At 47.4% G+C, this 101415-nt stretch overlaps 1 protein-coding gene across 1 annotated transcript; it reads right to left on the reverse strand.

Annotated features, from left to right (window-relative positions):
• Window positions 1–17516: 17516 nt before the first annotated feature.
• On the reverse strand, window positions 17517–73323 carry LOC142583188 (clotting factor B-like). The gene is made up of 7 exons (XM_075693545.1): window positions 72675–73323; window positions 51764–52012; window positions 38722–38903; window positions 35315–35415; window positions 31606–31859; window positions 28502–28668; window positions 17517–18592 (listed from the first exon to the last, which is right to left on the reverse strand). Exons 1-7 carry the CDS (start codon window positions 72733–72735, stop codon window positions 18407–18409), a joined length of 1200 nt encoding a protein of 399 aa, XP_075549660.1. The 5' UTR covers window positions 72736–73323; the 3' UTR covers window positions 17517–18406.
• Between the last annotated feature and the right edge of the window lie 28092 nt (window positions 73324–101415).

The following is a 101415-nucleotide window of genomic DNA, read 5'->3' on the forward strand; positions in this document are numbered from 1 at the left end:
TCAGATCCTCCAGCTATGGTATGGGAGAACTCAGGGAAGAAATTTTGCTTGCGCAGGCTAGACGGGGGCAAGTCGAGAGATCGTCTATGTTGGAGTGAGGCTCGCCTCCCGAAATCATGAGTTCGCGGCACTGAAATACTTCTATCGCGCTTATTATTGAACCAATTTGAAAAAAATTTTGCGATAGAACGCTTCCTAGAGGGCCCGTAACAACTTCCAGCATATAACCAAGATTTGCTATGTGGCCTGGTGAGGGGCCCTTTAAGAGCTGCACTCTAAAAAGGTGCTATGCTCAAAGTGTGGGAGCTACGGATATAACTTTCTTCGTAAATGTGGTATGGTAACCGTCACAAAGGCTAGAGGTGGAGTTAAATATTGCATGCAAGAATTTAACAGCTTCAATGTGATAAGGCAAACGCAGTGGGTCCATGCCCAGTGTTTGTAGTACTGGTGTTGGCGAGAAACTGCGGCTGTAATTTTGGCAAATGAAGCGAATGGATTTTCTTTGAACGTTTTCGAGTGAGATTATTTCACAGTGTTTGTAGGGCTATCAAACCACGACGGACGCACATTCAAGAATGGGGTAGATAAGCGTTTTATATAAAAGCAGTTTAGTGTCGCGAGCTGTCTTAGTTAAAGTGCGGCGCAAATGGCCTAGTTTTTTTTAGTGCTTTTCCGTTTACATATTCGATGGGGTTAGACCAAAAAAGATTTTCTGTTAGAAAAGCGCCTAAATATTTATTTTCGGACACTCATTTAAGCGCTACGCCATTCAAAGAATAGTCAAAACAAAAGGGGGTTCGTCGATTGGTAAATGACATCACGACTCTTTTACTGCAATTGATGTTCATTTGCCATGTTTTACACCAAGCTCAAAAAAAGCATGAGGGATTGGACAAGAAGATAATTGTCATCATTTGTATCAATTGTTTCATAATGTACACAATCATCTGCATAAATCCTAATTTTAGATAAGGTGCTACAGGTAGGTCGTTAATATATATTAAAAAATAATAAAGGGCCTAATACGAATCCCAGAGTAACACCGGACGTGATGTCAACAAGAGATAATTCTACTTAACTGAAGGAAACAAATTGTGAGCGACGATGAAGAAAACTGGCTGTACAGGAAACAAAACGGGGTTATTAAGTATGGTGTTAAGTTTTACCAGAAGCTTGGAATTTAGCACAGAGTAAAAGGCTTTAAAAAGATCAATGAAAATGGCATCCACTTGATTACCTAGATCGAGAGTACAAAGACATAATGAACAATATCGACTAATTGCGTTGTAGTATCGTATCCTTGACGGAAACCCCGCTGCGCAGATGCCACCAGAAGCAGTAGACTTCTTCGTGTCCCAATTCAATATCAAGTATAAAACATCATCAGAACTGATTACCATATTACCTAATGAGTCGTTTAATATGAACAATGCTATAGGCATGTTTCAACACTTGAGGAAACGGTACTAGTCGTCATAAGGTGGTAGAACGGCTCGTTAAAAATAGCGCGAGCCGACACTTCAAGCGAACATATCAGCATATACACGTCGCCAGTAAATGACGGGTAGTTCTTACAAAGCTGACTATGAATTCGGACCCAGGTCCATAACATGATCGATGAGAACAAGATTAAGAGAAGCGGAGTAAGCGTGTCATAACTGCCTATGACTGGCCAATTAATGTCAGATGCGCGGCAAGATAGAAGCTAGGATCACAGAACCCAAATATGGGCCCATATTTCCAAAAATTATCTTACGCTATAATCGTCCGTAAGAGCATTTTTCAGAAAACTATAGCTGTACATATCATGAGTGTAGGGTGACAGTCAAAGGCAAGGATGGCTTACAAACGAAGAGCTTGGCGAATTCGTCCCCAGGTCTCACGTAATGACTATCGCTTGAGCATTGTTCAGCTGAGGTTTTAAGAACGGCGGTTGGTAGCGCGCGGCCTGAAATCCAACTGACAGGTCATTAACTTCACCGACTGTTAGCCAACCTGCCGAGTGTCTGATTTTCTCGGCCATCGCATGTGACAACCCCCGTGTCTCACTTACCAGCCTGTCGCCTTCGCCAGTATTCCTGCTCGTCGACCACTATCTCCGGCTGTCCCCGTCGTTCTGGGAGTCGATGTTCCTCCGGTCGACCGTCCCGGATCCCCGCAGAGAGCATCGACGCTGGAGTCCTCATCCGGTGCGGCCAGACGTGGTGACGTGCGGCCAGACTTTCAACCGCTCTGCCGGACTTCATGGACGCGGCAGACTGCATCGGGTGCTGCCAGACGGGACCTTCGCCTGCTTCGCCAAGCTTAAACGGCGCTGGAGTCTGCATCGGGCGCGACCAGACGGGACCTTCGACCACTTCGCCGGAGTTCATCGCCGCTGAAGTCCGTGCCGGGCGCGGCCAGGCGCGACGTGCGCCGAACTTCATCGTATCTTACGTCTTGGTTCCGATGGTCTCTGTCTGCTCGTGGTGATCGTGGCCCGGGGTGATCGTGACCCGTGGTGATCGCGGCCCATGCTGCTCGTGGGCATGTGTCCACGAGCAGGCATGGTCACCGGTCTTACTCTTCTTTGTCAACATCCGGTGCCATCAGATGCTGTCCCAGGTGTTTGCACAGCTTCAGGATGGTATTACAAACGGCAGCTAAATGATTAAGGACGACACATTCGAATAAGTCATGGTGAATTAAAGTAAAAGTGCGATAAAACGTATACGAGCAAAACGAGTTTAACAATTGTTAGACATCTCTACGATCTGAAGCACACAAGATGTCTGACTCAGACATATAACGCAGGAGCCTGTGATTTCTTTTCAAGGCCAGTGTTTACGAAAATTGCCACCACTAAATTATCATCAAAATGACAAGCGACGAACGTGCGAAGTGTAAGACCTGAAAATGTGAACGGTAGTTAACAATACAACAAGAACAACTGTCTCAAAAAAAGAAAGAAAACTGACAAGGTAAGAAAGCAGGATATTCCTATTCTTACGATTGCTACTATATCCCCTTCCCCCTTGTCTTCTTATTGTTCTACCGCCCGCTTTTTGCTCAATCGCCCATAGGTCATATGTACCGGTATCTGGGACCATTATAATTATCCAAATGAGCGCCCCGCGGAGACAATTCTATTGACTTCATTTTGTTTCGTTGCGCGGATATGAATATTATAGATGATGAATCAACTTGTCCATCACGAAGTTCTTTCGTGGGCACATAAAAATTTGCAACTCTATATAGGTCCATTACGGAAAGGCCTCCTCAGCAAAGTGTCGTACGATTGCAAACATTTCTGAACGGCGGTGACCTCCACGAAACTGCGCCCCAGGCTGAGATCAAATGCTGAATTGAGGGAGCGACCACGCCGGAACAAATACTAACATGAATATTTGTTAGAATTCTACCGCGCACCATGTGACATCCAGGTCCTGTACCATGATGAGAACTAAGAAAAAAGAAAAACTGCGCAAAAAAGGACAGGACAGAGAAACAACCACACAACACAGGCGCAGACTAACAACTCGTTTAATGCTCCAATGCTACCTTCCTACAAACAACAGAACGCATGCGCTCCAACCGCAAAGACCAATGCCGCTATCATGTAGTCAAGCCAAGAAACGCCAACTCCTTGCGGTACAAATGTATGGAAGCCTCGCTAACACATTTATCCGGCCCTAATCTCGCGATTTCTAAAGCTTCGATTACTTCACGCTCTTTCTTATCACTTGCGCGTCCGACAATCTTAGTCCTGCCGAAAAGTGGAGTACAACCATTGCCGTCATGCCTGCAGGTCTTGCAATGCTTAGAAAGATGCTGTCCTCTAGAATCATCTAGTGAATTGGCATGTTCTAATAATCTAATATTAATGCAGCGGCCTGTTTGTCCAACGTACACGTTACCACAACTCAGCGGAATCTCATAGATGACATTCGCTCTACAAGGCACAAACTTGTTCCTGTGGTTAGTGCTGCACTCGATTTTCTTTTTCCTATCAGGTCTAGCTAAATTGCACAGACTGGACAGCTTACAAGATGCCGAAAAGAGAACCTGTATGCCGAATTTACCCGCGACCCTCTTCAGGCCGTGCGAGACCCTGTGGACATAGGGCATAACTTCATACTTCCTCCTCTCCTGTGGATCCACCCCACGAGGCTTTGAACTTGGTCGAAAGGACTTCAACAGGGACTCGGCAATAGCCCGAAGAAGGGCCAACGGAAAACCGGCCGACCGAAGGCGATCAGCTTGGACATCAAAACTAGACTGAACCTTGTGTGGACAGGACTTCACTAGCGGTTTTCCGTTGGCCCTTCTTCGGGCTGTTGCCGAGTTCCTGTTGAAGTCCTTCCGACCAAGTTCAAAGCCTCGTGGGGCGGATCCACAGGAGAGGAGGAAGTATGAAGTTATGCCCTATGTCCACAGGGTCTCGCACGGCTGAAGAGGGTCGCGGGTAAATTCGGCATACAGGTTCTCTTTTCGGCACCTTGTAAGCTGTCCAGTCTGTGCAATTTAGCTAGACCTGATAGGACAAAGAAAATCGAGTGCGGCACTAACCACAGGAACAAGTTTGTGCCTTGTAGAGCGAATGTCATCTATGAGATTCCGCTGAGTTGTGGTAACGTGTACGTTGGACAAACAGGCCGCTGCATTAATATTAGATTATTAGCACATGCCAATTCACTAGATGATTCTAGAGGACAGCATCTTCCTAAGCATTGCAAGACCTGCAGGCATGACGGCAATGGTTGTGCTCCACTTTTCGGCAGGACTAAGATTGTCGAACGCGCAAGTGATAAGAAAGAGCGTGAAGTAATCGAAGCTTTAGAAATCGCGAGATTAGGGCCGGATAAATGTGTTAGCGAGGCTTCCATACATTTGTACCGCAAGGAGTTGGCGTTTCTTGGCTTGACTACATGATAGCGGCATTGGTCTTTGCGGTTGGCGCGCATGCGTTCTGTTGTTTGTAGGAAGGTGGCATTGGAGCATTAAACCAGTTGTTAGTCTGCGCCTGTGTCGTGTGGTTCTTTCTCTGTCCTGTCCTTTTCTGCGCAGTTTTTCTTTGTTCTCATAATGTCATACCAACTAGCCCCTCACCGTACGCTTCTAGACTGTACCATGAGCCGTGTATATACATTACTGAAGTTCACACCTGTCGGTGATATAGTTTAGCCAGTATATTCTTAGCCACAGAGTTACGGCCTTCGTGATCAGGCGTTGGTCAGCAACCCCGTCTGTTTAAGTAGCAGGGGAATCCCAGATTTTTCGGACGTCCGTGCAGCCTCTCAGAGCGCCCGAGGGTTTCCCCCTTCGGGCTTGCTTTGTTCGTGAAGTGAAACAAAAAGCTGTATAAAACAGAATGCATGAGTCACTGCCCCTGAGACGCACGTGCCGTGAAATATACAGAATCGGGTGCCCCTGGACAAGTCGAAGCTCCTCGAGATAATGTGAGGGACGAAGTTGTTTCGAAGTACTGACTCTCGGGTTCAACCAGCAATAAGCCTCGTTCACTCACAAATAACAGAATTGCCGTCACACTACCCGCACTCCAGACCAACCCGCGGGCGTAAAAAGGAGGGAGCGGACAGAAGAAACATCGCCGGCGGCAAACAGCCCTACGAGCTCGGTCAGTTTGTTATATTAGGGTTATACAAATTCTCCTTGTGTGACATAAGACCCTAGATACGTTGCACTATTCTTGACACGAGGGTGATTGCTGAGCGCACACTGAGTGCGACGCCGTAACTATATGAGTTCATAGGCGTATCTACCGCGGGAATATGGTGGCACTGTCCCGCCCCCCTTGCCAGAAGTGGGACGCACACACTGTCACACACGCTTTCGAAAGCGAGCACTGTCGCCTGCAGGGTGGAAAATCCAACAAAACAACAGCTGATGCAAAGTCGTCTTTCAGAATAGCACCCACGTAGCTATGCCTTTTTTACTACGTATTCCCTGCTTAGGCAGTGATCATTGTCTTTCGGGTCTCGCCGCAACGCGCTATAGCAGATGACGTTCGGCCGCCAGCAGTTAAAGGTACGGTTGTTTGCGCTGCGAGTCGCCTGCGGCACGCGCCTTGCACGCCTTGCACGCCTGCGCTGCAGAGGAGGCTGTTACCGGGAAGTACAGAGCAAGTTTCACCTTACGCCACGTGCATCGTCCCGTTTTGATTATGGCCTTCTACCAGACTACCCTAAAAAAAGATATGAGCTTTGCTTTTTATAATTTAGCAGTATGTAATCAGTGTTGATATTTTAACGCTTTTCAAGTTTGGCTAGATTTAGCAACTTTCTTGCCTGTTACACATTTTTCTATTTAACAACCGGCCATTTTTTTTTTTGGCGACATGAATGAACAATTAGCGACATTTTATCTACTGCTTCAAGCTGCTTCAAAAATGGCCTTCTAGAACGCAATTTATTATTCAAAATCTACATCTAAGTGCCCGAAACTCACTGTACGATGCATAGTCTCCATGACTATGATGCGAACACTGAGGAACAGTAACGGTTAGAACCATTTATTCTGACGGTTTGAACATGGAGTTACAATAGGATATGATAGGATAGGACATCCTTCTTCGATGGCGCGTACCTTCGGCGGGGGATTGGCCAAGATTTGGATGGTATTAGGAAGATGTTGGAATTACAAAAACTGGCAAAAGTGTTTTGTGGAAACGGATAAAAATAATGCGTGAAGTAATTAAGAAAAACATCTTGAAACAACTATGAATTCCTCCACGGCTGAGAAGATATCCACGTGGTAGTTTCCAAGAGATGAGGCTCCAGGAGAAAGGATGTTTAAAATGGAGAAATTCAAACCAAGCGGGAACGTTGGTTCTATAAAACGTTTTTTATTTCCTCAAAGCGGAAAAATGGGGGCAGAATAAGAAATAATTATCGATGGTTGCATCTACTGCACAGAATGGGCACAGAGGGGTGGGTGCCAGACCAGCCCTGTGACGATAAAAGTTTAATAATGATGTTCAGCAGCATAATAGGGTAAAAATTACTTCAGTTTTTCATGTGTGAAAGGAATTTGTGTGCCAAGGGAATAGGAGGTGTCGATATTCCGAAAAAAAATTTGCTATCGCTGGATTCAAAAGGTTTAGAGCAATTGCATATCTCCTGAACCTAGTAGTAGTTAGGAAAGCTGATGCCGGAAGTAATGATAGTACAGGGCCATTGAGGGCCGCTCTCGCGAGACTGTCAGCCATTTCGTTAATGTGTAATCCCCTGTGACAGGCACCCAAAGCAGTCTTATTAAATTTATGTGGTCAGACACTAGAAAATGAAGTGTTCGTGAAAGGCTAGCACCACTATTTGTTGTAAGCGATGTACATAAAGATAAATAATCTGCTATTATGACTACCGTTGATATTGATTAATTTCGCTTAAGTAAGGCTAACACTACAGCTAGAAATTCAGCCAGAAATACGGATAAGTAGTCCGGTATCCTAATTGAGAATGACCAGTCTAGAGCAGGAGCGAAAATGCGAATTCTAGATTTTTCTCCGCACTCTGAGGCCTTTTTTGCAATGACCGTATCTATATCTAAACTCAATAAATGATCTTGCAATAGTCCACTTAATATACTTTGAGAGAAATTTTGCATTGTTAGGGTAGATGTCATCATCGATGATTTGTAGACTCTCTCGCACATCAAAACTAGGTGACACATCCCAAATACGTACATTTAAGGGGTTAATCAATGCTTGTACAAAGACCACCTGTGGTATAGGAAACCGGGGCCAGTGTACTACGAAAAATAATGCAGGCTGGGAAATGAATATCTTTTCCAATCTTCTAATAGGGGATTCGTACATATTTAAGAATGTTTGCACCGTCAGCAACCGAAATCTGCACAATATTGAGGGAAACCTGACTTCTTGATGTAAGACGTTATTAGACATAAATTTCGGTAATCCACAGCACAATCGCATGGCTTCTCGCTCAATCAGAAAAATTAAATTATGGGGTTTTACATGCCTAGAACCGCTTTCTGATCATGAGGCACGCCGTAGTGAAGGACTCCGGAAATTTGGACCACCTAGGGTTCTTTAACGTACACCTCAATCTAAGTGCACGGGTGTTTTCGCATTTGGCCCCCATCGAAATGCGGCCGCCGTTTCGGGGATTCTATCCCGCGACCTCTTGCTTAGCATCCCAACACCATAGGCTCAATCAGAACAAGTGGGCGTAATTTGTAAGCTGGCGCACCAGAAAATAGCACACAAAATAGCAACCAAGAAGATACGGAGACACTCGGGCGACACAATGTAACATCTATTGCAGAGTAAGATCTACCCCGCATAAACGTAATAAATTGTCCAATGACCAGTTCCATAATCTGGTGCTGCACAAATCTGTTTTTAATCCCGATGATATAGGGTGAGAATTGAAGTCACCTGACAGTAGGATGCCCAGTCCACAAGAAGTAAGAACCGTATCTAGCGAGCGTGTGTCCTATACGCCAAATGGATAATATGCATTTACTATGGTAAAGGGCCGACATCCAGGGAGATTCAGCTGTATCGCTGCGATTTTTTTCATCTCCTTTCTGAGTTTGCTTCTTCTTCCTGGGGCAGCAGGTGCCCGCTTAGAAACATCCTTCGAGTGGATAAACCAACTTTGGTGGGCGTCCGAAGAAACTTGTTGTCAGGTGCCTTTATTATGCAGATACTTGAAATAATTTATCTCTGTCTGAAAAAAAGTTCCTTCACCACGCAGATTTTCCAAGAGGTTTTTGGATTTCACTCTCCACGTAAGACATTTTGTCAGTTCCTGGTAATATTTCTGAGCCTGCTTCAATGATGTACCTCTTTTTTATTTTTATTTTTTTGTACTCGGAGGGCAACCTTTTCCACCATGCTTTAGTAACTTGTTCGCGTAGTCTCCACATTTGTTTAAGATTTTCGTGCCATTTCTCACTCCAGTCTCCTGACAGTTTTTATTACGATAACAATTATATGGACACTCCGGGCGCATTTCCGCCGTCGCCGTGAGGTTACGTATAAAGTCCAAGTGCGATAAAACCGTCGCCGCATGCCGTATGCTGTATGTGCGAGTGAAAGCCTGTGAGGGTGAGCTGGCGAACGCGGTCAATCTCGCGGACACGCCTGCAAACGCCGTACAGCCTCGCCCACCACATCGACCACCAATCGCTATCTCGACGGAGCTGCCAGGTGTCTCGAAGAACCGTTCCCCAACATATGCCCTACAGCAGACGGCAGCCTCTCTCCTCAAAGAGAGACTTGGGGACCACCTTCACGTCTTCGTCGTTGGATCCGTGATACCGGAGATGGGCTCATCCACAGCAGCCTGCGTTGCACCGGCCCTACGAAAGAGCAAGCTGTGCCGTCTGCCGGGGCATGCAAGCTCTACTGCAGCAGAGGTAGCACGAGTCCGCCTTCATCATCATCATCATCATCATCATCATCATCATCATCATCATCATCATCATCATCAGCCTGGTTACGCCCACTGCAGGGCAAAGGCCTCTCCCATACTTCTCCAACAACCCCGGTCATGTACTAATTGTGGCCATGCCATGCCTGCAAACTTCTTAATCTCATCCGCCCACCTAACTTTCTGCCGCCCCCTGCTACGCTTCCCTTCCCTTGGGATCCAGTCCGTAACCCTTAATGACCATCGGTTATCTTCCCCACTCATTACATGTCCTGTCCACCTTGCTGTGGACCTACTTGCAGAGGAGCTACCAGCGACCCCGGCAGCCATCTTCTGCGACTCCAAGGCGGCGATGCTCTGCCTGCAGAACCCTGACAGGGCTAGCCTTGGGGTAGCGCTGCTCTCTTCAAGACTGACGGCCCTTCAGGACGGAGGATGCTCACTATCTCTGCATTGGCTACCGGCACACGTAGGGATCCCAGGCAATGAAGAGGCGGACACTCTTGCAAAAAGTGCCCATCACTCAAGCGTACCCCTCAGCCCTGCTGTAACGGCCACAGACTTCTCGAGACACAGGCTGCGCCGGCACATCATCGCCTGCCACCTGGACAAACGGGTATCCCTGGGCCGGCCTCCACGGCCTCTTCCACAGCACGGCCTCCTACGAAGGGTTGCCTCGTTGCTGCTCCGACTGCGAGTTGGCTGCTACTGGAGGGCAGCCCGCCGGCACCGCCTTGGGAAAGCCAGCTCGCCAGCCTGTGCCTCCTGTGGTGAACCAGAGACTCTGGAGCACCTCCTGCTGGCCTGCCCTGCTCACCTGCTCTGCTCCACCGCCTGGGGTTCCCATGTTCACGACAGGAAGATATCCTCTTCCCCTGTCGTAATCAGCTACCAGCCTTCCTAAGTGTCGTCGAGTACCTCGACTTGTCGGGTCTCTCGGCGAGACTATAGGACATTTCTACAAAGACGGATGGCCGTCAGGCCATCCCACCACCTCGGGCGTCCTGATCCGCCACTACTTCGCTTCCATCTCTATGACCCTCTACCTTTCTCCCTCCTACCCTCTCTCTCTTTTAATCCCATCTCCTACACCCTGCTGGCGCTGAGCCGTGCTCCCGCATGGGTTGCAGAAAATAGGGCTAGCCTTTCCTCCTTCCCCACAAGAACCACTTCTCTCTCGCGTGCGCGAGCGAAAAACGCGGGCCGGAAGCGTGCCCTCTCCTGTCGCGTGCGAGGCAGGGCGGTTAGGCGACGGAGGAGGGGCGTTCTTCTCCGGCGGCTGCTAGGGTGTCTCGATGTCCTCCTCGCCCGCTGCTCCGTAGAGAGTGAAGACAACCGCGGCGTCTTTTACGGCGTTGGGCACGCGAATGGCGGACGCCGTAGTAGAAGCCTTTGGCGAACGCAGACGCGTTGCCGGTGGTCGTGTGTCTTGAAAGTGATCTGCGATGTGGCCAAAGTGGGCGCCCACCCGGGCCTCATCTTAAAGCGCTCTGCGATGTTTGCGAAGTGCGCGTAGTGCCGGTACCTTCGTATGCGCTTTCCTTTCGCCTTTCGTTCGCGTTGAAGCGAGAGATGCTTGAAGGTCAATGCGCTTGCTGCTGCCGCGATTCCTCACTCCAGCATTTTGACAGCGAGTTTCCGCGCTCATTGAGCGAGTTGTGTTCATCTTTACCTGTGCGCACCCGACACCCTGCTTGTTAATTTAGTTAATACACGTTGGCGCACTAGTTGGTTTGAATCCATGATCGAATGTGTAAGCGCGACTGATCAAGGACGTAGAAAGAAGTGCACACACAAAGACAGCGCTGCCTCTGTGTGTCTGTTTCTTAATAAGTCCTCGTTCAGTCACGTTTACACATTCTATCATTATTAATTTAGTTAGTAAGCGAACATTTACAAGTTTATACGGCCGTTAAAAGTACTATCCATACTTTGTACAGCTATCCACTAATTTACTATCGCAATCGGTGCTTCGTCTTTCGGGCGAAACTGCGCCTTTTTCTTTCCCGAGTCGTCCCGCAGGAGTTAAAGGAGTGCATTCTGCAGGGTCATCCTAAAGGTCGGTTATCTGTGATATCTTCTACTTCGTATAGTAAGGTATTCAGTTCTTAAATATGCAGAAAACGTCGAACGATCACTTTCGTACAGAGGGCTTGAAACTACGGATGAGCCTTTCAGAGAAGCCACCCCACTACGGTGCGTTTTCCGGGCTGAATGTCCACTTAACATGGTGATTGGCGATGAAAGTTGTTTCGCGATGTAATGTTGTCAGGACCGCATTCATTTCCTTGACCTGGCAAGTCATGGCGTTGTCGCTGCAGGTGACTGGGCACATTCCTCTTCGAGCTACGAAGTGCCGAAAAGCTTGTAGAAAACTTTGAGAGGAAGTGTCGCCAACAGTTTCTAAATGTACTGCTCTTGTGATAACGTATGTAAACATTGCTATGTAAACTTTGACAATGTCTCCTTTTTTTCGCAGTTTCTCGCAGAGAAACTGAAATCTAGGCGAACTATTTCAAATGGTGTGGGATTCGCCACTCTATCAGCAGGAACAGGAGCTACTTCTTGTAACAACGGCCAGAAATTGTATCGTCTGCCCACAACACACTGTCGTAATACTTCTTTCATTTCTTGTCATCCTCTGATTACTCAAAATCTCGTTGTGGCACGCTCGTGTGTGGCACGCTTCACCGTGAAAAGTTCACCCGCGTTTGTGTGTAACTAATAGCGTCGTTAAGGGTTGTTATTGCGATAGCAATTATATGGACACTCAAGGCGCATTTCCGTCATCGTTGTCGCCGTGTGTTCTGGTTGCGGCTGCGTATGGCGCAGCTGAGCACGGCCGCGCGCGGGCCCTATCTTGAAACCGATCTGCTATGGGCACAGAGCCTAGGTCTAGGTGCGCCGAGGGCTGATAGCTTGTTGTGCACTGTGTTCTCGCCGCTTAGTTCGCGTTGAAGCGAGGGGCATCACGAAGGTCAGTTCGCTCACCCTGGCATCATACAAGATGTGGACGTGCTCGGCAAGGTGTGCTGCAGTGACCACAGGATGGTAAGATCTCGAATTAGACTAGACTTGAGGAGAGAACCGAAGAAACTGGTACGTAAGAAGCCGATCAATGAGTATCAATGATCAATGAGAAGTAAAGAAAGTCTTGGGAGCTATGCAAAGGGGAAGGCAGCTGTGGAGGATCTGGTAACAGCAGATTTGTTGACGGATGGTGGGCAGATTGTTCTAGAAAAACTGGCCACTCTGTATACGCAATGCCGCATGACCTGAAGCGTACCGGAATCTTGGAAGAGCACCAACATAATCTTAATCCATAAGAAAGGGGACGCCAAAGACTTCAAAAATTATAGACTGATCAGCTTACTGTCCGTTGCCTACAAAGTATTTAATAAGGTAATCGCAAATAGAATCAGGAACACCTTAGACTTCTATCAACCAAAGCACAAGGCAGGATTTCGCAAAGGCTACTCAACAACAGACCATATTCACGCTATCAATCAGGCGATAGAGAAATGTGCGGAATATAACCAACCCTTATATACAGGTTTCACTGATCACGAGAAAGCGTTTGATTCAGTCGAAAACTCTGCAGTCATGCAGGCATTACGAATCAAGGTGTAGACGAGCCGTATGTAAAAATACTGAAATATGTCTACAGCGGCTTCACAGCCATCGTAATCCTCCATAAAGAAAACAACAAAATCCCAATAAAGAAGGGCGTCAGGCAGGGAGATACGATCTCTCCAATGCTATTCACAGCGTGTTTACAGAAGATATTCAGAGACCTGGATTGGGAAGAATTTGGGGTAAGAGTTAATGGAGAATACCTTAGTAACTTGCGATTCGCTGATGATATTGCCTTGCTGAGTAACTCAGGGGACCAATTTCAATGCATGCTAACTGACCTGGACAGGCAAAGCAGAAGGGTGGGTCTAAAAATTAATCTGCAGAAAACTAAAGTAATGTTTAACAGTCTCGGAAGAGAACAGCAGTTTACGATGGGTAGCGAGGCACTGGAAGTGGTAAGGGAATACATCTGCTTAGGGCAGACAGTGACCGCTGATCGGGATCATGAGACTGAAATAATCAGAAGAATGAGAATGGGCTGGGAAGCGTTTGGCAGGAATTTTCAGATTATGAACAGTAGGTTGTCATTATCCCTCAAGAGAAAAGAAACCTGGAGGCTTACGAAAAGGGTTCTGCTTAAATTGAGGACGACACAACGAGCTATATATGGAAAGAAGAATGATGGGTGTAACGTTAAGGGGGATAAGAAGAGAGCAGATTGGGTAAGGGAACAAACTCGAGTTAATGACATTTTAGTTGAAATCAAGAAAAGGAAATTGGGGGGGGGGGGGGGGCACGGGCAGGGCATGTAATGAGGAAGGAAAATAACTGATGGTCATTAAGGGTTACGGACTCGATTCCAAGAGAAGGGAAGCGTAGCAGGGGGCGGCAGAAAGTTAGGTGGGCGGATGAGAATAAGAAGTTTGCAGGGACAACATGGCCACAATCAGCACATTGCCGGGGTAGTTGGAAAAGTATGGGAGAGGCCTTTGCCCTGCAGTGGGCATAGCCAGGCTGATGATGAATATGTCATCGTTCACCTCGGCCCTTTTCCGGCGTTTTCTCCCACCAGCCTTTACTGCGCAGATATTCTTGAGTTTTGAAGACGTTCTCTTTCTGGCGAACTACATTCTGCAAAAGCCTGTTTATATGCATCCCGATATCCTTTCACTAATTTCTGCGCTGGAATTGCTCAGCTCTACACAATATACAATTATTCATATTTAGAAACAACCCCCTGTAGTTTCTATATATACTTACCAGGCTGTATTTTTATTTAATGTAATAGGACGCTCAAAAGCGATGTGAATTAATTGGCTGGCCTTGTGGCATATGCAGCTATTCTCGTATTTACATTACTGAAATCGTCGCGTATACGCTCACAGTTGTCATCTACATATTACAACAGTGTGCATGTCGGCACCCGAACAACGAAGGAACTGAACTTTACAACTTGGTTTCTAACGTCTCACAAGTGCCACACTTTTTCTCCCCACCAAAAGTTACAGTTTCACCACTGTGGCGACTCAGGGGATATGACTTCCTTTAGCTTAGCACAAAGTCGGCGGATTCCATTCCCGTAAGCCTTCGGGACGTTAATATCTCCCCCCTTCCTTTCCCCAATTTCTGTCATTTATCGTTTCGTCTATTACAGGACTCGGGCGCTTCCCCTTCCGTATCCACAGTGCAGGATTCCAAAGGGATAACACTTGTTTCTGCATACTGCCTCGTCCGAATGTTAATGCCTTCGTGAGTTCTGACGCGTGCTTTCTTTTGTGGCAAAGCTAAAACATGTGACTTCGCTGTACATTATCTAAGCGAATCACTCGGCCGCTATCAGCCGCCCAGCAGCACCGTCTACTCTTGTTCAGCCCGTTCACTTCATTAGCGATAACTTGCCGGAATATGCCAGACTAGTTTTACAATCTGCAAGTGACTGAAATACTGTCGCTCACCTGCAAAGATGTCACATTGTCGCCTTCCTCGCCCCCTTGTAGTTCGTGTGGCCAACCCTATATCTTCTCTGCAGCTAAACAAGGTTAGCATTATGTAAGGATTCTCCCTAAATTATCCTTTGTCTTGCCATCTCTTCGCGTTCCTTTAAAGTCCCCCTTCAGCCTTTCCTTCTGTAGTGTTCCTCGTATTATGAGGCCTTCGTGCTCCTAATTAGGCAGCTTTCGGGTTCCGTCTGCAGGGTGCTGTTCCATGACGACATAAGCCTTGCTGTCTAATTCTTCTCCTTCTATTTCTATTATTATTTTCTGATTTTGCTACTTCTCTTAACTCTCAGTTTTCGAGTTTCTTAAACTATAATTTATTCTTGAAATTCTCGAATTGACTTTAAGAGAGCTATACCTGAGCTAGAGTGGACGCTCTCTCAATTTTTTTCTTTGTTTTGTTTTGAGATATTAGATGATGATTCATTTTAAGGCTCACGTGCTTAGAGGGACATATTATTCCCGAGATTTACCGCGGAAACGACATGTCGTCTTGTAGCGGTAATATTTCTTTATTGCCACCCCTTCGTAAGACGTCTTAGCCAGCTAAGCACTACTTTATTAATTTATTGTGCCTCTTAACTTACGCACATAAGTGAAATTGAAACAGTGACTCGTGAATACCTTCGAAGTTTCAATTCGATCCTAATGTTAGTATTCGTGAAACTAGTCCTTGAGCCTCTTTAGTCGCTCCAATTAGTACGACTTTAATAACTTCTTGTGTCTCCGCCAATCACCTGAAATCTCTATATATGCAGCTCAACTACACACAGTAGCAGTAACGAAATGTATTATTATTTGCTGCTGGTGTAAAGTTTTTTGCAGGAGTGTACTCGTTAACACGTTGTTTTCGTAAATGTTTAAAATGTTTTACACTTGGTTAGAACAATATTAGCTCTTTGTTTGGCTGGTTAAGCTCTGCGCCAACGGGTGGCTGGACCATGGAGACCGATCAGGCAGCTCACGTCCGTCTACGCTAAAGTTCCTTCATCAGCTTAAGTTTATGCCTCCACCGTTCTGTCGAAACGCCCAGCTCGCCTTCGGCGAACGGCGAACTTTCGGCGAACGAGTTGAGGAGAAAATGCATGACTATGGAGGAGGGTAACTTGTAACCGTCCGTATTTATATTAATATGAGACGGTTTACACACATTGTGGTGTGAATGATTAACTTTCGCTGTACCCTACGTGGCTACAAAGTTTGTACGAACCGTTTCAGGGGCCCTTTAAACTATTGTCCCGCTGCCGCGCTGCACCACTATTCATATTAGGCATGCGGAGAAGCCCACTTACACACAATCCCGTCAGGTTTAGGGTTGGCTTTTTTCCATCGCTAGCTCGCATAGCGGCAAAGCCAAATGCATTAACCCTGAAAATAATGCAATCGGCTGCATTTAAAAAGACAGCAAATAAAATCGTGCCATAGTCGTGCAAATGCCGCCTTATGTGTATTATGCATGTCAATGGTCTGAGGCTGGTGAATTCTGATGTAGCGAGTCTGTGCTCACTACAGTCCGCTATGACTATGCTAATAGTCGCATTAATCGCCGGTGGCATATCGCGCAACTCAGCCTCCTCAGGTGGTTCACTGGAAAAGGAGGATATTACTTGCACAGGTTATGAAAACGATTATTCGAACAATTAACTAACTTTCTCTAATTAAAATTTTAATTTACTTTGTGGTACATGTTGAAGTTGCAGAAATGAAGCCGGGTAATAAACTCATGTGGACTTAGCAGAAACATGACTCTACCGCCAGCTTCGAGGCATCTGTCCATAAAGTGTCTCATGAAATAAGATGGCATTCCAGATTATACTTTGCCAGAAATATTCTTCATGAAATACGCAAGTAAAAGCTAGCTAGAATGCCAGTGCATTTTTTTTTTCACGTTATAAGGCCCAACTAATTGTGCGGGGGCGAGTTAAATACTAGGTATGCTTCGAAATTGGGGCGATTATAAAAAGTGTGAAAAAAAGAAATGCCGCCCTGTGGTCTCATTGACAGTTTTCCTACTTCAGCAGTTTTCTTACTTCATCACAACGTTAGGGTGTTAAGTCCCAGCCAACAGTTCAGTGGTGTGCCCAAAGAACAGGCATATCGCAAAGCACTTGTGGGCTGTAGCAAATTTCTCAAACGTATGCAAGTTCATGCTTGTGTCTTTCGTAAAATTTGTTGAGCGTGAAACGTTGACATTACGGGATTTTTCAGGTACGGAACAAATCCCGCACTTTCAAAGCCGTTCGTATGCGCAATAACAGCTCGCAAGAAGAAGCGGTGGTCAATCGTGATGCAAACGAGATTATAGTGAAAGAACCATCCAATGACAAACATGTTGGTTAATACAGTACCTGGCCACTCCTGTGAAATATGCACTTTATGGCGAAACATATATGTAGAAGCTGTAACGTTGGAAACTCACCTCATTTACCTTTCATCGAAAGTAAGCTTCCGGTAATTCTGGAATGTCTTTTGTTCATAACTTGTGACATAATCGTCTGCAGCGTTAGCAGTAAAATACAATACAAGCAAACAAATGTTTTTACGTGTCAATGTTTTCCGATTTTATTTCCTTCAGGTTACAGTGCAAACAAATACCGAGTATTAAGAAAGACACTTCGCGATATACCGTGAGGTCCAGCACCGCGGTTATCGCCATCGATCGGTTTTACGTAGGTGAATACCTTGGGCACAATGCACTACATTTAAGAAAAAAACTATACGAACACCAAAGTTGTAGTTTCTGGCAGTCATTCCACTCTGTTCACACTTTCACTCATCCACGAGCACACACGCTCACGCACTCGTTCGCACAAGGATGGCACAGCCATATATTTGTGCTGTACGGCAGTGTCCGGTGGTGGTGCCCGAAAATTTCAAATGACGTGCATGCCTGCCTGGTCATGCACATAACCACGCATACATAAAACAAAGGCAGTGATTGAAAAGAAATCACCAGCGCACGATGTCAAGAAGTGGGGCGCCTAGCGAGCATTGCTTTGTGTCCAAAGCAGCAAAGAATTCATTGGATGACACCTGCTTCGGTGATGACATTCCGTCTTCAGGCGCATAAACACTAACGGTTACTTTAGCACCTGCTCACAGACTTTTCTTGCGAGGCCGCACATAGCAAGACTCCTCGGCTAAGCTCTGCTTTGTCTGTGCAAGTTCGGAAGGCATTAGCACAGCTAGGGTTGAACGACACTGTCTCTCGCTCGCGCCAGAAAATGCCGTCGGATCCGGTGCTCCGGAGCAGAGAATTGCCTCAGTCGATGTATTTGACTTCCCTCAATACGATCGTCCCCTCTCGCACGGTCGTCTTGGAGCGGCCGGCTTGGAGGCACCGAGAATAGTCCGCGCCGATAACGCGTCCAGGCACTTTCTCTCTCTTTCTCTCTCTCAGTACACTGCGATGGTCGCGTCGGCTCTCACGGCTCACACAATTGTGTTGTAGCCAATGGAGTCCATGTATATGTTGTTATCTATCCACTGCAGGTGCCTCGAGACACGTGTGTAGACGCCAGGGTAGCCAGCCACCCCGCAGCGATAGCCGAAAGACACGATTCCCACCGCCGTCCAGCGTCCCTCGTGGTCCAGCATGAGCGGTCCGCCGGAGTCGCCCTGCGAACATTTCAGAAGACGCGCAGTTGGTGAGGAATAGCACGCACCATGCCGTAAAGTGCTAAGTCAGTGAACAAGACAATGGGATAAAGGGACATCGAAGAGGCGACTATTTACCTAGAGTTTTACGAAACAGAACTGATACAACTATTACATTTCTCACTGCTTATTCAGACTTTATTCGTCGACAATGGTCACGTCGCGTGGAAGGCCTTTACTAAACGAACAACGATGTGAAAGGAGTCAGCCAGGCTGACACCTACAGCTTATAATTAAAATTTGTATTTCTCTCTTTCTAGTTCGTTTTCGTGCGTGCTTCATGTGCCAGTATCGTACTTTAAAGCATTCTCTATAGCAGTAATTATATCCGCATTAATTCTGACTTGTTTTCTGTGCAGTGATGATATTTCATTGTACGCACATTAGTGTCATATCATAGCCAGCAAATTTGCTGAAAATGCGTAAATAGCTTAAACTGGTGTACTCCATGTCTCGAAAGAACCACCAATATCATCACCGAATCCAACTGGTATGACCATGACCAACCTTTAGCATTCTGTCTGTACATGGGTGGTCTAGCCGCACAGCCACGTCTACATAACACAACCGAAAACGTAACTGCTATAGTTACGCAAAAAGCAACGAATACGGGAGGCGCTTCTCAGCGTACACTGCAGTGGCACACGTGAAAGCATCTGCGTTCACTATAGACGGTGAATAATAATGGGACACGAACGAAAAAGAACAGCAACCGGAGGCGATGGCACCCCGCTGGGGTGTGGCCGAATAGGTACCTGACTATACGTGACGTCTGTGGTTTGAGAAAGTATATGAGCAAAGGTCCCGTCGCAGAGGGATCAATTTACGGTCGTGCTGGATAGTCGGACGAGCCCCTCGTTGCGAAACCGGATTGCGGCCTGGCCATGGAACTTTGACCCTGCCAGTACGGCGCAGCGTTCTCGGCTCCCCCGCCCCGGGCACCTGCGGCTACCGAAGAGCGCGGCGCCCGAGCTTATCACGGTGTGGTGCCACGTCGGCAATTATGCTCGGTCGAGTACGCGATGGCTGGCGCGGCTTTCGTGATCGCGGGGCCCCGTGGATGGCGTGATGCGCTGACGTGCTCTCCGGGTGCTCGGAATGGATGTGCGCGCACGCTATAGCGGTTTCGCACCGCACATGCAGCACAGCGGCCCGCCACGAGACGGAGTGCCTGATCGATGACCGTTTGCGTGGCTGCACCTCTCTATGCGCGCCGCGGTCAAGTGGGTCAGTGAAAGTTGCACCGCCGGGCCCATGTGTGGCCGGTGCGCGTGTGCCGCGGTGCCTGCTGCAGGAGGTGCTTTATTTTAGCGGGTGCTTGGGCGGGTTAATGCCGCGGTTACGTAGAAACGCGTCTGCTTCGCTTTAACTATAGTTCAGGGAAGGCGCGCCGGCAACACTTTCGACGTGGGCGTCCCGCAGCTTGCTCTCCGATCTAAACCATAGCTCTTACGCTGGCAGGGTCGTAAAACGATTAAGGGGCCTTGGTGCTTGAGAGCTTTATTTAAACGAGACACGGCGCGGTGCACACCTAAAGTTACAAAGGCGCGCTCATAGTTTTCATCGGTCTTAAGAACGACGGAGACCTGCCCAACTCGCACGGGCGTAATACCCGACCGAAAGTACACAAGTGTGATTCCGCGCGAGAACATAAATTATATTACGAAATGAACTTCACTTTAGCGATAATGTGGGCCCCAGGTGATAAATATTGGTTACAAATTGACGATAATCGCTGTGTGGATGGTTGTCTTGCAGACGAATTAATTATTCTTCGAGTCGTATATATAAGACGCATGGTAAATGTACGAGTCGCTTAATTAATGAGATAAAATGCATAAATATATCAATCGACTGGCTCTTTCGCTTAATAGTTGCGCATTTAACTTAAACCTACAACCCAGATGCTCCCATAAGGATATTCTTTCTCACAAATGCCCACCAATCACTTTCGCTTCAGCACCGACCTAATGATTTCGCATTTGAGCGCACCTAACTAAGCAAGCGAATAGGCAAGAAAAAATGTTATACAAAATCCATAATTGAACTTCAATAATTCAACTTCAATAAGCTTAAATAATTCGCTCCTTTCCTTCTGGCCCCTGCTTTCTTTAGAAAGTTTTGCTGTCATAGTGGGAATATTGTGGGGAATGCCACATGCTTGTTTGCTTTCCAAACAAATATATAGCGTTGGCTAGTTGGTGCGACATTAGGAATGGTAAAAGAGCGTGAAAGACACAGACGCAAGGAAAACGTAAAACACACTCAGGCGCTGACTGGCAAGTTCTCAGCGTCTGTGTATGGCTTCCTTCCGTTAGTGCATATCTCGCTGCTTTATCACGCCTAGTGCTTGTTTAACTATTACATGAACGAAGCACTGGTGAACAACTGTGCTCAAATTTACTTTGTGTGTGTATTCCTAACTTCACTAAAGTATGTGATCGATTTAAGTGCACACCTTGAATTAGATTTGCGAAAGGTACAAACCTTCCGCAAATCTAAGTCAAGGTATGCTGCGCTTAATTTATGCATCGCTTACAAATTTATCGGTGCGCTTAATGCCGGCCTTGTCAAGTAAGCTATCTGCACAAGTAGCGAGAACTGGGTGAGTTTGTAAACCTTCGTCTTTGTCTAGCTGTTGCTCTGACAGATCATGAGCTATCTGCTAAGGTTAGCCTCGCAATTTCAATAAATATGCATCATAAAACAACATTCATGTAAATTAACCCACTGCGGTAGCTTAGTGGCTATGGCGTTGTGCTGCTGAACTCGAGGGTTCGATGCCGTCCACGGCGGCTCCATTTCGACGGGGGCGAAATACAAAAAAAAAAAGAAGAAGATTGTGTACTTAGATTTAGGTGCACGTTGAAGAAACCCAGGTGGTCAAAATCAATCTGGAGTCCCCTACTGCGGCTTCCCTGGTAATCAGATCGTTGTTCTGGCACGTAAGACCCCAAATTTATATTGTTCATACATTCTTGTAAACTTTTTTCTAATTGTTGAGCAATGAGAATAGAGTAAGCCGTACGCACGCATTGAGGACAAAATGCCCGTTGGTTTTAGACGCATAAACAAAGAGAAAAACTGAGAGAAAAAAAAGAAATAGTTTCACTGAGGGCATTTCCCTCGTTCGCCATTTTCTTTCTAACACGAGTAAGAAAATAAATCTTGGCGAGTCGATAAACCTGTTCAACCCAAGGAACAGCCGAGACACGCACGTGGCAACGGCTGTTTGAACCCATGCTTGCATGCTTGGTCGCGACATCTGCTTATTTCCATTTCCTCTGCACATTTTGCCTTCTTCCAAGACAGCTGTTCCTAGAACGATAATTCCTACAGTCCGAGTGTCATGTCCTTTTTTATATTTTATTTCTTCGTAGGCTTGCTTGTGCGAGAGTAAAAAAAAAAAAAGGTGGGGGGCGGCATTTGACGAACGCCCTCGTTTTCCATTCCCACTGCCGGTCACGAAACAGAATGACTACGCGAGGCGCGAGCCTCACGTGCCAGGCCCGGCGAACTCTCCACCTGCCACTTGCTGCCGCCGTCTTTGACGGGGAAGGAAGGGGGTGGGAGAGCCAATTCAGAGGCGGCTGTCGGTGATTTCCCCGCCACGTGTCGGCCCGTCATGGAGCATAGGCGCGAGCTTCCAGCGCCATAATGGTCGCAGCAGCAAAAGAGCAGCGAGCAGTGCCGTTGCCTCACCTAGCGGGTAATCAGCGGGCGGTTCCAGACCAGCGCCTGGTCACTGCCTCCGGACGAACCAGCGCGAAACGAACCGTATAGGCACGTACGCACGCACACACACTTGAGTGGCAGCGCTGAGACCGCGCTGCCACAACGGTCATTCTGTTCGCACCGGACGACAAGCTCATCCGATTTTAAATTCGCGTGCAATCCGGTCTCTCTCTCTCTCTCTCTCTCTCTGTGTGTGTTTTATTTGTTTTTTTTTTCGTTTTACTTCTTACAGGCATATATGTTGGCGAACTCGTATTAGTCGCCAAGCATGAAGCTATCACCGAAGGCTGACGGCAAGGAATGTTGATGTCTTATATCGCGAAATACGCTTTTAGGCCTCCGCCTGGTGGCAGTCGACATGCCTGAGCGCCCGCGTCCTCTGCTTGCCGCTACGTCATGGAGCTGGGGCAAAACACAGTCGCTTCCTGCTACGCACCGGTACTACGGGACAACGTTCTTTTTCTTCTTTTCTCTCTTGTTTGTTTTTTTTTTTTGGCAAACGCTCCGCTCCCTCTCTAAAAGTCCGAAAATTTGCCGCCACAGAAAGCGAAGCTTAGTTCGCTAGCATGTGGGAGAGGGCGTCCTTCGCGTGGCCGCTTTTCTTGGCGATGACGCGTCGGGGCGCATTGTGTACTACTCGCAGCCAGCAAAACCATTTTCGTTACGCTTCGAGACGCCTATAGTGTGCGTGCATCAAGAAACAGCCCAGAACAGCGACTCGATAGTCACCTGACCCGGCGCGATGACCGCTGCAGCGGTCGCAAATTTGCAGTTTGCCCGCTTATGGTCAAATGAAAAGGCGGTGGCAGTATCGGCAAGACGCTGCATGAAATCAACGTAGCATAGTGACGAAAGGCATAAAATCGGCCTGCTGACGACCAGACGACTGGCTCCGACTAAGAAATTGGCCAGTCAGTACGAACACTCACTCAGAGGCGTATATTAAGATGTTGGTATACTTGCATACCGGTATACTTGCATACTTGCAAGTATACTGCGTAATGCACTCTGCATATGCTTTTCTTGTACGCATACAGACTCGTCATAGTGGTCGAGCATGCAACTTTGGAGGAGGATTGAGAAGTTGGGGAGGAGTACATGCAGGAGGACTATCTCCACGGAGTCAGGATCATGCACACCGCTGCGCATTTGTTTACTACTTCACCGGTGGTGATGCAAAGTTGCCTCTTTGCGGCTGTGCACTTCACTGAGGGGAGAAGGATTTCACGAGCGTCGGAGACATTTTTATGTGCGATTGTGTTTGACGGATGATACTACCATATACCAGAGCTGAAGCGGATGGGTTAGTAAGAAACCTACTAGGTCGGCCACTTCTCTATCTTTCAAAGCATGCGCTCTCTGCGGAGGCAGGAATATATGTATATTTTTTTTTCACTCGGAATACCGACATTGAAGTCAATTCTACAGAGGATGCGCAGAAAGCATCGAACGTTCACCGCGTAGACGCGGCCTAATAAAACGTTTTGCTTCCATGACTATTTCCTGCGCGCCATTAATTAATGACTGTCGGACCGCTTGTCGGCATTTTCTCTCCTTCGCACGTCACCATCAGCACAAAGACAGGAAGCCGCGATAATTAAGCGTTTTGTGGGAAAACCTATAGGCACGGGTAATCCGGAGTGTTGCCCAACAGCGTTGCATCTCAAAATAAAAAAAAAAATCATATTAAAAGGTAAGAGACGAGTCCTTGGTTCGTGCGATTCGCTCAGCGCGGGCGATGTGCACGCGCGCTGGGCGCACCGCCGCGTGGAAACTCCCCGCGGACGCCGTGTTCATGCCGCCCCAGACAGCGTCCCGCCGACGACCGCAGAGCACAGCGCCGGCACTTACACATAACGAGAGCGTAAACATCATCGCTCGATGCACGCGGTTTTCATGGAGACCTTTTCTAGAAAGAGTCTCGCGCCTGAATGCGTACTCGACATGAGTGTAGTTTGGCATTGCGAGCTTCCAGAGTGTCAGCAAACATGAAGGCAAATGTAAGATCCCGCAGTTATGCCTAATACATCTCGCGGAGGGAAGAGAAGGAGTGGGGGGCTGTGGGGGGCTGCAATGAAAGGAGGTAATAGGCGGAGGAGGTAATAGCTTCGTCCACGAGAGTCCTGCGATGAACTACGGAATATCTCTGCAGTTCAAGCTTGCCTTCGATAATGCCATTGGAGTGCTCGATAAAATGGGCATCCGAAAGCTAAGCTGTCTTCTCTGACTGCAGATATGCCAACGATTTCAGGGCTTTTTTTTTTCTCGCTCTTTCTTTCTCACTCTTTCTTTCTTTCTTTCTTTATTTCTTTCTTTCTTGTCGGCTTCTGCTGTAGGGCATTTGTCTGAATGCCGCCTATGAATCCAGCTCACGTCGAACAACAGTTGGACGACATGCTTTCTCTGTCTCCCGTTGATGGATACATTATTGAACGTCCGGCAACGTTTAACGCGACCCGGGCTTAGGTCTTCCACCACTCACTTTTTCTTCCCTCTCGCTTGATTCGCACCCCCCCTCCTCCTCCAGTACTATACGTACGCCACACCAAATGAAGACAACCCTATATATGGCTAACCTGCCGTGGTGGCTTAGTGGCTATGGCGTTGCGCTGCTAAGCACGAGGTAGCGGGATCAAGTTTTAGCCGCGGCCGCCGCATTTCGGTGGGGGCCAAATGCAAGAACTGTCGTGTACGTTGTCGTGTCGTGTATTTGGTGCACGTTAAAGAACCCCAGATTGTCCAAATTAATCTGGGGTCCCCCACTACGGCGTGCCGCATAATCAAATCATGGTTCTGGCCCATAAAACCCCATGACTTAATTTTTATATAGATGGCTCACCTGTAAAACGCGGCGCCCAACACGTTAGTTCTCAGGCAAATATTCCGCCAGGCCGGATCGACCGCATCATCGTTCAATAAATATAATGGCGAGGCAACGAAAAAACAATTATTAAGTAAACATATCGAGCTGATAAAAATCCCGTGTATCAACTATATATACGCACACTCGTTGTCACAACAAATATCGTGTTACAGCTACTGACCAGCGTCGCGAAATGGTACACTTCGATCTTAGCTAAAACGCTGAGAAGCGATCGAACTATTTTGAATCGAGGCCGAGTCAACATCCCGAATGACTCATTTTACCTGCACACCCCAGCACGGAATGAGTTGCCCTCTCTGCAGTGGTGACGCAATCGTTTCTGAGTAAGGGAACAGGGAAGCCGGCTGGAGGGTGACCTGTTGATGGCGCGGCCATAGTTCAAGGATGGAATGTTTGCAAACAGAAAGACATTCCCGCAACGTCCATGCAGACATAAAGAAGCGCAACGCCTGTTGCCTCCCGTAAGGTCTATTCCTGGCTCAGTTCCAAGCCCGGTATAAGTGCGGTCTGAAAATTGCAGCTCACAACAGGTAGCCAGCGGACGAGAGCGTCTATGCAAGACGCGTACGGAGATGCGTACAGTTACGGGCTACCAAGATCGGGCACAGCTTGTATACGTCCCGCCCTGTAATGGAAGCGCATTTTCACAATGACTGAGTGCAGCAGTGGGGCTAACGACGTGACCGCCACTAATAGCCCACAATAGGCAAGGCATCCGGGCCACTTCGGCTAAGCAGCTCCTCGGAGCCATAATCAAGGAGCCAAGAGGGCGCAACCAGTTCTTATTCTGAACGCACTTCTGGTCGACAGTTGCGTGCTCCTCCAGTGGGCGCAGTTATGTGCAGGTATGCACAGCCTATCCATCTGCTTGCCGTCTTCGAAGGCGCTCGGCTACGGCGCCAGTGGTCGTAATCGCGCGCTTCGGGCCACCTGCAGGTGCGCTCCCCTTGGCATCAAGCCTTCCCAGGTCAAATGCGCGCCCCTGGCCCGAATAAACGTGCTCCCATATTGATGCTGCTGTTTGTAACGTGGAAGTCCGGGGAGAAGAAAAGTAAACCACCAGGAGTCGGCTGCCACCGCGGTAACATCGATAATGATCTCATATTGTGATGTCCACTCAGTTCTACTGGCGAAAGCTTGAAATAAGCGTCGAAATAAATCTGCAGAAGCTGTTCTATATATATATTCGCGATTCTGATGAGTGAAGAGAGAACTACAGGAAGTTACACTTACGTTCACACACAATGTAGATGTTATGTAGGCTGCTTTCTTGTTTCTTTTTCTTTCTTTATTAAAATGCATAAATACTAGAGACGGGTCAATATCAACTTTACGAATATTAAGTATCGAATATCGAATTCAATATCGAATAGTCTAACGCAGACGCATATGCTTGCGGAAGGAACATTTATTCCAGTATAATTAGGTAGCACGCCCATACTGGCTAATGGATATAGGACAGCTAAGTCAGATAGAAGTGACCAGTTTTAAGAGAAATATCGCTAAATTGTCAGTTAAGAACCTGCACAGTTTATCTTCGCAACAACTTTCAGAACTTGGTTGCAAAGCTTTCCAAGATTGAAGGGCTACTTTATGACTAGCTTTCCAAAAACGCCAAATAAACGGTTGCTGAAAAATAACAGCAATTTGGGCGGAGAAAAAATGCCGTTGAAGGACTTGTATGCCGTAGACACATATAAAATGCATGCTTGTTGCGAGAAAAGCGTCACTGGTTGTAGCGTAAAATATAAAGCTCCTACTTGACTAGACTGCCAAGAGCACTAAAGGCCAGAATACAAAAAAAAAAAAAATCCCAGGCTGTCATGTAGGCTTCCATTACCAACTTTGTTGGCTTTGCCTCACTTCTGACAATTTGCGATACTTTGTTCAGCAGACAGAGGACAGTAACAATACTTTAACAGTCAGTTGGCGCGAAATATTTCGTAACTTCTTTTAAGATTTGAAAATGCCGAATAGTTTAGTTTCGAATATGAATACGAATAGTTCCCGTCCAATATTATATTCGTATTCGAAAATAATACTCGGCCGTTTCTAATAAATACAGAAGCAAACCACATTTTTTATATCGGAAACGCCACCCCTCTGTATTCTGTTATGTCACCGTTTCTTCTTTTTCTATTCCCCCTGTATTGCAGAGATGAAGGCACTCTTCTTTGCGATCCCTTTGTTGTCAAGTTACCGTTATATGAGCTGCTGCTCATAGTGGCGCTCACTTTCAGAGCGCTGAGTTGACAGTTATTGCATAAAACGAGCCTGCAGTGCTGTTTAACAGAAAGAAGCAGTATCTATAACAATAATTATAATTTTTTGTTTTGTCTTTGTTTTTACTGTTGAATCAAAAAGAAATAAAGTAGCCAAGGTATGTTATACCTCAATCTCTCCACATCAACCAATTTATAACAGAACAAAACAGAATAAATAATGACAAATTTCAATATTCGGAAACTCCTGATATCATCCAGGCAATAACGCAATCACTGTATCGCGAGCAGTGGCTTACGATGCTCATTATCGATTCGTATACACAACGGAATGTATTACAAACACATGTTCGTGTGATTGAAAGGTAACGCTTCAGCTGATAGTTTGATACGCCTTTTCAAGAGAAAATTTCCTTTCTCCAATATCGCAGAAGCATGGCGTGGCCGTTCAACCACCCACCCCTTATCTTCCCCCTTTCCCCCTTTTCCCGCTTTGCTCCTGTCAATATCCTACCCCTACGGCCACAGGATAATTCAAAGTCCGTATTCACAAAACATATCTCACGTACGTACTAATCGCGATTGGCTGTTGTAGTGGCAAACGTCTCCTTATCACGCCGATCGCAACCCGACCACCGGTTAACGAAGATAGGCTCAGGTCTTCATAAGAGAAGATTCGTGAATAGGGTCCTAGGTTCGCACAGCACAACGAGGCTGTTACGATGCCCGCAGCTAACAGGCTTTCTCTATAATGCAACATTTTTTCCCGTGTGTTTCGCAAGCAAGATGATAAATCAAGATCAAAACCAAACCCGTTAGAGAAAGAAAAGATGAAGGAAAATCTGTGGTGTCGCCATTGACAAAAACGTCGGCTTTCTTTTCCATGCTCGCGCAGCGATTCGGCAAACACGTGCCCGAGCTTCGCAATGCATGCATGCTGTAACTGTTCATATGTGTACAGTGCAGAGAACGTTGCTCCTTCAGGCCCCAGAACGCGACTGCGAGAAGTGCTGCTGGTGGGTTCCTTACCTGGCAGGCGTCCTTGCCGCCCTGAGGGAGGCCGGCGCAGATGAACTCGGACGTGATGCCCCGGCGGAAGGGGTTGCCCCGGAGCTTTGAGTAGGACTCATTGCACTGCTTCACGGGTACAACGGGCAGGCCGTTCACCTCCTGCAGAATGTCGCTGCGAGGACCACCTGCAAAAGCGAGTGGTGGTCCTGCTCTCGGCACTTTGCCTCGCACAAACGCCACCTGGCACACATGTTGCCGCGATGACGCACCACAGAGGACCTCTGTGGACGCCTGCCAATCCCGACGTTTGGAATATCATTAGCGAGGGCGACTGGCCAATGGCAAAGAGTACTTAGAAAAGAAAAGTTTCGTGAATCCAGCCCCTGGTAAGTTTAGTGCGGATAGTGCTATGTATGTGGGTGCTCTCTCTCTCTCTCTCTCAGACACACACACACATCCTAACATGACTCTCTAGCGCCACAGAAATTATGTGCACCTCAGTGTCTACACAACTATTTGAGCGCAGTTGGATGCAGCTCATGCCTGTCGCAAGTCATGTGCTAGTTGTGCATTCTTGGTGGTGGTGTTGTTCGTCGTCAGTGTAGAGTATGTTGTCATCAAAGTTTTATTGAGGCCACGCGATGGGGGTTGTTTTTTTTCTTTCCATTTTGTTTTTCACTTGAATAGGAGTTGTATCTACTGCTTGGATCAGAGAAGACATAATTTTTGGTGTGAAACAATCATGACCTGATCCAACCATCGATTCCCACAACTTCGCCAATTTATTACCATGACGTAACGCTAAAAGAAATGGTCTAAGGGCAAAGTGGGAGCTGGTAACTTCAAGGTTACATCGAAGCGCTTGCATTAAAGTGTGCGTGTATGAGTGTGTTCGTACATGTGAGTGTGTTCTTTTGTGCTCTGAAGCAACTTGCTAAGATCGTACCACAGTAACAACGGCGGGTAAGCGGCTTGCACCAAACTTCAACTCAACCGCAGTCTCCGTTTTCTGCAAGCGTTTATTACAAGAGTACCGAACGCATCGAAAGTCCCCGACATGTCGAGTGGTTGCCCTTGCTCTCCCTCGGCACGTGACCTTTACTCGCCACCGTTCCTTTTTATATATAGAAGGCTGTGGTGGGGTCCAAGCAGCCCCGTGAAAGCGGAATGAAACAAAGCAACCAAGATAAACGAATGGGGAAAAACACCGACGCGTGTACTATTACACTTTTATGCACGCGTGTCGCTTTTAAACTCGTGGTGTCCCAATCTGCAAGAAGCCTCAGCGAACCACTGCGCCGCTTAGCGCAAAAAGAAAGAAAATGAGAGAGAGAGAGAGAGAGAGAGAGAGAGAGAGAGAGAGAGAGAGAGAGAGAGAGAGAAGAAAATTCTAAATTGAGCTAAAACAATTAGGAAATGAGTCATTTGGCTTTGCGCATTTGCCTTTTTCATTACGAGACTTAGCAGTTACCATGGGGTTAGAAGAACGTTAAATTGAGATAGTTGGAATGGTGATAAGCATGTTAGTCGAGCTTCCTTAACACTATTAGGTGGCGAAACAGCTCTTTCGCAACGTGGTTGAAGGTTGTACATGATGAGATTCTGTGAAGTGGCATGGCGAGTGAGCAAAGCGCAGCTTTGTGCTTTTATAATGTTTGTTTCCTGAATAAATGTGCAGTTGTTAGCGCTCTTACCGTCATTTGTTTGCGTGCTTTCTCTGGGTGGTTGTTTGGTTTGCGCTTTTATGGGGAATGAATCCTATGGGGTATTTCCCGAGGAGCCCGCGATGCTCCATCACGAAAGCGCAAAAAGGTGCACTTGAAACGCGGTAACATGCACATTTGCATACTTTAAATGAAATCGACACTGTTTACCGTAAGTCATGGTAACAGCAACGCGGGCTTCGATGCTTTAGTTTATTCTTCGTGAGGTGTCGAGGTAGCGCATCCCTGTTATTAAAATTACCAGGGGCAATATGCACTTAAATTCAGCGCAAGTATAGTCATGTTGTAACATGACATCTGGCCCCGCAGTGTCACATGGTTTGCTCTTGCAAATTATACTGCGAATGTCAACGTATACGGCCTGACAAAATGCACTCAAAACACCCGAACTGTGGGCGGCTATTACTATTATTTAAGGTAAACGGCCTCGGTTACCTATAAAACGTGAAAATGGACAGCTTTATAAAAATCAGCGCGTCTGGAGTGCAGGGCTGACGCGTTGTAGTGCCGAAGTAAACACGATGCAGGTTACAAACCGAAAATAGCATTAGAGTCATCGGATATGTAAAATTGCAACGTAACCCTCAAAGACGAGCAAAATACAACATCATCTGCTGCTTCGTAATAAAAACTTACTGTCACTCATATCGAGACTTTTACTGAAAAAAGAAAACAAAACTTAAAATGTCATGTTATCATAAACAGCATGTAGACGACGAGCTGACGATATAACCACGGAGTAATCTGACGTAACCCGTCCTTCATCGTTACTTCAGAATAACGGCGAGGAAGGGGGACGCAACAATACTAGCTATTGGTGCGAATAAAAAATTCCAGGACCTGAAAGAGTAAGTAAAAATTTTCCTGTAAGTAACTTCTGTTACCGCCGTCGCGACAGTCGGCGTCAAAAGTTTACGGACCGCGGTATGTCAGAAAAAACTTAGTATTTCCGCAGCCGGCCGCGAAACCTGAAACAGCATAGTGCTGTATGATTGTAACCTGGCTATGATTGCAATTACTCGGAAATTCAACGTTTTCACCGTAAGCTTTCGGCGCCGACTGTACATGCCGACGGTCTATGTGCTTTTCTATGGCCCATACTTCGCCAAGGTGTCGTGTTAAGACAGTGACCCATTCATACCCTGCTCCTTAGGCTCTTTTCTTCTTATTCTTCTTCTTTTTTTTATGTGGAGTGATAAGACAGAACCCCTTTTGACAGCTTCAGACGGCCGCAAGATAGCGTTGTTTCGGCACAGGTCAGGAGCGAAGCCTCGGACCAGCGTGCAGTAATGACTTTGGTCTTTCCAACACGCTTTTCTGCAACATTACGTCACCGTTCGTCGACACTTGACCACCTTTCGCAATGGCACGGACGAAGAAATGAGAGGCGGCGCTCACCGAACATGGTGTCTCCCCATCCGAGGACGGTGGCCTCCTTGCCGACCAGGTCCGAGTGGGCGAGGTCCGGGCCGGGCAGGCAGACGGGCTTGATGAGCGCCAGCGGGACGGACTCGGTGAGACGCAGCAGCGCGATGTCGTTGTAGTACTCGCGCCGCACGTAGTCCTCGTGCTGCACGAACCTCTCCACGTTGTACACGCGGCCCTCGTCCACGCGAATCTGTCCCAGGCGAACGCCGTACTTCTGCGACGGCCTGTCAGAGAGAGACGCCCGCTGCCGTTGTTCATGTGCACGCGCTGTTCGCATTATACGAAAGGAACGATCACTCGGATATCATTAGCCTGCAGCCTGAGAGCAGTCGCGGTTTGCGAATAAATTGTGTGTAGCCATTTATTTATTTATGTATTTATTGATTTATTTATTTATTTCTTTTACCCTCAGGGTTTGCACATTACAGAGGGGAGGGCATATTACCGACGAAAATTCGAAAACCAGTTGATACAATCACAATAAGAAGCGTTAACAATCACCAGCTTAATACAAAAATGAACTAAAACAGCCGCAACCAAGCTAAAGCAGAGTAATTTGAACATCTAAAACCACAAAACAACAATAAGCAAAAAAAACAGAAGAACAAATTCAATACAAATAATTAAGCAATGTTAAGCATGTTATTCAAGAATTCCTTAAAGCGTATTGTATCCGTGATAGCTGTAGCTGCTTCTGGCAGCTGATTCCATTCGGAGGTGGTTCTAGGTAAAAATGCATGGAAAATAGGTTACAGTTCTACGACGAGGAACATCAACTTTTTGGAGGTGGTCAATTCTAGATGAAATGAAAGGAGGGGATTTAATGAACTGATTGCGGAGATGATTGCTGTGATAGTAAATTTTATGAAAAAGAGCGAGCCGGGCTATTTTACGCCGAATTGTAAGTTCTGGAAGGTTAAATAGTGACTTTATCACGGTAACATTGGCTGTGCGGTCATAATTGGATAAGATGAAGCGAACGGAACGATTCTGCACTCAGGTTCGTTTATCAGTGTAGTACCAGCGGGATCACAGATAGATGATGCGTATTCAAGTGACGGACGAGTGTAAGTCGTGTAGAGAAGCTTTTTAAGTGATGCGGGTGCCATATAGAAGTTTCATCGAAAGTACCCAAGTGATCGGTTAGCTTTGGTGACGATGTGCCTCACATGATTGTTTCATGATAGGTTACTACAAATGTTAACACCGAGATATTTGTAAGATGAAACAGACTCAAGAGGCGTATTAACAATATGATAGTGTGGTGGTGCTAATAAGGTGCGAGATACGCGCATTGATTTGCATTTCAAAATGTTCAATTCCATGTTGCACATTTGTCACCAGGAATGTATGGTATTTAAGTCGGTCTGAAGTAAGGCAACATCGACTTGGTCAGTTATTTTCTGATAAATTACACAGTCATCCGCAAATAGGCAAACCTTTGAAGAAATGTTATCGGGTACGTCATTCATGAAAATTTAAATAAAGTAAGGTTCCCAATACAGACCCCTGGGGAACTCCCGATATCACTGGCTGGACTTGGGAATCAACAGTATTTGCGGAAACAAACCGAGTACAGTTAAAAAGGAAAGCTCGAATCCAGCTTAGAATATGAGGATCTATATTTAACTGGCCGAGCTTAAAAAGTAGTAAATGCTGACTAACATTGTCAAATGCTTTAGAGTAATCTAAAAAAATAGTCTATTGTGAATCCAGAATCACGATCATTCTAGTAAATGATGCAGGTCGTTAGTAAAGACTAGAAGCTGTGTTTCGCAAGAAAAATCCTTGCGGAAGCCATGTTGTGAGGGTGTAAAAAACTGGTACGACTCAAGAAAATTGACAAGGTGAGTGAAGATAATGTGTTCAAAAACTTTACATGGAACAGATGTGAGTGAAATTGGACGGAAATTTGATGGATTGTGTGTTACCCCAGACTTGTGAACTGGCACAACCTTACCTATCAGCCAGTCTTCCGGAAGGCTAGATAGCTGCAGGGACTGTGAAAAAATGCATGCCAAAATGATAGAGGAGTATTCAATATTATTTTTCAAGAGTTTTGTACTGATGCTGTCGACGCCACATGATGATGATTTTTTCAGTTTCTTAATGACTATACGAATACCCTCAGAAGTAATAAAGATGGCGTCCATGGGCAAGTAATGACGTAATGGCAAGGTACGTTGTGCATTGTTAACTACTAGGCGAGAAAAATCCTTTACAAATGTATCATTTAAGACAGACGTACATTCTACGTCAGGTACTGGATGTCCTTCCGTTGGTAGCAAAGCTAGCAAAGCTATAAAGTATTCGCTTTTGCTGTTACCAGAGGCAGTGCTTACACCTAGAGGGAGATTGGCCACGCAGAAGGAAACATAAGCCACACACGTGCAAGGAAAGGAACGAAATAAACAATCAAAAAGTAAATATTACGTGACACAATGACAGTAAAATTTCATTTGGCACAACGCGCACATACGCACGCACGCGCAGACACACGCACAAAAAGAGAGAGAGAGAGAAAGAGAAAGGCATCACGATCAGCGCTCCTACAACATATCAGCAAAATTTCCAGACGTAATAATCAATATGGAGAGCTGCTATAATGCACCCATGGCTGGCATCCAAATGAAATGCACCAAGAGGTAAAGTTAAAGCTATAGATGACTCGTCGGAAATTCTAGAAAACATCCTGCGGAGAAGCGACAGCAGCAAAGAAGAAAATGGTCAACTGTTTCAGGGGCCGAATTAAAAACGCTTTTCTTTCGTAAGTTATCTTCGCCATTGGCCGGTCGCCTTCGCTAGTAATAAGTCCAGCGTCAAGATTGGCTGGAATGTTTTCTTGCAAACAATTCTAGAGTAACAACTTTTTATGAATACGGACCCACGTTTGTTATAAAGTCGCATCTTGTATTTAGGTGCTGTCCGTAGCTCCTTCCTTTTTTTCTTCTTCTTTTTGCTCGTAGTGGTTAGCACTTAGTACTCACAGCAGCAAGTCTAACTTACTCCACATTTGCCTTATGCCTCAATTTAGGGGAGTATAATCGTTAAATTAGCGTCATTGGAATTACTAAATGGATTAAGTGAAAACGAAAGCCTGAATTCATAAATTTTATAAATTCATACTCAGCAATAATTGGTATTATGAAGGGCATCGGCCAATCACGGCACAAGCACCAGGGACCGAATTCGCAGTATTCATTATTTTTTTCCTTGACTGTCTTCGCTAATAGCGTTAGCATCAGGATTGGCTCGAAATTGCTCTTACGCTAGTATTGTTCGTAAGAGCAACTTCGAGCAAATTCTGAAGCTGGTTATATTATTAGCGAAGGCGGCCGACCAATCGTGAATAGCTTAAGTTAAATCGAGTAGCGACGCAAGAGAACGGATAGGCAGAAGGAAACGGACTATTTAATTTCATGTACTAACCAGCACAAGTTAGCATTCTGTTGTAGTAAACACCTCTTACGAAGCAAAGGCTTTGTGAATACTAGCATAGATTTTCTAGATTTTTGTAGGCGTACTCTTTCTATTATCTTAAATTACAATATAAATTATCGATCGTTAGGGCCGTAAGGACGAACACGTAAATAAGACAATAATAGAAGAGAGAAGCGCCATAATATGACTTTCCACGAGTGCTCTTGTGCTGCATATAACCCGAGTCGCTGTAACTCACCTGTGCCTTTCGAAGCAGTGGGCAGCCGACAGAACGTATCGATCGTTGATCAGAAATCCCCCACAGAGGAACTTCAGCTCGCTGCCCATTAGTATTGCAGCCTGGGCAAAACAAAGAACGCAAAGAAAGCATTAATGAGAGCCACTTACCCAAATATTGAAAATGCTTAACATCGTTGGGCTCGGTGCAAGTATCATCCGCGAATGCGTTCGTATGCAGCTTGTGCTTTTGTTACTCTGAGAGGTACAACCGCAGTCAGAAGGAAAATGTAAATGAGGCCAACGGCGTGCCCCCCGAAAATCACATTGCCGTTAGTGTGGCTGGACATCTTTGCCGGATCATGCGAGTTTGGGATGATGATCTATCGAACACTCGCAAAATGGGGTCGCGCCCGCGCCTTTTTGAAGTGCAATTTATTCTTCAGTCGAGGGGCGGCGCTGTGCTCCACTTTGTGCTCATAACATCCATCCATGCGTCCATATATCCATCCATGCTATACCGTTCCCGTATATGGACTATGGAGAAGTCTGTATATGTGGAGAAGTTAAAGCCGACAAAGAGCTTTCGGTCAAGGCCTAGTATGCGGGGATAAGCCTACCATGGAGTATTCTATTTAGTGCGGGTCCAAAACTGAAGTGACATGCAGCAGTAAAAAAAAAAACCAGAAGCACGAATAACTTAGCAGCGCAAGCATAGTTGCATTTCCGAATAGTTCTAATTGAAGAAACACCAACCAAATACTTCGAAACGTTACGTTAAACCTAATAAGCCTGCACCAACCAATTGGTTGCTGTTTGTGTATCGAGTCCAATTTCAAGTCTTGCTCAACCAGGCTGACTTCACTCCAATGTTCACCATCGATATAGACAGTAGCAACACAGGTGCACTTTTTCTAAGTGCACCCCCGGCAGACGGCGCAAACGCACTCCGGAGCGCATTATTACTGCACTAAAAAGGGCCGAATGGCGCAAGCACATGTAGTCACAGCGTTAGGTGCCTACGGGCCAGTGGGTGTCGTGCCTATAGCAGAGAATGTAGGGAGGAACCCACCATCCAGGGCCAGGTGTTGTAATCCGCCTGGCCTCCCACAACGAGGCTGACCGCCGGTGCAATGGCCTTGATCAGGTCCGGGTCTGGCACGCGGGCATCCACTTTTCCCGTCCGCTTGGTGCGCCGCGGACGGTGCGTGGTTCCCGGCGGCCTCGCTCTGCCAACACCCACCTGCGGCCGCATAGATACCGTCCATGCTGGTTAGCGAAAACGGTCGCAGCATGTGAGGCAAGCGCTTGGAGTTCTTGCGTGACTCTGTCGTGACTTTAGAAAAGTAGCAAGCGAGAACATGCTATATGCACCGCTTACGTTGGCCCCGTTCTCGACACATGTGCTGCTTGGAACCACATATAGCGCCAAGTTACACAGAAGGTTAGGAAATTACCCTCTGAAAAATCTTTCGAATAAACATTATCTTCAAAAGGTTGTTAAAAGAGATGCGAGATAGGGAAATGCGTCCCCATACCATAGACGTTTTACGCGCGGAAGCATTTCGACAGGCACGAGATACTTCCATCATATCCCCGACCACCAAGAGTAGCCACGCAAGGCGTCATGTAAGCGATTCCTTGCCTTCTTCTTGGGCGCCCAGTCGTTGCGCCGCTTTTTGTCCTCTCTCGAGAAGCCTTTCTGGAGGAGGACGTCGTTGCCGAAGCCGTGGCCGCGCGACCCTTTGCCCCAGTCGCGGATGGCGCGGGCCTGCCTCTTGGAGAACGTGTTGTAGCTGTACCAGTCGTTGGACGCGCGGCCGCCGCCATCGGCGTAGCCCCGCTGGTTCTGAGGCGGTGGCTCCCAATACTGGTGGTGGCTGCCACCGCCGGTGATGTGGTTCCGGTCGCCAGAGGAGCCTCGGAACTCACTGTACTCGTACTGGTTGTGGCTGCTCACCACCTGGTTGCTTTGGTAGACGCTGTAGTGCACGTGGCCACCGCCGGAAGGTGCGGGCGCCGGTGCGGGCGCCGGGCTCCGCGCCGGAGCCACCGCCGCAGGGGCCTGCCGCTGCGGCGGTGATGCCCGGGCCGAATACGGGGGCGTGGTGGTCAGGTAGGCGGACGTGCTCCGCTGGTTCAGGTTGTACCCGAAGTTTGCACTGGGCCTCAGCGTGGGCTGTGTGTGGCCCCGCAGCGGTGGTGCCACCGATGCTCGCCGGCTCGCATTCGCGTTCGCCTGCACATGCAGAAGCCGCGTTGGCCCGGTCGGTTCGCATATATTTCCCGCATCGCTCACTTCGCAGCCCGCCTATGTATACCTTGAAGGCTGCCGTCCTCCGGCGTGATTGCGTAGCACGAGCATTGGCTCCTGCTTTTGCGCGTCGGTGGACGCCGGCCTTTACCTTCCCTCCCTCGTGAAACTCTTCCTTGAGTTTGTCGAAGCGAAGCCATCATTAAATACTTCATCAGTGCGCGGAACTACCCATAACTTCTTCCATAAGACAACAACAAGTGTCCGGAGCCATCGCCCAATTTCAAGTCGTTTTTCACAACGTAAGGCGTGCCTGCCTTCCCCTCCTTTCTCACAGTACGTTGTCGGAACTATCGGTTCAAACTACTAATGACTTTCACGTGTGCGTGGAGGGCAGTACGAAAGTTAAGGGAGCGCAAGCGCTGTAGCTTTCTGAAGCCGTTCCTTTCACCCTAATGTGACAGATTGTCTACCCCGTTTGCAGCTTGCACTGATGCTTACTCCCACTTAATGGTTACTAACAGCAGCAAATTTGAACAACTTTAAGTGCAAATCGTAGCATTTTTTTCTCTGTGTGCCGTTGACATTTTGTGACTTTCTCTCGGGTTTTATAATATCTATAGTTCCATAGTTTCCCACTACTATTGAGCAAGCGGATTGGAAGATAGTGTTATTAAGTACCATATATTTATATAGTGTGAAATTACAATGCATTTTTGAAGATGCCGTGCGTGCCGCTCAGCAGGTATCAAAGGGAAACAGTTTGTTCAGCCCTTGGCCACTGAATGTCTGCTGCACTGTCTTTTAAGCAATGATTGCAGGCGTTGTCCCTCAGTCAATTGCACTGCATTTGTTGTTTAATTGGCAAACACATCAACTAGAACGGCATACGTCTGGTACTGTGTAACAAAAATTATTTCACCTACATTCAGGTCACAAAGTTTATTTTTCTTTTATGTTAAAAGTTCGCAGTTTAATCAAGTTTGCAAGATACGGTAGTCAGCGTCTGACGCTAAATTCCATTGCTTCCTTTCGGCGGCTACGTTACGTACTATCTGTCACACCAAATAAATTTGCATCAACGACACGTTTAGTGTAAGACCTCGGAACCCACGTATACACCTGAACTACATTCACTATTAGCGAACATAAATAAATTGCCGAAGATCTCTAACCTTTGAAGGAGATGTCGCCGTCGAGTAAACGTAGCTTTTCTTCAGAGTTGAAGGAAACCGTGTCGAACTCGAACTTGTAGACCGCGAGGTGCTACTACTGGTGGACGATTTCAGCGTGGACGTTTTCGGTATCTTCGTCGTGGCAGAAGCGTTGACTTGGGGGACGACCAGAATTCCGCATTCTGCGTGATGCAAAACGTGTACAACATTTCCTTTCACAGGGAGGTCTCTAAATAGACTATATTTACTGACGCTGGTAGATAGCCCAATAATGCAGACCCACATAACCGTGGACTGCGGCAATAAAAGCATGCAGCGCGGACAATCTAAGCATGTTTACATGCACAGTCGGAGTAAAACGAAATGAGGCCGAGCAAACCGGATTTACTGCCGCTTTGGTTGACTTGCGTATTCCTACAGCTTGTGTCGCCGTTCGTGTTGCTACCATTTCAGTAAGATCAGCCGACTTTTGCAGTCCCAGACACAAGTGACTGGTGCTGCTGCTTGCGGGTTCAGGGTTCACATTTCGGCAGTTTTTTTTTTTTTCGCTACCATGTGAGTTCTGCGCAAAGTGGGGATATGTTACATGAAAAGGAACGCGAGTACGAAACATGAACACAATCAGAACGAAAATGGCATCCATATTCCCAACTTGTTCAGATTATTTCTCTAGTTGTAGTGGTCCTACAGCAACGGCAGCATAAGGAGCATGGCTGTCATCAAAAAAGGGGGCCGTGGCGGCGGCGACGAATAGCGTAATCAAACAGGGCAGACCTCATTAACACTCCCATTGCTTCTTCACGCTTTGAACAATAATTTTCGGTAAGTATGGCTGTTGAAAAACCTGCACGCACACACAAACACACTACATATATTGTCACGAAGAAGAGGGACGCTATAGTGGGCCATCCTCTCCAGCGCTTTTGGTCGCGGAACGCCGCTCGTGCTCAGATTCCGTGCTCCGCTCTGACGGTCGGCGTAAACGCAGGTGACTAATAAACACCTTTACTCTCTCTCTCTCTCTCTCTTTATATATATATATATATATATATATATATATATATATATGTGTGTGTGTGTGTGTGTGCGTGTGTGTGTGTGTGTGTGTGTGTGTGTGTGTGTGTGTGTGTGTGTGTGTGTGTGTGTGTGTGTGTGTGTGTGTGTGTGTGTGTGTGTGTGTGTGTGTGTGTGTGTGTGTGTGTGTGTGTGTGTGTGTGTGTGTGTGTGTGTGTGTGAACGAGAAGAAAGGGAACCGGGGGGCCCGATTTTTAATAATCATATCATAAGAAGCCAACAAAGACACCAAGAACAACATAGGATAAATTACTTGTACTTGCTGTGTGAGTTAAATAAATGATAAATTAATGAAAAATGAAAGTGGATGAAAAAAAACAACTGGCCGCAGGTGGGATACGAACCCACGTCTTAGCATTGCGCGTGCGATGCTCTTACCAGTTGAGCTTCCGCGGAGCCGTTTTCCCATCCACTTTCTGGGGTACTTATGCTTTACTACTAGAACTAACCCTGGGGTGTTAGTGGTGGTGCTCGCTAACACTCCCAGGGTTAGTTCCAGTAGTAAAACATAAATAACCCAGAAGTAAATGGGAAAACGGCGCCGCGGTAGCTGTGTCGGTAAGAGCATCGCACGCGCAATGCGAAGACGTGGGTTCGTATACCACCTGCGGCCAGTTGTTTTTTTCATCCACTTTCATCTTCCATTACTTTATCATTTATTTAACTCAGATGGCAATCACAAGTAATATCCCCTATGTTGTCCTTGTCCTTAGTGTCTTTCTTTGTTGGCTTCTTATGATGTATGTATGTATGTATGTATGTATGTATGTATGTATGTATGTATGTATGTATGTATGTATGTATGTATGTATGTATGTATGTATGTATGTATGTATGTATGTATGTATGTATGTATGTATGTATGTATGTTGTAAGAGTTGCCGGACGATCCTAGCGCTGTCAACCAGGTGTAGGAGTCGTCGGACAACCTCGCCGCTGCCACCATTTGAAGGAGTTGAAGGTCGTAGAGAGGAACTCGGTGCACAGGATTTATTTACACTATTTACATCTTAGACAAGACATACATCGACAGTCTAGCATGACTCCCATATGGAGCCCGCAAGACTAACATACAGCACACAGCTTACGAGCACACAGCTCACGAGTACATTTCTAGCATGACAACGAGCACTCAGCTCCCGACGACGAGCACACCCTAGCAGCCGACAATCGCTGCTTATGAGCACTTGGTCCCCACGTTGATTCCAAGCGGACGGAAACGTTCGTCCAGTAAACGTTCGACGTCACCGTTCGACGTCACCAAAGATGACCCGCCCTTTTGGAGGAGGCGCGCTCACATACACGTGTTGCACAGGTTTCAGTGCCGCACACACACACAGGCGTAAAGGTCCGGAGGCGACGTCAGAGGGGCTTCGTAGAACTCTGCTCCGACCCGGGTGGCACGCCGGGTAGCACATTCCTGAGCTGACCCCGCGCCACGTGGCTGCCGGTTATCCGCAGTTCTCTGTAGTGCGCCCCGTCTGGTTGGATTGGAACACGTGCAGCGGGCGAAAATAGCTGGCACGTTGCCACCCCGTCCGGCCATTCCTAACAGCTCCTCCATGGCCCAGAAAATCTCGCCTGGCCAGTGCTGGCAACCGCTTGTCAGGAAGAGAATGGCTGGCGAGCAAGACGATGGCTTTGCTCTCTGCAAACTCTGCGTACTTGGAATGCCTTCAACCATCTCACAACAACTGACACAGAAGAGTCAACCCGGCAACGCAATACCGCTCAGCGTTCAAACGCCCGGAATTAACTGTTAACCTACCAGGCTTCTTATTACAATTTCAATGCAGGTCACTCAACTGGGAATCCCAAATTTTGCCCCAAAATTTCGTGCCGCCAAAGCGAGCGTTCACGTTCCCCTTGAGTTCGACCAAACCCGACCGTCGCGCTGCACAAGAGCAAAGGTTTACGCAGAATTAAACCGAAGGCTCTCAAACACCAATACCAAAACATAACTTAAGCAGCCTAACTTCGCGAACAGCCTGTTCTTATCCTATCACAGTGGCGTACTTATCTCATGTACTGCTGCCACTGAACCGTCTGGCCAACTCCACAGGTACGTAAATACAATCGCGCTAGCTTTGTGGTCTCTATTCCAAACGCGTGCTTGCGACGCTTACTCACATTTGCTCCTTTAATCCACACAGGACACGTTTCTTAAACAAACAACCAAACTTGCGTAACTTACGCAACACAGAGGAACCTTTGAACAAATGTGTCTTTTACTAACTAGCTCTACGCACGCGTACTAGAGAAGTCAGAATACGGCTGCCCTCGACACACACGAGCTACCCAGTCATAAACCTTCTGCTTCCTTCCATCCGCACAGGACACGCGCTAATGGACCTAAGAGCTCTTCTCAGTGCAAATGATGCACTTACTGAAAACCTACGCGGTCAACCTTAGAAAATAAAGAAACGCTTATAAAAAAAAGAAGGTTAACTAAAACACACGCGCGCTACTTTAGGCCTCTCACCGATAACCTTGACACTCACGTTACTTACACAAACAAAAGAAAAGGAAAACCTATTTACTCAACTAACAACTCGCTAAACTACAGGTTTACTTAAAACGCGTCTTTCAACTCTCAGAGCTACTCAAACAAATCATAAACAAAGCTCATACCCTTACATACTGAAAGAAACTGTAGTCTTAAATCGCGATATTTTCCAAATGCTCAAAAATAAAACAAAACAACACCTTTCACTTTTACGGAAGCTCTCTTGGCCTCCCGTTCCAAACGTTTTTGACTGACTCATACTTTTGAGCCGTACTCGAGGCGATCGCGGTTCGAAAGTTATTCTGGCTACCGAGGAACAACAAAAGGGCTGACTCACTATCAGCTCCCCCAAGACGTTAGTCTCTCCTGCCAATTTGCGTCCTGGCGCCCTGTTTTCAACACGAACTCGATTAACCGCGTCGCTACTCCCTATCACTTCGTCTCGTCCTGCCACCTTGCGCTTCTTTGTACTACACGCTGAACTTCGGAAAGAAACGACGGACCGACAAGGAACGTAGCTGCCCCGTGCCCTGTGTCTGCGTCCGTGCAGAACATGCTTCTCGGTCACTTTTTGGCCGGTGGCCCGAACGTTTTTGATGCGCCCACGTCGTCAACGACGACCGCACTTTTCTTTTTCTCGCGCCCTGCCCTTTTGGGTCTATCGCCGTCTTTGGCGACGCTACATTATTCAGCGTCTTTCGGTCTTTACTGCTCTTCTTTTTACGGCGCTTTCTCTTTGCATTTCCTTTCATGCCGTCTTCTCGCGCCTCGTGCTGGCCGGTACACATTTCTTCGGCCCGGATCGGTCTCTTACCCGCAGTCTGAGTGATTAATAACTAAATCACCCCTCTCTTGGCTAACTAGACTGGCGGAGAGCCGCACCGATCCCTGAACAATGCAGTTGTCTTCTCTTGAGCTACGGAGCTCGCCATCCTGAGAACTACTATCAACTGCATCGTCCAGCTCGCACATCACTTCGGCACGCAGATCTGACTCGACATGGGTGCTCGTCGTCGTGTCAACAGTACCCTGTACCTCGCTGACGACCTCGATACCATGAGATGCGACGCACACGCGCGGTAACTGTGCCAATTTGTTCGCAGCTGGCCTAGCTGTCTCTACAGTCCTCTGTTGGCACAGCACCTCGTCGCTCTCACTCTGCCCTTTAACGGCCTCTGCTGCCACTACGGCATCGTTAGCTGCTAGCACTTCGAGTTCACCTATGAACGTGCTGCTACTCTCACAGGTACTACTCCTTCTCTCGGCTTTCGTCTGAAATCTACTATCTACTTCTTCCCACTTTCGCTGCATCCAGCCTACAGATTTCTCAAGCCGCTGTTCTCCTCGTGCGTTTAACTGCTGCAAATCCTGTATCTGTTTCTTCACTGCTGCCATTTCCTTTTCAACCTCTTGCCGTTTTTGCTCACGCTCTTGGCGTTTTCGCTGGCGCTCTTGCTTAATTGATTCCTGTTCCTGTCTTTTGCTTAGAATTCATTGGCCAATTTGTTCTATGAATTTCAAATCATTGTCACTTTCCAGAATGGTTTTACGAATCTCTGATTCCTTTAAGTCCTTCTCTACGTCTACCTCGAGCTCTTCACACAACCACAACAGGTCAGCTCCCGTCAAACTCATTAGGACCATGGTCGCTACGTTAAGCTTTGGCTCTGCTGTCACACAATACTTGCTGCGATACCCACGCAAATCAGAATACAAGTAAAAAGATCCCCAGCGAATCAAATCCAAAAACACAGAGAAATTGAAGCCTGGTAAATCTTACAGCCAAAACCAAACGCTTACCCACTGAAGCAGCACCATATCACCAGTTCTTCCCCGCCGTATCCAGTCAGTTGCAAGAGGTGGTCAATCCCAAGTCGCCTCCAACTTGATCAGGATGCCGGTCGGTCACCATGTACCAACGTCCGTCAGCTGCCGTTGCTGTCTCCCGAGTCGTAGGCCGATTTACGAGCCGTAGGCCGATCCCACCGCTGCCACCAGTTGTAAGAGCTGCCGGACGATCCTACCGCTGTCAACCAGATGTAGGAGCCATCGGACGACCTCGCCGCTGCCACCATTCGAAGGAGTTGAAGGTCGTAGAGAGGAACTCGGTGAACAGGATTTATTTACACTATTTACATCTTAGACAAGACATACATCGACAGTCTAGCGTGACTCCCATATGGAGGCCGCAAGACTAACATACAGCAAACAGCTTACGAGCACACAGCTCACGAGTACATTTCTAGCATGACAACGAGCACTCAGCTCCCGACGACGAGCACACCCTAGCAGCCGACAATCGCTGCTTATAAGCACTGGTCCCCCCTTGATTCCAAGCGAACGGAAACGTTCGTCCAGTCATCGTTCGACGTCACCATTCGACGTCACCGAAGATGACCGGCCCTTTTGGAGAAGGCGGGCTCACATACACGTGTTGCACAGGTTTCAGTGCCGCACACACACACACAGGCGTAAAGGTCCGGCGGCGACGTCAGAGGGGCTTCGTAGAACTCTGCTCCGTCCCGGGTGGCACGCCGGGTAGCACATTCCTGAGCTGACCCCGCGCCACGTGGCTGCCGGTTATCCGCAGTTCTCTGAAGTGCGTCCCGTCTGGTTGAATTGGAACACGTGCAGCGGGCTGAAATAGATGGCACGTTGCCACCCCCCGTCCGGCCATTCCTAACAATGTATGTGTGTATGTATGTATGTATGTATGTATGTATGCATGTATGTATGTATGTATGTATGTATGTATGTATGTATGTATGTATGTATGTACATACGTAAGTACGTACGTACGTACGTACGTATGTATGTATGTATGTATGTATGTATGTATGTATGTATGTATGTATGTATGTATGTATGTATGTATGTATGTATGTATGTATGTATGTATGTATGTATGTATGACCACACACACACACACACACACTAGATTGTGAGAAACCGGAGTATCCCTCGTCCTTCAGTGAGCGCGGATTGGCGTTATCACGCGCGTCGCGTGCCGCGGTTTTTTCCGTTTATACCCCGCTCGTGTTTTGTCTTTCTGGCCGAGCAAATCGAGCCGCCGCCGCTGCGGTGGTCGTGGCCGTACGACCTTGGAAGCGCTATGGGCGTGCAGCGCTCGCCGGCTCTCCTCTGGCCATTTTCGCCGTCCACGACGTCGCCAGGTAGAGGGGCCACATACAAGCGCGTTTCCTCTCGAAGAGTTCCCTGCAGGAAACAACAAAACGCGTGCCTGACTGTTGGATCCGCCGTCGTGGGCTCAGCGCAAACCTATACAGCTTAGTCGCCTCCTTTTCTCGCTGGCCGGCAGCGCTTCCTATCAGTGGCGGCGACGGCGGCCGAGCGTGGCGACGAAATGTGCAGCGCGAGGAAGCGGATGCCATAATCGCGCCCACCTGCTGACGTCGGCAAATAAACTGGCCGCCGTTCAACTGGGACGACGGACACGTACAACGCTGCCCGGTTCTGACGACGACTAAAGATGCCCTACAAGGCTGCATATTATTGCATGCTCATCACGGCGAGCACACGCAGAACTGATCGCTACACCTGCCTCTTCGCAGTGGCCTCTGTGAATGTTTAATGTACATACACTTACGTTTGTATATCAGCGTGAAAGCATGGGCTCGTTTGCCCGTTATAGAAACGGCGAAAAGATAGGCGCAAGCGCACTTTATCGCGGCGCTCTTTCCGGGCAAGAATTTCTATAGAAAGGTGTGAGGTAGGAGGGCAATCCTTAGCATAGCACTCTCCATTTTTCTTTATTGAAACTTTTTATACAATCGAAGCAGACCAGGTTCCCAGAAGAATGCCATGTAGCACTCATCGGCGGCCTAACTTTTTGTATTCGGGTAATTATCTTTTTTCAACGTGCACCATCAACACATGGAACCTGTCTCCCTCCCATAAATAGGTCTCATAAAGGTCTAGCCACGTTAAATAGGTGCCACGTGAGCAAACAGAATTCCCCCTTACGCACGTAAGAGTTGTTTACTGCAAGAAGTCCACATAGTAAGCATGGGAAAGGCCACAACCTTTATTTTTTTATTTACCATATGCGGGCTGATCATTTTAAAGCTTTCCGGAACTTTTAAAAATCACCTGCAGTAGATAGCGTAATTGTATACGCCTTGAGCTAGATTATTCAGAGAGGTGGACATTACTTGCACGAGAAATCGAAAGCTACATTCAAATAATCTTAAAAATTGTGAAAGTAACTTCTTAATTAACCTCTTTACGGCACATATTGCAATTTACTAATTCAATTCGGTGAGTTTTCAAGGCCTATCGAGTTGGAATGAATTTCCAGAATGACGCCAGCTTGAAGATATGCGCAATCTTACTCGCCATAAACATTCGCGGTTGTTCTAATTACTTTCTTTAAGGAAACACTCTTTTATGCATTGAAGCACGAAATTAACTGGAACGACCATGTACTTCGTCCCACACTATGGGAAATAATACCTCGAAACTGGTGTTATCCTGGAGATTCACTTGAAGTGGATACGTCTTGCAAGCTCATCGGCTACAATTCGTAAATAGGAATATGTACCGCAAAGTAATTAATAAGGAACTAAATTAGCGAATTGTTTTATTAGTTGAATACGTGTTTCGTAATGTTTCGGTAATGTTGTTTGCCGTCGCTTGGCAATATTCAGATTTTGCATTCCACCTAACTACATAATTAGGCTTAATTAACTAATCAACTTCAAATATTATAATTAGATTAAAAGTGTCAATATAAAATTGTAAAGCAATATGAAAAACTGCCGATACAGTCTTGCTCTTGCCCAATACGTGCTACATAGATGTGTTTTTACGAGCGTGAAAGAAGCCCGAAAATACACACAAAATTGCCGCGCGACTGGCCGCTCGAGGCATTTTGCGTGTATTCGCGGGCTTCTATCACGCTCGGAAAAAAAAACACATTTATGTAGTCCGTATTGGGAAACAGGAAACTGTAACGGCAGTTTTACAGCGGAGCTGTTATACGCTAGGTTCTGACGGTTTGTGGGCGAAAGAAAATAGATGTCGGCCACCCCATAGCTAAAAGGTCTAAAGCATATAGCAAAAGCGTATCGTCGGGTATGCCCCAGCTGCGTTTAATCACGAGAAGTGTCAAAACGTACAGCGATAAAAGAAATATCGCAATAAAAAAATGACAACCATTCCACTCTGTGAAGATGGAACGGCAGCGAAAGCTGACGACAGTCAAAGCTCTCAAACGGAAAGCAAAGTGCTTTCGCTGTCATTCCATCTTCACAGAGTGGAATGGTTGTCATTTTTTACGTTGAGAGTCTGGTGTCGTCGCTAGGTCGGAGGTGCCCGGGTTCGCGACTCTCGTTTTCGTTCAGCATCGCGGGAACGTTCTTCGTCGGTAGTCGTTTCGCGCCGGCGCCGTTTACATTCTCGTTGCTGTTCCCTCCGGCGCCCCTCGTACCCATGTTGTTCTTCGGGTGTACTAACTATACCTGTCCGCATCATCGATAACGCAGCTGATTTTAGCGCCGATACCTCTCCTGCATATATACTGCGATAACATTGACGTCGCGCTATTGTTTACGGCGAGCGTTCTAATCTGTTGCGCATTTTGACATCTGCGCCGCCGCACTGCACCCGTGCGTGGTCACACACAAAGCAAACACTGCAGCCCATTGTGTTAGAAATTGCTGAGTCTGTTTCTGTTGCCGGACGACGAAAAAACTACGGAAGGTTAGCCATATACAGCTTTCGCTGTAAAAAATAAAACCGGAATAGACAATGTTTAGTATGGATTGCGGTTTGACGTCCCGGGCTCTATATATGCAAACGACGCAGCCCCATCTCAGTTCTCCCTTCCGCCCCTACAATGGGTAGGCGGCGTGCTGTGTGGACTGCGGAAGAACAGCGAGCCTACGAAGAACACCGTCGTGAACAGAAGCGGGAATGTCCGCGGCGACGGTGGGCAGCACGTAATACGGAGGCAGATCGTGCCGCAAACGCCAACCTTTGGTTGGATCACCCCTACCGACTCCACTCCCATTGTAATTGGGGGCGATTTCAACATAGACGTGTCTCGGCCAGACGGATGGTGGTTCGTGGCGTTTCTCTTGGAAAGGTTCGGCATTCAATGTTACGCAAACATCAGTGTGCCCACGACGCGTCATCCGTCGTATATAGACTTCACGTTGGCCAAGAACCTTTCCAGTGTCGCCACAGAGCCACTGGCTGTATATAATAGTCATCATAAAGCGATAGTCACCTTGGTGACCAAATAATACATCCAGAAAAAGCAAACAAAAGAAGGTTAAAAATGAAGAAAGCATTGAGTATGCAATTTAATAAAGCAACAAAAACAAAACAAAATCATGAAAAACCGAAATTCATTGTGGTATGTGTCTTTTATTTTCAATCTACATATATATAATCAACATATTTATCACCATATATACAGCTCCGCTGGTCATCCACCTTCACAGAGTGGAATGACGTCTGAATTTTGTCATGTTGCCCTACAATTTTCTCACTGACACTTTTAATCTAATTATAATATTTCAGAAGTTGAGTAATGAATTAAGACTAACTATGTAATTAGGCGGAATGCGAAAAATAATTTGAGTATCTCCAAGCGACGGCAAACAACATTAGCTTGGTTCTGTAGAGCTACGTGACACGTACATATTTTAAAATCTTGGTGCCCGATAATTGGAACACCCTGTATATTACGCTGTTACGTTCCAAGGTAAGGCACTGCGACTATGAGGATGACCACACTGCAGCTCTCCGGGACCACTTTCAGTGACATACAACTTAACGTCCTTAAATGTTCACCAAAATCGAACTAATGGGTGCGCTTTCGCAGTGAGCGCCAAATACAAAAGCGGCTGCCCAAGCCTCGATGCGAACTTGAGGTGTGTAAATCAACAAGAAACACATTTGGCCGATACAACACTGCGATAAACTAATGCGCGGAGCCAGATTGCCTCGTTGACGGCTTCTCGGGTGGTGGTCATGGCTTCTCGAAAGCACTTAACACAGGAAGTGAACTGTAGCCAGCAAAGAACACATGGAACGCTTGGATTCATTTGCAATAATTACATCATGTTTAGCGTCTGACTATCCTAGGCAGCTTACATTTCAGCGGCCTGCTGTCGACTCATATTATTCGGCGCACGTTCCCTGGCCGACGGAGCGTGTCTGATAAGTTCTTGTGACGCTGTTCGCTCCACTCTTGGCGACAGAGCACGGCAGCCCAGCGGCGGCCTTTCGCGACGGCCTTGAACAAGAAAAGAAAATACCGCGCTGACTCGAGCTTCGGCGATTCCCCCATCGGTGACGAAACCCCGGGGAACGTGTGCGGAAAATAAAGAAAACCACTTCCGCAGGAGAGCAGGCTTTTCTTCGCAAAAGAACTAGCGACGAAGCAGGGGAGGGCAGTTGACTTTTGTAGCTCCCATGCTGGCCTGTGCAGAGGCTGAAGAAACCAGTTCAACGCGCGCGAACCGCAGCTTCATAAGAGGAAAAGGACACGCGCACCGCCGTCTGGTGCCGCGGGCGTCAAGCGCGTCGCATCAGTATTGCATGGGCAGGAGTTCTGCAGCCTGGGTGTCTGTGCGTGCGTCTACTGCACGGTAGCTTCGATTTTTCTCTCCCTTAGTTACAAAGATAACTTATGACCTCGAGAACAAAATGGGGACATTAGTGGTCAACTCAATGGAGTTAATCATAGTGCTTACTTGTACAAACTTGCGTAGAGTTATGTAAAGGGTGCAAGCACAGCACGTTATTGTCTGCCTTATGCAGTGAGCATTCGCAATAACGCAACGTGTCCTTTAGCTTCGTGCGCATGCATTTTGCACATCTACCATCCCGCTAAACACACGCTGGTCCGCAGTTACTACATTACGCGCGTGCCCGGACCTGCTCCGGTCACGCTCGATGTGGCTTGCGTATTTTTTCCAAAGACTGTAGGATGCGCCTCCGCGTAGCACGCTCACGCGCACGTACACACACATATATGCGCACATGGAGGCGTTCAAAATTATTCAGGGGGAAAAGACTGGTAATGATCAAATACCGGCACCCAGCGGTACTCATGAATTGGGTCTGACACGTGCAGGACCCTGCAAAGCTCTGAGAACTTCTGTCTTTCACGTTTCTCGCAGAGGTGAACCATTATGCGCAATAATACCTACAGTATAATCTAGCCGGCTTTCTGAATCCTGAATCGCCACCAAGTATTTCCTAAAATAAAATAAAAAAAACCTTCCATTTATCAGCTGATCAAGTAAAGAGTTCCTATCATTGACTTTCCCAATGTGCCCTAACTGGACGTCGCTTCCTTCTGTCATTGGACATTTCTTAAGTGCTTCTCATTAAACTGGCGAGATTGTTTTAGCCTTTATACGTGCTTCCAATGGGTGGTCTTCCGGCATAGCGAGCGCCGTCATTGCTGACCACCACGGTGCTCCTTCCCGGGAAACAACAGGGGACGTTCCCGTTGACCAGCTTACTGCATCGGAAATCACGAGCTCTGAGGTGCGCGTTTCCGGCGCAGGATGTGCGACACTTCGGACGCACGAGCGCCTTCCACGTTCCTTCGCAAGCGCACGCTTCTTGAAATAGCTCTCCTCGTCGTGAACTCTGCGAATAATGCGAAGCCGAGGCTCAGTTCAGTCGAGTCGGGAACGCAAGCTCGCATTCGATGGGGCCTCACATTTAACAACCCCAGTCTGGAGTAAACGTCATTTGGACGAGTTTGCAATGTTCGACGACTGAGATGAGAGAGCCAGCGTTCACCGTACTGCCAGTGTTCCAGTGTTCACTGGGTTATGCAACGAATTTCAGGGGCCCTTGGTATGCGGTGGCGAAACGAAAATCACCTCAGTGTCTTCTCAATGAGTCAAAATTAGAAGTAGAATACAAGCCGAAATACCAGATTTTGGTGCCTACCGGAAAGGCGCCAGCAGAGTGCTGGCGCCAGAAATTTCACATTTAGAGTATGACACCAAATCTGAAAGTGAAAATGTGCGTTATTGAGTCTTCTCATATGCATTGCGTCGTTGCACAAACATAAGCTTAGTACAGATAGATCCCATCGTATCGTCAAGCCCTTGGTTGCATTTGATCAGGCAAAATACTCTGTCAGTATCGTTCAAGGCACTCGGCAAGTGGGTGAAAAAAAGCTATCGGCGTATAGATTACCCCGCGATCCCTGAAGAACCCGTTACTAAGCCACATTCATATACCAAGATGCATATAATCCCGGCTGCACTGCTGCATAGTGGGACTGCCACCTTGCGGGCAATGTGTACATAATGCGACTCAACTATGAAGCGCGCAAAATTTAACGTATAGCGAAGCAAACTCAATGTTCACGCGAAAACCATGGGGCCGAATTGACAAAGTCTTTCTTTCGCAAGTGATTTTTGGCATTGGCGCGGCGAGTGCGAAGATGCCTTCCGAACTACTCACCCGACGGCCTTCGGAAAGCAATGAACTCTGGTGTGTAAGGTCGACCCGTGCCGACCCGGGAGTCCTGCGGGCAGCACACCTTGGCCACATGTCGGTTCCAGCCGCAGATGGTGGGCCTGCCACCGCTGCGCACCTGGTTGATGGCCGACGAGCAAAGCGTGATGTCCCGGCACACGAGGCCAGTAGGACACGGCGGCTTTTCCTCCGGAAACACGATAGGCAAGTACTTGCTCCGCTCGGTGGGCGATCCTGCGCATCAAGTATCTCGTTTGCTGCATGAGTCCTACAAGCCCTGTTTTACGCGGACGTTTCCATGCAGAAGCACTCTACAAAAGTGAAGACTGTATACGCTTCGCAATTCCGCCCTAGTTACGTTGGTCATGCTTGCAAGCGCACGCTTGAGTGCTCGAAATAGGCTCCTTCTGGCCAAGCAACGTTTTCTCTCACTCCCATCGCTGCAAGTGACCTCGCACACGGGGTGTTCCTTAAAACGTCATGTGATATAAGGCACCATGGGTGGCGCCGCGTCACACCTTCGTAAGACGCCATGGCGCGCACGATGCGAAACGTACATATTTGCAGCGCTGTGAATGCGCCCGCAAGCTTTTCTTTTCTTTTTTTTAATATCAAGCAAAGCGGCAAACGCAGCTCGCTCTCATGTAATTTAAGAAAAAGCCGTTGGAATAAAAATGAGAGTGGGAGCAGGAATCCAACTCAGGTTCTAGGATCGATCTCGCGAGAAGCGAGCGTCCGCCGTTAATTTGCAATCAGCGCTTCAATAGCACCATTGTTTCAACATTTGCACTAAGAAAACAAGAAGGTAAGCGCGTGGAGAAGGAATTGAACCGATGCGAAGGGTGTCCTTCACACTAGTGTTACACTCTGCTTTTAAGCGCTGTTTGGCTTGATTCTAGAGTAAACAGTGCCCAGCTTGCTCAAAACAGCGCGTTGTCTCAAAAAATGTTACAAGCCCGCCGTCCTAGGTTACACCTGATGCTTCAAGCACCCGTGCAAAGAATAGTAACCCTATATACAGGGTGTCCCAGCTAACTTTACCCGGAGTTAAAAGTATGTGAATGCCACGTAGCTGAACTGAACCAAGTTAATGTTGTATGCCCTCGCTTGGAGATACTCAAATTATTTTGTTCGTATCGCCTAATTAGACAATTAGTCTTAATTACATAATCAACTCCTCAAGTATTATAATTAGATGAAAAGTGTCAAGGAGAAAATTGTAGAGCGACATGAAAAATTCCCGATACAGTTTTCTGTTGCTCAATGCGTGCCATATAAAAGTGTTTTTCCGAGTGTGAAAGAAGCCCGCAAATACACGCAAAGTGCCTCGAGCGGCCAGCGGCAATATTGCGTGCATTTGCGGGCTTCTGTACACGTTCTGCCCAGCTACGTGGCATTCGCATATTTTAAACTCTACCTAAAGTTAGCTGGGACATCCTGTATATTAAGCTGTAGTTTGTTTCATGCTAAGCCACAAAGTAATCGACTATATATATATATATATATATATATATATATATATATATATATATATATATATATATATATATATATATATATATATATATATATATATATATATATATATATATATATATATATATATATATATATATATATATATATATAAGGCATGCTTAGAAGATGGGGCTCGCGGGCGCTTTAATGGCCCACTGTTTTGATCCCGAAGCGTAAAATGACAAATGCATGAACTCGAGATGCGCCACTACTCGCTTCCCGGTGCCCACCCCCCCTCTTTGAATATGCATGCAATCAGCGTAGTGCCAGGGCTCTGTGCACCCAAGTTGGTTCCATCTATAAAAAGCTTTGCTGAGATGAGAGAACGTCTTACCCATTGCGCGTTCCAAGATTACCAAGACGTCTGACGAAGAAAACAAAGTCGCAGACCAGTGATTCTAATCACAGTGGCACCACCTTCTTATCCAGAACTATTTGCTTGCTTCCTATTATGTCATGCACCCACTACGGGAAATTGGCCAAGGAGCCGGCGGTTGTACGGGTGGGGAAGGGGCAGAAAGCTTGAGGGAGCAAGTACGTGAGGGAACAGTAAATGAATTAAAGTACAGACAAATACTACTGTTAGAGACTTCTTTCTTTTTTTTTTAGAGGAGAACGTGTGCTTTTGAAAGGGAGACCAAAGTAGAAGGTAATAAATTTTAATCAATTTAAATTAGTAGTTCATAGATTAATAAATAATAAATCAGTAAACTAAACAGGTATTCTCCTTGTGTCACAAAGGAACACGCAGACGGCCATGCTTACGTTCCTTTGTAGAAAAACCAATGTAGATGCCCCAAGAATGCCTAGTTTTCGGAATAGAATTCCAGGGTACTATTTCTTTGCGATGCGCAAAACTTTCTCATGCTTCGTCTTCGACCGCTATAAAGTATATATAGACGGCCTCAAAGGTATAGAAAACTGGACCAGTTGGTACACATTCGCATCTTGAAAGAAACAGTGGCATAAAAAAAGATAAAGAAAACAACACGCAAGGCGGAAAGGAAGTAGGAAGCAAGCCAATCCCCCATAGTGGGCATGCGCCAGTGCTTGAAAGACAGGACAAAACACGAACTGAACTTTTTTTTTTAATGCGAGGGTATCTCGACCCATCGAGGGTAACTCTCGACGGTATTGCCTTCTGCAGCCTCGGAAATCCACGCAAAGACGCCACCACTCTCAGAGTCGGCGTGGGGAACACAACCCGCACAAATTGTCAAACGGGAACATTGCGCGATACCTCTGTGGTAACATTTAAATGCGTCCCGCTCGCATCAGATGAACACTAGCGCGCAGGAACAGGAGTTCGATCCCCAGTTGCGTTGCTGCGCAAAGGTTTGCTAGTGTTTCCTACATGGAGTGAAGCTGAGGATGACGAGGTGCCTTGTGATAAAGACGGCGTACCGGTGCAGATACAGCAAGCCAAGTTTCGGGTTCGTAACTGCTGTCGCAGTAAGAACCCTCTATACGCCTTGCGCCAGCAAAGTCAGCGTGCCTCTTCGCTTATCCGTCCCTGACGGTCCCGGACTGCCCGAGACGTTGCATACGCGACGCTCATTGGCTGAAAGCACGCCTCGGGCGGCCGGGACTGTCAGGGACGTACAATCGAACAGGTCCAGTTAGACGCTTAGACGCATCACACTCCTCAGCACAGCGTCAGAAATTCGGCGCGTGCACGGGTCACCACGTGCCCGGAATTTGCACCAAGCCGAGTGAAGCAAGACGTCTGTCCAGGGTCCGCACTAGAAGTGCGTCCTGCAATTGGTTTCTGTACCTGCGGAGACCTTCGTATCATCTGTGTGGCCTCCGTCTACGTGATTTTTTTCGCCGTATACAGCACGTGCTGGCGCCTTGTAGACGTGTGCGTGGGCCCACTGTGTTATGCTTTGCTGCTGCCGTGGAGTTGTCCGGTCAAATAGTCCCAACCTGCCAGTCGATTTCTTGTACGTCCGCGGAAAAGAGCACAAGCCTCTTTCTACCTCGACATTTTCATATTCATTTAATTGGATTTCGTGCAAGCACGACTTGTGCGCATTACATTGTTCACCGTAGGGCAGAGCGAGCAATTTATTCGTAAAAAAAAAAAAAAAGGAGACATAAGTTGCGGTTAGCGTGCCAGGAGTCAGCTAGCATTTGTTCACCTTCCTAAAACAAGAGAAAACTTTTAAAAATAAAGAAGAGGAGGAAGGGGTTGGGGCAACAACGCAAGCGGGATAGCGCCAATCGTTTCCAAGTGTTTCAAAGTTATAAAGACAATGTTAGCTAGGACTGTCCTTTTCATTGTCTAGAGCAGGGATCTCCAAGTGTGTTTGACCAGAGGGCCGGATTGGAGACCACTGGTTGTGTCGAGCGCCGGACAATAAAGCGTTAAATAAATGTTAGTAAAAATAAATTCCTAAGGATTAGTAACGACACTGAACGTAGACTAAACACTTAATTCCAACTAATCGGCGTGTTTTCAAAAATTGGTAAACATAAGCAACGGTACTGACCATAGACTAAACACTTTATTCAAGTTAATCGACGTGTTTTTCCAATTCGCAAAAATAATCAACAATACTGACCGCAGGTTAAACACTTTATTCATGTTAATCGACGTGCGTTTCCAATTGGTAAACATAATCAACGGTAGTGTGCCTAAACACATTATTCCACTTAAACGACATGCTTTTCCAAATGATTTATTAACTTTACTATTTGAATTGACCTTGAGGCATAACGTCTAAAGAAACGAAATAACTGTTTTAGGACTAAAATTTCGCTTTTAACGTTAAGTCATCGTGGGTATGTCTAGTTGGAATAATATTAAACAGTCGTCGTGGCAAAAAAAAAAAAGGTTGTTCTCATTTCCCGGGTTATGTTCGCCGCCATTCTATCTGCCCGAAGCAGGTATCTACAGGGCACTGAGGTGGTCTGGGAAGTGTCACCATTCTTTATAAAGGGCCCTTTGTTTTGCTGGTGTGTCGTTGCCGCAACTGCTGTGTTTCTGGGAATCCGTATTAACTTGTGCGCACACTGTTTACGTTTCAGTAGTGTAGAAGCGTAGGTCAGTTGGTGTGGCATTGTCAAGAATAACATAACGCAGTACACAGGACTGAGAGCGCTCGTGATGTTTCCTCTGGTTTGTCGTCCTGCGTATTGCTCTATTTTATCGTTGAGAATGTTTACTTTTCAAGAGTTGCCAGAAAAAACTATTCATGCAAGCTGGAGTACAGGCTTATTTTAATAAAATAAGACTTGGAAACGTTACGCTGAAAAGTCACCTCCTTTTATTTTGGTTCTCTGTGGCCTCAGCCCTGCAACCTTATTTGATATAGTTTGCCGTACGCTATTTAAGAACAATAATCACTGCCGTACCAGATAGTTTATTCATTAAGAAGACGAGCCACTGCATGAGATATCTTCAACTGCGCACAGGCACTTTAGAATGGAAAGTTAAGCTAATCATGTTGCGCGGTTGAACCGATTAACCTTGTTGAAAAGCTAGGCGTGACATCCACTAATAAATTACTTATAGATCATTGACCGAATTGTCAAGCGCTAAACATAAAGCTTCCATCGCAAGTTTTCAAGTGACATATAAAAAGAAAATCTGAGACAGGCGGTTACAGGTGATTTATGTGGGAACTGCCTAATTACATAAAAAACACAATGTGTAGCTGTGTTTTCGTCAAACACATCAAACATACTTAAACGCCTTCTAGAGCACGTAAGGACTTCGCAATAATCACAGAGACCAGGAGATGAATCGAAATGGTACATACGGCAGTGACACCGTGCGACCGCACTGAAGCAAGGCACGAAGCAGAGCATGCATGAGGTCGGAAAGAAAATTTACTTTAATTATGAAGGCTTTAAATTTTCGGCTGAAATCGATGAGAGCCGCTGAGCGCAACGTACAATATACAGACACTGTACGATCAGAATTGCACGAATCAGAACGCATACAGAGAGCAACATATTGAAAACGCAAGCAGCTGATAAACAAAAATATCATTACGATATCGTCCCCGTCGCCCGACTCAAGCCCTACAACTCTCCACGCGCCTTGGGTATTTAACAGCACCGTGACGGTGCTTTTGCCGCCGGGGGGTAGTATTACGATATGCTCAAGCGATGCTCAAGAAACGAGCCGCCGCGAGAACGACGACGAAGTTGGTCGGTGCGCTTGGCGCAAGCGAGTGTCAGCCTGGCTGCCTGGCTCCAGTGTAAATAGCCTGTAAATAGCCTCTTTTGTCTGTGTCTTTCCACACGCAACAATATCAAAGTTAATAATTACGCCAATAAAAAAATGTGGAGTAGAATTCTAACCAAAAAATTCAAGGGAGAGAGAAAATATTTACATATATACATTACATTCACATAATATTAACATATGTTAAAATGGGGAAACATGTGATGACAGCAAAATACCGCACCAGGCACTAAGCAGAATGTACAGTATTTTAATATATGTGAATTGCGTACCGTTGCGAAGACGTAGGAAGGGGGCTAATGTGAGTCGTGATTCTGATGTTTTAACTTTATTATTTCAGTGAACTATGGTGGCAAGCCTGATAAGCCAATAATAGACAGGGAACTCAGATGTTTGTCAGATAAATTAGCCCTCTCAACTTTACATTCTTCCTTATGGAGAAAGCTTGCTTTAGCGCCAAAAAATTGTCATGCACCTGCGGGTGAATTGCTTTATGTTCGGGAGCCATACAGAAATTCATTATAATTTCTTCTTTGTACCTGTCCTAAATAAGGTCTTTTGGCTTCAAGTTCTTTTGCTTCTAATTGAAAGGAACCTGGCAGTGTGTCCACATCGCGGCTAAACAGATTTTTGAAAATTTGTAGTTCCTCCTCCGTGGCATCAGAGAATGGGTCGCAAATGTGCATGTGCAGATCACCGAGGATTCTTGTCGCAAATAGGAAACGAAATGCCTCCTTGGTATCCACACTAATTCTTGAACAGCAGTGAAAACGCTCCAACTTTCGATTTTGCACTTGCTTCTAAAACGCTACCGTTTTATCCTAAAGCATTTTACGTTCACGTACAGGCCACAAATGAGATGCACCACTCATTGCAGCTTCAAAGTGCGCTTACGCAGTCCGTTTAGCCGACAAAAACAGGACAGTTTCCAGAGCCACTAGAAAATTCAGAGTAGTGGCTATAGACGCGATCCTTCTGTGCAATGACCACTTTATTTATTACGTAAGGTTAAAGAAACGAGATGAAAATTTTCCGCAACCACTGAACTGCCGCGCAATGCGTTAGGTCAACGAACTCAGATTCCTTCGCCTTCAGAAATTTACGGAACTTGTCATGATCAAGCCCATGGGACTTCATAAAATTAACAGCTGAAACAACACGATTCAGAACACACTACATGCTCGCGCACTTCCCACATAGGGCCCACATGGGTCCCACATAGGGCCTTCTCGTGAATCATGCAGTGCAGAAACATTGGATTTGATAATCCGCAAGCTTCAGCAGCTTATATTATTTGCCCTTGGACATTGTACATATTTTCCCCCACAATTTGTGACATATTTCTGCTTGCCTCGCCAAAAGCTAAACGCCGACACTGCCTCGTCTAAGTCTTTGAAGGTGGTCTTCCCTGTTAACGAACCATGTACGCTGTGAATCGAGGTTTGCTTCATGCTGTGGAGTGAAGAAAGGAACTTTATACCATACTATAGCTATCCACATGCTGTAGTTTCTCGGGAGAATAGCTAGCGAAAGCTCGCTGAGCCCAGCGCGCTTGCGCGAAGTCGAAAAAGCTTCAGCCCGTCTTCTGACCTGGACCGGCCTAATCGCAGTTTCACGTGTTCCTCGCGTGATGGTTGTATCGGGCATTGGACGACCGCACGCCAAGTTTCATCCTAGACGCCAGCGCTCGTTTCTCCCCTGGCGGAACGATTTCATCTCCAACGGGTGTAGGTTTCCGCCGCCGCGGTCGTGCCCGCGTTCAGTTCGCGCTGCGCGCGAAACGTCTCGTGTTCGCGACGGCGCCTCTTCGGATGACCGGAAATTATTATTGCGTTGTTTACCGTCACGACAGCAATGTAAACACGAAAGGGTTGATGCCACCAGTGAAATTCTGCCGATCCACAAGAAAATGGTACGAAAAAAGCAGACGACAGACATGGATTACTGCGGTGCGCCGAGTGAAGTAAACAACTGGCAAACGAAGCGAGCGCGTTCATTAATCACTCCTGAGTGTATGACGGTTTTTATATGTAACCCACATGAATTTAATAATTACTCGGTACATAATTCTTTTATTCATATAAAAACTTTGAGTTGTTCGACGAGCGCTTGTCCTGTCTTCTTTCTCGTGTTTCGTTTGTGTGTGCGCTGCCAAAAAATGGAAACCACTTCTGTTGTATGCGCTAGCAGTGGCCGAAGTTCACGCGTGCCGAGAAATTGAATACATGCACGATGCATTGAACATGACCGGAGTTCATTCCCGCTTCACCACTGCATCGCTCGATCGACTTACTGGACGATACACGCCCGCGTCTTGGTCGCGACGGCATTGCTGAAGCAGGAATGATTACTAATACTTTCAACTTCCGTCTCTTGGGCACTGTTAAAAAATGGCCAAGCTGTCTACATTGCTGCCTCTATTCCATATTGTAGGGGACGTACTAGTTAAAGTTGTGTGCGCATGTCGTACTTGTGCTATGCAGCGATATATTTTTTTATTTCCGCGCAGTGTCGATGGAAGTCCGTTGTCGCCATCAGAGACAACACGGATTTGTAGCAAACATTGTGAGACACTGCAAAAATGACTTTAGCTCGTATGTGCCGCATCGTATGTGCTGACGATTTTTCCAGCGGCACATACGATGTCGTTTACAATTATCCCACCGTGTGTCTGCTCCCTCCCCCTTCACCTTACTAGGGCGGAGGAAGTTGTGCTTAGGAGGCTTCGGGCCGGGGTGGCCCTTACACCGGCTGTTGTCTCAAGGTGGAACTGGTCGCATTTACCACTGGGTGCTACGTGTCCATACTGCTCCGTTCCTGTGGTGGAATCAGATGCATACCACCTAATATGGACATGTACGGGTTTACAATCGGAACGCTCGCGTCTCCTACTGGAAGCCGGCCTCCGCTACAGTGTGACAACCAGCTATGACCGCTGGATACATGACAAGATTCCACAAAACAATGCTCCGATTCATACACAACACAGGCCTCACAGCACACATATAATACACATATACAGTCCAAGAATTATGCCTTAAGGGCAAGCCTTATCGCAATAAAAAAAAAAAACAATTACCTGCTCAGCGTCACTAACACGGTTAAACAGACGCTGCCCTTTTGCAGCCATAAAAATAATCGTCAATCGTATCGATCTTCTTAAAGGTAAATAGAAGCGTGTACAGTCTGTTTCACACTTAGGGGAAAACTCGGAACGTATTGCATCGCGATGCGGCAAGCAATGGAGTCGTGCGGTGGCAGCAGCTCGAGCAGGCGCAGACGCTCGAGGGGCGGAGTCGTGATCTGCGTCGTCTGCTACGGCGGCGCGCGCTGGCCGCATTGTCGGGAAGCGTGCTACTGTCAGGGGCAGTGCACCGATTTCATCGGTACTGCGGGAGCTGAGCTTATATTCTTTACTAAACGTTGTGCGAATCCAAACTCCGAGGCAATGAAGGCATTGGCGATAATGGAGTTCCACAAACTTCTTTTGACAGCATGCTTGGTTTGTTCTTTCGAAAGGCCGGGGTACTGAGCGCGTGCACGTATATTTCTTCACTGTGTGTGCTACCGTAATAAGCAGTGACAAGACGCACCAAGATGTGCGCGGAACGTGCTCAGTCTTTGTTTGACTCGAAAGCAAAACAAAGCACTCAACAATGATAACTATGGGGGTCGAACACGATGAAACAAACGGATACGATTAAAGAAATGTTTTAGGTTAAGACAATGAGCCGGAAGTGATTTTTCTCGACAATCATTCACTACACCAGGCAGACCCTGCCCGCCGGCGGTGAATCGGACACGTCATGCTCGGAACTTCAGTTAGTATCTCGTCATGTCCCCAGCGGCAGCGATGACAGCGCTCATCGTGGAAGGCAGTGAAGTGTAGAATGACTTGATCAGGGATGTCTTCATTCGCAACACGTCTCAGTCGCTGACAATGGTGGATCGAAGCCTATCCTCGGGGGCGACTGACTGTTGCGCCAGTGATACTTTCAACGAGCCCCAGACATTTTAAATGATGTGGGCGCGGGGATTGAGGCGGCCACTCCAAGAAAGTGACTGCGCGCTCTTCCGGCAGTTCTTGCACAACAGGAGCAGTGTGGATCGGCAACCTATCGCGTTAGAATATACAGTCGCCTTCCAGAAACGGGCCGTCAAGAATGTATGGAATCAGTACGTCGTCTATAACTGCCCTGCACCTTTCAGCGATGAACTTACCTTCGAGGCGTATCAGTGGGCGTCGCACAACGCTTAGTAAAGAATACCGGCTCATTTCACGCAGTAACCATGAGATCGGCGCCCTGCAACTGACAGTAGAACGCTTCCCGACAATGCGGCCAGCGCGCGCCGCCGTAGCAGACGACGCCGTTCAAGATCCCGCCCCTCGAGCAGCTGCGCGAGATGCTGCCGCCTCCTGACTCAAGCGCTCGCCGCATCGCGATGCAATGCGCTCCGAGTTTCCCTAAATGTGAAACAGACTGTAAATCTCCCTTCGAATGAAATGTCCACGCGCACACACGTAGGCACACACCGCGCGCGGCACGAAACGTGCCCAAACACGCGCAGTGCAGGAGGCAATCAAAGCGGTGCGAACGAGAGATGGGAGAGGGGTACCACCCGCTATTGGAATTTTGCTTCGCATGCGGCGCTCTCAACGCCGGCGCAGCAGCGCCGCTCTCGGTGCCGTTCTTGTCCATTCGTCGGCACTGCCTCTGAAGAGGCGGCGTCGTGGCATGATATGTTAGCTGCAGTGAAGCGAACTCCTAGGAAGAAGCGCAATAGCCCAAGGTATATCGGAGACGTCCCGTGCTCAAGCCAGTCGGATGACCGCGGCGGGCCGTAGTTTGAAGGCCCCTGGTTTAGAGCCTATGCTGCTCAGTGTCGTCGCAGGGGCGTCGCCGCAAGCAACGGCGAGTGCAGTGGTCGCGCGCGCATGTAACGCAGGGCCGAAAAACAAGGACGCGATGTTGCTGCCGCACTGTATGCTCACAGAGGTCAAAACGAAGTCAGCAAACATCAAGCTTTATTGCTTAGCACCATAAGCTGGGCACGGTGCTCGCAAACACGGACGGTGTCCTTGGAAGGTTTTCTCCTTTTGCGCTCGATGGCGCCAACCGGCGATATGTAAACGTTCAACCGAGAAGTAACGAAAAAGAAGACAACACAGAGTGAAAACGGTAACCATTTTGGATAATCTTCGCAGCAGTATTTCTTGGCCCGGCGAATTACATTATAGGGAAAAACATGAAACAACAAACAATATATGAGGCTAATGAGTACAAAGCACCCGACACCTTGCGCACCCGACGCGCGAAACGTGGGCACACACTGAACGTCGCAGAGCTATAACCGGTACAACGTTCGAAGGCTCGTGAAATGTTACACTCACTTCTAATTTATCTTTTTTTTTTTCGTCCTACGTTGCGCAGCGCGGCTCAAATCCTCGGAAAGCGAATAGCCGCCAACGCAAAACGAAATTACTGCGAAGTCGTTCGCGGCTTTCCGCGGAAGGTGCCGCTGCACCTGGGCATAGCGTAAAGAAAAGGGGGCTTTCGTAGAGCGCTGAGGCGCAAGTCGCGTGCACGCGTGCGCTGCTTGTGTATAGGTGCGGTGCGCCCGTTCCTATATGGCTTCGTCCTGGTCGCTTCCTGAGCCCGTGCAGAGGGCGCCAGTTCTCTCAAGGCCAGCGGCGCGGCTTCCAGCTGAACGCCACCGGCAAGGTCGCCAGCCCCCTTCCCCACCCTACAGGCCCGCCGCTTCAACCAGGTTCGAAGAACTGGCCCCGCGCGAGGAGGGCAGCGCACGGCGAAGTCTTCGTCGAAGTCCTCTGGTTACTGCCCGAAAAAAAAATGAGGTAAAGCTGAGTACCTCTTTGGGGTGGAGATGGCCGCAAAAGATACCCGATTAACTCACGAATGCGTGACTTTTCAACGGCACCGTAATGGATAACGCGCGTCTAGTACTTCAAAGCACACGCTTTGCCTCGTTGCATCTGCCGCGGCTTAACTATGCGGTGCGCGCGCGTTTGGCGAAGTAGTTTGCGGGCCACGCCGCCGGAAACGCGCGCGGGGTCTTCGAGGAAAATAACTCATTGGACTCTGCGCTCTTCGGAGTCTCAGTCTTTTGCCTGTGCTTTGCATTCCTATTCTCTCAGCGTCCTGGGGCTGCTTTATCCAAAAGAAAAATGCCGAGGAACTGTCTTTGCACCCACTGCTGCTTTTCAGTCCACCGAACTGAAGGGCAAGAAGTAAATAAATAAGCTAGCGCTTGCTTCTTAAGATGATGCGCCTCTCAACCAGCGAAAACAAGATAAATTTTATTGCTCGTGCCAGCGCATTGCAATACAACTGTCATCCGTGGTGCACAATTTATCATCAAGGTTGCACGCGCATGCACACAGAAAACGACTAGAGGCAAATTACGGGGTCTACAGTGAGACTGTCGCAGCTCAGTTGGTTCCACTAGAGTCGTCTCGTATCGCACACGCGTGGGTTCGGGAGGCCGTCGCAACCTTTCCTGGCACCCTTCCTGATATCCGGATCTGAGGAACATTTTGGCCGTAGTTTGTCCCAGCCAACCAGACATTATCCCGCGCAGCGTACTATCGCGTTGCACACAAACGACAAAACACGCTTGGCAAGCCTTAAGTCAGCACCAGCTTATTCTTCGCAAGGATAGGCATTCCGTGGCGGAACTGCGTGTTACGGCCTGGCTACCTATTTGCTTATCTTATGGAACCGCCGCGGCAGCAGCCAAGTCAAACTGAGGTAAAACCGCACGAGGCCTGCAGCTGCCTTCCCGTCCACGTTCTTTTCTGAACGAATTATGCGTAGCGTCAGACAGAAAGCAACAATGTTTCCAATTTTCTGACAAGTGCATCTAAGAAGAATATCATAATGGCAACTACAAATTGTAGGCATCTGGGAAGATTGACAAAAATAATTTATTTAACAACTTTTTGTCATTATTGGCCTCGAGCTCCACCACTGGAAAAGCTGGCGCCACCGTCGGCGTGACGTGCTAGGAGGGATCACTTGGACATAGCGGCCGCGTCGGCTGCTTCGGGAGCGCCGAAGCGAGCTGAAAACGAGTTTAAATTCCCTCGTACGCTGCGGTCCTCATTTAGTGGTGAAATTTTCCCGCTTCGAGTGTCTCCTTTACAACGCTTCAAAGCACTACAATAGGTAGTGGCTGCCTTTGAAGGCGCGCAACATGATAGGCTACTGCTCGGTGCCGCAGTGCCGGACGTACGCAACGGAGCCCGGTGTCAGCCTTATTCACACGTAGCCGCAGGACAAGAAGCTGCGTGAAGCTTGGCTCGCGAAACATAAAACCGGCAAACAGACATCGGCTACAACTCGGGTATGCAGGAAGCACAGACGCGAGGAAGATTTCTGCTACGTCGCCCGGTCTGCGATATTCTGAAAACGCGCACTGAGACGCTCGCCCGAGTCCGCTGCCCGACTAATGTCATGACGGTTTGGTCTATGAACTTGTCGATGCTATAGATGCTCGCAAGTTCAGTGGAGTGGAAAGGCAGCGGTAAGAAGCACATTTAAAAAAAGCATGGCATATGGTCATGTTTGTGTTATGAATTAATGCACTGGATTACAAAAAAGGAGCAGCGGGAAATTGCACGCTGAGAACACCGATAAACATACAGTGTGACGCAACTCGAGAAATAATATTGAAAAGTCAAAGAATTTAGAAGAAAAAAAGATTGAATCGTCGCGACGGGACATCAGAGCCCCCGTAGGCGTCGAAGTCTCTACAATGAAATTATTTTTGAACAGCTCTGATAGCGCCCACGCAACAATGGTTGCTTGTATACTGTCAAATGCTCATATTCTGCGGCCTAAAGCTCATGGCACGGTGCGAAAACGCGTGCGCGGAGAAAGCGAAACAGTGCGCGGACAAGCATGCAGACGCGCAGTCGGTCGCTGCGAATCTGCGCGATCGCTGCATTGAGGCTTCGTTCTATTACGCTTCATTTAGTTATACAAACACTATAAGAACATATTTCACATAGTTTGCTCTCAGCGTTTACCTGCCTTTCACGCAAGAAGCCGGTTCGGGAGACTCCATCGCGGCGACCGCGCGCAGTGGCGTTCACTGTACGTATTCGGTAAGGAGATAGCGTCTGTAAACGATTGTGTGCTTTCAGTTTGCCCAAAATTATTATTTAGACAGTAAGAAACTTCTCTCGTTTCAAAAGTACTTATAGAAATGTCCGGGAGAACTCGCGTGTGGTGTTTTCAGTGAGCGCTGACAGCAAAACCTATGAGGAGCGCGCCGCATGATCCCTCATACTACGCCAGCGAGGCGCTTCCGATAGATGGCGACTCCGTAACTCCTCGCCGCCAATAGCCAGGCTTTTCGACATCATTTTGCTCACTGCCACGAGTTGCCGGCGTCCAGAGTGTCCCCAACACTAACGGCTTTATGAATCCAGAACTCGATCAGTCCCTCTAACAGCACGTCATATATAGCGTTTTCGGTAAGACAAGACTTACACGTCACTAAGCATTGTAAGACGGCTACATGTAAGCAGAAGTTAGGAAATATTATTTTCAAGTTTGCATGCATGCATGCATGCAACAGGGTTCAAGCAGAGTTTTGTTTCTACGCATGCGCAACACAGCCGACGCTGCTGCTTGGGCACGCAAGGGTCCTATGACATGAACAAGCCACTTGGGTTGGCTATATCTCTACCGCTCACTGGTAGCGCGCTGGCGTAACACAGCTTTATTGACTCCCAGAGTATGGAAGTGTGACTAGCGTCATTAAAACATTAGCGATTTCTAGTTTGACGCGCATGCATTGCCGTTATCACACCGTGTTGCGTAGGCGTGGAAGTCACATGACCACCAGCGACGCCTATTGAGTAGCTGTGCAGCCTACGCGCGGTCAATCGAAGTGCACTAGTTGCTCTAATACATTTCCATCAAGCACGAGCTCTCGATACGTCGCTGCCAACACTTCTACTCCAAGCTTCGTTTCAGCATACTGCGTTGCTAGCCATGTCCATTGACGCTTCACTTGGTGATATCAGTATAGGAAACATCTTGCTTTCTTAACGACTTAGCTTCTGTACAAATTGACTCTTAAGTTACATTAAGTTCACCTTACAAAATATATACGCAGGGGATTCAAAATTAACGACTATTTTTGAGAGGTTTTGCTGGTGTAGAGTCCTGATGAGACCTTCTGGATAGTTTTAACGCGAGAGCGTTAAGGGCCCCGTGTCGCAGAAATTCCGGTGTCGGCGTCCGGCACCGCTTTCGGCGTAGTTGTCTGTGATGTCCGTGAGCGAAAATTTCCGCACATATTTAGGTATATGTATATGCCACCCTTGCGATATGGCATGCGGGTTACATTGCCACACCATTATATCATTAAAGTTGATCACACCTTGTCTTACATTCTTGACGAACTTATTCCTCAAAATTTTGAGAATGGCATCCTACAAACAATGGTCATGAAACGAAACACCGACAACGCGTGCCTTTTATGTTCAATATTCTCAGACTGAAATATTAAGTGTCGAACAACAACATAAACCTGAAAATGATGTAAATATTTTGGCGTAACTGTGCCACGGAGTAAGACATTTAGGAGGTGAAACTCCCGTCAGCGCGGGCGACCAGATAAGGTCACAATTGTTGTATGCGCCGACGGGACCTTATACAGTGGCGGCGCCATGCGGCGCGTCGTAGAAGCCGCAGCGAAAAAAAGAAAATGCAGCGCCCGGGCAGGCGGCTTCGGCGCGCTCTCAACGGCGGTAATTTCTTTCCAGGCCGCCAGGCGCCGCCAGCACGATAACGGCTCCGCGGGCATGTGACTTCTTCTGGTCGCCGCAAACAGCGGAGTTTCCACTCCTAAATGTTTCTTGCTCCGTGGACTGTGCACTATCACCGGGATCGGCCTACACAAGAGGCCACGTTCCTACCAGAAAGCTCGCCTTCGTGCATAGCGTTCGCTGCCAGTGTTCTTTTGGTAAACATTACGGTCAAATAAACTACAGTCAGGGGTCCTTGAATGCTATCGAGTTCCATTCTTAAAGGGGAAGCTTAAGCGTCCTCCAATTTTTTGTGTGCGGACGCGTCGGTGTTTGTTGTGTGCATCGTTTCATCCATCAACCTGTATATCTATAGGGGCTGTGAGAAAACACCCACGTCTATTTAAGTACATGTGGTTACGACCGATATCGTGCTATGCAGGTAACCGTCATCCGTAGCGAGAGTCAACAACGAGCGCACAACTTCTCTGCTTCCAACCCAACATTCAAACCATCTCCCCTCACCCCCCCCCTCCTCCTTTCAAAGGCGGATCCCCTATTTTCCCAGTGTTTGCGTGTTGTTGCTTTTCAAAACATGTCATTTGCCTTTTTCTTCCTTGCGCTCTTCACGCGCCACGAACAAGCCAGATAGAAACACCTGATAGCAGCGGCTGTATAGGAGGAAGAAACGCTGACCACGACGAGACAAGTCGCCGCAGGGCCTGTTTCTTTTGCTTCTGCAGATGAGTCGGGCGGCCGGTCAGTTCCCCAGAGAACACTGAGGATCCGTTCCGGTGTAGGCTGAGGCCGCGTCGCGCGGCGCAGACGGGTATCATTGACCCTTTCGCCGAGGACCGAGATTGGAGGGCAGCATTGTGGGGTGACGGCGGCGTGAACCCGCTTCGGATGTCTCCAATGATGCGCGCGTGAGCAGTCGCATTGCTGCGTTCCTCACGGAGCGGTGGATAATATTACGTCCTCTCTCTCTCTCTCTCTCTCTCTCTCTCTCTCTCTCTCTCTGACACTAAGCACAACCGAACGTAGTATACACCAGGAAGAATGGGTATCCATCAACAGTGACTGCAGAGAGATCATCAGTGCTTCGATACAACACGAACAAAGCAAAAAGGAAAAGAGAGAGACCTTGCACGTAACACAGAAGAACAAAGACGGGCCTGCAGTGCCGTTAGAAAAAACATTATTTCGTTGTGCTTTGTTCTTGTTTCTTTTTTTTTTCAAACAGCGAAGCGTGAACTTTGATGTCATTTGGTGGCGGCATTGTTCGCCAAGAGAGAGACGCAAGGAAAGGCAGGGAGGTTGACATTACGCACCTCCGGTTTGATACCGACCAAAGCAGAGAGAGCACTAGTTGCACGCCTGAATTCCTAGTAATGTACGAAGTTGACGAGAGAGAAGCGCATGGATATATATATATATATATATATATATATATATATATATATATATATATATATATATATATATATATATATATATATATATATATATATATGTGTGTATATAAATGAATGTATGTATGTATGTATGTATGTATGTATGTATGTATGTATGTATAAAGGAACGAAAGAAATGAAGGAAGGAAGAATAATGTCGTCTCTCTTCTGCTTGTCTTTCATTTTTTCTGAGTGAGAGCGAATGGCGACCTTGAAATTTGGTTGTTGAAGGTACGTCTCTGTGAGGCTACAGGGCAGGGGTGCTAAACTATAGCATTTTCACGTAACTGGAGCTTTTTTTCTCGCATGGCCAGATAGCGAGAAAAAAATTCATCACGGAGCTCATCCATAGTGCTCCGGCACATTCCCTTCAAATTTCTTATCCTTTTGTTTATTTTACTGAAAAAAGAAAATATATATATATATATATATATATATATATATATATATATATATATATATATATATATATATATATATATATATATATATATATACGGCTGAAATATAAAGGCCTATGGAAGGAAGAATGATAGGTGTAACGTTAAGGGATAAGAAAAGGGCAGATTGGGTGAGGGAACAAACGCGAGTTAATGATATCTTAGTTGAAATCAAGAAAAAGAAATGGGGGCGTGGGCAGGACACGTAATGAGGAGCGAAGATAACCGATGGTCACTAAGAGTTACCGAATGGATTCCAAGGGAAGGGAAGCGTAGCAGATAGCGGCAGAAAGTTAGGTGGACGGATGAGATTAAGAAGTTTGCAGGGACAACATGGCCACAATTAGTACATGACCGGGGTAGTTGGAGAAGTATGGGAGAGGCCTTTGCCCTGCAGTGGGCGTAACCAGGATGATGATGATGATGATGATGATAAAGGCCCCCGTTTGTAAGCCTGCGAACTACTTTGCGAATGCGGGGCCTATATCCCATAATTTAGTGTGCAAAATGAACGATACAAAGACTTTCAGACGAAGTGCCTTAATGTTTAATGATTACTCTGTAGGGTACGGAAGCGCTAGTGTATATATATATATATATATATATATATGCTTTTTTCATCAATCACCACCAGTTTTTGACAACATCTATGTTCATCCACTGACTAAGAGCACCTTGTGGCGTTCTGTATGCATGTAGTAGAGCCCACATATGCATCTCCTGCAACCTATCCCACTTTTTTTTCTCTCTCTCTCTCTTTGTCTTTGAGCCCCTAGTGGCGTACAAGCGCAGTGGGAGCTATGTGCGGTTACAGTAACAAGAAAAAGAACGAATATCGGAAGAAAAAAAGAATTACCGTATCGCCAACATGAAGCACAACGCGAATACGCCGCATCCCGCGCTTATTCACTTGAACAGCTGGTCAAGGCCGCCACATTTTGATAAAGACGAAATGCAAACACCATATGATTTCCATTTGCGTTAAAAGGCGCATTAGTTGCGACCGCACTAAGCCTCATGCCTCAGAGCCAATCATGCAGCCGGTTGGGACGCGGATATATATATATATATATATATATATATAGTTTCTTACAACACGCTTCCGAAGCGACGAGCTCGTTATCATAATCAATTCTTCGTATAAACGAATAAACTGACGCTCCGCAACAAGCATCTTTTCTGGCATAACTGCTACAGCAGCAGCTGTTTTCGCTCTTGTAGTTAATGTACAAGCGGGCCGTATCTTTTGTATACCACAATTAAATCTTACCCGTTAAACGATTGCGAAATATCCTAAGTGTGGTCTACTTGGGAAACACCCTACACGCCCCTCCTTTGCCAACTGCGCGGAGTCACTTTTTAAGAGCGTTGGCACTCGCCCTTTTTTACGCCCCTTGAACGCATAACGCACAAAGCAGCACCCCTAGCTGAATATTCCGTGCAAGGCTTCATAATATCCTTCAACGCTGCGCTCGACAATTCTTCCTGTTAACAAGAAATATGCAACGACACTAGAAACTCCATTGCGCGGCCCTTTAGTTGCACGTTCACCGAAACTGGTCTGAACCTCCATCGTCCGATATACAAATGTCAGATCTAAGCTGGCAGCCGCTCTTCCAGCTTCTGTATATAGACCGGTATAATTTTTCATTCGACGAGTGCCATGGCTCCTAACACGGTGAGTAACGACCGCGTAAAGGGAGGCAAACTATACTATAAAGAGAAACGCTCTGTCATATGGGCTTTCCGAAGACGATAAATATTCAAAGGCGAAGCCCACTAAGTTGCCGTGCGTGACTTATGGAGCTGCATTCAACTGTCCAAACAGCCATACCGAGAAATGTGGCCATGGCGGATCTCTCGCGCTCCGTACGAGCGAACAACAAGCATAGTTTAGCGGCGTGGAAAAATTACGCAGAAAAAAGAACTTCCTAATTGAATAAGGCACCACCGTCACTAGTTAGTGACGGTGGTGATGACCGGGGTAGTTGGAGAAGTATGAGAGAGGCCTTTGCCCTGCAGTGGGCGAAAGCCAGGCTGATGATGATGTCACTAGTTAGTGCTTCTGTGAGACGGCACTATTCTTTGAATAGAAAAAGTGCCAGAAAGATAATGACTCGTATTCACAAAAGCCTCTTACGCTCGAGCTCTTCGTCAGAGCTAATTCCAGCAAATCCTGATGCTGGAGGTATCAGCGAAGGCGGCCATCCAGTGGCAAAGAGCATGCAGTTGCGAATGAAGAGTTTTGTGAATTTGAATCAATGAGTGGCTGTGCTGGTGCGGGCTGAAAGCTACAGGGACAGAATTCACAAAGCTCTTCGCTCGTAAGCGCTCTTTGTCATTGGATGGCCGTCTTCGCTAATAATAATGTCCAACATCAGAATTGGTCGAAATGTTTCTCTTACAAACGATTTTGGCGTAAGAGCTTTTTGTGACTACGGGTCCAGATCCATGGTATTGCGGAAGAACTAGGCGTCAGGGACCGAGTATGCATGGTGCTGCCCACGCTGATGCGAAATCGTTTTTTCCTGTGGTATTCAGCGAGCTGAACACACAAGACAAGAAATGATGCTAAAGATAACACGCCTGAAAGTTCGCATTACCGACACAGAGCTGCCAGTGTCTATACCCGCATTAATTATTTAGCGAAATGGAAAATAATCTGCGCGAACGACGCCGATGAGAGCATGAACTTGCACCGCTGGGTCAGTTAGGAGGTGCCTAAATGCATGTGATCCACGGCCTCTGTGTGAATTCTGCAGGCAAGTTTTAATTTGCGCGACCGTGGTAACAACGGCACTAAAGCTCAATTGTTTCGTTATGTCAAAATCAACTCAGTGTGTACATTTTCTTTAAAGTGACCTCGATTTGTAGGTTAACCACACGATGAGAGAAATATTAGCAAGCATCACTTTGTATGTTGACCGTGTCTTTGGTGAAAGACGTAATTTTTAAGTTATCCTGATCAGATGAACTATCATGCAACTTTTGACTAAGTCTAATGAATATTCTTGATGGAAATCAAGAAGTACTATAAATAGTAAGAAGTGGTAGGACTTAGGGTCCGGAAGCAACACGTACCAGCCATATGAGAGACGCCGTGGAAGAGGGCTTCAAATTAGTTTTGGTCAACATGGCGTTTTTTGATGTTATTCAAAATATCAGCACACAATAATCGCGCCCCAATATGAATGCAGCCTCCGCAGCGGCTAATCGAACCCGCGACCTCGTTCTCAGCAGTGGAACGTCTTAACCACCGAGCCACAGTGGCTAGAAGTGAACTGAAATGATAAGCTCAGTCAGGCAAGAGAATAGGCGTATTCACTAGGGGATGCTCAGCCATGTGGCCATGGTCGCATAAGCGCCCCCCCTCCCCTCCACACACACACACTCCCGCGCCAGCACTCTTCCCACCTGTGCCCAAGTGCAGAGGTGAGAGACCGTGGCGATCGCGCGACCCGCAGTCTTAAAGCCCCGGTCGAGAGAAAAGGCTCTCGGGCAGACTGACCTTGGGCGACGGCGAGTCGCAGCAGCAGGAGGATGATGGTTGCTCCGGCGCCTCCGCGCATCGTGGTCACGGCGGCGTGCTCGTCCAAAGGAGGCTGCAGAGGCCGACTCGCTGGCACGACGACCCGGGGGGGCGCACAAGTCCGAGCCTGACCGCTGCCTCTGTGCGACTGACGTTTCGGTGGGACTCCGGACAGCGGCCGTCCGTGCGCTCTCCTCTCGCGTGTCGGTCCCTCTCCCTTCCTGTCGAAAATTACCCGCGCGCTGCTCGGGTTCGGCGCACTTCTCTGTTCTGCGACTCCTCTCCTCGGCACGGGCGGAGGGAGGGCTCAAAATCGGCGCGGGGAAAAAACACGCGCAGCGGCTACGTAGATGCCCCAGGAGGCTCGATACACTCCGCACGGTTCCGTAGGCGATGTGACACTGGCGCTTGGAACGAACGGCGACGCTTTCTTGCTACCGCTTATCGCGCGCACCCCTTTTTCAAACTTTCCCGCGACGGTGGCTTCCGGGTGCGAGCGCTACGCCGCTGACGTCGCGGCTCACGTCGTCGTCGACGCCGCCGCCGCTGCTCTTCCCGGCCAGCTTGAACTGTTTGTACGCCTTTGCTGACGTGCGCGGCGCAAGGAAGCGCGTTCTCTTATCGGGCTGTGGTTGGAGAGGCAGCGGTTCGCATTGTGTTCCCACGGATGTTGCTCGGCGCTCACCGAACAGTTCTTCGAGCCCTCGCGGCCAGCTTGCGAAGGCCCATCCGAAGAAGGCGCTTCAGGAAGTGCGCTGCCTGGGAGCGGTGGACGCGCGTCGGATGCCGCAAGGTGCGTTGACGTGCTGCGCCGAGGTGGAAGCGCGTTGTCACCTGCGCTACGCCGGCCTCGCCGAAAGCCTTCTCGGAACGCGCCGGTTTTTAGCGGTCCGCGCTGGTGCTTACGCAGCGGTCGCGCCTCGGCAAACAACCGACGCTGCGCGCTCCAGAAACAGTTCCGCCTGGACGCTAGCACGTTCGCGCACGGCAGCACGTGCAACGGTCGCTTTGATGATCCTCCTCTCCGGCAAGGATGAGTGATCGCTGGAAATGCACCTCCGCTATGCCCCCGTGTTTACAAAACAGTAGGTGACGCCTTTGCGATCGTGCGTCTATTTGTTTCGTGACTTAACAGGAAGCTATCGTTCCATAGCTTTATCGCTTTGCGGAATGGCAAGGCTGTCGTGCACGTAGAATCGGAGTGAAATATCGTCATGAGAACCCGGTGCGTGGACTCGATGCGAGCGTTGTTTTGCCAGTGCCAGGCACGGTTCATATAAAGCACTTCTTCGAACCTGTCAGGATACAAAGGCAGGCCGACGACTCATCGTGCACTGGCTGCTACTGCATTATTTATGAAAGGCATACCACAGCCTCTTGAATATTTCCTCTCAGCGCGTGTTCCCTGCTGTATTGGCTACCCACTGTGCGCTTCCGCTCACTCATTTCTGGTGCGCCTGAGTCGTAGCTCATACGATGACTATCTGTCTATACTGAAAATAAACCAAACGAAAATGACATCACGCTGAGCGGCTTGCTGCTGCACTGCCGCACTACCGCATTTAGGTGAGCGACAGACATGATAGGCAGCGAGTGCCGAGTTCAATGAGAAAGCCTTCATTCAGCTATCGAAAAGACCGTGAAATTCAGTGCACCGATTTATTTTGCGTTGTTCTTTGAAGAAAAAGAAAAGTACTAAAAAGGCACTACATTAAGCCAAGCGTACGCATGAATATTTCACTCGTGCAATATTTTTAGTCGTTATTAATCCACGTTTATTCGATTAAAATTAAGTCCACACGTAGTCAAAAACGCGTTTTTGACTACGTGTGGACACTGTGCGTGATATGGTCCTATTCCTGGAGCCACACATTATGTAACGATTCTTTTAATTTTCTATTCCTTTTGTCCTTCGTCATTGGCTGGCGTAACGCCACTCCTTTGTTACCGCCAGTATCGGCCACTCACTGCGACCGGTGATAAGGAACAAATAGTATCGACCAAAAAAAAAAAAGCCTTGCATATAATACGGCCACTGGATAAACTTGAGAAGTGCATGGCGTGCGCGCGTTCTTACACGCGCAGCGCATACGCGCCTCTGTGAGAAAGCACTTTAATTTCAGTGCCTCCCAGGCCGCGGTGCCGCCCGTCAAGTAGCGTGCACTTATAGAACTGCACGTGGAAGTAGGTGCATGACAGATTTCGCCCGTCCTGCTCCCATCTGTAGTCTCCGCCTCGCTCGCCTAATCTGTCTCTTTTCTGTCGAACGCGCGTCGAGCAGTTACTTCGTTTGAGACGCCTGAAAGCGGCGTTAAATGTTGGTTTAAGCTGTTTCTTGGAGGTACTATAGCGTTTATATACTGCATGGAAGAGTGGAAGAGAAGCGGAGGATCGCTTATGACTGGCTCGCGCTTCACTTCATAAGATATCGAGTACTGCGCTGAATTTTAGTAAACAATTAAGAAACTGGGGCCCGAGTTCGCAAACCTCCTAGTTCGTAAGATTTTTTTTTTGTTTTTTGTCACTGACCGGCTGTCTTTGACACTTTGTGGAAAAATGACGATATCTCTTCTTACGAAGAGATAAGTTGATAACTTTCTTTGTGAATACGGGCCAAAACAACTAAGTGAATTTTTGTGCGGCGCATTTGCAGCCCCCATAGCAAGTAACATATGGTAGCATAATGATGTTGGGGCGAACTACACAAAGCTTTTGTAAGTGCTATGTATGACCTACTTCTGATGTTACGAATAATTTCTGTGTAAGGACTCTTTTGTGAATACAGGCCGCAGTAGTTTCATTTCTTTATCGTCTGCTGAAGCCAAAAGATCAAAGATAACAGCGGTTGTGTATTCCAAGGATTATTTTTCCTATTCGATTGATACATTTCTTACCATCAGTCGTTACGTGAGGCCGATGCCGGTGATAGCGGAGGCGCGGCTTAGTGCGAGAGAATCAGAAGGGGCGGGGGGGGGGGGGGGATGAAGAAGAAAATATAATGTAAAATAAAAAAAATAATACAAAGAGCCTCCCCCTGCAGTTCCGAGTTTGTAAGTAAATTAACACGGGGTTACCGAAGTAAGGTTATTTTAAACAAATTAAGCGAATTCTGGTGCATAATCTAACAAAAAGAAAGGGAATCTTATACTCTCTTCTTCCTAGCAATTCTTAGACCGTGCTCTGCGCAATGTAATAAAAAGATAGCAGACTTCAGCGACTCCTTCGGATCTGAACTCACGGCGACGGCAGCCATCCTCCCACAGTGAAGACCACCGTCTTATATTTGCTTCACTACTTTTTACTCGACTAATTGCTCTCATCCACACGGTGCAATGGGCATGAAGCCAGCGGTTACAAAGTCCTTCGTTGGGGCAGCGGAGGAATGCGGTCATATAATAAAGGATTAACTAAAAGTAAGAAATTGAAAAAAAAATTACATGTTTAATATAATACCAAAATTATGGTTACAACCTATGATATTAGAGAAAGAAAAGTGTCGTTCTGGCACCAATACTGTCAGTGCCAGGAGTCGCCAGTCTGTACATGCAAGTTGCATAAATTTTACGCGCGCGTGTAGATAGATGCCCCGTCTCTCAAACGGGCGAGATAGCGTTTGTCGCCGCGAGAGAAGCGAGCGCCGGAGAAGTAAGGCGCCTGTATGTGGAGAACAGAATCGCAATACGCGCTTTCCCTGTGGCACACCAGGCGTTGCACCTTCGAGATCAATGTAGCATCCGCGACCACGTTCGCGCCTTTTCCGTTTGTGCTTCGACGCCGCGTTGCTCGCTATGCATGTTCACGGCGTCCATACCGTCCATACGCTTGGGCGCAATCCGCGTTCACGAAGTCAGACGTCACTGTAACATTTCTTTTTCTTTTTCTTTTTTTTTTCTTTGGGGGGGGGGGGGTTACTGTGTCCGCCATTTACGTAAAAAAATGCAGTCAAGTTGCCAGGCTAACACGGCTACCAATACAGATGGAGGTACTGCGAGTGGTTAGGGCCTACAACAGAACTTTAGAACCACGACACAAAGAAAACTGTCTATATATGCTGACGACAATGTCAAAATTAAATTTTTACTGTCTCAGGTGCCAAAAGCACGATAAACTTATGAGGCACGCCGTAGTGGGGCACCCTGGAATAATTTTTACCTCCTGGGATTCTTTAACCTGCACCAAAATCCAGGTAAACAAAGCGTTTTGGGATTTCGCCACCATCGAAACTTGGCCGCCGCGGCTGAGAACCGAACCCGCGACCTCATGCTTAGCAACACGACGTCAAAGCTGCTAAGCTACCGCAGCGGGTGCATGACAGTGCAATAGAAGACAAAAAATAAGTCGGTATACAAGCTGTCAGGCAATATAAAGAAAGCTGGGTTACTGGTTGTTCTTCAGTACAAAAAAAAAACGCAGAAGACGAGACATTTGGCGTTCAGGCTGACTGGGTCGAGTCGGAACTCAGGACATTTACTCGAAAGTCGGGACTGTATGTCGCTAAATTCGGGACGGTTGGCGAACCCATATTAGTTAGCTTTTTCATGTTACTTTTTCCCCACATCAGACGAATAACGTCTCATCTGCCAATAAGAGGACAGTGCTGTTGCCTCTGTGGCGCGACCTTGAAGGGGCGAAGGTCTGTATGTCACCACATGAGATGATTAGGATATGGGCAAGTTTCGCCCATTCGAAAGTCATTACATGCAAATCATTATTAGCTAATAAGAAAATTCGGGCAGGCTGTATGAGGGACGCAACTACAGTGGGGTACGTGAAGCGTCGTATGCGCGCTGCAGACGGCGTACAGGTACTACAGGGTACTGAGGTAACCAAATACACAAGGCACAGTTATTCACGCATTAGAAAGCTTACATGCCTAACTTATGTTACAACCCGCCGTGGTTGCTTAGTGGCTTTGGTGTTGCGCTGCTAAGCACGAAGTCGTGGTATGAAATCTCGGCCTCGGCGGCTGCATTTCGATGGGGGCCAAATGCAAAAAATACCCGTGTACTTCGATTTAGGCGCACGGTAAAAGGACCCTTGGTGGTCAAAATTAATCCAGAGTGCCCCACTACGGCGTGTCTCGTAATCAGATAGATCATGGCTTTGGCACGTCAAACCCCACAATTTAGTTTAATTTTCAAACTTATGCCACCGTTACAGAAATGACGCAACCAACCACAAGTTGCAGTTATATGCATTAGAAAGCTTGGATGTCTAACTTATATTACAGTTAGTGAGAGTCGTTAGGTCTAATTTTGCAATCGTGCTCGCTCCCTATTGGTAGTGGGTCTGTTTGGTTTGCAGAGAGTGTTTGGGCACTATAGGGTAAAGAAATCACCCCCCCCCCCCTCTACTGGCGGCGCCCGAGACTGCCCATGCGACGCTTGCTCCTGCGCTTGCATCAATCTCCTACGCCTGCCCTCCCTATGAAGACGGACACGCTCCGTCCTGATCAGAAGGGTTGGATATCCCTTAGCCTTAGTGACCGAGTTTGTTCACGCCATTTCTGGGCCCGTGTCAAACGCAGGGGCGTTGGGGGGGGGGGGGGGACATAGCCGAACAAGCGTGAATTCCTGCAATAACTTGCACACTTGTAAGCCTTATAACTCCTGATGAGCGCCGGCTTGAGCTTGATAAACTATACCTACTGTGGCATCGTAAACTTTCTCAAACGCGGTCATTTGCTCGGATGGGCAAACGTACTGCCGAGCCAAGCCTCTCTGAACGCCGCGCGCGAGAGTAAATTTAGCTACTATTGCGTCATGCGTGGCACAATCACGACGCCATACGCACACGTGGGTATGCATGATCAAATAATGGCTTCTTTCATCAGCACAACGATACCAAATTAAGGCGCATGGGTAGCGCGGCAGCAAATAAATAAGTGATAATGCTATAACATGTTTTCATGTCACCAGTGGTTTTAGCAAGCGACCTCTTCTCGCCGATATTAAAGACGTTTCACGTCAAAAGCCACTGTATACCACGTCCACAGAGCCAGTGATTGTCTTGTTTCATCAGCTTTCATATAATTTCACAAGCTGTGATCAAATGAACTAAATTTAACCCTGGAGCAAAATAGAGCTTCCGAGATCCTAGCGTCCCACTTCATTTCCTCAAAACGCGGAATACATTCACTCCTTTCCGCATTTATGCTGTCGAGAGGTCTCTGCGACAAATGCAACAGCGTAATTGGTGCCCGCAACACGTGACACCTCAGAGGGTGTAACGGCTTCCTCATAAAGAAAGAACACACAGCCGTTGCATGCATCGCCTTTGCGTTCTATGCCACAATCAATAGAGCTTACAAAACTATTGGTGCGATCTGGCACTCTCGCGCTAATAAACGGGACAGTGTGGATGAGGAACAAGTTTTCTGCTGCTTACGCACTGCCTGTAACAGCAGGCGCTGAATGCTTCGCAGGCGCGTGCTAGCGGTCCTCTGCCTGCAGCGGAGCCAGCGGCCGACGACGATGGCTGACCTTCGCCGGAAGCGTCGTCTGCAACACCCAGGTTGTCCAGGAATCCACCCTGATGATGATGATGCCTTATTTAATGGCACAAACCCACTGTGTGGGATATGCCACGAACTGGATGGTAATACGATAAAAATAGAGAAAATAAATAAGTCATCGGAGATGAGAAAGAAAACGATAATACATATGTGTGGGAGGCGGCCAGCCATGGTGCCGCGGGATCTCGGGAGCGGCCGATAGCGCGGCCGCTCAGGTCGAGCGCGCCAGCGTGTTCTTCAGTAGATGTAGATGATCCTTGTGATCTACTGGCACGTAACCACTCTGGGGGATTGGCCAGGAATCAGGTGGGTTATAGTTCTCGCGCTGCCTGCACTTCAGCCGTCGTCTTCTTCACGGGCTCTGGAGGCGATAGTCCCGCCGCTACACAAGAAATAAAATATTCTTTAATAAGGTAGCCAGCCTTGCATAAACAGGTATAGTATGTGATGAGGTTCTTTCAAATAATTAATCCTGGCTGAGGCACTGCCTCAGCGCATGAAGTGACGAAGTCGTTCGTTATCACACTTCAAGCCATTCATTAAAGGACACCCAGCACAAAGAGGAACAGAAATTCTACAAACTTATCAAACACACAAACTTATCAAACACACACACACACACACACACACAAATTAAGCCTCCAAAGAAAGTGTCAAAGTTAGAAAGGGCCTACAGTTTCATGGTCTGCAGTGAAGTTGAGAGATGAGCTCGTGGTGGCGGCGGAGGCAGCCCTCGGAGCATAGAAGCGGTGCTGATGACAGGCACTGTTGAAGAAAAATCCTGGTCACCCTCAGGCGAACACCTGCGATCCAGTGACGCAGTAGTAAGTCCGGTTGCGACGTTGAAAACAAAGGCAGGTGGTCTTCGCACGGTAGAGTTCTCGACGCCAGCCACCAAGTCACATGGCTTCACCTCTGCTCCCGGTGCATGGACATTATTTTCCCGACGTCGCCCGGCATCTTCCTGCGTGCGATCATGAGAACGCGGTTCGTGAGAACGTGGGTTCAGCGAGAAAAATTGCGTCGGCCCAGATGTCGGGGTCGTTGCCCAGGATGCGGCCGTGGATGAACAGCAGGGTCCCTTGTCGACGCTGGCCCCAACGCGACGCTTGGTGGTCGCGACCAGCACGGTCGATGAACGGGTCCCAGCTGCGTTCTCCGGGCGACGTCAGTAGGGCCGGCTGCTGGATGAGCATAGGAATGGCTGGCGCACGAGTCGTGCCCGTGCTCTTCGGGAAGTGTCAGTCGGGCCGGGGCGCAGGAGCAGCGCTCAGCAACGGTCAGCGGGGCCCAGGTTGTGCAGCAGGCCCGGATCCTGACCGGCCAGTCCGTTCCATCCACCAGGCTCAACTCGACCGTGGTGGACCTCCACGCAGACTTGTCTTGTCTTGTCTTGCATCCCAGACAGTGGCGCATACCCACTAAGGGGGATTGGCCAAGAAGCAGGCGGTTTTTCGTATGCTTAGAACTAAAGCCAAACTAGATTTAAATAGTGGAGCGTGGGACTAGAATTGTAATTTAGACGTGTAATGAAAATATTGCTAAGAATTTAATAAAATAAGTTGTTTTCCCACTTCTCCCCGACTTCTTCTTATACTTCTCTCTCCTCGCTTGTTGTTCATGTTCGAATTATTTCATCGGCGCGCTCGTGCCACCGCTGCAGCGTCTCGTCGTCACCTTCGCGTGGCTGACCCACTCCGATCACGGCACTCGCGCACTTGACACATCACAGAGTAACATGAACTTGAAATTAAAAATACCTAAAGGGTCAACGTAAAGAATAAGTAAGTTAAATTTTGATTAATACTATTATTAATATTATTACTGTGAATTTGTCTTTTTGCTACTTGAATTTTCTAACTTGATTATGTATTGAAGGAGAAATAAATCAATCATAAAAAAGGGTAAATATTATTAAGGTCATATTTTTATGTCGCAGAGGTCCTTATAAATGGCTCGGCAAACGTTGCTGTGGCTGTATCCTGATATCAATGCTCCAAGTGAGAGTAGAACAGTGCCGCATAAAGGCAACTCTAGATTACAGAGCGAAATTTCCAAACATTGTTTTATTGAATAGAAAACCGCCGGCACATACTATTTACTCTAATACTTGGATATTTGATCATTCATATCTGTAACAGTAAACATCTTATTTCACATTTACAAGACACTTCTTTGATTTCACTTTATTTTCCTAAAAAAATAATAATCACCGTTTTCTCACCACCCAATTCACGGCTGATCGCCCAGAGTGGGTTGCGCCATTTCACTAGGAAACGAGAACAAGAACAAGAATCCACCCTATTCGAAAGAGATGCTGTTCCTTCTTCTTATCCTTTCCCTCTTAGTTCGTGGCTCATACCTACTACACGGGGGATTGCTCAAGACTCCGGTGGATGAAGCTAATGAATGTGGAAATTAAATCCCACTTCTAAATTGACAAGAAAGGATAAATTCCATGCGAAAGATTCAAGGAAATTAATGACGTGAGCCTGCATTAAGATGTAGTACAACTACTATCAATAATAAGAGCTACATTTAAATGGGCAACCACTTGGAATTGATAATAGCATCCTCGATGACGGCGCAGACACCTCTGTTGCTGTATACCCGAGAGTCGAATCTCCAAATAATAGGATAACGGGAACTGTCAGATCCAGGCCAATTTTCAAATGGAAATTTCAAATATTTCTGAGTATAGTGAAGCCGCACCACGACAAAGTGATCTATTGTATCCTCCTCCTTACATAAAATGCATAGAGGGCGTTCACCAAACCAGACCTGTGTAGCTAAAGATTTAGAGAACTCGACAGAGTAATTCGGTGAGAACTACTTGAAGCATACGGGCGGGAAGAAATGCGGGCGGGAAGAAACGTAGTGGACATGAGGCACCAACTGGCCCAACAGTCTACGCTTCTGTGCTTGAAGCATCAATGTATTGAAACATTTACTACGCCAGAAACATAAGAGGTGCCGATGCTCAAGAAAAGCAGTTACTAGGGGTTTAGACAGCGCTTGCTCAACTGTACGCATTCGGAATCTACCCGCAGCGAAGTAGGTAGACAATGGTACCACCAGAAGGACTGCGATGGTGCCACCGGTACCACCGGAAGGACTGCAATCTTCAAGGGACGCCTTGGCCAATGAGTCTGCAATTGCCCACAGAAGGCGCAGACCCAACGCAACGTTGAAATCTCAATGACGCGACGCTTGTTTGAGTTGAGGCAGCGCCAGTAACAAATGACACGAGCACAGAATGTTAGCTGTCTTCGTCAAGAAAAGGTATGTAGACCTGCATGATGCTTCTCGAGGGAAGAATATTGATGACAGGTGCATGGGCACAGAAAATTACGACAAATATCTAAAAATATCGCCGGATCCCACGCATATGTAGGAATCAGTGTTAAGCGGAGCTTTCCTTGATGTTTTCCGAAGCCTTCCTTCACATCTCTTTCTCCCATTATATATAGATCAACGTTTCCCGTTCAGTGAACGCTCTTCTTCTATTTTGTAAACTTCTTTCTTCACACTTGGCTGTGTAACGGTAGCCGAGTCATTGGCCCAGACGCCACGGGGCATGCGCGTACATCTAGCTTCTCTGGGAGAGGAGGTCACTCCCTTGCCCTCCACTGCCGATGGCGGGTATCAATCTAGCTCGCAATAAAGCAGGTCGTTGATTCCCCTGCAACCGTCTCGGTGTGTTTCATCGGCGCCGCAGCAGCCGAGATAGGCTGCTTCTGTTGCCCACTTCTTATTCACTTCTCAGTGGCCGACTTTAGTTGCCAACTTCTTCACTGCTCTGTTAGCTCCAACGCTCCTTCTTCCTTTCAATTTTGGCACGTACCCATGAGGGGGGGATTGGCCATGGTCCTCAGCTCCTTGTTCAATGCACGCTTCCTCAAATTTCGTTCTTTACTTCTTTCTCCACAGTCTGCTTTTGTTGCCGACTTGTTCACTTCTCGCCTCTTGCTCTGCTTGCCTATTTGGGCACCCGCCCAGTGGCACATAACCAGTGGCGCATACCCAGTTGCACATACCTCAGACACCCAGCACAGATACGCAGTGACCAATATTCAGCAGTCCATATTGTATAATTGGCAACACAGCAGCATTCAGCAGCCCGCACCCGCAAAGAGGAGAGAAGAACAAAGCAAGGTTTACTTTAATACATGTAAGTCTCCACATCCCTTGTGCCAGAGTAGCCCATACATTCTGGGTAAAGTGACCAGACATCCCGATTTATGCGGTACCGCTTTTACAGCCGTGGTCCCGCTGTCCCACGAGTTACGTCTGGGACTGTATTTTTGTCCTGCTTTAGCCGATCCGCACCCCAAGTTGACCCGAAATGCCTGTCTCGTAGGTCTAGGGACCAGTATTCAAGTGGTGTCTAATGGGTTGTTCACTTTCTCGGGTGTGCACGGTGGCGCCACCTTCAAAAGGAATCGAAGGGCAGGCGGCAATGCGAAACACTGTGGGAAGTGAGCCAACTGCATCTACGATCTCATAACGGTTCGGAAAGCGGACAATTCGTTTGCCCTCGCCTGACTGGTCAGAACTGCGCTTTTTCTGACGACATTTAAGCGCGATAACAGACTCATACACTAAGGGTGCGTCCCGATTCTTCAGGCCTGGCTGAATGCGCTAGAACCGGCACCGACAGGGGCTCTAGATATCGTTCAATTCCTCGTCGAGCTATAAAGAAGTAAATACGAGTCGGCTTGAGCGTCGGAGATGCGTCAGTGTGCTGAGATGTTCCTTATTGGTCCTCGCACCTTCCCAGTCTAAAAGCTTGAATGCGTCTTCCAAGCATGTAACTATAATGTACTTCTCAATGCGGACGCTAACGAGCTGCAGCTGCCGCAGTCAAGCCAAAGTGTACTGACCACGCCGCCTTACTTGTCACGCATGTAGTGATGAAGGCACATGAAATAATGTCGAATGGAAACTGCTAACTTACTGAATAGCTTGGAAAATAGTTACCCTTCCGGGTTACTTTTGGTTTATTTACCCAACAGACGGTGGACCGACCGAAACTGTTGGATAAATAAACCAAAAGCAACCGACAAGTCGTGCTTCTCATCTTCCTATATATATATATATATATATATATATATATATATATATATATATATATACACAGGGTGTGTTTTTAGCAGCACCAAATCTTTTAATGCTTGCCTATGGCAGGCAGCACAATTCTAACCTTTGATCTAAATTACTCGATGAGGCGGCCATTACATCGACAAGACGCCAAAATGCTCAATTCAATAATTAACATAATTACGCTAATTAACGTTTTAAATAATTGCTTTACGCCACATGTTTGAATCTACGAATTATGGTTGCTGCGTTCGCACGGCGTATCCACTCGGAATGAATTCTCTGGACAGCACCAGTTCCGAGATAGTAATTTGTTGTCCGACGAAATGCGTTGGCGTTCCAGCTACTTTTGTACTTCAATGCATAAAACAGTGGTTTATATATATATATATATATATATATATATATGTGAAATCTGGCAATCGAAGGAAAAAAGACCAATGAAGTTCAGGACAACAAAATAATTTCTGGTATTTCTTCCCACTGCAATGAGTCAGTTGCAACGACATCACTTGTTGAAATTGTCATTATGTGATCTTGAATTAGTCCATTTATAGTGCCGCATATTATTTTAATAGAACTAGAATAATCATTAGTTCGAAGAATACCTCGAATTTTCCCATTCAGTGTATCTAGTAATTCAGTCAAGTTGGCACAAAGTAACCTGGCGCGTATAAAATAAATGAGGCTGAGTGGTGAAAATTATTTGCGAGCGGCTCAAAGATGAATCATAGAGTCTTAAAAAGCATCGTTCGGTCAAAAGGCGAAATTGCCAGAAAAGAAGCGTACTTCTCGCTTCCAGATACGATACGGTGTTTGCCACAAATGATGGCAGGTCTAAGGATAAGCGCAACGCGTCTCTCTCTAAGGGAATCGGTGGTCGAACCTTCTACGCAGGAGGCCAGTAAAATAAAACGCAGACAAACTCTAGAACAGGACGAATGTACAGCCTGTCAGACCTTTAATTAGCTCACGCAATCACCGCTTATTTTTTTTCAGCGCGTTATTGTGGAGCGAGCTTGCGACACGGTCGAGGTTCTCATGCTCACAAAGCTCGTGCAGATAGGAGAGTCACGTGTTTGGTTATACCTGTCCTAAGGCGCTGGCATAGAGAAAGTCGGTACTCGCATAAGTCAGTTTAAGATTTGGCCAGGTGTGCATGCGGTAAACCATTAAAAGTGCCTTTCTAGCACACTCGACCCATGGTTGCTCAACTTGCGCACTATTCCGATCGCACGCAGACCTTTTACAGCAACATCATCAACGTGCCGGCTCCAAATAAGATATCCGTAATAAATTACACCAATGCACCTAACTTATTCAACTTGTAGAATAGCATTAAGGTGATATGTGAGTGAAATATGAAATGGTGAAATGATGGTGAAAACTAGAACCGCACACTTACTAACATTCTGGGACATGTGTAAGTTATTCAACCGAGATGCTAGATTATTTAGGTGTAGCTGTAAAATCTGGAAAAGTCAGTGAATACACCAGCCGTGGCAAAAGTGGCAATGCCACCAGCGTAAAGTAAATCTACTAACACGTTGATGTCGTGGGATTGTCCACGGCAAGATATTAAGTAAGTTCGGTGAAAGAACAGTACCTTGAGGCAAACCACGTGTTTGCTTGTACCGACAAGGGCCGCCTTGACAACAATAAAATTGTCTGCCCTTTAAGTACTCAGTGACCGATATTTGAACCAAGGGCAGATGACCATATGTTGTTGCTGTTGCCTCAAAGCATGGCTCGTACCCACGAAGGGGATTGGCCAAATTGGATTGATTGAAAAGTGCATGGCCACAGATGAGGCGTCTTCGCGATCTAGGAGCGTTGCTGATAGCTGGTTATCAAGCATTGTTCGGGCTTCTGCGAAGCGTTACAAGACGGACGAATATGCTTGCATAAGGCGAGAAATTGCGTGTGTGACGTGAACGTGTGTGTGCACCGAGGCGACGATGATGGACACTACATTTACTTTCTAAAGGCTCGATTTAGTCTGGATTATATCTTCACTGCCTCCCGGAAGGAAATTTCTGCTACACTGGTAAACACATTATCGCCCGTTCCCCTTTATCGTGCACCTTACTAAAGATGATATTACCAACGTGCATTTAAGCGTGTCGGCTGGATGATAATTCTACCAATTTTCAAAGCTTTTTCTTTAAGGGCCCCTCACCGGGCCACATAGAAAAATTAGTTTATACGCTGGAAGTTGTTACGCGCCCTCTAGGTAGCGTTCTACCACAATACGTTTTTCAAATCGGTTAGGCAATAGCAGAAATAGAAACATTTTAAGCTCCGCGAACCCATGATTTCAGGAGGCGAGCTTCACCGCCAACATGGGCACTCTCCCCCCTTGACCCCGTCTAGTCTCCGCATGCAAAATTCCTTCCCTACATTCTCCCATAACGGAGCAGGTGGATCGCGTGACGCACGCATACCTCCCGGACCCCGCCTTCTTGTTTGTTTTATTTTCCCTCTCGTTTGAAGTTTTGCTGCGCGGCGCACTTCCGGTGACGGTCTCGCGCGCCAGATTTTGCTTTTGTCTCATCTGACTAGCAGTATAAGTCATTGCCACACAAGCATTGAGGCAGACACAAACGGATCAAAGAGCACGATCGCGCGCTGGAACCCGGTAGAAAATAGCCTCAGATAGTCTCGTTTTCCGCGCGCGCGGCTGCACGACGTGGGAACAAGCAGACGAAACGGAAGTACGTCCCTCTCGCTACGGCACGGAGTAAAAGAAAGACTGGCTGGCATTCAACTTGTAGGTTTTTTTTTATGTCTCTATACTTTAAATCGTCTAGTGACGCAAGAGATCAGACAAATAAGTGCAGAAGCCTTGAATTGCAATGGTGCGTCTGACCTCGACTTTCCGGCTGGCAGCGCGGCTCCCTTGAGAAGGGCATGTGGCGTTTGGTATAAAATTTCAGCTATTTTCGCTGCGCGTAGCAGTGTAGTGCTTTGCAGACGCGATCGTCAGTGCGCTATGTATACACTGTGCTTATCTACTTCAGATGCTAAACTTGGTGAGGGGCCATTTGAGTTTCATTCAGCAACCCTTCCTGTAAAAACATTGTTGGAGAAAAGAGACTGCTTCGTGCCGTGGTAGACAAACTGCCGTTTTTGTTCACCTGCTGACCCAAGTGATCACTGTTTTGTAGACTGTATAAGCATTCTTCAAAGAACGCTCAAGAATTATTTACATGTCACACGATATACAATTCGTTGCCTACCTTTTAAAGATCCCTGTGACCCATCGTATGACGTGTTTACGTCATTTGGCCTGCATAGCCTCTGGCGTATTAGAATGCGCGGTAGGCATGCCGAAACACCACGTAACACTCGGTCGTTATTTCGGGAATATGCTGCTTGCGTTCGCAGCGTGTATACAGATCAAGAATCACCGCCGGTCTAGACATATTCATTGCACGCTTGCATTTGCTAGCCTGACTTTCTGAGTGTATGTATTTATAGATTACCTTCAATTTTTGTAGTGATTTATTTTTTCTAGACTGTTTTACTCTTGTGTAACAAAGCAAAGAACGTAGCGCGATAGCGCAGTCGTTAGCGCTCCCGAGTCCCAAATGCACATTGTTGTAGTGACACTGGTTCAAAGTTTTATTTGCTCTATTGCGATGGTGAAACTTGGAATTACGAGGCGACTTCACGACGACCAACGCACGCCGTTGACTACAACAGTCATCGCCGGCGCAATGGAACGGACGGACCGATCGACAATGCAAACGCCAATCCCGAGCACTTAACTGCCGTCGGATTAACACAGAAGTGGATGAGAATGTGATCATCGACACTTTGATAAGCGTTTAACTCGCATTTTAAATTCTCGTTTCCTCTATTACGGTACACAATGTACCTGCATGCACTTTGCGATGTCATTGCAAGCGCTCTCTTTCACCGCTAAGGCTGCGAAGCCACTACATGTGCACCTGTAACTTCGCTTGGTGTCCTACTATAGGCGACCCTGTCACCAGCTCGCAAGTGACACTGTTGCAGTGTACTGATTGTCATATCTTGTATATAACTGCGGCTGCTGAAATTGTAGTGTGGAAGGCTTTGTAAATACTATATTTCAGTGTGCAGAGAACTGCAAGAAAGACTCGCGCCTCCTAAACGTGACCTTACGAATTTTGATCCCGTGTATTTCTGGCCATGGAGGGGTTAGTATTTCTTGTAGTATTAGTTTCTAGCACTGTCGATGAAAGCTTTATGCCGAACTCGCGTCGAAGAACATCGTACGTAAACCTCTATTTGGCAGGGAACGAGCCCAATTCAAATCCATGAGTAGGACCAGACTCTCCGTAAGAACGTTTGTAAGAATTGAGGTAAAAAGGCTCGTATAAGTATCGCTGGCTAGCACTGTCGTCAAGTAAAAATGAGAAAAGGAAGCAGCTGGAATCGATCCCGAAAGTAACTAAACAAATGGGTAAATCAAAAATCAGGGCCCGTATTCACGAAAAGCTCTTGCACTGGAATTGTTGTTAAAAGTAAATTAGAACCAATCCTCATGCTGAACATAATATTATCGACGGCGGTCAGCCAATGGCAAAAAGCCCTTACGAACGAAAAGCATGGTGAATACAGCCCCATGATCCGTATTCACAAAACAGCACTTCCGCTAGAGGTATCCGTTAGAGTGAATGCCAGCCAATCGTCATGTCAGGCATATTATTAGTGAAGTGGGCTGGCCACACGCAAACGGCATTTACGTACGAAGAGCTTTGTAAATTCGGCCCCAGGTGGCTCGAAAGAAGCTGGACTTGCAAAAGTGATTTTGTTTTACAAAGCGCTGCTACATTGCATATGCCCTAATTTTACATCTTCTGACCAAGGAGCTTTTAAAAATATTCTGGGGAAGAAACGATGTCATAAATATTGAAGCCGGGTCGTCACTATCTTAACGGAGGAATTGACGAACGTTAGCATATAACGGAGAACGGGAACTGCTCTCTTGCTACTTCCTGCGGCTTTCAGACGGACAATTTTGTCCTATAGATACTGTTCGACGTGTCTCTTCGTGTCACTTGTTTTAGAATGAAACTTGAACGTTTCGGCAAACTGTATGAGAGATCATGATATCACTTCTGAGTCAAAGATAATACTTAAGCCTGAAACAACGAGCTTTTATTTTCCAATTAGCCTAGAATTTACATTGACAGAGCGCGGCCCTCCTTTGTGGATGCCGCTGACTTCACATTTGCTGGTAAGAAACCACGGGGACTGACTATCTAGAAGATGTTACATTACACCTAAAATTTCAAGGCCATTCCGCCGTGCGTAGGTGGATGACCAGCAGAGCTGTAAGCATCCTGGTAGGAAAACTTGTGGTAAAGAGTTTATTGCATCACATAATGTCACTTAGTAACGATGGTCATAGTGGCTTTGTCGTCACTGTGATATACACTGATCGACATACTTGCAACTGCAGACACATCCTTTGATAATGTCAAATCGATGCACATACGCCGCTAGGTGGTCGGTTGGGCCGTATCGGTGTGGCATCGCAACCGATATGTCAGCAACATGAAACGCTTAAAACAATCCCTTTTCGGTCCCGACACATTCAGATTGAAATCACCGACAACGACCACATGGGTAGTGTCATCGCAATTTTAACAACCAACCTTACGGGGCTATGAGCCAGTGCATTTTTTACTTGCATAGGGGGTATGGACTGTTGCTTACGGGGGTATGAGCCATTGATGATGATGACAGTTTTCGACATGCTGTTCTGCATGTTGTGTGCGAGATCCGAAAGAATGTAAGGACTGTTCGCTTCACTTTACTGAGCGTATGTAGCCTCTGCCTTACGGAGCTATGTGCCATTTCATTATTTTCTTGCTTACGGGTGTATGAGCCATTGATGATGATAGTTCTTGTGTACGGACACAAAAATTCTATGGTACCCTAGCAATATACAGCTCCGCTGTAAACACTCCTTGCTTTTGACTTGCTTTTGGCAAGCTATACCTCACCATAACTCCGTCCCCTCTCACGTCATGGAGTATTGGCCTAGGCACTATCACGTCGGAGATGAAAGTTTAAATTGGCTCTGAGGCCAATATTTCAGCAAAAATGTTCACGCCGTTACCGATTAGCAGGGACCGAATTTACGAAGCTTTTCGGTCGCAAATGCTGTTTCGTTAATATTATGTCTGACACCACGATTAGCCGGCGTTCTATGCGGGGGACCATTTTTGTGGATACGAGAACAGAGGCGCTATAACGTACAGCTATTACGAACTTTTCTGTTCCAATTCTGCAATCAGCGGTCGACGGTTGGTCAAAAGAATTTTCTGGCCACCCCCACTGCGCCTGTCTGTCACGCGACGTCACGAAAACCGCGAGAACGCCCCATCTTATATCATATGTGTACGCTGACTATCCATGATTAGACCAAACGAAAGAAAAATACGAATTTTTCATCCGACGCCTTTCTCGCCACTGGCGGGAAAGGCGTCGTTTGACCATCTGCTATTGGTCAAAAGTTTCCGGGCTGCGTCCACTTCTCCTGTCTGTCACGCGACGTCACAAAACCGCGAAAACCCACCGCGTCAAAGTGACGTGTACGCGTTAAAGACGCATTAATATGCCGAACAAAACTGAATTTTTTTCTGAATAGCTGAAGACTGTCCCGTTCCGAAAGAAATAGAAGATGGCAGGTCGCCGCTTGCTCTGTCACGGGCTACTCGGAACTGCCGAGGAGCATGGATTTATTTGCGTAAAATAACAAAAAATTGCGTGGCATTATAACGTTATCGAGACCTTTCGGCACTAATCCGCCTTTTTAACCTTCCTTTGAACGCCGTCGCGATCTTTGACCAGCCACCGCAGGCTAAGTAAAGGGAAGCGGACCAATCGCAGACGCCGGCACTTCCCTCTTCATCCGGTTATCTACTTTCACTGTGCTGGTTCGGCCCCATCGAAACTCTCTCCCCTTGAGTGTGCTCCTTGCCTCTTGTCAGCGAATTAGATAACAAAACTGCTCAATGTAGGCTATGCTATTCACTTTGAAAGCAAAAGAAGTGACATCCTATAAACGAGAAGCGCGTCTCATTTGGCTTTTCAAGCAACGCTGCAAGTTACAGCCCGATGCTTGCGTCGGGGGTTACGTAAATTTGACATCAGGATAATGGAATAAGAACAGATTGGAACAATTTTACGTTATAGGGCCGCATATCTACACAAGATGCTGGCTTTAACCCAGCATTTTATATCTATATGCAGCGAAGTAGCTGAACTTACCCAGGGTAGCTAGATTTGCAAAAATATTGCAAAAATAAGTTGCTGGTAGTTTAATGAGTTCAGTCGCCAGAGGAGCACAGAAGTAGCTAGATATCTATGAAATAGCTGAATCCGCAGCACTGCTGCCCACTTCTGATATCGAACAATATAATACAGGGAAGGCGCCGGCCTTCGACGTACAGAGTGATCATTTTTAAGTTTTACGCGATTCTTAAAGCTCACCTGTGGCAGATAGCATAATTCTTGTCGTTAAGCTGGATTATTCGAAGAGGCGGACATTAAACATTGAAATTGATACACATATTCAACTATTTAGCAAAAATAACTAATTATTCAACGGCACATATTGCACTTAACGAATTGTAGGCTGCGAGTTTGCAAGACGCATCCACTTGAAATTAATTTCCAGGATTACACCAATTTCGAGATATTATTTTCCGAAGTATGAGACGAAATACATGGCCGTTCCAGCTACCTTTGTGCTTCAATCCAAAAAGAGCGTTTTGTTAAAAAAATTTGGAGGACGCTCAAGCTCCGCCTTTAAGAGTAGAACGCTATTACATTCAAAGATCCATGACTGCTTCTCACGCTTCCTGACAACTGCAGCGCATGTAACCGTAATGTTTGCCAGAAAACGCTGGCGGCGAACGCTATGCACGAAGGCGCACTTTCTAATAGAAATGCGGTCTCTTGCGTGGGCCGCGATGCGGCGGAGGCGAGCGCCATCTAGAGGTGTTGCAAGGAACCGGACGCGCCGCTCCGTCGCCTCCAAGATATTCGCGCGTAGGCGCGCGCAAATGGCGGACGCCGTGGCCGGTCTATGTATTGTAGAAACGCTGAAAAGGGGTTTCTTTGAGTTCTCACGTAACAGGATTATGTTTTCTCATATATTCAAATCACAATCCCACGCTACTCGTACTTTACGATTTTTCTACGTATTTTAGCTTGAGAAATTCAATTAATTCAGTAGCTTCCTTGCATCACATGGAAGGCCTGGGTATGGGTGGTTCGAACATCTTTTGGCGAAACGACGTCCGACGCTAGCTGCCGGACACCGACGACGGATTTTATGCGACACGGGCTCCTCAACGCTGTCGCGTTAAAAGTGAGCAAGAGCGCATTTTTTACGGTGAGTTAATGGCGCATATCTCTAAACTGCTGTCATTCTGGAAATTCTTTCCAAATGAATACGCCTCGTAATCTCACAAGCTACAATTCACAAATTGAAATGTGTGCCGTAAATTAATAACTCAGAAGGTCAATTAGTGAATTTCTCTTAATTAGTTTAGTATGTTTTTTTTTCTATTCTTGGGTTAAGTAATGTCCACCTCTATGTACAATGCAGCTCAAGAACTAGAATCATGGTACCTGCAACAGACGATTTTTAAAAATTCCATACAAATTAAAAATGATCACCCCTGTATATGCCCCCGTATATTCACAAAAAGCTCTTACGCATAAGAATGGGGGGATTCAGCCTCGTTGATACGACATAATGCAAAAAAAACAGCACAAATAAAACACTTACTGTGAGAAAGGATACAACACATGCGCTAATATTGCAATAACTGCTCGTAAGAGTAGATGCCAAGGAATCTTGGTGTTAGACACAATATTTTAAGGCAACCGGCCAATAGCAAGCAGCACTTACGAACGAAAATATTTGTTCGGTCCATGCACCCGTATTCACAAAGAGCTATTATGCTACAATTGTTAACTCAAAGAAAATTCCAGCGAATCCTGATGCTGGACGAAGGCGGCCATGTTATGGCAAAGAGCACTTACGAACGACAAGTCTTGCGAATTCGGTCTACGATTACTGCAAAAGAAAAACAGAAAAGAAACAAAAAGAACCTTTCCGAATCCGGCCTCTGAACCGGAAAGTGAAAGACGCGCAGCTGTTTCGTTTTTTTTTTTTTTTTTCGTGCGTATCAGGCAGACAGAGCGCATTTTCGTAACTCGGTAGCCTGGAGACTCGATCGATGCGCTTCACTGGCGCTAGCAGTGTACAGGGGGACAGGTGTGTTCGGGGAGGAAGGACGACAGTCGAGCGGGGAGTCCCAGCGGCTGCACGTGTCGAACGTCTGCGACTCGGTGCGTTCTGGCATCAGCAACAAAAAAGCAGCAGCGAAGTCCTTTCCGTCGCCCGCGGGCAGCGGCAGGCGATGCCCGCAGGCGCTGTAACTGCGAGTTGCAATAGTAAATGTATTTTGAAGCTGCGAGGAGCCAGCGACCGCAATTAATGATGCCTCCGAGGATCGGCGAAAGCTGTTATCATTCAAGCTTGAGCGCCTTTTAGCTCGCCGTGGACACCCCAAATGGACAAAGAAGACAGACCACGGGGGACGCCGCTGTCTGTCGCGAACGGCTATAGTCGATTTTCTTTTCTTTTCCTTTTTTTTATACGGGATGATCATTTTAAGTTAAAGATCGCCAGTTGCAGATAACAAAATTCTAGTCCTTGAGCTAGACTGTTCGGAGAGGCGGACATTACCTGCACGAGAAATCTGAGCACATATTGGACTGAGAACAAAAACTCACTCATTAACTTCTTAAAGGGACACTGAAGCGAAACAATGAATCAGTTTAGACTAATGAAGCATTGTTTGAGAACCCTGCAGGCAGTCATTTAAGAAAAGATAGTTTGATTATTAGATGAGAAAATGAAGGTCCAAGTATCAGTATTTGAATTTCGCGCCGAAACCCCAGCGCCGGTACGTCAGCGTGACGTCAGGGATGCCAAAGTATGTTTTTGCATTTGGGCCGCGTTGGCTGAATAAAGGTTCCCGAAACTTGGCATGTTTAATATTTGGTTCCTTTAGAACCCAATGTAGTCAATGTGTGCCGCTATATGTAAGTAGTAGGCCCTAGAAGATGCCATCAAAATCCAAGACGTCACAGCCCCCAGGTGCGGCACCTTAAGTAGGCGTCGCCACCCGCATTTCGTTATTGCGCTTTTTCTGGCTTACCAAACGTCTTATCGTTGTAAGAGTGATGTTTTGGGGGTTGTAGAACGGTAATTTACTGATGCAGAAGAAATCATTCACTTCACTTTAGTGTCCCTTCAATTACTTATCTTACGGCACATATTGCAATTTATAAATTGTAGGCGGTGAGTGGGCAAGGCGTATCGACTTGAAATGAATTTCCAGAATGACACCAGTTTGGAGATATGCGCCATCAAACGCGCCGTAAAAATGCACCGCGGTTCCACTTACTCTTATACCAAAACGCTCTTTTATGCATTGAAGCACGAAAGTAACTGGAACACCCATGTATTTCGTCCTTCACTTTGGGAAATAATATATCGAAACATGTTGTCTTCCTGGAGATTCATTTCAAGTGGATACATCTTGCAAACTCACCGGCCACAATGCCAAAATTGCAATAAGTGCCGTAAAGTAAATAATTGAGAAATTAATTAGTGATTTTTGTTTATTGTATGAATATGTGTTTCCATTTATTGTGCTAGTAATACCCGCGTCTTCGAATAATCCAGCTCAAGGAGAAGAATTAGGTTACCCGCCGCAGGCGATATTTAAAAATTCCGGAAAACTTATATGATCACCCCGTATACGCATGTACGGCGCCAGCTAAGCGATGGTCAAAGTGATCGGCTCACATCTTGGCGCTGGCCGTGGCCAATCAGTGCCGGCGGTATGACACGAAGACCAACACTTATAGGCACTTTTTATAAACCTTGACCAAGATAGCCAGTAAGTATAATGAGCTGTTCCGTTTCGCCTGCGACACGTGGTTTTGCCGGCGCGACTGCGGCGGGGCGGCAGACATTTTGGCCCGATCGTCGTCGCCACAACACTCATCGCCAGGTGTTTCCAGGCGCGACTGCGGCGATGCGACCGCCTAGGGATCATCCTCGCATTCCAGTCATTATGCCCGAAACAGGCGATGCCAAAGCAGGGACCATACTCTCATTACAGTCATTGTGTCCGACCGGCAGCGCCACGACAGGGTGCTACGAGATCGTGCTCGACATGGTGCTACGGCATCGCTACGACAGTGTGCGTCACCATTAGCCCATTGTACATTCACGTGCTCGTCTTTTGAGGGGTTCCTTCTTGCCCTCAACTGCGAGAGTATAAAAACAGCTGCCCCCGGACGCCAAAAGGAGGGCTCCGATTTCTTCTGTTGAGTGAAGTGCTCTCCCGTCTCTCTACTTCGGTCAACCTGACCGCCAACTCTTTGCGATGTTAAAATAAACAAGTTGTTTCGTTGTTACCAGTCGACTCATGCTTTGCCGGGACCTTCGGATGCTTCCAGTTGTACCCCAGGCCGCCAGGCCAACGCTACCCTTGGGGCTTGCGACCCAGGTACAGCCACGGGCGTCAGCGCCGAGTTCCCATCCGATCGCTCCAGTGTCGCGATCCAACCATCTGGTTGGCAGCGGTGAGATCGCCTACGACTTCAAACAACTGTCTGCCAGCGGCGAGATCGCGACAACGGAGGCCAGCAGCAAAGAGATGCAGTTGACAGTATGCTGAGCAGCTCAACGACGATCCGGGAGCAGTGCAACGAGCCCTGTGTGACGACTGGTTGCCTGCAGCGGAACGACTGCGCGGAATTCCTGCCTGCGAGGTTTGGTGAGTGCGGGACTTTCTTCTTCTGAGCTTTGCCAGGCTTTTGTTAGTGTTAGAAACAGAGCTGGTAATTGTGGTTGTCGTTGCTGCCGGGTTAGTTTGCGGCAAGACAATAGTAAGCAGTAGAGAAAGCAGCATTCAGAGCAGCCATGGATTTGAAGTCGTTGCGCAAACCGAAATTGTTGGAGCTTGCAAGAGAGTTGGGTCTGGATGTCTCAGACAAACTCAGAAAACCTGAACTGCTAAGGACTATTCTTGAGTTAGAGGCTGAGGATGACGAGCTGTCGGAATGCCTTGAGACTATTGAGGAGAGGTCAAAAAGACAGGAGCGCGAACTTAAAGAGCAAAAAGAGAGACAGGAGCGCGAACTTAAAGAACAGAAAGAAAAAGAAGAGCGTGAACGTAAAGAACAAAAAGAGCGAGAGCAACAAGAGAAAAAAGAAGAGCGCGAACACGCTTTGGAAATGAAGCGTCTCGAGGTAGAGATGGAACGCGCTCGTAATGGAAGTCAGGCACACGGTGCAGGAGAACGAGTATTGTTCAAAATGACTGACCTGATGCGGCCGTTTAAGCTTGGAGAGGACATTGGTTTGTTCCTGGTTAACTTTGAGCGAACGTGCGAGAAGCAGGGGTTCTCTCGGGAAACGTGGCCACAGCGCTTGCTCACTTTGTTACCCGGCGAGGCGGCCGACGTAGTCGCTCGCTTGGATAGAGAGGAGGCAGAGGATTTCGACACAGTGAAATCGAGTCTTCTAAAAAAGTACCGGCTGTCTGCGGAGGCGTTCCGTCGGAAGTTTCGGGAAAATGAGAAAGGCAGAAGTGAGTCATATACAGAGTTTGCGTATAGGCTTATGTCGAACATGCAGGAGTGGCTCAAAGAAGAGAAAGCGTTTGGTGACCACGATAAAGTTCTGCAGTGTTTCGGGCTAGAACAGTTTTATAGTCGGTTACCGGAGAACGTGCGATACTGGGTCTTGGATAGGCCAGACGTTTGTACGGTGGCTAAAGCCGCTGAGCTAGCCGAAGAGTTTGTGACGCGTCGGGCTCGCGGAGCTAAGGACGGTCAAAAGGGTGAATTTGGCTCGAAGTTTGAGAGGCCGAAGTTCACGCCCATGAGATTAAAGGGGGACACGCGTAGTGCGGATGCGAGCGAAAGCAGTCCGACCAAACGTAAAGAGACGGCGGCAGCCAAACGCAGAAAGCGGTTCGAGATGAGGCGAGCGGGCGTGTGTTATACGTGCCAGAAGCCGGGTCACTTTTCGGCGCAGTGTCCGGAAACAACACCAAAAGTTGTGTTTTTTTCAATAGGCAGCACTGACGAGAACATGAAGCTTCTCGAGCCTTACATGCGAGACCTCCTCGTGAACGGGAAAGAGTGCCGAGTGCTTCGCGATTCCGCAGCTACAATGGATGTAGTTCACCCGTCTTATGTAGAACCCCATATGTTCACGGGCGAGTGCGCGTGGATCAAGCAAGCCGTGGAAGCTCATAGCGTGTGTCTGCCGGTAGCAAAAGTGCTTATTGAGGGACCTTTCGGAGCGCTTGAGACGGAGGCGGCAGTGTCATCTATGCTGCCACCCCAGTACCCGTACTTATTTTCAAACAGGTCCGATCACCTCCTGCGCGAGAAGGGGCTTTTGTTTGGTGAAGCTAGTGTTCAGGCCTTAACCAGATCGAAGGTTCGGGAGCTCGCTGCAAAGGCGGTAGTTGCGGGGCCGACGTTATCAAACAACGAAAAAGGGTCAGAGGCGCAGCAAGCTGATATTCAGAGCACGCCCGAACAGAATAAAATTGAGTCTGTAGCGTTGAAGGCGCCAGATACTGGAGAGGAAAATCCCGATTCGGGAAAGTTAGAAGAGCTATCTACTAATTTGCTCATCGCGCCTACGTCAGACGGACTTGATAGGTTGCTAAAAGTCAGCCGGTCGGCTTTGATAGCCGAGCAAAAAAAGGATGGCAGCCTGGAAAACGTGCGCTGCAATGTCAAAGAAGGTATCGCCAGGAAAACTGCGCGTTTTGTGGAAAGAGGTGGAGTCCTGTACCGGAAGTATCTAGACCGCAGAGGAGTGGAGTTCGATCAGCTGGTCGTGCCTCAATGCTATCGTCAGGATCTGTTGCGCTTGTCACACGGGGGTTCGTGGTCCGGACACCTAGGAGTTAAGAAAACTAAGGACCGTCTCTTGCAAGAGTACTATTGGCCAGGGTGTTTTCGGGACGCAGACCATTTCGTGAGGACATGTGACACTTGTCAGCGGGTGGGCAAACCAGGGGACAAATCGAGGGCGCCGTTGAAATTGGTACCTATCATTACGGAGCCTTTTAGACGGCTCGTTATTGATACAGTGGGACCTCTGCCGGTAACAGCCACGGGGTACAGACACATTTTGACTGTGATCTGCCCAGCGACAAAGTTCCCTGAAGCAGTGCCGCTTAAAGAACTCAGCTGAGTTGAGATAGTTAATGCACTACTGTCCATATTTGCGCGAGTTGGTTTCCCTGCGGAAATCCAATCAGATCAGGGCACAGTGTTTACTAGCGCTTTGACGACAACTTTTCTCGAAAGCTGTGGGGTAAAGCTGTTACACAGCTCAGTGTACCACCCACAGTCGAATTCCGTTGAGAAGCTCCACTCCGTCATGAAGCGCGTGTTGAGAGCCTTGTGTTTTGAACATCAAACTGACTGGGAGCTGTGTCTGCCTGGAGTGATGTTTGCTTTAAGGACCGCGCCGCATGCGGCTACGGGGTTTTCGCCAGCTGAACTGGTGTACGGTCGCTCGCTTCGATCTCCGCTTCGCATGCTTCGAGAATCATGGGAAGGTAGGGGCGACGACCCAGTCGTGGTGGAGTACGTACTTAAGCTCCTCGAACGCTTAAGAAGGGCACAGGAGTTGTCAGGTGAAGCAATGACAAAGGCCCAGCAGAGGGCCAAGGTTTATTATGATCGGACAGCCAGGGCCCGTCGTTTTGAGGTTGGCGATGAGGTCATGATATTGCGCACATCGCTAAACAACAAACTAGACGTGCAGTGGGAGGGCCCAGCACGAATTGTTCAGAAACTGTCGGACGTTAACTACGTGGTAAGTCTGCCAGGAAAGCGGAAAGCACAGCAAGTTTACCACTGTAATCTGCTCAAACCTTATAGACAACGGGAAGCAGTGGTGTGCATGATGATAAACGTTCCTGAAGAGCTTCCAGTCGAGCTTCCGGGACTAGGCTCAGTGACGAACAGGGAAGACACCGGTCAAGTCATTAGTGACCTTATCAGTAAAGCACCGCTGTCGCCCGAGCAGAAAACCGAACTACACCAGCTATTACAAGAGTTTCAAGGTCTGTTCTCTGAGAGGCCTGGTAGGACTTCTGTACTTACTCATGATATTGAACTTACCTCCCCAGAGCCAGTACGATCCAAGGCGTATCGGGTGTCACCCCGCCAGAGCGATATTATGGAGGCTGAGGTAAAGAAAATGCTACAGCTCGGTGTTATTGAGGCAGGTGAGAGTGATTATACCTCCCCTTTGATTTTAGTTGAGGTACCGGGCAAGGAACCTCGTCCTTGCGTCGACTACCGCAGGCTTAATTCCATCACTAAGGATCAAATTTATCCGATCCCTAACATCGAGGAGCGCCTTGAGAAAGTTAGTAGCGCTCAGTTTATTTCCACCCTAGATCTTGTCAGGGGTTATTGGCAGGTTCCACTTACAGAAGAGGCTAGTAGGTATGCGGCGTTCATTTCACCAATGGGAACATTCCGTCCTAAAGTGTTGAGTTTTGGTTTGAAGAACGCGCCATACTGTTTTTCAAGCCTCATGGATAAAGTGTTGCGGGGACAGCAAGAATTCGCTTTACCGTATCTAGACGACGTAGCGATATTCTCCGCATCCTGGTCTGAGCATATGACACACTTGCGGGCAGTGCTAACCCGCCTGCGCGAAGCGGGCTTGACAGTAAAGGCTCCTAAGTGCCAGTTAGCACAGGCCGAGGTTGTCTACCTCGGTCACGTGATTGGTCAGGGTCGTCGCCGCCCCTCTGAAATAAAAGTGGCCGCTGTGCGAGACCTTCCGCAACCGCGCACCAAGACCGATATTCGGTCGTTCTTAGGTGTCGCCGGCTACTATCAGAGGTACATCCCTAGGTACTCTGATATCGCGGCTCCCCTGACGGATGCTCTAAGAAAGACAGAGCCTCAAACAGTCGTCTGGGACGAGACCAAGGAAAGAGCTTTTAGCGCCCTAAAGAGTGCCCTAACAAACCAGCCTGTGCTACGATCGCCAGACTATACAAAAGGGTTCATTGTTCAGTGCGATGCTAGTGAGCGAGGCATGGGCGTTGTACTGTGCCAACGGGAAAATGGAGAAGTAGAACACCCCGTCCTGTATGCTAGTCGTAAGCTGACCAGTCGTGAGCAGGCGTATAGCGCCACCGAGAAAGAGTGTGCATGTCTCGTGTGGGCCGTTCAGAAATTGTCATGCTATCTAGCCGGCTCGAGGTTTTTCATTGAGACGGATCACTGCCCTCTCCAATGGCTGCAGACCATCTCTCCCAAAAATGGCCGCCTCCTGCGCTGGAGCCTCGCTTTACAACAATATTCCTTTGAGGTGCGTTACAAAAAGGGGAGTCTCAACGGTAACGCCGATGGCTTAAGTCGAAGCCCCTAACGTAGGAATCAGCCTCAAAATTGTTTGTTACTGATGTTTTCTTCCTGAGGCAGGATTTTTTTTTAACATATTGCTTTTGTTTAGTGTTTCAAAGTGATGATATGCTTTCTAGTGCAATTTTTCAATTTGTGGACGCGTTCTGAGTGATGCTAGACTACTGTAAGGAACTAGGCAGTGGTATAAAAAGGGGAAAGAGCCTGGCAGGGCTTAGTGAGGGTTGTGCCGTGCTTGCTGACTGAGCGGTTGAGTTTCAGCGTAGTTCTAACGCTTGCCGGGAACGAGAACAAAAATGTGAACTCTCCCGAAGTCACTTTGCAGTGTCCCGTGCGAACCTGAACAAGAGAACGAGGCCTTCTCTGTGCGCTGCGCTCAAGAAACGTCGAGGGACGCCCGACTTCGGTTATGAGCATCATCGAGCGACATCCCTCCGGACAGCGGATGCAGTCCCCTGTCCATCGGGATCTCCTTCCCCCGGCGGGGCGGTCTGTTGCGTTTCGCCTGCGACACGTGGTTTTGCCGGCGCGACTGCGGCGGGGCGGCAGACATTTTGGCCCGATCGTCGTCGCCACAACACTCATCGCCAG

The sequence above is a fragment of the Dermacentor variabilis genome, chromosome 1 (assembly GCF_050947875.1).
Source record: "Dermacentor variabilis isolate Ectoservices chromosome 1, ASM5094787v1, whole genome shotgun sequence".
Taxonomy (NCBI): Eukaryota; Metazoa; Arthropoda; class Arachnida; order Ixodida; family Ixodidae; genus Dermacentor; species Dermacentor variabilis.

Bases quoted from the DNA above. Each gene is read 5' to 3' on its own strand.
- LOC142583188 (XM_075693545.1), bottom strand. From the start codon at position 72,735: ATGCGCGGAGGCGCCGGAGCAACCATCATCCTCCTGCTGCTGCGACTC. The intron at 31,860-35,314 runs GTGAGTTACAGC...TCTCTCTGACAG, and splicing joins CACTGCTTCGAAAGGCACAG to GCCGTCGCAGAAGTACGGCG. The intron at 28,669-31,605 runs GTGAGCGCCGCC...TCGCTTTTGCAG, and splicing joins ATGGGGAGACACCATGTTCG to GTGGTCCTCGCAGCGACATT.